Below are 144,179 nucleotides of genomic sequence, written 5' to 3'. Positions count from 1 at the left end.
TACAGGATTAACCCTTAAGCAATTTTAACGTGGGTGAACCTGGTTACACTTGCTTGCAATGGTCAATAAAATTAGCAAAATTACACTCTCAAAACATTTATTCACAACATAACTAAAAAACCAAAGTGTTGACTCACAAACAATACACACAGTGATAACAAAAAATACAACCCATCAAACACCATATGAAAAAAGTAAAGAAAAATCAAGAACTAGTTGACGAAGGAGCATGCCAACATGATTCCACAAATGTTGCGTTGCAATATTGGTTCCAGAATATATATCCAATGTGTCCCCATGAAGGTTTGTTTTTGGTAGCAGGAAGTAGTCATCGTTTGAGTCCCAAAGATTATGAAATCAAACAGAAGATGGGAAACAAAAAACAAATTAATTAGATGGTCTCCAAAAATCCTTACCACATTGTGTCAAAAAACTTCTTTGGTGCCAATAATTACCTAAAATATCTGGCCACCACATCATCGCGTATGGCCCCCCCACATACTGACCTCCGACCAACCTCGGGGGGCTATCCTCAGGCAAGGCATCCTCTGGCTGCATTGGGATACCACTCCTTATGGCGATGTTGTGAAATATCCCACACAGGACCACAATTTTCGAAACCATATCTGGCAAATACATGAGCTCGCCACCAGAGAGGTGGAGGCATCTGAATCGGCCTTTTAAAAGACTGATACAGCGCTCCACCACTTGCCTGGTGGCTGTAAGTGCGGAATTAAAATTACTTTGTGGCCCTGGTGTGGGAGCCAAATAAGGAGTGAGCAGCCAGGGCGTGCAAGGGTAGCCACTGTCTCCTGTGAAAAAGAAGTGACAACATCAGGATCACTGTGTATCAAGCTTAACATTGTTATGTACTAAAGGTCTCCACTTACCCAGAAGCCATGCATCACCAGCTTGTAGGTTGTTTAATTTGTGCCATATCCCTGATTGCCGGATGACGAATGAGTCATGTGCACTTCCGGGTAATTTTGCATTCAGGGACAGGATCTGGAGGGAGGCATCACATACCACCATTACATTTAGGGAGTGATAGTGTTTCCGGTTGTGAAATATGGCCTCCAGCCATGCTGGAGGCTGAAGTGGTATGTGAGTACCATCCACAACCTCTATGATGTGTGGGAAGCCAGCTATTTGGTAAAAATTTGCCTTGGCCACATTAAGGGCATCCATATCCAAAGGCATTTTAATAAAATGATGGAGGTTCTTGAAAAGGGCCTCCATCACTGCCCTCAGGATCCGGGAAAAGGAGGATTGGGAGATTCCCGCCACTATTCCCACCGTTGTTTGAAACGATCCTGAGGCACAGAAATGTAACACCGCCATAAATTGCGTAAGTGGTGGTATTGCTGTTGGACTGTCAATTTGCCGATCAAAAGATCACTCTCTATTAATGAGAGAGTGTCTATGATGATTTGGGGCGGAAGATGGTAGCGTCTTAACACCTCAGCATCGGGCATTCCAAAAAGGGTCACACGTGTTCGATATATCTGGGGCCTTGCACGCCTACGATGCCTACGCCTGGGACGAGATTGAGGTTGGTCGGCTTCCGGGAGCATGGCCAGAACAATCCGACCAAGATCAACCTGAAATGGCAAGAATTGAATGTAAGGTTTTTTTGGCCAAAAATAATTGAAAAATTACTTAGCTTGATGATACAATCCAATGATGCTTACATGCCGGGGTATTGTCATGATTTTCTCAAACTATAAATAATAACAAATAAACAATGCAACAATTTAGGGTGGGCATTTAGGATTCTAAATTGGGTGCAAGACAAAACAGAAAAGGGGAGAAACACACATTTGGGCAAAGAGCAAAACGACTGTGCGCAGACTACCTCAATTTTGGCCCAAATGTATTAAAAAAATGCTAAAGGGAAATCACAACCAATTTCACGGAACAAAATAAGCAGATAAAAATGCGCTAATTAATTCGCAAATACAAGTAAAAAAATAAGCAGATAAAAATGCGCTAATTAATTCGCAAATACAAGTAAAAAAATAAGCAGATAAAAATGCGCTAACTAATTCGCAAATACAAGTCAAAAAATAAGCAGATAAAAATGCGCTAATTCATTCGCAAATACAAGTAAAAAAATAAGCAGATAAAAATGCGCTAATTAGTTCACAAAAACAAGACAAAAAATACGCAGATAAAAATGCGCTAATTAATTCGCAAAAACAAGACAAAAATACGCAGATAAAAAAGCGCAAATTAGTTCATACATTTCGGAATCACAAAACCAAAGTTTAAAAGTGAAAGGTCAAACAAAGTTGCGTTAAAAAAAACATGACCATTTAATAAACAAGTGCAAAAATAAACTTACCAATAGAGGATATATAAGTCACCGGATAAAAAGGTCGTTGGGGCAGAGCCAAAAGAAACCTAACAAAGGAGATTATTGAAAAAATTAACGAGCCAAAAATCACAAAAAGAAGGAGACACAAAGTGAACAAAAGTAAGACGGGCAAAAACTTACCAAAAAAAAACACGACAAAGAAAACAACCACACCAAAAAAAGCGAACGGAAAAAAAACCTCCAAAAAGACAAACCAAAAACAACTCCAAACAACGCCAAATACAAATCCCGCCAACGATCCACTCCGACCAACGTAACCTCCAACAACCAACAACCGCCACCTCGACTCGAGACGCCCCAAGCCATAAATAGTGTTTATTTTCCCGCACAAATTAAGGAGGGATCATAGGAACGCACAATCAATGATGCAGATGAAAAATAAGGACGCATGTATAAATACGTCACGACCCAAAAAAAACGTTCTGGTGTATTTCTTGTTTGGAGATAAGAAATGGCTACAGACCAGGGAAACAATGGCCAAGAGTCTGCCGGTAAGTATTTCATGCATTTCCAAACAAGGATTATTTTGAAACATAATATAGTGCAAGTTTGCAAGCTTAAATTTCTCAACGTTTAAACAAATAGGTGAGGAGGATGACATGGAAGAGGCTGCTGGGCCCAGTATTCCGGCCAAAGCAGGGAAAAAGAAAAGGCAGCCACAATTCACAAGAAAGGAGATGGAGGTTTTGGTTCAGAAGTGTGTGGACATCCTGCCACAGGCAGACAGGAATATGGGTGCAAGCCAGAAGTGGAGAATGTGGGAGGAGGTAGCCAGTGCTGTCAATAGGGTGGGTGATTATGTCCGTCTAGCCCGGGATGTCAAACGGCGGTAAGTAAAAACTTGACCCCCCTAAAACCAACCCCCCCCCCAAAAAAAGAAATAATAGTTCCTTTTTCACCCACAGATGGCAAGACTTCAAATATCGCCTGAAACAAAAAATGGCGGACAGCGCTAGGCATGCAAGGAGGACAGGTGGGGGTCCCACCCCTGTGTCATTGGAGTTGAATGATTTAGAAGAGCTGGCACAGGGGTGTGTGCAGGCTGTGGAGGTGTTTGGCGTGTCCAACATGGATATGGACATGCCAGACTTTGCGGCTCCTCATGTTGTCCCAGGTAAATATTGTGATGTCACCAACTCTGAAATGTTATTGTGCCAATATGTAGATTCTAATGTGACTCTTTTCTCATTTTTCAAACAGAGACACAGGCGGATGAGTCTGCTCCAGAGGGGAGCCTTGGCCGCAGAATTTCTGCTGGCTCTGCAGGGCAGGAACCAGTACATCCGGCTGAGGACCTTGCAGAAGCCAGTCCAGGGCAATCCCCCTTGTAGGCAGTGTCCCTCCTCACAGAACTCAATTTTAAATCGGATTTCCATACGGAGATTCTGCAGAGGGTGGACGCCAGTCTGGTACGGGTGGCTGAGGGCCTGGAGCAAAATGCTGCGGCCAACGTGACCATTGGTCAGGCCCTGGCGGAAAATACCAGGGCCAACATCCGCATTGCCAATGCCCTGGAGCAGCTCGTTCGCCAGCACATGGTGGAGTCGACCTCCCTTCCTGCCGGAACATCAGGATCCTCCACCTCTGGCACAACATCAGCCAATCCTCGAAATGTGCCTAGCCCTGTGCCTAGTCCAGAGGCCACAATATCTGCCTCTGGACAGGCCAGCCCGATGACATCCCGGACCCGGTCTGGCGCCCTCCCTCCCCCAGCCAAACGGGGGAAAAAACGTTGACAGCACTGGCTACTTTTCCCACACTCCTTCTGTGCTTGCCCCATATTCCTTTCTGGCCAAAACTTCCCTCTCCTTTCTTGTGAATTGTTTTTAATTTTTTGATTTAGGTTTCCATACCTTTTATGTTTGCACAAATTATAATTTTTTTTGGAATAACACTGCCAAAAATGTTTGGGCCAAAAATGTGCTAGAAATTGTTTTTAGTTTCCAATAAATTGTGAAAAAATGTTCGACATTGTATTCTGACATTATTTTAGAAATGGTTTACATTTAATCCTGGCCCACAAGGCAAAAACGAGCTCCCAAAAAATTAAAACGAGAAAAAAAAGGGAACTTTAAGGAACACTTTAAAATTTACATAAGGATGCAAATTCTCCAGACAAAATCAAAATGGAAAAATACAAACAAACATGATGACATTATTGTTACAATAGCACAAAAATCAAATATCAACCAAAAAAAACAGACCAACAAATGTACGCTAATTGATTGTGTAATCCTGAAATTAGCAGCTATAATTTCCACCTGCGTACGGTTTTGTGCTAACCAAAAAAACTGTTTTCAAAACACATTACAAGCTTGTTTTCAATACAAAACTGATTGTTTTTCTGATAAGCCATGATTAATCGATGAAACATCGTGGAGGGCCGGGACGGAGGAGAAGGCCATCGCCAATGTGGTCGAGTAATCCAGACCCCAAGCTGTGCGAGCAGTTTGAACGGAAAGAAGATCATCCAGTGACGTATGACTTGGTACGAACACATTTGACGTTCGCATCAGATAATGTATGTACGCCAAAAAAAACGCCTCGCCACGCCTGCGTTTTTCCATCTCCACCCCCGTCACCGCCCAAAAACGCCCTGTTCTGTCAATCACATTTGACATGTCACTTCCTATACGCAATTTGACGAACGAGACAAAAAAAACTCACAATATGCCGTACGCACATGCGCAGTGTTACACCGACGCATGCGCGCTTTCTCAACATCAGAACGCAACGAGCGTACTGCTGTTAACGAGTGGCTCTGAATGAGGGCCTTAATATTTAAACATTTCAAATAATATTTTACCCCCCCCCAAAAAAGAGTTATCTTGTTATAAAATACTATTAAATTATAATATTTAATTGCAATAACACTAGTCTTTTGATATATTTTTTTGTAAATAAAAAAGGCAAGGAGTTCATAAAATAACTGTCACTACTTAGAGCATTATAGCACATGATCTATAAGGTGTATTTCAGCGAATCTTGCAGGATATATAAATAAAAGTATGCAGAATAGATTTATGGAAGAAAAAAAATAGTCACAAATTTCCATAATAAAATTAATTAACAAAATCCTATAAAACCTGAGATTAGGCATAGAGTGATACAAATTGCTATAAATTGCCCATGAGATTCTTAATAGCACTAAAAATTGTAACTAATTGTAATTATTTTTGGTAACTAGGATCTCACATCAGCATACTTGAAGTTAGGCTGTCTCTTCTTTGTGGGGGAATGGATTGATTTAGGGTACTCAGGACTTAATTCAGAGTCGGTCGTTGCGGCCGCACGGTCGTATGCTACCGATGTTCGCTAAACTGCGCATGCGTATAATTCGCAATGCGCGTGCGCAAACTAGCTATTATGATCAGAAATTGCTCTCTCCTTCAACTTGGCCAGGTCGTTAGTTTGAGTGACAGGATGAGGCGTTTGTGGGTGGTAACGGGGGAAGGTGCTTGTGAATGGGGGAGTGGAGATCCGAACGTACAGTAGGCGTGCCTGACTATGCAAACGGCATTTTATGGGAGTGCATAACTAACTAAGTAGTGTCATGGCACATGTGACATGGGAGGTTTTTACACTGACTTGATCGTAGTGCTTAAGAGAGGGTATGGTCAACCTTAAGGTCTACGACCAGCTCCGATGGTTCCCGATGGTCTCCATTAATCCTTATATGCCCGGAGATGACGTATAATGGGAACGAGAAGGGGGCGTATTTTTAGTCTTACGGCCGCATCCTCCCCTCGCTCGTCCAGCTAACGATCCCATCTTAACGACGCAACTTGCGAGCGCTTCATTTGCATATCCCGCCCCTTTTACCCTACGACCGTGCGGCCGCAACGACCGACTCTGAATGAGGTCCTCAATCTCTTGGGATGTTTTGATATGTTTTTGATTCTAAATAATGATTGGTTATGTCAGAGTGGCAAGGAAAGCAACATTTGCAAATTTTGGCATTTATAGCATAGTAGAAATGGCTAGACATATTTTGGTTTCTTTTGGTGCCTTCTTGCAGCAGGCAGATGCTGTGGTGCATAAGTTATAAATTACAACTGTTGACAGAGTAACATCTTTCAAACAGAATGGGTTTGAAGTCCCGGCGGCTGAATATCCACCGGTTCATATCCCGATGCCAGTAGCCCGAAGGGAGAAGATCCCAAAAGAGCAGGTGAGTGCCTAACCCTAACCTCCCCCTGGGGGTGACTAACCCTAACTTCCCCTCCCAAAACCTAACCCCGCTATGCTCCCTAAACCTAACCCTCCCCCCATGCGGCTAACGCTAAGGGTGGCCCGGCCTTACCTTGTTCGGTCTGGCATCCTTCGGTGTCGGGATTAAGGTAGGTGTCAATATTTCAACGCCTATCTAAAGTTCCTTGCCCGGATTCGGATGTTGGTATTGAGGCCGGTCTCATAACTACATCCCCTTTCAAACACAACAACCATCATATGTTCCGCAGCAGCTCATGCATGTCATGACGTTGAAAAGAACAGCTCTCATAAGGAAACTCAGACTTCCAATCACTGTTGGTTTTATCAAAAAGCTTTATTCATTTGCAATGATGAGGGCCGGCATCTTCAGCAGGGAGGAACTGGTTATTATTATTAGGAAAATGAACAGTCATGTCACAAATGACCTTAAGAAAAGGTCATATACTGTATAGCAGAGGATAGAGCAATATCAACAGGCTAGGGGCCAGAAGTACTAAGCTATGAAAAGTGATAAACTGGAGAGTGATAAACTACCAGCCAATCAGCTCCCAACTGTCATTTTTCAAACAAAGCCTGTAACATGACAGTTGGGAGCTGAGTGGCTGTTTTATATCACTCTCCAGTTTATCACTTTTTAGAGCTTAGTACATCTCCCCCTGTAAATGACAGGAGCTGATTGGTTAGTACTTTATCTCTCTGCAAGGTTTAGTACATAGGGCCTGATTCAGACTCACTCGCGAGCGCATAGCGCTCGCAAGTGGGTCGATGGTGGAATACTGTGCACGCGTGCCGCGCGCATGCGCAAGCCCTGGGGCAAGAGAGAATTTCTCTCGCTCCGGGCTCACTACAAAAGGGGCGGCTGTCAATGTTGATCGACAGCTCGCCCCCTTTTGTAGGCGGGGAGGGGGGGTGGCTACACAAACAGAGGCGTTCCTGAAGGAATGCCTGCCGTTTGTGGGAGGCACCACTGACATCACCAGTGATGTCAGTGGAGAGCTTCCTGCTCTGTTAGAGCAGGAAGCTCTCTGGGGCTTGCGACGGATGAGACCCTACCACAAGGGTCTCGTCGCAAGCCCTGATGGTCGCGACCATCACCTGGCCGATCGCAAAAGCTGTGGGTGGTCATAGCTTAGCGAGCAGCCAGGAGGCCGCAACAAAAAAAAAAACGCCTTGATTCAGAGTGAGCGCTCTTCAAGAGCATCCGGCTCTGCATCAGGCCCATAGACCCCGCACTGTCATTGTTTTTCCAAATGTAAATAAATTAGTCATCAGTGATTGTCAGTGTTCTAAGACAAATCTAGAGTGATTAATATGACAGCCCACAAAATTAAAAAATAAATTGTCATGAAATGATATCGTCGCCATGTAATATGTGTTTGTAAAATTATATTATGAACAAATAACTGTTTTCTAGAAAATTACAGTTCAGGAACAAAAACAAAGTAACTACACAAGAAGTCATGTTTTAACAAGATGGTTCTTATGCTTTGCCATAATTAAATTGATTAGTAATTAAAAATGTGTCACGTACACATACTGTATCTGCACAGATAGAGTAAATCAACTAGTCTTATACTGAATAAAATTAGCTTCTGTTAAAAATCATATCTAAAAACCTTGTGAACACTGGGCCTGATTCAGAGCTGTATACTATTAGCACAGCATCTGCGTCTTTGGAAACAACAGCGATTCTAAAATATGATAATGCAGGAGGTGTCATGTAAATATGCCTCCTGCTGGCCGCTGTGATCCGCTGCTGTGTCCAAGGACACAGCCTCGGATCACTCTGCGTGACCAACAGTCAACTGAGAAAACTTTAGGTTATTCGGGATGGCCAATGTTTTCATGCAGCTGAAGCCAGCACTGCCAAAAACAAGGCCGACATGCCCCCATTTTCTGTGACGCTACCTAATTCCGCTTGAGCTCCGCCCCCCCAAACTGTCAATCAGGCTGCGGCATCCATGCACTGCGAGCTCGCAATAGGAGATCTGCACACGCACAGTAAATATTTGTGTATGTGCAGAGCTTCAAACATCGGAGTTGTATGCAAACCATCGGGTTTGCGTACCACTCTAAATCACCCCAATGTTCAGACTGAGGGGCCTATTCATCATCGGAGGCCCCACAATGATGTAAAATACTTTTTCTTTATCCAACAATACAACCACTCTAAACCCCATGTAAAGTGTCCAAAAACCTAAAGTTGTATTACTACCGTGAAGTACTTAAGAAAATAGAGAAAATAGAGTGTAAGAATTGAGGAACAATTTGTAGACACTAAGGTTAAACATATTCCTATGATAGATTATTGGAGCTAATGCAGAGTTCACTGCAATTGTGCCCCAAATTGCAGACAAAGGGTCTGATTCAGCAGCGATCGCAAATGCAACTACATATGCAGATCGAGCGATTGTTAGCCATTACATATAAGCCGCACTGTGCGTGCACTGCAATCCTAGACATCTCCATTATTTAAATTGCTGTGTGTGTTTCAGAGAGAACATAGGCAACATTATTTCTGTTCTGTACAAGTATTCTGTTGTTTTTTTTTGTAGTTACTTTTCAGGGTGATTCTCCATATCAAATCTTGATGAAATTACAGATAGTTGGTGAATATAGCCTTTTGGAGTGCTGTACACTTTCTATATTTGATTAAATATGCACAACAATTCACAAATAAAATAAAATTTATGCACATATCTGGTGCCCTCTGCTGGTAATTAGGGAAGACAACAATGTAAAAAAAAAAAAAAGTACATATTATTTTTACTGAATTAAGTAAAACCTTTGTGTGTGTTTGCATTGGCGTTGATAGGGGAGGTGGGGGTACTGTTTGCCCAGGCTTGCTGAAGGACCCCAGCAGGAGCCAAGGTCCGCTGCTCCCTACTCCCTCCTCCTATCAGTGGCTGTAGTGCACTCACCGGCAACAGCAGTCTCCTCTGCCTGCACCAGATATGAGGGGGGAGAGCAATTGCACTGATGGCCCCCCTCCTGGATCTGCTCCTGGCTGAGGGACAAAACGGTGCTCCCCTGTGGAGCACAGATAATAGTTTTATTTTTTTATTTGGTTTGGCAGGGAATGTGACCATGCCTCCTTAAATTAGGCCAAACCCCTTGTCATTACCCGGGCCCAGACATGCTCTCTACAGCCCTGTGTGTGTATGTGTGCGTGTCTGTAAATTCAGTACGACTTTCTGCAGTTATCTGTAAAATGTTGGTGTTTTATAATAATAATATATTACTACTGATTATAAAATACTAGTAGCTGTGATATCTGTATGTCACAGCAAATGGAACTTAATCATGTGCTAGAAAATGGGTCAAGAGACATCACAATATCATGACGCCTTTTGCACTCAGTGCCGTAACAGGTCTTTATGACGCTCTGTGTCAGCCATGATCCATGAGCACATGACTTCATGCTCTAGGAATTACAGCACTGCCTGCAACATCCATGGAATGTTCCAAGGAGCTGTTCACGCTTCAGTATGCATGTCTGGGGTCCCCTGCCGTTCCAGGAACCGTTAGCCAGATGCAGGAGCCATGGGGCAGTGTGCCACCTTTTTTACATTACAGACACTCCTATTGTGTTACCCAATGATTTCTCCTATTGTGCCATCATCTGTAAATACTTACTTGCCGCTGGCCTTCCTCTATAATACCCTGGCGGTTCTTTCCTCGCTATTGCTCTCTGTTATAAGCTGCAAATGGAAAAGTTTGTGGCCAAGCAGCCCAGGGACCCCAGAGGCAGGCAAGTTGGTAAGGGGAAGGAAACACCAGCTCCTGTTGTGGTAAATTCTCCTCCATCTGAATCTGGGACAGATGCAGCCCATTTGGACATTCTCCAGACCTCCCCACCACTGAAATATATCTTACAAAACCCAATTACTGGTATATTGTCTCAATTACTGGATCAGCATCTGGCTCCTCTGTAGGATCCTTTGGACTCTGACTTATTAACACAGCTTAACCTGCATTCCCAAAGTATTTCCAAGGTGGAACAGCAGATTTCTGATTTAGAGGATGACCCCACAGCAGTATAAACCTTACTACATACCCAACAGGCCACCATCACTTCTATACAGGACAAACTAGAAGACCTTGAAAATAGAAAAACAGTGTAACAATGTTTGCCTCATTGGTCTTGCTGAAATCGTTAAATCCAAGGACTTATTGCAGCTGGTCTCCTGTTGGCTTACCCATGAGATAGGCTGCACTCTGCCCACTGGGTCCTTCCTTGTGGATCGGGTTCATCGTATTGGCCTGCATGGGCCTTCGTTTTGTCTTACTTCTGAGACACACTCTGATGCTATTTCCTGAACTCTCTTCTCACACAGTGTCCTCCCCTTGGATGGATGAAGCTTACTGAGTAAGCATGGCTGTGTTCACCACTCTCTACACATTATTCCTATATCATGGTTTATAGATTTTTTTACATGTTATCGTTTAAAGTACTGTTTTCCTATTTTCAGTTGATATATGCCAGTGCTTCTTGTATTCTCCCTTTTATTCTCCCTCTCCCCCTTTCCTTTTTGCCTGACGTGCCACCTTCAGCTATCCCCGTTCTCTCCTTTTTTACCTACTTCGCAACAGTCTAATTTAATTATAGCCATTTGGCAGTTATCTTTGCTGCCTGGGTTGGTTCTTAAAAATGTTTTGAAACTTCGAAAGATTCCACAAGATTTATTTTGTTGTTTTAATAATATGTTTATAGCAGAGATATGCGCAAACCCTCGTGTTTTGGTTTTGACAAAACCACCCTTAAATGTTTTGGTTTTGGCAAATCCACATGTTTTGGTTTGGTTACGTATTTCTTTAAAAATGTATAAAAACAGCTAAAATCCATGTAGCTTGGACCTGTTTTGTTCCTTTAGCATTATTGACATCAATAACAGTCATTTCCAATCAATTTTGACTACCTCACAGCACCTGAAATCACGAGGGAGGAACTAAAATGCAAGGGCAGGGCCGACCCAAGCTTAATTTTTTTTGGTAAGCGGAAAAAGATTGTACGCAGACCCCTATATTTTGTTTTTGGTTCTATTTCATCATCGTGTTTTAGTTTTGGTAATTCCACACTCATATGTTTTGGTTCAGTTTCAGATTTCTTTAAAATTTATAAAAACAGCTAAAATCCATGTTACTTTGATCTGTTTTGCTCCTTTAGTATTATTGACATCAATAACATTCATTTCCAGTCAATTTTGACCACCTCACAGCACCTGAAATCACGAGGGAGGAACTAAAATGCAATCTAAAATACATGGAATCCGGGTTCTAGATCCGATTTCCGAACTTTTTGAGAAGACCTGGTCACATTTGACTTTGGGAGATCCCCTACTGAGGGGGTGAAAGCTGAGGTCCTGGGTTGAGAGAGGAATCGGAGGCATGGGGCCTGTATATAAGATCTCCTCATCCATGAATATCGGATGTTGACTAGACCTGACCTGGAATCTAACCTGCTGGGAGGTGTTCTCCAGTGACCCCTCCAAGTGGGATATGGGTTTAAGCTGCACCCAGCAGGCAGGTTGCGGTCCCTTGGTCAGGTATCAGATACCCTGAGGAATAGAGAAAATACAACAATGGCCCAAGAGAAATGCTTCAAGAAGCAGTACAGCTGCACCAGGAGTTGATATTTGTAGTTGTACACAGATGATGATATTAGACACACTGCTGCACCAAAAGGTGGCGCTAGTAACTGCACAAAGGCACTGTGTCTTTGACGGACTGCTGCACCAAGAAGTGGCACTTGTAACTGCAATCTGGCACTATGTCTTTGACGCACTGCCACGCCAAGAGGTGGTACTTGTAACTGCACGCATGCAAGGTGTTTGGACGCACTGCTGCACGAGGAGGAAGGTACTTGTATGGCACACAGGCAAGGTGTTCAGATGCACTGTTGCACAAGGAGATGGTACTTGTATAGGACATAGGCAAGGTGTTCTGACGCACCGTTGAACAAGGAGATGGCACTTAAATGGCACACAGGCAAGGTGTTCTGACACACTGTTGCACAAGGAGATGGCACTTGTATGGCACACAGGCAAGATGTCCAGATGCACTGTTGCACAAGGAAATGGCACGTAGAGACACAAGGATATCACGATACGGGAACCTGGAACGAGGTGAAGGCAAGTATACACAAGGTAGCGACAACGTTGCACAGGCAACTTCCTGCTGTCCGGGGACTGGCTTTATACCCTGCAGTATCAGATCATTGGTGGACAGCGTCAGCTGTCCACCGCCATGCTACCATTGGGTAAAGGGTAGTCAAGTGATGCAGACTGTCATGGCTGCATCCATGATGGCGACCGCAGTAACCAAGGCATGGTACAGCTCATGAATGTCCACATGGCTCTAGTTATAATGCTCGGCATGTCACTTGCCGCACCTGACGTCTGACCACCTGAGGGATCAGAGGAAGCCGGTGCTGGGGTGAGTAACGGCCGATCCTAGTCCGCAACCTGACAGACCTGAGTTGGGACTCGGTATTACTCCGAGCCCTAAAGTCGGGACTCAGTTCGATTCGGAACACCAAAGTTTTGGTATATTCGGTTTTCAGCAAAACTGAACTGCTCATCTCTTATTTATAGTAGTGTTGTTCCAACCATCCTCTGAGCTTTTTGCACTAGCCCTGTCTATCCTTTACCCACTTGCTAGGATGGTTGAGGAGTTTCTATTTTTGTCTTGTGTTTTGGTTTTGTGGCCTAGGGTGGGCATACTGTAGGTTATTATTATTATTATTATTATTATTAATAATAATAAGAAACTTAATTTATAGGGTGCCATAAGTAGTCCACAGTGCTGTAAAGAGGTTATTCTGAGCACTGCCCTGGTTTTCCCACATAGACTCCAAAATCAGGATGAGATCGGGAAACCGGCTGTCTTAATCCCGACAGCCGGCTTCCCGACTGCATTATCCCGGCGGGGGTTAAATGACAGGCGTCTATTTGTAGACGCCTATCATTTTCCCGACGCCGGGACACTGGTGATCGGCATCCCGATCGAAGGGATGCCGGGCGCTGCGAGCGGACAGCCGCGGGTGGGGGAAGGGTTAGGTTTAGGGCACCCGGGGGGGATTTAGGGTTAAGCACCCCCTGGGGGGCTTAGGTTTAGGCAGCGGGGAAGGGGGGGATTAGGGTTAGGCACTTGGGGGGAGGTTAGGGTTACGCACCCCTAAGGAGAGTTAGGGTTAGGGGGTTAGGTTAGTTTATACTTACCTTAACGACGATCTGGATTTCCAGCGCTGTCGGGCTTCCGTTGCTGGGAACTCTGCTTTTGTCGGCCAGGCGCCGCTGGGAATCGAACTGCCGGCCAGGGGGCTGGCGGTATTTCATAACGATCTCCCAAAATCATATCATGTAGGTCACATGGAATGTAGAGTGCCTTAATACCCCTTTAAAATGATTTAAAAAAATCCTTCAACACTCAGGGCCGGCCCAAGCTTAATTTTTTTGGTAAGCGGAAAAAGATTTTGTTTTTGGTTCTATTTCATCATCGTGTTCTGGTTTGGGTAAAACCATCCTCAAGTGTTTTTTGTTTCGGATTTGATTCGGTTTTGGATTCCTTAAAATCGATTAATATTAATTTTAAAAAAAGGATAAAAACAGCTAAAATCATGTAATTTTAACCTCTTTGCATGCAATCCAAAACCCATGTTCTGATTTTAAATCTGAGTTCCGAACTGACAGCAGACTCGTGCCAAGACTCGGTTCTACTCGGAACCCCAAAGTGATTCCTAACTGGGATTTGAATTTGATTCGACTCAGAACCCCTAAATTGAGGTGTGTTCATATTTCAGGAAAACCGAACTGCACATCTCTAAAATATTTATGTTCATCTTGCATTTCATTTAAATTTGGGCCTAGAACTGATCTCTTGGCATGCATAACCAATATAAATAGTTGTAGTTGTGTAGTTTGTAATAATCTAGCTCTAGGTGGCATAATATAAATTTGGGTTCCACTTTCAAAAGTGTTCCAATATGAATCAGACCATACAGAATCTTAAGTAATAAAACACATTGGCCCCGATAGGAAAAAAACAAACACAATGGCCCTGACAGGACTTAAAAAATAAAACATATAGGCTTCACGTGAAAAAACAAACACACATATGCTAGGAAAAAAATATATAAATATATTGCCACCGATATGAGAAAAATAAAATACAAAGGTGACCAAAGAAAAAAATAAAACATATAAACCACATAAGCTTTGCATAAAAGAAATAAACAAATTGTCCCAGCCACCACGACCCAAGCCCCCCCCCTCCCCCTTTCCCATTTGGAATTGGATGCATCTTTATTCTAATAATCTGCTTCAGTAGCGCCGGCGGTGTGTGCAGCATCCCCTCCCCGGGTCCGTGGAGCTTCAGTTAATCCATGGAATGTGGCTCGGTCCCACCCACACTGTGCACGCAATCCCTCGCTGTGCTCCTCATCCCACACTGTGCTCCCCTTCCCTTATCCCACCCTGTGCTCCCCATCCCACACTGCTCATCTTTCCTTATCCCACCCACACTGTGCTCCCCATCCCACACTGTGCTCATCTGTCCTTATCCCACCCACACTGTGCTCCCCTTCCTTTATCCCACCCTGTGCTCCCCATCCCACACTGTGCTCATCTTTCCTTATCCCACCCACACTGTGCTCATCTTTCCTTATCCCACCCACACTGTGCTCATCTTTCCTTATCCCACCCACACTGTGCTCCCCATCCCACAATGTACTCCCCTTCCCTTTTCCCACCCAGACTGTGCTTCTCATCTCACACTTTGCTCCCGTTCCCTTATGCCACCCACACTGTGCTCCCCATCTCATCTTTTCTTATCCCACCCACACCGTGCTTCCTATCCCACACTGTGCTCATCTTTCCTTATCCCAAACACACTGTGCTGCCCTTCCCTAATCCCACCCACAGTGCTCCCCATTCCACACTGTGCTCCTCTTCCCTTATCCCACACACACTGTGCTCCTCTTCCTTTACCCACCCACACTGTGCTCCCTATGCCACACTGTGCTTATCTTTCCTTATGCCACCTACACTGTGCTCCTCATCTCACACTGTGCTCCCCTTCCCTTATCCCACCCACACTGTACTCCACTTCCCTTATCCCAACCAGACTGAGCTCAACATCCCACACTTTGCTCCCCTTCCCTTATGCCACCCACACTGTGCTCCTTATGCCACACTGTGCTCATCTTTACTTATCCCAAACACACTGTGCTCCACATTCCACACTGCTCCCCTTCCCTAATCCCACCCACAGTGCTCCCCATCCCACACTGTGCTCCTCTTCCCTTATCCCACACACACTGTTCTCCTCTTCCTTTACCCACCCACACTGTGCTCCCTATGCCACACTGTGCTCATCTGTCCTTATGCCACCTACACTGTGCTCCCCATCCCACACTGTGCTCATCTGTCCTTATCCCACCCACACTGTGCTCACCTTCCTTTATCCCACCCTGTGCTCCCCATCCCACACTGTGCTCATCTTTCCTTATCCCACCCACACTGTGCTCATCTTTCCTTATCCCACCCACACTGTGCTCCCCATCCCACAATGTACTCCCCTTCCCTTTTCCCACCCAGACTGTGCTTCTCATCCCACACTTTGCTCCCATTCCCTTATGCCACCCACACTGTGCTCCCCATCTCATCTTTCCTTATCCCACCCACACCGTGCTTCCTATCCCACACTGTGCTCATCTTTCCTTATCCCAAACACACTGTGCTCCACATTCCACACTGTGCTCCCTTTCCCTAATCCCACCCACAGTGCTCCCCATTCCACACTGTGCTCTTCTTCCCTTATCCCACACACACTGTGCTCCTCTTCCTTTACCCACCCACACTGTGCTCCCTGTGCCACACTGTGCTCATCTTTCCTTATGCCACCTACACTGTGCTCCTCATCCCACACTCTGCTCTCCTTCCCTTATCCCACCCACACTGTACTCCACTTCCTTTATCCCAACCAGACTGTGCTCAACATCCCACAATGTACTCCCCTTCCCTTATGCCATCCACACTGTGCTCCTTATCCCATACTGTGCTCATCTTTCCTTATGCCACCCACACTGTGCTCCTCATCCCACACTGTGCTCCCCTTCCCTTATCCCACCCACACTGTACTCCACTTCCCTTATCCCAACCAGACTGTGCTGAACATCCCACACTTTGCTCCCCTTCCCTTATGCCATCCACACTGTGCTCCTTATCCCATACTGTGCTCATCTTTCCTTATGCCACCCACACTGTGCTCCTAATCCCACACTGTGCTCCCCTTCCCTTATCCCACCTACACTGTACTCCACTTCCCTTATCCCAACCAGACTGTGCTCAACATCCCACACTTTGCTCCCCTTCACTTATGCCACCCACACTGTGCTCCCCATCTCACACTGTGATCCCCTTTCCTTATCCCACCCACACTGTGCTCCCCATTTAGTATTGTGCTCCTCCCCAATCCTACATAGTGCTTTCCCCTCCCTTATCCCGCATAGTGCTCAACATCCCACTTTGCTCTCCTTCCCTTATGCCACCCACACTGTGCTCCCCATCTCACACTGTGATCCCCTTTCCTTATCCCACCCACACTGTGCTCCCCATTTAACATAGTGCTCCTCCCCAATCCTACATAGTGCTTTCCCCTCCCCATCCCACATAGTGCTCAACATCCCACTTTGCTCTGCTTCCCTTATGCCACCCACACTGTGCTCCCCATCTCACACTGTGATCCCGTTTCCTTATCCCACCCACACTGTGCTCCCCATTTAACATAGTGCCCCTCCCACATCCCAAATAGTGCTTTCCCTCCTTCCCACATGCTTTTCCCTCCCCCATTCCACCTAGTGCTTTCCCCTGCCTCCAGTCCACATAGTGCTTTCCCCTGCCCCCACTCCACACATAGGGGCCGATTCATACCCAGACGCTAAGCTGCGCTCTCTCGCAGCCGCCAGGGGGCGGATATGCAAATGCTGCGATCGCACAGCCAGGCTAAAGGATGCCCTCTATGTCTTAGGACCTCATTCAGAGTCGGTCGAAGTGGCCGCTCGGTCGTACGGGAAAAGGGGCCATATATGCAAATGATTCCCTCGCAAGTTGCGTCCCTAAGTTCGGATTGGTAGCTGGCCGACCAAGAGGAGGAAGCGGTCGGAAGACAAAAAAATACGCCCCCTTCTCGTACGCATTACACGTCATCTCCAGGCATATAAGGATTAATCGAGACCATCGGGTACCATCGGAACTGGTCGTAGAGCTTAAGGTTGACCATACCCTCTCTTAAGCTCTACGATCATGTCAGTGTAAAAACCTCCCATTTCACATGTGCCATGACGCTACTTTGCTAATTATGCACTCCCATAAACCGTATGCACTCCAACAAAATGCCGTTCGCATAATTAGGCACGCCTGCGTTCGGATCTCCAATCCCCGTTTTCAAGCACCTTCCCCTGTTACCACCCACAAACGCCTCAATCTGTCACTCAAACTACCGACCTGGCTGTGTTCAAGGAGAGAGAAATTTCTGATCGTAGCGGCTAGTTTACGTACGCGCATTTCGAACTTTATGCATGCGCAGTATAGCGAACATCAGTGGCGTACAACCGTGCGGCCGCTTTGACCAACTCTGAATGAGGTCCTTAGAGTGAACGCTCACCGATTTAATGACGCCAACTTTTCTTTCATAGCACACGTCATCTCCAGGAAGTGTATGATTATTCAGTAACATCGAGAGCCATCGGAGATGCTCGAAGCCCTTAAGGTAGACCCTACCCCGCCACAAGCACTGCGATCACTGTAGGCTGAAATACAACCAGGGGACGTGTATAATGATGCTGACATGCTAATTAAGCATGCCCAAAGAACGCCGTTTTGACTCTTAGACACGCCTGTGTTCGCACATCCACTCCCCCCGTTTTCCCGGACCTTCCCCTGTTACCACCCACAAACGGCACTATCTGTCACTCAAAGAAGTGGCCATCTGCGGGCTTCGAGCGAGTATTTCCTCATCGCACAGACTTGCCCCCACTCCCACATAGAGCTCCCCCACTCCAGGGTCCTCCCAGGCATGCTACATTTACACTGGCAGCAAAGCGATAGTCTCCCCGGCCAGGGCCGTCTTCTGGCTCCTGTGAGTATGCATTGTCCAGTCATGTTTGATGATGTTGCTGGGGAGTGTACAGGCTGTGCCTTGGGGTGGGGATGGGACTGTCTAATGACTAAAGCAGAAAGTTCAACTTACAGTAGTTCAGACTACTTGGATCACTGGCTGAGAGATCTGAGGAGTCATAAGACAGCCCCACCCCAGTGCTCAGCCTGTCCAGTCCCGGCGGAAAACTGATGCTGATGTCGGTCAGTTCCCCAATGCTATGGCCCTGCACAGAGCCGTAACTAGACTTTTTGGTAGCCTGTGCTAGAGAGAGCATTGGCACGCCCCTCCCCCATTTTTTAAATAGGGACATAAGATAGTGTACCTGAAGAAGGGCCATGGCCTCATGGGGAAAGGCCAGGGAAGAGATAGGAGAGGCCAAGAGATGCTGGGGATAAAAGAAGAGGAAGCTACAAGTGAGAATGATAATAACGTTTATTGCCCAGGGGCTCCCACAGACCTTAATCCAGCCCTGCCTATAGATTTGTCTGTTATTACCCAGTTTTGTACTATAAATGTTTCCAATTGTAAAGCGCAACGGAATATGCTACGCTATATAAGAAACTGTTAATAAATAAATACAATAAATAAATTTAGACCATCAGCATAACTGATACTTTCACTTGGGCAACAAGTCTGGTAACCATTAGGAAATTTGGTTTGATGATGATCCTTTTCTGTCCCCTCTTGTATATTACAACTGAAGACTGACTTTTCCCAGCATATCACTGATACAGTTGCTATTTCCTGTGAGTTCCTTCACTATTATCAAACATTGTATATGAGGCCTTGCCAAATGCTACTGCATAGGTATGAAGTTCTTCCAGGCAGCAGCATCACTGACTCTCACAGATGATGATGGGGCCTCTTTGGTTGCAACGGTAATGGAAACAGAGATCCTCTCTTTAATCAAGTTCCCCCATAAAGGTAAATCACCAGGACTGGACCTGATGGTTTTGAGGACTGAATATGTTGGCTTTTCATCTCCTTCCACATTTAACCTCTCTTTTAGGGGAGTAACCAGAGGTATGAGGGCCTCATAGCAAAATTTCCTCGGTGTCCCCATAGGTCTACCTATACAGTGCTTCTGTAGTTGTACTTATTATGCAATACCCCCTGTAGTTGTGCCCTTTATGCAGGGCCCATTATACAATGCCCCCTGTAGTTGTGCCCATTATGCAGTACCCCCTGTAGTTGTGGCCATTATGCAATGCCCCGTGCAGTTGTGCCCAGTATGCAATGCCCCCTGTAGTTGTGCCCAATATGCAATGACCCCTGTATAAGAGCCCCTTATGCAGTGCCCCCTGTATTAAAGCCCCTTATGCAGTGCCCTCAGTAGTGCCCATTATGCAGTGCCCTCAGTAGTGCCCTTTATACAATGCCTTCAATAGTGCCCCTTATGCAGTGCCTCTTATGTTGTGCCCCCAGTAATGCCCCTATTGCAGTGCCCCAGTAATTAATGTCCCTAGTACTGCCCCTTATGCTGTGGCCCCCCCTCCCCGTGAAGTACTTACCTCTCTTCACGCTTCAGTCCATGCCGTCAGCTTCCCGCGTAGACGCTGCCGCTGACTGGATCTGACTAGATCCAGCAAGATGCGCAGGCTCCTCCCATTGCGGGTGATGAGGGTAACGTCATGACATCACCAGCACACCCGCGTACTGAATCACTGGAAACGCTGGCCGGTGAAGTGATCAGAGGTGTCTTCTGTCTCTGTCTCCCTCCCCATAGCCTAACCCTAACCCTCCCAGGGCGGTGCCTAACCCTAAGTCCCCCCTGGTTGCGCTAAACCTAACCCTCCCCCCGCGGCTGTCGGTGAAATGAACGGCGTCTACATCTAGACGCCGGACATTTCACCCTCGCCGGGATATGACAGTCGGGAAACCGGCTGTCGGTATAATGTCAGCCGACTTGCATCCCCTCCATAATGCTTCACATCCTTCCCAATTATAGTCAGTTAACTTTCCAAAATGAATTCAGCAGATGTTGACTGATTTTTGGAATGGGAAGCACCTCCCTCTCTCCCATTTAGGATGCTGCTATCTGTTTAGGACAGTGGTGTGAAACTCGGGCCCTAAAGCATGCAGTGCCACAGTTTTGCTATGAGGGCATGCTAAAAGTGTGGCAGGGCATGCTGGGATATGTAGTCCCACAAAAGCTGAAGGGCCCGAGTTTGACACCACTGGTTTAGGATGATTAGATTTCCCCATCTTCTTTACCCTATACAGATGCTTACATTTGTCCTCTCCAAATGACCCCATCACACTATAACTATAGTTCTCAATAAATCCATCTGCACTAACAAATGCCTGTGTATTTCACTCTTTAAATTGCAACAGCCCACAGAACTTGGAAGTGTTAATCTTCCTTGTCTCCAAAACTATGCACTACCGCTATGCATTCAATTGGATAAGTGGAAGTGACAATTTTGTTACTTGGCCCATTGAATAAGAGTTTAGTCCAGACATTAATTTAGTCTATATACTTCTTATGCATTCTTCTGGACTTCCCCCTGGTCTTATTGACAACCCCTTGGTGACTACACCATGTCATGCTTGGCTGGTTCCTGAAGTAAACCTACTGCACTGCAAGTTGCGGCGCCATAACTGGTTGTTACGGTGCCCTGTACTGGCCACGTCCACTGAGTGCATGATGACATGCTGGGGGGCTGTAAAGGCAGATTCTGGCTGCAGGGTGCCGATCCTGCTGGCCAGATGCAGGGACAGTGGGGCAGCACTGATGCCACCCATAGGGCTTTTCGCACACCCCTAGTTACGGCCCTGGCATGTGGTCCTGTGCTACAGTACAGGAATTCTGGTTGGCTGTTCAGACTTATATCACACAGGATCTGGGCATACCATTTACAATGGACTTGACCTGGGTGTTGTGGGATTACTGCTTATCTTCTTTTCCACTCCCTTATACAGGGTGCACGGCCATACTTTTAGATAGAATCGCAGTAATGTCCAAAAAGACAATCCTATCCCAGTGGATTAGTTGGAAGATTATTTCCATATAGTTGATGTTTCCGCAATTGGCAGTTCTCTATCAAATGCATTGGATAGAATGTTCATTGGATGTTAAAAATTGGGCTGAAAATGTATTTTCTATTTGGCTCACATATTTCAATACTTTATTCCTCCACGTGAAGACTTCACAAGACAAGCAGTTAAATTAACATCCTGGTATAATTTGGAAATCTTATCCAGAGGGTCTCAGCCACAGGCCTTAAGTGTATTTACTATTTAGTACTTTTGGGAGTCTTACCATTTACCAACTATTTATCTTTTTACCCTAATCTTTCTGCCCTTCTCTGTACTTTGCATATGTGTTTCTATGTATCTTTGATATTTCAACATCTGTTTCTGTGTGACTTTTTGTTTTCATTATGTATGTATTTGTCAACCTATATTGCTTTTGTTACTACTTGGAACTTAAGTTAATTTTGTTTTTAATTTGCTATTTGTATTTTTGTCTTTTTCTTTTTCACTTGTTAGACTGTTTCAATAAACACATTACAAAAACAACAAAATAATAATAATTCTGCTACACATGTATTATGTACTTTTTGACAATGGTACTTGTTGAACTCTAATGTGACCAGAAGAGGGCACCTTTAGACTGGAATGGAGTTGGAATGCTTATATACAGTAGGAAAAATAAAATTATATTTGCTAATCAGTATTTGCCATAAAATTTTATATATATACATATATATATATATACAAATAACATTAAAAATAACCAAACAAAGCCTTTAACATTTTGTAGACAATTCTTTTGCTGTGAAGTTCTTGTTTCACTTTGCCCTCTGCATGTCCTCCTTAATGGGGGGAATTCAATCCCACGCGCTATTGGATAGCGACGCGAGAGAGCTCCCGCAGCTATTCAATACACTGCGCTGTTTGGCCACGCTAAGGATTTCCTCTCGCACCCCCCCCCCCCCGGGGATGCGAAGAGTATTCCGACCAAAGTGCCGGGTGTGCGGCTGTTTTTCTGCATAGCGTGGCGCTAACAGCCGCGCGTCCGGCACTTTGGTCTGAGAATGCTGGTTACCGCGCCTTGACAAGAATGACCACGATAACCGGCATTCTGAACACTGAATTGAATAGCTCCGGGAACTCGCTCCCGGCGCTATTCAATTCGCGTTGAACTGAATCGCCCCCATGAAGCAGTGTAGAGCCAATTATCCGATGAAATGACTGGAGAATAGCCCTTTCACTGCTTCTTGCCATTTATTAACAATGGAGAAATCGCTAAATAATGCCATCTTGAGATTACATTTTCTATACCCGCTAATGAGGACCAGCAAAGCCAAGTTATATAACTATAGTCATCTGTGCATGTCCATTTCAAATTAATCAGAAAAAATGGGATAGAATGGTGCTAAGGGGTTAAAAATAAAAATTCAATAGTGAAAGTATGAAAAGTTAAAAAAAACAAGTACCAGCATTAATTCTAAAATAAATCACAAAAGAGAAAGTATGCAGTGAAATAAATAAATTCACCAGACTTTTGCTGAGAGAAACGTATAGTAACTATTGTCAATATAAGTCAATAATTCTGGTAGACATTATTACCGGTATCTAAAAAAGTCCTATTAGGGATATGCAATTACCCCATACTTACAAACTTTATAGAGATCCTTTCCAGGAGCAGACTCGAGAGCTGCCGCTAGAGGCCAGTTATGCGGGCAGGGCCGGACTGATGTCGCAAGTAGGCCCCACCCCTTCCCAGAAAAGTCAGCAATTTGCGAACCAGTGTGGAGGGGCGGGGTTAAATGGCGCAAATCGCGTCAGTTAGCTCTGCCCCATCCTCGCGGACCCGCAAATTCCCCATTAAATCTCCCCATCCTGCCCGCTTCACTAGGAAGTGGGCAGGATGTGGGAGATCAGCCTACACTTCCAGGGGTGAGGGGGGTTACCTGAAAAATCGTGCGACTTCCGGGAGTGTAGGCAAGTATGAATTACCTGCAGTACGATGGTATAATGGCAACACTTTCCAGTGTGATTGAGCTGATCCTGCAGTCCTGATGTATTTGCTGTTGGGTAATTGGATGTATGCTGCACAATAATGTGTAGTTATTGGTTGGCCTGGCGCTCACTAATATATTGATTGGTGTGTCTGATTCAGCTGCGGGACCTATTGGGAGTAACCGATCCCTACAAGGATTATAACAAGATATAGGACGCGCAATTGTAAGTATTTCTTCTAACACAATAAGTCAGAGTGCAATATATACTGTTTCAAAAGTGTGTGTTTTATTCACTAAAAAGGAAAAGTAGATGGAGTCACAGTGCTCCTATATGCTTATATAATTATTGCAGAGTCTTGGCTGTTTATTTAAGTGTTGCCTCATTGGCTGGGGATTTGTATAAATAGGTTTGTGGATGGCAAGGGGGGGGGGTTAATGCTGGGTTAAGGGTATCCAATGGTATACTGATGACTTTGTGTGGGTTGAGTAGACATGGGGAGTAGTCCCTGTCTTTACAGGGGACAAGTCTCTGAAGTCTCTATACAGTTTGGGAGTTAGCGCTGTGTCTGGTGGGGCGGCGTCCTGTATCCCCCAGGTGCACAACTTACCCTTGGTGACTTTCTTCACTCTCCTCCAGGTGAGTGGTCCACTCCGGTCTTCTTCTCCTCGTCTTCCTGTGTCCGCTGCACCTCTAGGTTGCAGCGCGTGTCGGGAGACACATGCTCTGGGATGCAGCTGTCCGCCGGCTTGCCACAGGACATCCAGGAAGCCCGCAATCCCACGAGGTCACGCGGTCCCTGGGTCTCAGTGGTAGCCTGGCTGCTCACTCGACTCCAGTCGAGGAGACTTGGTGGAATTGAGGCGCTAATGTGCTAAGCGCTGTATGTGGGATATGTTGGTGTTCAGGTTCAAACGCGTATTGGCCTCCGGGCCTTCCTCAGGGAATATAGTGGTATGCCATCTTAGGTATGGTGTCTTATTTATAGGGTGGTCTTATAGGGCGCCATCTTGGTTGTGGTTTGCTCACATTCATAGGTGATTATGGGTAATGGCTCAACGGGTGCCTGCGGCCATCTTGGTTAAGGGATCCGTTAAGATATTGTTATTGGTTGTTTATTGGGTAGGACTATTAGTTGTTTATTTTGAGGAATGAAATCTATCTTTCTTATCTGTCAGTTGCTGTTACGCTAGTTATGGTTATTGGTTAATCTTGTTTTATTGAAAACTGGTAATTCTGGTATTTTTGTTTTTTCAGATTACATTCTGTACCAGTGTGTCCCATACGCCGTTAATTCATGATCACTGCCTTGATCTCATTATCTAAATTCAGCCCATGGGGTTTGAGGGTTTTCATAGTGAAAATCCACTTTAGTTCTTCCTTGTTAAGTACTCTTAATATCCCCTCCTCTCCAGTTTTTTTCTATGATAGATATCCCTGTAAACTTCAAACCTGATGGGTTCTGGTTGTGCTTCTCTTTGTAATGCTATCACAAATTATGTGTTTCCAACCCCTTCTTTATATTCCGGATGTGTTCTGAGATCCGTGTATAGTTTAGTTGTTCTGCCTATGTATTGTAGGCCATAGGCACTCAATCAGGTAGATCACCCCTATACTGTGACAACTAATATGTTGTTTAATCTTGTATATGGTTTTAGTACAATTCAACATGAATTCCCTTATTCTTTTGGTGGTCGTTTGTCCATTTCTGCAGTTTTGGCAAGTGCCACATTGGTAGAAGCCCCCCCCTGATCATGGTCTGGTGTAAGGTAGTCTGTATAGATTTATTTGGTTTAGTGTGGTTGCAAACCAATTTTTGCTTTAAGTCTTGGTCTTTCCTGTAAATGATCTTAGGTTTATTGGGTAACATGTCTGATAGGGTCTCATCTTCTAACAGTACATGCCAGTGTTTGTCTAAAATTTGTTTAAGTTTCCTAGTATCTCGGTTGTATTGGGTGATGAATGCAGTTTTAAATGGGTTGTTCTCTTCATCCTCTTTCCTCTCCTTGTAAGTGAGTAGTGTGTCCCTGCCCATCTCTGCCACCCTCTCACATGCTTGATCTACCATTTGCTTGTTATATTTTTTTTCTAGGAGTTGTTCCTTAAGTCCTTGACTCTGAGTGTGATAATTCTCTATCTTGGTGCGATTCCTCCTAATTCTTGTGAATTGAGTAATTGGTACACTTTGAAGCCAATTCTTATGGTGGCCGCTGTTCGATAAGATGTAACTGTTGACATCTACAGGTTTCATGTATGTCTTGGTGTGCAGTTCATCATCCTCAATGTATAATGTAAAGTCTGGAAAATTTACAGTTGTCCTACTATGCTCTGTTGTGAATTTCAAGTTTTGTTGGTTATTGTTGATATGGTTCAGAAAGTCGTGAAGTGTTGGTTCATTACCCCTCCAGATGAAGAACACATCATCAATAAATCTCCACCAGAGGACTAGATTTGCACCGTAGCCATGCCCAGACCAGATGTTCTCGTTCTCCCAGTTGCTCATAAAGAGATTTGCATAGCTCGGCACAAGGATGTGACATCACTTGTACACAGCCACAGGTCTTCCTCCCATTTGATGTTTGAGATTGTTTTTAGTATATCTGTTGTGTCTCTTATATAGGACCTCTATTTTTTCACATGCGGCTGTAGAAAGGTGTCAATATATCTGGATAGATTAGATGAAACTGAGTCAATACCCGATATGATCGGGCATCCCGGTGGCTGTGTGATATTCTTATGCACTTTAGGCAAGTGGTAGAACACCGGAATTACCGGATGTTGGATTTTTAAATAATCGTGTTCTTTCTGTGTCAGAATTCCTTGTACCAGTCCTTCTTTTAGTAAGTTCTCTAAGGTTCTGTGGTACAGTATTTTTCTGTGGGGTCCATGGTTAGTAGTTCATAGGTTGTGATGTCTTTCAGGATTCTGTCTGCCTCTAAGTTGTAATTTGTAGTGTTCTGCACAACAATACTCCCTCCCTTGTCAGCTGATTTGATTGTTATATTTTTGTTCTGAATTCAGTTCCCTTAGTGCTTGTCTTTCTGCTCTAGTGATATTCATAGTACCACCTTCATTGTCATCTTTGATCCTGTCTACATCCCTTGTAACTAGTTTCTCAAAGGTGTCCACTAAGTGTCCCCTGAAGTGTTGGGGATAGAATTTTGACTTGGATTTCAGGTTTGTGTTTGTATTCAGGGTCTTCTAATCATTTAAGACTTGGTTGATTGTGAGTATTTTGCTAGTATCAATTTGCAAATAAATTTGTGTATGTCAAGGTAAGTTTGAAATTTGTCTATTTTAGCTGTAGGGGCAAACTTCAGTCCTTTATTCAGCAGTTGTTCTTGTGCTTTGGTTAATGTCATGTAACTTATATTAATTATGCCATTATTGATGTTGTTGTGTTTTGTTTTTTCTTTGGTTTTTCTAATGAATTTCCTTCCTCCTCTTGTTCCCTTTCTCGTGTGTCCAGCTTTCTTTTTTGTGTGCTGTTTGTTGTGCAGGGCTGGTGACCTGCCTCCTGCTCTAAAAAAATGTTCCCCCACTCTAGATTTTTATTTGTGGGTAATGTCAAATCTACATTCGTGGTCTGAGAGCCTTTTCCTAAGGATTGTCTTCCTAATGTTTCATATATGTCGTCTTCTTCATCTATACTATAGGTGGAAAAGGAGGTGTTGGTGGAAATATCTCCATCCGTCTCTGGTGGGAATCTCTCTGAGTTTACATGTGCTGTTGATTCTATAGGTGTTCTTGTTGGTGTTTTTACTACTTGTGTGTGTAGCGTCTTCATATATTCCTGGTAGGTCAGTTTTAACCTTTTGTACACAGGTGTTCATTTATTTTTTGATTGGTGTATGTCAGTTGTTCTTCCAGAGGTTGTTGTGTTAAGTTCCTTCTTTTTCCTCTGTGTTGTCTCCCCTCTAGGAGAATGGTGTTTTTTGTTGCTTTTTTTTGTGCTCTTTGGGGAGTCTGTCTCTAATTATTTTCGATTTTTTTCACAGCTAGAATGTTATCTTGGTTCTTTTTTAGTCTGCTTTGTGCTAGATTCTCTAGTATTTTAAACTCCTCATCCTGTTTGTATTGGTCTAGACTGGTATTCAATGTGGTTATTTCCTTATCAATATTCGCTAGTTCTGCGTCATGTGTTTTAATGATAAGTTGAATCAACTTCATAGAACAATCTAGAAGTATAGTATCCCATTGTGTTATAAATTGTGTATTGTCTGTGTTGTCGGTGGGTGATTTCTTAATTCTGAGTCCCTTTGGTACAATTGTATTGTTCCTGTACCAAGTCAGTGTTTGTTTGTCCCACCACAGTTTAGTCTCCTTATTTATCAGCCTCTCTAGATGAAGAAAGTTGTCACAGAATTTTTGCCCATTATTATTATGTAGTCGTGATGTGTTATCGAGCTCTGTGAATAATGTCTCTGCCACGGCAGATCTGCACTGTCTTATATCTAATAGCCCCATATATATTGGGAGCAGCTAGTACCGATGGTTACAAATACATATAGTGTGTAGTTATTGGTCGGCCTGGCGCTCACTAATATATTAGTGTGTCTGATTCAGCTGCTGGACCTATAGGGAGTAAACGATCCCTATATATAATACATATATTGTTAATTTTGTATAACTCCACCCACAGTACCTTAACCTATTTTTTCAAGAAAACAGATATATATATATATATATATATATATATATATATATATATATGACAGGCTCAATCCACGGCACTCAACCATCTGGGGTGCCCTTGGTATGTGACCACACCATCTACATAAAATATATATATATATATATATATATATGTATATATATATTATACACACATACACACAGTGCTATTTTTTAGCCAGAAACCGAGCTCCTGAACCTCTCATTAACTATGACATAATGTCCTGGGCCAAAATGTATTTTCCATAAGTTTTATTTTAAAATCTCTTTTGAATGCTTTCATTTCTATATACTATATATGTATATATATTACATATATCGTTATTTTAGTATAGCTTCACCCACAGTGCCTGAACCTATTTTTTCAAGAAAAACAGATTATATATATATATTAGGGATGTGCAGGCTCGGATAGGTTCGAGTTTGCACGTTGAGTTCGGATTTTACCCTCCAAAAAAACAGAACTCAGAAAGAGGCAAAACGTCATCTTGCATGGACGAACATCATCATTCCTGGACTTTTGTCCAGGAATGATGATGTTCGACCATGCAAGATGACATTTTGCCTCTTTCTGAGTTCCGTTTTTTTGGAGGGAAAAATCCGAACTCAACGTGCAAACTCGAACCTATCCGAGCCTGCACATCCCTAATATATATATATATATATATATATATATATATATATATATATATATATATATACACACACTGTCTGTATGTATGTATGTATGTATATATATATATATATATATATATATATAACAAACAGGTGTGCTTGGTGACCGTCTCACATTTAGAAGCATAGTTGCTGTGAGCTTTAAGCCAGGTGGCATACCTTGAGTTTAACACTAATGTGATAGCTATTTCCATGTTATAATTGATAAATTCATTAACCAAAACCCCACTGTTTACTATTGATGTTAGTTTTTATGGTGAGTGCAGGGGCTATGGGCCTGATTCAGACCCACTCGCGAGCGGCTGTCCGCTCGCAAGTGGGTCGATGGTGTGCACTGCGCATGCGCATGACTGAGGGAGCCCTGTCGTGCGCATGCGCGAGACGCGACGAGCGAAGGACTTTCCTTCGCTCGTTGTGTCTGATCAAAGGGGGCGTGCTGTCGATGTTGATTGACAGCATGCCCCCTTTGGTGGGCGTGCTGGGGGCGTGCCTCCCAGACGGGGGCGTTCCCAAGGGAACGCCTACCGTCAGAAGCCAGCCCCACTGACATCACTAGTGATGTCAGTGGGAGTGATTTTGGCTCTGATAGAGCCAAAATCACTCCGGGCCTTGCGGTTGAGAAACTCAACCGCAGGCTTCGGCTCGCAGTGGCGATGGTCACGATGGTCAAGGGTGGTGATCCACAGCTATACGAGCGTCCAGGAGGACGCTCCATAATTATGGAGGTGGGCCCTGATTCAGAGCGAGCGCTCTGGTCAGAGCGTCCGGCTCTGAATCAGGGCCTATGTGTTTTATATATGACCCTTTCCCATACTTGCCAACTCTCCCTTATTGTCAGCAGGGGTGTATCTACCCCTTGGCTAGGATGGCACTCGCCAGGGGTGCCCGCCAAGGGGGTGTGCCATCCGCGGTGCCCCCCATGGCTAGGGGTAGAATCAGGACTGGAGGCCTGGGAACGCCCCTGGCTCCTATGCAGGGTAATGTTCAGAGCCGGCTGTGGACACAGAAGTACGATGGCTGGAGAGACAGAAGACGATGGCTGGGGACACAGAAGGACGATGGCTGGAGAGACAGAAGGACGATGGCTGGGGAGGCAGAAGGACGATGGCTGGGGACAGAAGGACGACAGCTGGGGAGACAGAAGGACGACGGCTGGGGAGACAGAAGGACGACGGCTGGGGAGACAGAAGGACAACGGCTGGGGAGACAGAAGGATGACGGCTGGAGACACAAGAAGGGGGGAGGCTGGACACACAAGAAGGGGGGAGGCTGGAGACACAAGAGGCATGCCATGGGTGGACAGAGGATTCAAGCTGTGCTATTCAAGGCTACATTGCACTGGGCGACTGTACTGTCAGCCCACCCTCAAGCCGCCAGAGTCCAGTGCAGAAATCCTTCAACCCACTGTGCACATATTTAAGGTATTTTGGCTAGAATTATTTCTGTTTTTTGCAGAAACTATGTATAGGCATGTTCTTCTACTGTTGGAGAGACCAAGAGGGAAGAACTTTAAGCAAGGGTAGGTGAAATGGTCAGATGAAAGATACTTGAAAGACAGAGGAGAAGTTGTAAAAATATATAAATATATACCAGAAAAGTGATTTGGTTGAGGGAAAGGCCTTGGTGGTTATGCTGGCAACAGGGAGCTATTAAAGTTTGCTGGTGGAGAGAACTCAGTTTGTGCAGGCACATCCAGGGTGCCTATCTGTGTGTTGTTTTTTTCTGTGGGGGCCAATGTGTATGTGTGTGTGTGTGTGTTTTTCCTGTGGGGGCCTATGTGTGTGTGTTTTTCCTGTGGGGGCCTATGTGTGTGTGTTTTTGCTGTGGGGGCCTATGTGTGTGTTTGTTTTTCCTATGGGGGCCTATGTGTGTGTGTGTTTTTCCTATGGGGGCCTATGTGTGTGTGTGTTTTTCCTATGGGGCCTATGTGTGTGTGTGTGTGTTTTTCCTGTGGGGCACTATGTGTGTGTGTGTGTTTATCCTATGGGGGCCTATGTGTGTGTTTTTCCTGTGGGGGCCTATGTGTTTGTGTGTTTTTCCTGTGAGGGCCTATGTGTGTGTGTGTATTTTTCCTGTGGGGGCCTGTGTGTGTGTTTTTCCTGTGGGGGCCTATGTATGTGTGTGTGTTTTTCATATGGGGGCCTATGTGTGTGTGTGTTTTCACTGTGGGGACCTATGTGTGTGTGTGTGTTTCCTGTGGGGGCTGTCGAAGCCGGATAATTGGCTGAGACAGGATCGGTTTAAAATTAAATCTGCGCGACGCCATTTTGCGAATGGCAATGAGACGCCATTTTGCGACTGCCCGCCCAGCACCATTTTAGTGAATCTCGCCCATTAGAAATACATACGGCGATGCTATTATATAGCGTTGTGTGATTCCCATGCAATATAAAGAAGTTAAAAGTCCCCACCACATAAATACAGACAGCCACTAATATATATAAATTGATTATCCCTGCAAAACACGTACCATGGTGTACTCCACAAAACACAGTCGCACAGCGCTAACTAGCGTTTTTTCCCAATTCCCCAATACTTACACACTGCACACTTACATAAAAGGTTCCTTAACATTAAAGTGTAATATTCAAGGTTTATTCAGTAATTATTAATGTTGTGAAATAAAGGTTATTTGATATCTAAAGTTTAGTACATGGTAAGCAGACAGTGTTTGGTGTTGTACTGATCCACTGTGTCTCAACAGATTTCCGGTATCATTGGTGAGAAGATCGCAACATGCATCTGCGAACTATGGACTATAGAGAGTTAAAACATTAAAATGTACTCTGTAATGTTATCAGCTTAGATTAGCATGCAGCAGGAAAAAGGACACAAAGGGTTGTTGGAGGCTGTTTGTGTCCATTCGAATTGACCTATGAACTATCCTGTAACAGAAGCACCTTTAAGAAGAACCAATGGAATTATGCCAAACTTGTCTATTGTATTGCCTATCCCTGTAAAGAGTATATATGTGCGCTCCCTGAACCCAGTCTTGAGTCTTCTTGCTGTGCTATTGACGGAGGTTTCTATTGCTGATGCCGGTATCTGGGTCCAGAGCGAGTGTGTATGTAACAACTGTATGTTGGGTCTGTATGATTTATTTGCGCTAATTGTCTTTAGATCACAGCGTGTAACCATCTGTTTTTATATTGAATAATAACTTTTTGTGCTTTGGAACCACATTCAAAGTCTAAAAGCATTTATTTACTGTGCGACTCATTACGCTAAATTGCGAAAATTTTAGAAGGTATAGGCAGGATTTTAGAAGGTATAGACATGATTGCATACAGGTTTTAATTAGGTATCCATAGTTGGGGGCTCGCAGTGTTAATCACGCTACCGGTCACTTGGTAACACTCGGTAGCGATCTCCCAGCAAAAGGGTGGAGGCGCCAGAGCAGGAGAAAGCATTGTGCCTTCGAAATCTGCTACCACTTTGTTGCTGAGAGTCCGCTACCTGTTATTGTGGCTTTAGGAGCGCTGATTGAGAATCCAGGGATGAGTGAGGAAAAAGTTTGTTTTCCTTCATCGATAGTTTTTTTGTGTTAAAAAGGGGAAGTAGCATTATTGTGTATGCAGCCAGTCGCACTATAGCATAAAAATCATAATACGTGTTGTGTAGTAGTCGCATTATTGTGTATGCGACTAGTCGCACAATAGCGTATACGTACTTCTGGTATTGCTGCCACGTGTTTTGAACAAAGCCGTTGAGAGTGCATTGATAGACAGCATTGTTGTAAGTATCTTGATCAGTGTTGCCATAGTCTGGGAAAACATGTATTTTTCTGCGTAGGAAAAGGGTGTGTAACATTGAGTATTTGTTGGTAGGGGTAACTTGTTCCAATTTAAGGGTATCGTAGGACCCTTAAGGACTAGGCGCAAGGGTCGACCTAGTAGCTCGGTAGTAGATACCGTTCTAACACATAAGCAGGTGTAGTTGTTGTCTTTTTTTGTAGGTTCGGCTCCCAGTGTGATTACAGTATTAAGTGATCAGTGAGGGTTATTTGAGCATTGTAATTGAACCACACAGTTTTGGCTAAATTGTGATTGTGAACTCGGTAGAGGGTAGACGAAATCACTGAAAAGGGTAGGTGTTATTGGAATACCTACATGCTAGCAGTTGAAAGGTAGTCAAAAAGGGATTAGGTGCGTGGAAGCAGCCTGGTTATTCTTCCGTAGGTGTGTGGGCGCATCCTGTTAATATCGTCCGCAGGTAAGTGAAAGTATCTTGACTGCCTTTCACCAGTTTAAATCTCTATTGAAAAGCTTAGGGCAGTGGCGTAACTATAAATTTTGCTCCCCCATGCCAAAAAAGTTTCAGGCGCCCCCCCCCCCCACCCAAAGATCAAACACACCCAAAGACTACGTTTAAGGTGTGTGGTTACATGATACAGCAACGTGCCTTACACATTATGACACACTAAGTAATGCCACTACTTATAACACAATGTGCCACACCGGAATACCCCTTACAACACATTATGCCACACCGGAGTGCCCCTTACAGCACATTATGCCACACAGCAATGCCCCTTAAACATCCCACACAATAATGCCACATATAACACAAAATGACATACAGTAAAGCGCTTATAACAAATTTATGCCATGCTGTAATGCCCCTATTTCACATTATGCCACACTGTAATGCCACATACAACAGATTATGCCACATACAACACATTATGCCACACAGTAATGCCCCTTACACATTATGCCACACAGTAATGCCCCTAATAGCACATTGTGCACACAGTAATGCCAAATACACATTATGCCAAACAGTAATGCCCATTACATCCCACCCTGACAGATCTACTTCACCAACCCTCCTTTCTGCTCCTGCCAGTCCGTCACCTCAGCTCAAGACAGGTTGCACAGTTTTTATGTCCGTGTAGAACCAGATTATTGGGAACATAGTTTATAACCTGTAAACTGTGTATCAAATTAGTGCCCCTTATACAGTGCTCCCTGTAGTTGTGCCCCAAAATGCAATGCCCCCTATACTAGTGCCCCTTATGCAATGCCCCCTGTAGTAGTGCCCCTTATGCAATGTCCCCTGTAGTAGTGCCCATTATGCAATGCCCCCTGTAGTAGTGCCCCTTATGCAATGCCCCCTCTAGTAGTGCCCATTATGCAGGGCCCCCTGTAGTAGTGCCCATTATGCAGGGCCCCCTGTAGTAGTGCCCAATAAAGTAGTGCCCATTATGCAGGGCCCCCTGTAGTGCCCCTTCTAGTAGTTAGCCCCCTGTAGTGCCCCTTCTAGTAGTTATCCTCCTGTAGTTAGCCCCCTGTAGTTGCTCCCCCCCTCCGCACGCACACAAACAAACACACACACAAAAGAAAAAAACACAAACACTTACCTTTATCCCCGCTCCAGTGCTGCTTCCGTCCATACCCCGGCGTCCGCTCCTCGGCACTATGGGAGTGACGTCATTATGTCACTCCCATAGTGCTCTGCGGGACCTGGAAGACGGAGGTTCACTCCTGAGCTCCGTCCCCGGCGTCCGCTCCTCGGCACTATGGGAGTGACGTCATTACATCACTCCCATAGTGCCCTGCGGGACCCAGAAGACGGAGGGAGCTACGTCCTCCGGCTGCCGCCGGGGGTTTGAATAGGAGCCGGGTGCCCGCTGGTAACACACTCAGCGGGTGCCCGGCAGATGGAGGGTGCAGGGGGTGTGATAGCACCCCCTGCACCCTCCGTAGTTACTACTACTGCCCCCGTCGCCCCCAAGCTACCCAGCACCTCCAAGCCACCGCGGGGGCTGTGGGGGCAGTAGTTACGCCACTGGCTTAGGGTTCTCCCAGATGGGGGCCAAGCAAACGATAGAGATGTTAGATGATGTGCTGCTGTTGGAAGCGCCGCTTGGGTCGGCACGGCAAATTATGCATACTAAGGGCCTGATTCAGACCCGCTCGCGAGCGGTGAGCGCTCGCAAGGTCGATGGTGCTCTAGTGCACATGCGCACGACGGAGGCTCCGGGTCTCGCACCAAAGGGGGCGTGCTGTCGATGTTGATTGACAGCACGCCCCCTTTGGTGGGCGTGCCAGGGGCGTGGCTGCCAGACGGAGGCATTCCCATGGGAATGCCTACCGTCTGGGTCCGGCCACACTGACATCACTAGTGATGTCAGTGGGAGTGATTCTGGCTCTGATAGAGCCAAAATCACTCCAGGGCTTGCGGTTACCGAGACCCTACCGCAGGGTCTCATCGCAAGCCCGATGGTCTTCCCTTAGTGCTTGTCTTTCTGCTCTAGTGATATTCATAGTACCACCTTCATTGTCATCTTTGATCCTGTCTACATCCCTTGTAACTAGTTTCTCAAAGGTGTCCACTAAGTGTCCCCTGAAGTGTTGGGGATAGAATTTTGACTTGGATTTCAGGTTTGTGTTTGTATTCAGGGTCTTCTAATCGTTTAAGACTTGGTTGATTGTGAGTATTTTGCTAGTATCAATTTGCAAATAAATTTGTGTATGTCAAGGTAAGTTTGAAATTTGTCTATTTTAGCTGTAGGGGCAAACTTCAGTCCTTTATTCAGCAGTTGTTCTTGTGCTTTGGTTAATGTCATGTAACTTATATTAATTATGCCATTATTGATGTTGTTGTGTTTTGTTTTTTCTTTGGTTTTTCTAATGAATTTCCTTCCTCCTCTTGTTCCCTTTCTCGTGTGTCCAGCTTTCTTTTTTGTGTGCTGTTTGTTGTGCAGGGCTGGTGACCTGCCTCCTGCTCTAAAAAAATGTTCCCCCACTCTAGATTTTTATTTGTGGGTAATGTCAAATCTACATTCGTGGTCTGAGAGCCTTTTCCTAAGGATTGTCTTCCTAATGTTTCATATATGTCGTCTTCTTCATCTATACTATAGGTGGAAAAGGAGGTGTTGGTGGAAATATCTCCATCCGTCTCTGGTGGGAATCTCTCTGAGTTTACATGTGCTGTTGATTCTATAGGTGTTCTTGTTGGTGTTTTTACTACTTGTGTGTGTAGCGTCTTCATATATTCCTGGTAGGTCAGTTTTAACCTTTTGTACACAGGTGTTCATTTATTTTTTGATTGGTGTATGTCAGTTGTTCTTCCAGAGGTTGTTGTGTTAAGTTCCTTCTTTTTCCTCTGTGTTGTCTCCCCTCTAGGAGAATGGTGTTTTTTGTTGCTTTTTTTGTGCTCTTTGGGGAGTCTGTCTCTAATTATTTTCGATTTTTTTCACAGCTAGAATGTTATCTTGGTTCTTTTTTAGTCTGCTTTGTGCTAGATTCTCTAGTATTTTAAACTCCTCATCCTGTCTGTATTGGTCTAGACTGGTATTCAATGTGGTTATTTCCTTATCAATATTCGCTAGTTCTGCGTCATGTGTTTTAATGATAAGTTGAATCAACTTCATAGAACAATCTAGAAGTATAGTATCCCATTGTGTTATAAATTGTGTATTGTCTGTGTTGTCGGTGGGTGATTTCTTAATTCTGAGTCCCTTTGGTACAATTGTATTGTTCCTGTACCAAGTCAGTGTTTGTTTGTCCCACCACAGTTTAGTCTCCTTATTTATCAGCCTCTCTAGATGAAGAAAGTTGTCACAGAATTTTTGCCCATTATTATTATGTAGTCGTGATGTGTTATCGAGCTCTGTGAATAATGTCTCTGCCACGGCAGATCTGCACTGTCTTATATCTAATAGCCCCATATATATTGGGAGCAGCTAGTACCGATGGTTACAAATACATATAGTGTGTAGTTATTGGTCGGCCTGGCGCTCACTAATATATTGGTGTGTCTGATTCAGCTGCTGGACCTATAGGGAGTAAACGATCCCTATATATAATACATATATTGTTAATTTTGTATAACTCCACCCACAGTACCTTAACCTATTTTTTCAAGAAAACAGATATATATATATATATATATATATATATATATATGACAGGCTCAATCCACGGCACTCAACCATCTGGGGTGCCCTTGGTATGTGACCACACCATCTACATAAAATATATATATATATATATATATATATATATGTATATATATATTATACACACATACACACAGTGCTATTTTTTAGCCAGAAACCGAGCTCCTGAACCTCTCATTAACTATGACATAATGTCCTGGGCCAAAATGTATTTTCCATAAGTTTTATTTTAAAATCTCTTTTGAATGCCTTCATTTCTATATACTATATATGTATATATATTACATATATCGTTATTTTAGTATAGCTTCACCCACAGTGCCTGAACCTATTTTTTCAAGAAAAACAGATTATATATATATATATGGGATGTGCAGGCTCGGATAGGTTCGAGTTTGCACGTTGAGTTCGGATTTTACCCTCCAAAAAAACAGAACTCAGAAAGAGGCAAAACGTCATCTTGCATGGACGAACATCATCATTCCTGGACTTTTGTCCAGGAATGATGATGTTCGACCATGCAAGATGACGTTTTGCCTCCTTCTGAGTTCCGTTTTTTTGGAGGGAAAAATCCGAACTCAACGTGCAAACTCGAACCTATCCGAGCCTGCACATCCCTAATATATATATATATATATATATATATATATATATATATATACACACACTGTCTGTATGTATGTATGTATGTATATATATATATATATATATATATATAACAAACAGGTGTGCTTGGTGACCGTCTCACATTTAGAAGCATAGTTGCTGTGAGCTTTAAGCCAGGTGGCATACCTTGAGTTTAACACTAATGTGATAGCTATTTCCATGTTATAATTGATAAATTCATTAACCAAAACCCCACTGTTTACTATTGATGTTAGTTTTTATGGTGAGTGCAGGGGCTATGGGCCTGATTCAGACCCACTCGCGAGCGGCTGTCCGCTCGCAAGTGGGTCGATGGTGTGCACTGCGCATGCGCATGACTGAGGGAGCCCTGTCGTGCGCATGCGCGAGACGCGACGAGCGAAGGACTTTCCTTCGCTCGTTGTGTCTGATCAAAGGGGGCGTGCTGTCGATGTTGATTGACAGCATGCCCCCTTTGGTGGGCGTGCTGGGGGCGTGCCTCCCAGACGGGGGCGTTCCCAAGGGAACGCCTACCGTCAGAAGCCAGCCCCACTGACATCACTAGTGATGTCAGTGGGAGTGATTTTGGCTCTGATAGAGCCAAAATCACTCCGGGCCTTGCGGTTGAGAAACTCAACCGCAGGCTTCGGCTCGCAGTGGCGATGGTCACGATGGTCAAGGGTGGTGATCCACAGCTATACGAGCGTCCAGGAGGACGCTCCATAATTATGGAGGTGGGCCCTGATTCAGAGCGAGCGCTCTGGTCAGAGCGTCCGGCTCTGAATCAGGGCCTATGTGTTTTATATATGACCCTTTCCCATACTTGCCAACTCTCCCTTATTGTCAGCAGGGGTGTATCTACCCCTTGGCTAGGATGGCACTCGCCAGGGGTGCCCGCCAAGGGGGTGTGCCATCCGCGGTGCCCCCCATGGCTAGGGGTAGAATCAGGACTGGAGGCCTGGGAACGCCCCTGGCTCCTATGCAGGGTAATGTTCAGAGCCGGCTGTGGACACAGAAGTACGATGGCTGGAGAGACAGAAGACGATGGCTGGGGACACAGAAGGACGATGGCTGGAGAGACAGAAGGACGATGGCTGGGGAGGCAGAAGGACGATGGCTGGGGACAGAAGGACGACAGCTGGGGAGACAGAAGGACGACGGCTGGGGAGACAGAAGGACGACGGCTGGGGAGACAGAAGGACAACGGCTGGGGAGACAGAAGGATGACGGCTGGAGACACAAGAAGGGGGGAGGCTGGACACACAAGAAGGGGGGAGGCTGGAGACACAAGAGGCATGCCATGGGTGGACAGAGGATTCAAGCTGTGCTATTCAAGGCTACATTGCACTGGGCGACTGTACTGTCAGCCCACCCTCAAGCCGCCAGAGTCCAGTGCAGAAATCCTTCAACCCACTGTGCACATATTTAAGGTATTTTGGCTAGAATTATTTCTGTTTTTTGCAGAAACTATGTATAGGCATGTTCTTCTACTGTTGGAGAGACCAAGAGGGAAGAACTTTAAGCAAGGGTAGGTGAAATGGTCAGATGAAAGATACTTGAAAGACAGAGGAGAAGTTGTAAAAATATATAAATATATACCAGAAAAGTGATTTGGTTGAGGGAAAGGCCTTGGTGGTTATGCTGGCAACAGGGAGCTATTAAAGTTTGCTGGTGGAGAGAACTCAGTTTGTGCAGGCACGTCCAGGGTGCCTATCTGTGTGTTGTTTTTTTCTGTGGGGGCCAATGTGTATGTGTGTGTGTGTGTGTTTTTCCTGTGGGGGCCTATGTGTGTGTGTTTTTCCTGTGGGGGCCTATGTGTGTGTGTTTTTGCTGTGGGGGCCTATGTGTGTGTTTGTTTTTCCTATGGGGGCCTATGTGTGTGTGTGTTTTTCCTATGGGGGCCTATGTGTGTGTGTGTTTTTCCTATGGGGCCTATGTGTGTGTGTGTTTTTCCTGTGGGGCACTATGTGTGTGTGTGTGTTTATCCTATGGGGGCCTATGTGTGTGTTTTTCCTGTGGGGGCCTATGTGTTTGTGTGTTTTTCCTGTGAGGGCCTATGTGTGTGTGTGTATTTTTCCTGTGGGGGCCTGTGTGTGTGTTTTTCCTGTGGGGGCCTATGTATGTGTGTGTGTTTTTCATATGGGGGCCTATGTGTGTGTGTGTTTTCACTGTGGGGACCTATGTGTGTGTGTGTGTTTCCTGTGGGGGCTGTCGAAGCCGGATAATTGGCTGAGACAGGATCGGTTTAAAATTAAATCTGCGCGACGCCATTTTGCGAATGGCAATGAGACGCCATTTTGCGACTGCCCGCCCAGCACCATTTTAGTGAATCTCGCCCATTAGAAATACATACGGCGATGCTATTATATAGCGTTGTGTGATTCCCATGCAATATAAAGAAGTTAAAAGTCCCCACCACATAAATACAGACAGCCACTAATATATATAAATTGATTATCCCTGCAAAACACGTACCATGGTGTACTCCACAAAACACAGTCGCACAGCGCTAACTAGCGTTTTTTCCCAATTCCCCAATACTTACACACTGCACACTTACATAAAAGGTTCCTTAACATTAAAGTGTAATATTCAAGGTTTATTCAGTAATTATTAATGTTGTGAAATAAAGGTTATTTGATATCTAAAGTTTAGTACATGGTAAGCAGACAGTGTTTGGTGTTGTACTGATCCACTGTGTCTCAACAGATTTCCGGTATCATTGGTGAGAAGATCGCAACATGCATCTGCGAACTATGGACTATAGAGAGTTAAAACATTAAAATGTACTCTGTAATGTTATCAGCTTAGATTAGCATGCAGCAGGAAAAAGGACACAAAGGGTTGTTGGAGGCTGTTTGTGTCCATTCGAATTGACCTATGAACTATCCTGTAACAGAAGCACCTTTAAGAAGAACCAATGGAATTATGCCAAACTTGTCTATTGTATTGCCTATCCCTGTAAAGAGTATATATGTGCGCTCCCTGAACCCAGTCTTGAGTCTTCTTGCTGTGCTATTGACGGAGGTTTCTATTGCTGATGCCGGTATCTGGGTCCAGAGCGAGTGTGTATGTAACAACTGTATGTTGGGTCTGTATGATTTATTTGCGCTAATTGTCTTTAGATCACAGCGTGTAACCATCTGTTTTTATATTGAATAATAACTTTTTGTGCTTTGGAACCACATTCAAAGTCTAAAAGCATTTATTTACTGTGCGACTCATTACGCTAAATTGCGAAAATTTTAGAAGGTATAGGCAGGATTTTAGAAGGTATAGACATGATTGCATACAGGTTTTAATTAGGTATCCATAGTTGGGGGCTCGCAGTGTTAATCACGCTACCGGTCACTTGGTAACACTCGGTAGCGATCTCCCAGCAAAAGGGTGGAGGCGCCAGAGCAGGAGAAAGCATTGTGCCTTCGAAATCTGCTACCACTTTGTTGCTGAGAGTCCGCTACCTGTTATTGTGGCTTTAGGAGCGCTGATTGAGAATCCAGGGATGAGTGAGGAAAAAGTTTGTTTTCCTTCATCGATAGTTTTTTTGTGTTAAAAAGGGGAAGTAGCATTATTGTGTATGCAGCCAGTCGCACTATAGCATAAAAATCATAATACGTGTTGTGTAGTAGTCGCATTATTGTGTATGCGACTAGTCGCACAATAGCGTATACGTACTTCTGGTATTGCTGCCACGTGTTTTGAACAAAGCCGTTGAGAGTGCATTGATAGACAGCATTGTTGTAAGTATCTTGATCAGTGTTGCCATAGTCTGGGAAAACATGTATTTTTCTGCGTAGGAAAAGGGTGTGTAACATTGAGTATTTGTTGGTAGGGGTAACTTGTTCCAATTTAAGGGTATCGTAGGACCCTTAAGGACTAGGCGCAAGGGTCGACCTAGTAGCTCGGTAGTAGATACCGTTCTAACACATAAGCAGGTGTAGTTGTTGTCTTTTTTTGTAGGTTCGGCTCCCAGTGTGATTACAGTATTAAGTGATCAGTGAGGGTTATTTGAGCATTGTAATTGAACCACACAGTTTTGGCTAAATTGTGATTGTGAACTCGGTAGAGGGTAGACGAAATCACTGAAAAGGGTAGGTGTTATTGGAATACCTACATGCTAGCAGTTGAAAGGTAGTCAAAAAGGGATTAGGTGCGTGGAAGCAGCCTGGTTATTCTTCCGTAGGTGTGTGGGCGCATCCTGTTAATATCGTCCGCAGGTAAGTGAAAGTATCTTGACTGCCTTTCACCAGTTTAAATCTCTATTGAAAAGCTTAGGGCAGTGGCGTAACTATAAATTTTGCTCCCCCATGCCAAAAAAGTTTCAGGCGCCCCCCCCCCCACCCAAAGATCAAACACACCCAAAGACTACGTTTAAGGTGTGTGGTTACATGATACAGCAACGTGCCTTACACATTATGACACACTAAGTAATGCCACTACTTATAACACAATGTGCCACACCGGAATACCCCTTACAACACATTATGCCACACCGGAGTGCCCCTTACAGCACATTATGCCACACAGCAATGCCCCTTAAACATCCCACACAATAATGCCACATATAACACAAAATGACATACAGTAAAGCGCTTATAACAAATTTATGCCATGCTGTAATGCCCCTATTTCACATTATGCCACACTGTAATGCCACATACAACAGATTATGCCACATACAACACATTATGCCACACAGTAATGCCCCTTACACATTATGCCACACAGTAATGCCCCTAATAGCACATTGTGCACACAGTAATGCCAAATACACATTATGCCAAACAGTAATGCCCATTACATCCCACCCTGACAGATCTACTTCACCAACCCTCCTTTCTGCTCCTGCCAGTCCGTCACCTCAGCTCAAGACAGGTTGCACAGTTTTTATGTCCGTGTAGAACCAGATTATTGGGAACATAGTTTATAACCTGTAAACTGTGTATCAAATTAGTGCCCCTTATACAGTGCTCCCTGTAGTTGTGCCCCAAAATGCAATGCCCCCTATACTAGTGCCCCTTATGCAATGCCCCCTGTAGTAGTGCCCCTTATGCAATGTCCCCTGTAGTAGTGCCCATTATGCAATGCCCCCTGTAGTAGTGCCCCTTATGCAATGCCCCCTCTAGTAGTGCCCATTATGCAGGGCCCCCTGTAGTAGTGCCCATTATGCAGGGCCCCCTGTAGTAGTGCCCAATAAAGTAGTGCCCATTATGCAGGGCCCCCTGTAGTGCCCCTTCTAGTAGTTAGCCCCCTGTAGTGCCCCTTCTAGTAGTTATCCTCCTGTAGTTAGCCCCCTGTAGTTGCTCCCCCCCTCCGCACGCACACAAACAAACACACACACAAAAGAAAAAAACACAAACACTTACCTTTATCCCCGCTCCAGTGCTGCTTCCGTCCATACCCCGGCGTCCGCTCCTCGGCACTATGGGAGTGACGTCATTATGTCACTCCCATAGTGCTCTGCGGGACCTGGAAGACGGAGGTTCACTCCTGAGCTCCGTCCCCGGCGTCCGCTCCTCGGCACTATGGGAGTGACGTCATTACATCACTCCCATAGTGCCCTGCGGGACCCAGAAGACGGAGGGAGCTACGTCCTCCGGCTGCCGCCGGGGGTTTGAATAGGAGCCGGGTGCCTGCTGGTAACACACTCAGCGGGTGCCCGGCAGATGGAGGGTGCAGGGGGTGTGACAGCACCCCCTGCACCCTCCGTAGTTACTACTACTGCCCCCGTCGCCCCCAAGCTACCCAGCACCTCCAAGCCACCGCGGGGGCTGTGGGGGCAGTAGTTACGCCACTGGCTTAGGGTTCTCCCAGATGGGGGCCAAGCAAACGATAGAGATGTTAGATGATGTGCTGCTGTTGGAAGCGCCGCTTGGGTCGGCACGGCAAATTATGCATACTAAGGGCCTGATTCAGACCCGCTCGCGAGCGGTGAGCGCTCGCAAGGTCGATGGTGCTCTAGTGCACATGCGCACGACGGAGGCTCCGGGTCTCGCACCAAAGGGGGCGTGCTGTCGATGTTGATTGACAGCACGCCCCCTTTGGTGGGCGTGCCAGGGGCGTGGCTGCCAGACGGAGGCATTCCCATGGGAATGCCTACCGTCTGGGTCCGGCCACACTGACATCACTAGTGATGTCAGTGGGAGTGATTCTGGCTCTGATAGAGCCAAAATCACTCCAGGGCTTGCGGTTACCGAGACCCTACCGCAGGGTCTCATCGCAAGCCCGATGGTCTTGACCATCGCAACCATCTTTTTGGCCGCTCGCATATGCTGTGGGTGCTTACCCACAGCTATGCGAGCAGCCAGGAGGCCGCTCCAAGTTTATGTAGGAGGGCCCTGATTCAGAGCGAGCGCTCTGGTCAGAGCGTCCGCCTCTGAATCAGGCCCTAAGTACGTTGCTTATGCAATTAGGTACTGTGATGCATGGTTTAAAATGACGCTGAAGAGTGTTAGACCATTTCCCAGAATTGGCAGCTTTGTTAAGGAGGTATTGAACAATGTCAGAGATAGCATCTGTATGGTGCGCTCTCGAATGAAAAAGGTAAAATATAACGAGTGTTTAAAATTATGGCAGCATGAGGGGGATGCGTGGCTTAAAGGAGTGCACGCGACACAAACTAGCATCGCGAGCACATTACCAGAGAGTACACACGCAGCGCTAAACTGCCGCGTGTGCGTGCCGCGAGATAGCGCGCTCGTGCAGCAAGGTAGCGTTGCGGAAGGTATTGACAGTGGATCACATGTACCACCACCAACCTATGCGGATGGGGGAGCAGGTACAGTTGTTGAAAAAACCCATAAAAATTTAACAAATAACTTGTACCCTCTTTTAATTAATCATAAAGCAAATGTTTAGCCTATTGTTATGTCTGCCATTTCCCATGCTGTACACATTTTAGATGCTCACTTACATAAAAGGTTCCTTAACATTAAAGTGTAATATTCAAGGTTTATTCAGTAACATTATTAATGTTGTGAAATAAAGGTTATTTGATATCTAAGGTTTAGTACATGGTAAGAAGACCGTGTTTGGTGTTATACTGATCCACTGTGTCTCAACAGATTTCTGGTATCATCGGTGAGAAGATCGCAACATGCGTCTGCAAACTATGGACTATAGAGAGTTAAAACATTAAAATGTACTCTATAATGTTATCAGCTTAGATTAGCATGCAGCAGGAAAAAGGACACAAAGGGTTGTTGGAGGCTGTTTGTGTCCTTTCGAATTGACCTATGAACTATCCTGTAACAGAAGCACCTTTAAGAAGAACCAATGGAATTATGCCAAACTTGTCTATTGTATTGCCTATCCCTGTAAAGAATATATATGTGCCCTCCCTGAACCCAGTCTTGAGTCTTCTTGCTGTGCTGTTGACGGAGGTTTCTATTGCTGATGCCGGTATCTGGGTCCAGAGCGCGTGCGTATGTAACAACTGTATCTTGGGTCTGTATGATTTATTTGCGCTAATTGTCTTTAGATCACAGCGTGTAACCATCTGTTTTTATATTGAATAATAACTTTTTGTGCTTTGGAACCACATTCAAAGTCTGAAAGCATTTATTTACTGTGCGACTCATTACGCAGGTATAGGCAGGATTTTAGAAGGTATAGACAGGATTGCATAGAGGTTTTAATTAGGTATCCATAGGGCCTATGTGTGTGTGTGTGTGTGTGTGTTTCCTGTGGGGGCCTATGTGTGTGTGTGTGTGTTTTTTTTATACCCCACTTAAAATTGTCCACTTCGACCTTTGCCCCTAGATATACCCCTGATTGTCAGGGAGACTCCCTGAAGAGTCCACTAATCTCCCTGACTGCATCTTACCCCCATTATGTAGCGGTTATGTCCCTAAGAGAGAGGGGGGCCTGGGGGTACTCTCACCCTGTGCCCAAACCTTAATCCGGCACTGGTGAGGGTGGTGGGGGGTTGCCCAGACCTCTCTGGATATTCAGGTTGTTCTGATACTTAACAACATATTATAACATTTCCAGTGGTGCAACTAGGGTATTTGGAGCCCAGGGTAAATTGAAAAATGGAGCCCCCCTACCCCCCCCCTCCATGTGCACACGCGGCAAAAAAATGGGCGTGGCCACTTAAAATGGGCGTGTCAACATGACCCTTTATCATCACTCTGAATATTCCTTTCCATATGCGCCTTAACCCCAGTAGTGTCCCTTGTACAGTATCCCCAGTATGCAATGTCCCCAGTTGTGGTCCCTCTTATGCAGGCCCATAGTAGTGCCCCTTATACAGTACCCCCAGTAGTGGTCCCCCTTATGCAGCCCCCAATTAGCTCCCCTTATACAGTACCCCCAGCATGCAATGCCCCCAGTAGTGGTCCCCCTTATGCAGCCCCTCATTAGTTCCCCTTATTCAGTACCCCAGTAGTGGTCCCCCTTATGCAGTGCTCCTTTATATAGTGCCCCCAGCAGTAGTCCCCCCCCCTTATGCAGTGCCCCCAGTAGTGGTCCCCCTTATGCAGGCCCCCAGCAGTGATTCCCCCTATCCAGTGCCCCTTATACAGTGCCCCCTGTAATTTTCCATCCTATTTAGTGCTCCTAGTGGTCCCCCCAATGCAGTGCCCTTAGTAGTAAGCCCCTTATATAGTGCCCCCCCAGCAGTAGTCTCCCCCCCCTTATGCAGTGCCCACTGTAGTGGTCGCCCCTTATGCAGGCCCCCAGCAGTGATCCCCCCTATCCAGTGCCCCTTATACAGTGTCCTCTGTAGTTTTCCTCCCTATTTAGTGCCCCCAGTATTAGTCCCCTAGTAGTAAGCCCCTTATATAGTGCCCCCAGTAGTAGTTCCCCTCCCCCTCCCGATGCAGTACCCCCAATAGTAGTCCCCAGTAGTGCCCCACCCTCAGTAGTGGTCCCCCCCAGTAATGGTGCCCCCCTGTAATGGTGCCCTCAGTAGTGGTCCCCCCTGTAATGGTGCCCCCAGTAGTGGTCCCCCCTGTAATGGTGTCCCCCCGATGTGCAGACACACAACATAAGTAAAAAATATTTTTTTTAAAAATACACTTACCTGAATCCACGCTCCGGCTCCAGCCACTGCTCCCGGCGCCGCACGTCAGTCCTCCCGGGCTGGCGCGCTCTGCATTATGGGACAGACGTCATGACATCACGACGTCTCTCCCATTACCCACTGCAGGAGCCAGAAGGGAGCCGGCTCTTGCAGTGGGAGCTCAGCAGTCAATGAGAGTCTGTCTGACTCTCATTGGCTGCTGGTTAACACACACATCGCTGACGTGCGGCGGTGGTGTGTGTGCAACAGCAGCAGCCAATGAGAGTCTGTCTGACTCTCATATTGGCTGCAGGTTAACACACACATCGCTGCCGCACTGGCGGCGATGTGTGTGTTACTGCACAGCCTGAGACCGCCCGCCTACCACCCTCCTCCTGGCGCTATTGGGTAAGCACTCAGAGGGAGGGAAGGTCTCGGCTGTGCAGCAAAGGACCGGTGCTGGGGCGCAGGGAAGCCTAGCGCCGGTCCTTTGTAAATGTGTAGCGCTGACCGCGCACACTGCGGTCGGCGCTACACTGCCTAAATAGGGCGAGTCGGAACCGAGGCCGACGGAGCCCCCCGCACCGCCGGTCCTACGGCGCCCAGGGCACACGCCCTGCTCGACCCCCCTTAGTTACGCCACTGAACATTTCATACATTATCACTGGGTACTTTGTACATTTCAATTGAATTCATCATGGTTCCATGTTGTAATACAGCAAGATGTCAAAGAGCCATAGGTGGGTGAATACCTTTTATTGCAACTGTAGATGTTCTTCTGCATACTTCTGTTTCTGTGACCTTCCTGTCAGCTTGAACCAGTCTGGCCATTCTCCACTGCCCTATCTCTCTACAAAGGTATTTTTTTTCCCCACTAAACTGCCACCTACTGTATGCTTTATTTTTGTGTACCCTTCTCTGTAATCTATAAAGACTGTAATGTGTAAAAATAACCTGGGATCATAGGCCCTGATTCAGAGACGGACGCTCTGAAAGAGCGCTCGCTCTGAATCAGGACGTTTTTTTTTTGGAGCGGGCTCACAGCTATTGCGAGCGGCCAGGATGATGGTCGCGATGGTCAAGACCATCGCGACCATAGGGCTTGCGACGAGACCCTTTTGGTAGGGTCTCGTGGCCGCAAGCCCCAGAGAGCTTCTGGCTCTAATAGAGCCGGAAGTTCTCCCACTGACATCACTGGTGATGTCAGTGGGACCGCCCACAAACGGCAGGCGTTCGCATGGGAACGCCTCCGTTGGTGAAGCCACCCCCACGCCACGCCTCCAAAACGGTGCGAGCTGCCAATCAAAATCGACAGTCGCCCCCTTTTGGTGCAAGACCCGGAGCTCCGGCGTGCGCATGCGCAGTGGCCTAACATCAACCCGCTCGCGAGCTCATAGCGTTCGCAAGCGGGTCTGAATCAGGCCCATAGTCTCTGAGATACTCAAACCACCCAATGGCACCAACAATTATTTCATGGTCCAGGTAACCTAGATTCATTTCTTCCCCATTCTGGTGTTTGGATTGAACAATAACTAAACCACTCAACCATGTTTGCATGCTTTTATGCATTGAGTTGCTGCCACATCATTGTCTGATTACATACTGGTACAGGTGTATCAAATATAGTGGCTACGAATGGAATTTTTCAATATAATTCTATGCTGGCTTTAAAGCCCAATGAGAAATCCACTATCCACCCGCATTTCCACAAAAATGTGTCTGGCTTTTGTGTCAATAGTGGAATCAAGTTATGTACTGTATTATTTTACACTCAAATATTAATGACTGAGAACTGATTGGATTCCCTGTTTAAGTGGAAGTTCCCCTTCAGACATTTCCTATGCAGACAGGGTCTGCCTGGCATCTTTAAGCTTAAGGGGCAGATACAAGCAAGTGGCCCGTTTCTACTAGTGCATGCAACAGGAAAATGAGTGTGGCAAAAATAAAATATAAATTATGTGGGCGTGGTTTGCCTAATGTAAATGTGGTTTAAACAGCTATTGAAATATTAGAAAAATTTTAAGTGATAAATATACCCCATAGTCATGTTATTTACTGAGGCAGGGAGGATCAGATCTACGGTCTAATTTTTTATGAGGGAGATGGTGCTGGTGGGTGGTCAGTTCTGGTGCCTCATTTAATGCATGAAAGTATATCTAGTAGATTATTTGTTTTTAAGGTGAAAATAAAAGATTTTATGTGATAAATATGCCCTATAGTCATTAAAATCTTTTATTTTCACCTTAAAAACAAATAATCTACTAGATATACTTTCATGCATTAAATTAAGCACCAAAACTGACCACCCACCAGCACCACCTCCCTCATAAAAAATTAGACCGTAGATCTGATCCTCCCTGCCTCAGTAAATAACATGACTATGGGGTATATTTACGTGATGTCAGTGGGGCTGCCCCCAAATGGCAGGCGTTCACATGGGAACACCCCCGTTTGGGCAGCCACCCCTCCCCCCCGGCCCACCCACCAAAGGGGGCGAGCTGTCACCCCCTTTGGTGCGAGACACCGAGCAACGGATTGCCCGTCGCTAGCCGGGTCTCGCGCATGCGCACGATGGAGCCGGCTCCATTGTGCGCATGCGCTGTGGGCCACCATCGACCCGGTTGCGAACGCTCAGCGCTTGCGACCGGGTCTGAATCAGGCCCAAAGTTTGGTGTGTCGAGACAGCCTCCTCTCTAGTCTCTCTTGTCACTCGCAGTCTCACCCAGGAATGTGCACAGCCACACTGTGATTGGGTGGCAGCACTCAGAGTGACACCCCTCTGGGAGGGAGCAGTGAATCACGATGTTAAGGGCTGCTGCTGCAGACTGAAACTCGAGAGCCAACCCATTCCTAGAGGTCTGAGTCAGTCCCTCCCCGAGTCCTAGTACTGCCAGCAGTTCTGCATTCAAAAGAGCCGTGTCCCAAGACACTGTCTCGAGACGCAGGGCCGGCCCGACCTATACGCTGGGTACATGGCTGCGTAGAGCGCCAGACTTAAGGGGGCACCGCGGCAGTCACAACAGTGAGTTACTTGGTCCCGATGGGCACCCTCACTGAACACTGAGCAGAGATGATAGGAGGTGAGGTGCGCCTGCTGCCATTGATTTTAGAGCAAGGGCAGTCGATGTGGGTGTGGTAGGGGGTGTTTGCGGCGTTTGCCGGGGGCCAGCATGCTTTGGGGCATTGGCGGCCGGCAGGCGGGAGAGGGGATGTTGCAGCCGGTCAATAACATCTTCAGCGTCTCCGGTCCCCAACCAATCACTGAGGCTGACAGCATTTCCTTATCCAATGGCTGTCTGAGACCACTGCCTCCTTGTCACGTGGCTCGCTTGTCTCCTCACGGATCTCTGTGTATGGTTGGCCCCCACAGCCATGAAGGAGACGGGACTGCCATTTATCCCCGAGCCTGCAGACTGCCCCTGCCTCTCTATCCCAAGCTTCCACCGCTCCTCTGGGCTCCGTAGGGAAGGGCAGCACTGTCTGCTGCTACTATGAGGGGGTCACGTCTGCTGTCACCGGGATGGCAGCTCTCGGTAAGTACTGTACAAGACGTGGGTGTGAGCGTGACAGAGAGAAGGGGGGGGGAGGTGTTTGAGTGTGTTTGTGTGGGGGGTGGGGGCACTGTGCAGCCCCTGGGTGTAAGGAAACTGCAGCTCATGGGTTTCAGAGCATTGTGAAGGTCAGTTACAGGGGCCCTGTCAGGCGGTGGAGGGTGGAAAGTGCCCTAGTAGGCCTCAGGTCCACTGCACACATCATACTGTACACATACCCCCTGCAGATATACATACTGCACACATACTGCACACATACATACTGCACACATACCCCCTGCAGATATACATACTGCCATCTACACTTGCCCTCTCTCTACACCCAGCACTGTCGCAACTGCTGTCTGAACTTACCCACTCCCTACTCCCAGCTCTGCCTGCCCTTACTCCTCTAACCCAAGCTCTACTCCAACTTATTCCTTCCTTTAACCCCAGCTTTACCCCAACTGCAGCTTGACCTTAACCCCTTTACCCCAGCTGCTACCTACCCCTAGCACTGTCCCAACTGATGCCAGCCCCTCCCCCCCTAATATGTCGTGGGACCCACAATTTTTTTTACGCAGCACGATCACTGGGGGTGACTTAGTGCCCTGTGGGAGAGTGCATTTTTGGCAGGGTACAGTATACTCACCCATGCTGGCTTCTACCAGCTTGGAGAGCTGTAAGATATACAGGAAGCAGGCACAGCAGTAGAGTGCAGGCTGACAGTTCATATCAAAAGCAGAGTTGTGCTCTCAAACTGTAGTGCTCGATCACAATTAAATGTGGTTCCGTGTGAACCCTGGGCCTGATTCAGACCCGGTCGCAAGCGCTGAGCGAGTCAGAGAGTCAGGCGACTCATTGACTGCTGCTGCTACTGCACACACATCACTGCTCAGTGGCAGTGATGTGTGTGTGAATTAGCAGCCAGTGAGAGTCAGACAGACTCTCATTGGCTGCTGCTGCACACACATCACCGCCAGCGCTGGCGGGATGTGTGTGTTAAACAGCAGCCAATGAGAGTCAGATAGACTCTCATTAACTGCTGCAGCCGCAGCGCCCACTGCAAGAGCCGGCTCCCTTCCGGCTCCTGCAGTGGGTAATGGGAGAGACGTCATGACGTCTCTCCCATAATGCAGAGTGCACCAGCCCGGGAGGACTGACGTGCGGACTGCGGCGGCGGGAGCATGGATTCAGGTAAGAATTTTTATTTTATTTGTTTCATTTCCGTGTATATTTATCGGGAGGAGGGGGGGGACTATTACTAAGGAAGGGACTACTACTGGGGACTACTACTAGGGGGGATACTACTGGGGGCACTGCATTGGGGGGACCACTACTGGGGACTACTACTGGGGGGGATACTGCTGGGGGCACTGCATTGGGGGGGACCACTACTGGGGATACTACTACTGGGGGGACTGCATTGGGGGGACCACTACTGGGGACTACTACAGGGGGCACTGCATCAAGGGGGACTCCTACTGGGGCCGGCCATTATATAAAGGGCACTGTATAGAGGGAGACCACTACTGGGGGGATACTACTGGGGGCACTGCATCAAGGGGGACTCCTACTGGGGCACTATATAAGGGGCTTACTACTGGGGGCACTGCACAGGGGGGACCACTACAGGGGGCACTGAAAAGGGAGAACCACTACAGGGGGCACTGCATAGGGGGGATAACTACTGGGGGCCGGCCTAAGGGTCACTACTGGGGGCCTGCATAAGGGGGGATCACTCCTGGGGGCACTGTACAAAGGGCACTGCATATGGGGGATCACTACTGGGGGGCTGCATATGGGGGATCACTACTGGGGGTACTGTATAAGGAGAACTAATGGCGGGCTGCATAAGGGGGACTACTACAGGGGGAACTGTGTAAGGGGCACTGCATATGGGGGATCACTAATCGGGGCCCGTATAAGGGGAACTAATCAGGGGCTGCATAAGGGGGATCACTACTGGGGGCCTGCATAAGAAGCACTACTTGGGGCCTCCATAAGAGGGACCACCACTGGGGGCATTGTATACTGGGGGTACTATATAAGGGGTACTACTGGGGGCCTGCATAAGGGGGACCACTACTAGTGCCACTGCATAGGGGGGACTGTATAAGGGGCACTGCATTAAGGTGCAAATGGAAAGAAATGTTCCCAGTGACAAGAAAGGGGTGTGTCATGTTGCCACGCCCCATTTTTTAGTGACCACGCCCCTTTTTTTTCGCCACGTGCACATAGTAGGGGGGGGCGTCCATTTTAAAATTTGCGCTGGGCTCCAAATACCCTAATTACGCCACTGCTTGCCCCCCTCGTTCCCGGTGGCCATAGGAAACCTATAACAGACTGTTAGATTAGTGTCTGTGTGTGTATATACATATTAGATATTATACATGTATATAACTATGCAACTACATATCTACACAAATGTATAAATATGTGAAAATGCTTTAGGTGTGTGCCTTAGGCATGCGCAACAGGACCCCTAGGGGCGCCCAAAAAAATATTCGATTACCAAAAAAATGGGTCTCGGGACAGCCGTGTCGAGACGCTCCACTGAGCTGAGTCATACAGCTCCAATCAGTTTAATGTATCGTTTTGCCCATGACTAATAGAGAAGGGAGGGAGGAGGATGGGAGCAAGGAGAGGAGGGGCCAATCTGTAAAGGAGCTCAGTTCATTGGTGGCTGGTCCCAGGGGGTGGGGTCAGCCACTGTTAAACACACAGTACTGGCTAATAGTGGCTGGCTCCAATAATCCCGGTTTCCACAGCTGTGGTCCTCTCCACCATCACCGTCGGCTCTGCACTACAATCTGGACACAGTCTGCCCACAGCGTCTTTGCATCTATAACCACAGACATGCTGAGACACAGCACCTTTGAGTGCAAGGCTCCCGGGAGCACGATCTGGATAATACAAAGGTGGCATACTGTGAGGTCTAAACAGTGGGGTGAGTGAGACACCTTGTTGCATGCAGCAATTACTAACAATCAGTTTACTGCCGGTATCTCTCAGCAGCATCTTTATTTCTCATACTGTGGTACATTGGTTTACTGATTGCAGCACTTTACAGTATATGTTTTGCTAGTTTATGTTTCATTGACGTAGATCCCTAAAAAGCATACCTCCCAAACGCTCTGATTTTGTTGGGACAGGTCCTATGCCCCTTGCCGCAATAACCATGCACCCTTCTTTCATGTGCGCGCCATAGATGCGCACAAAATGTCCCTACTTGGAAGATTGCAAAAGATTTTGGCCTTTAGAGTAGATCACCAAGTCCAAGAAGTGAGAGGCACGTTCGACCAGTGCGGACGAGCAGGGACACCACCCCATAGGGGGCGCACCCCTCCCAACCAGTGTCACAAGCGTGGAATTTAGGAGCTGTGTTCCCGGACTGGGCCTTGGATCTGTATTACTTGGCGCAGACGCTCGCTGGAGGAGACTTGGCTTAATGAAGTTTCTCCGCATGAGAGGGTGCAGCGAACTGACAGGAGTTTGAGGAATGCGGCAGTAACGAGGTAGCTAGGAAGCTACGTGGAGCGGCTGGATAGCCGTGGGTAGACGTTGGCAACTGAGTGGCTACGTGGAGCGGCTGGATAGCCGAGGGTAGACGTTGGTAGCTGAGTGGCTACGTGGAGCGGCTGGATAGCCGTGGGTAGACGTTGGTAGCTGAGTGGCTACGTGGAGCGGCTGGATAGCCGTGGGTAGACGCTGGTAGCTGAGTGGCTACGTGGAGCGGCTGGTTAGCCGTGGGTAGACGTTGGTAGCTGAGTGGCTACGTGGAGCGGCTGGATAGCCGTGGGTAGACGTTGGTAGCTGAGTGGCTACGTGGAGCGGCTAGATAGCCGTGGGTAGACGTTGGTAGCTGAGCGGCTACGTGGAGCGGCTGGATAGCCGTGGGTAGACGTTGGTAGCTGAGTGGCTACGTGGAGCGGCTGGATAGCCGTGGGTAGACGTTGGTAGCTGAGTGGCTACGTGGAGCGGCTGGATAGCCGAGGGTAGACGTTGGTAGCTGAGTGGCTACGTGGAGCGGCTGGTTAGCCGTGGGTAGACGTTGGTAGCTGAGCGGCTACGTGGAGCGACTGGTTAGCCGTGGGTAGACGTTGGTAGCTGAGTGGCTACGTGGAGCGGCTGGTTAGCCGTGGTTAGACGTTGGTAGCTGAGCGGCTACGTGGAGCGGCTGGAGCGCAGTGGGAAGGCTTGCTTAGCTAAACTAAGAAACTAGTTGCACTGGCAACTTGTGTGAGCATTGGGGATCCTTTTATAGTGGACACTGGGAGCTGACAGGCTGAGAGAGAAGGAGAAGGCTCCTCATTGGTGGTAGTGGGGTCACATGGGCAATCCAAGATGGCCGCGCCCATGGACCGGAGGACAGCGCTTCCTGGAGGTAGTCAGCGGGGACCAGCGGTCAGCAGGAGCCGGCGTGGGAGCAGCACAGCAGCGGGACCCTCCAGAGGACAACAGCAGAGACTGCCTTGGGAGAAGAGGAAGGAGCGTACAGCGCGGGAGCCGGAAGACAGCGCGGGTCAGCGCCCGCACAGGTAAGCGACGGGGTCTGATTCTGGGGTCTCCAGGCCGGCGTGTGACAGTACCCCCTTCTTCAAGAGTGGCCACCGGACACTTCCTTGGTTTATGAGGAAATTTCACATGGAACGCTTTGACCAGACAGGGTGCATGGACATCGGAGGCATTTATCCAGATTCGTTCCTCCGGACCATAATTCTTCCAGTCGATGAGGTATTGAAGACGGTTGTATCGACAACGGGAATCTAAGATTCTGTCAACTTCGAACTCCTCTCCCTGCTGTGTTTGAACACTAGAAGCTTTAGGCAGGACCTTCTGAAATTGGTTTAAGACTAGTGGTTTTAAAAGAGAAATATGGAAAGAACTTGGAATGCGAAGAAATGGAGGAAGCTTTAACTTGTAAGCCACAGGATTCAAGACTTTGATGATTGGGAATGGACCAATGAATCGCGGAGCAAATTTCATCGAGGGTACTCGGAGTCTTAGGTTTCGGGTAGAGAGCCAGATCATATCCCCAGGTCGGAAATTTGGAACCGTTCGTCTTTGGCGGTCAGCAAATCTCTTGTACCGGGCTGACGTTTTAGTCAGAGAGGAACGAACCTTTTCCCAGATGTTGGAGAACCGTTGAAGGGACATTTTGGCCGCAGGCACATCTAATGTGGGAAGAAGAGGGAAATCTGGCACTCGAGGATGTTGACCAAAAACTGTAAAAAAAGGAGTTGAGCTGGTGGACGTGTGATAATGATTATTGTGGGCAAATTCGGCCCAAGGAAGAAGTTCAATCCAGTCATCTTGGGAGGAGGAGACAAAAGTGCGCAGGAACTGTTCCAGGTCTTGATTGACCCTTTCGGTCTGACCGTTGGTCTGGGGATGATAAGCGGTAGAAAATTTGAGTTTTACCTGAAGGGCTGAGCAGAGTGACCTCCAGAACTTCGCTATGAACTGTACTCCCCTGTCGGAGATGATCTCTTGAGGAAGGCCGTGGAGCTTGAAGATCTCTTTTATAAAGCTCTGGGCGAGTAGAGGTGCAGAAGGAAGCCCAGTAAGTGGTACGAAATGAGCCATTTTAGAAAAACGATCCACGATAACCCAAATTGTGTTGTGGCCCAGAGATGGAGGAAGATCAGAGATGAAATCCATAGATAGGTGAGTCCATGGCTTAGATGGAATTGCAAGAGGTTGGAGTTGACCGTGTGGAACCCGCCGAGGTGTCTTGTGTTGGGCACATTTGATGCATGAAGACACATAAGACCTGACGTCCTTTTTCATCGAAGACCACCAATAGGACCGCTGGATAAATTCTAGGGTTTTATCCATACCCAGGTGACCAGAGAACCGGGAAGCATGAGCCCAATGCAGTAACCTCTTGCGGAGTTCTGGAGCGACGAAAGTCTTCCCAACCGGGGGTATAGAAGATAATTGGGTAGAGGCGAAGAAAGCTGAATTCAAGATTGGTTGGGGCTGTTCCATGGGTAGATCAGGGTTGCTCGTCATGAAACGGGAGAGTGCGTCGGCTTTGAGGTTTTGTGAACCGGGGCGATAGGAGACTTTGAAGTTAAATCTGGAGAAAAACATTGCCCACCGGGCTTGACGAGGGTTCAAGCAATTTGCAGATTTAAGATAAAGGAGGTTCTTATGGTCAGTAAAAATGGTAATGGGGTAATGAGCTCCTTCTAGAAGATATCGCCATTCTTCGAGGGCTAGTTTCATGGCGAGTAACTCTTGATCTCCAATGGTGTAGTTCTTCTCTGCAGGCAAAAACTTCCGGGAAAAGAAACCACAGGGATGAAGTTTTTCATCTTTAAATCACTGGGAGAGCACTGCACCGACACCTTCAGAGGATGCGTCCACCTCCAGGATAAAGGGCCGGGTGGAGTCTGGTTGCTTTAAGATGGGAGCGGAGATGAAGGCTTGCTTAAGAAGTTGAAATGCAGAGGTAGCTTCGACGGGCCATATAGTTGGATCTGCTCCCTTGCGGGTGAGGGCTGTAATCGGAGCTACCAGAGTCGAGAAACCTTTTACAAACTTGCGATAGTAGTTGGTAAATCCTAGGAATCTTTATATGGATTTTAAGGAAGAAGGAAGAGACCAATCAAGAATGGCTTGTAGTTTTGACGAATCCATTTGAAGGCCTGTTCCGGAGATAATGTATCCCAGGAATGGTACACTTGAGACCTCAAACAGACACTTCTCTAATTTGCAAAACAGTTGATTGGACCGCAACCTCAGAAGGACTTGTTTGACCTGGTCTCGATGAGTTTGGAGGTCTTGAGAAAAAATCAAAATGTCGTCTAAGTAAACGACCACACACTTGTACAAGAGGTCCCGGAAGATTTCATTGACGAAAAACTGGAAGACGGCCGGAGCATTACAGAGGCCAAAGGGCATAACGAGATACTCGTAGTGCCCATCCCTGGTGTTGAAGGCCGTTTTCCATTCATCGCCTGGACGGATACGAATTAAATTATAGGCTCCTCTTAGGTCGAGTTTGGAAAAAACTGTGGCTCCCTTGACTCTATCAAATAACTCTGTAATGAGAGGAAGAGGGTAGCGATTCTTAATAGTTATTTCATTAAGACCCCGGTAGTCAATACACGGGCGCAAGCCACCATCTTTCTTTTTTACGAAGAAAAATCCAGCCCCTGCTGGAGACGTGGAAGGTCGAATTAAGCCTTTATTTAAGTTTTCCGTAATGTACTCCGACATGGCCTGAGTCTCAGGGAGAGATAGAGGGTAGGTTCGGCCTCTAGGAGGATTCTTCCCGGGAATCAGATCTATGGGACAGTCCCAATCACGATGGGGAGGTAACAGGTCTGAGCTCTGTTTGCTAAAGACGTCCTGAAACCCATCGTAGGCTTTTGGCAGGTCTGTAGAATCCCGTACAACGGAAGATCTGATAGGTATTACCCGCTGAAGGCAGCCTTTGAAGCAATTGGAACCCCAGGAGATTATTTGCATGGTGGTCCAATCGATTTGAGGTGAATGTCTCTGTAGCCAGGGTAATCCGAGGACTAAAGAATGAGAGGCTTTGGGAATCACTAGGAAGGATAGTTGTTCGGAATGGAGCACCCCAATGGTAAGTTTAAGTGGTGTTGTACGATGGGTGATGGTTCCACTAGAAATGCGACTACCATCGATGGCGGTTAAAGTGATGACTCGAGGCAACGCTTCCATGGGGATTTGATGCTTCTGGACAAATTCAGTAGTGACAAAGTTCTCTGCCGCTCCGGAATCCAGGAGAGCTAATACAGCTTTGGAACCTCGAGGACACTTTAAATGAGCCTGGATGGTGGAATCAGACTTCCTTTGTGATTCAATGGCAACTCCTAACTTAACCTCTCTTTCATAAGTTAGGAGGAGGCATTTCCCGGATGAATGGGACAAGTTTTAACTAAATGTTGAGGAGATCCGCAGTACATACAGAGGTTCTGCCTCTGCCTTTTCTGCCGCTCCTCAGCCGATAAATGAGAGCGGTTGACCTGCATGGGTTCTTCGCCCAGAGGAGGAGAGGGTAAGCGGGAAACTGGACGTGGCCTTCCACGATCAAATCTGCCTCTTTCCAAGGCACGCTCCCTGTGACGGAGATCCACCTTGTTGCAGAGAGAGATTAACCCATCCAAACTGGTTGGAAGGTCACGGGAAGCTAGGTCGTCTTTGAGCCTTTCAGAAAGGCCACTCCAGAAGGCAGCGATGAGGGCATCCTCGTTCCAATTGAGTTCTGAAGCCAGAGTCTGGAACTGGACTACGTATTGGCCGACGGTCCTGCTGCCCTGATGGAGGCGTAGAATATCAGCTGATGCGGAAGTGGTTCTTCCGGGTTCATCAAAGATTTTGCGAAATGTAGCAACAAATTCGGGGTAGTTGGAGAGCAGGGGATCCGACTTCTCCCAAAGGGGCGAGACCCAATCGAGTGCTTGGCCAGAGAGTAGAGAGATGATATATGCCACCCTGGTTCTGGCCGTCGGAAAGTTGGCGGATTGTAGCTCGAATTGGATTTCGCTTTGGTTTAAAAAACCCCTGCATAGTTTGGGGTTGCCATCGAACTTGCTCGGAGGGGAGAGCTGAAGACGAGCAGGAGGTAGAACTGGAGGAGCAGGTGACACCACAGGAGGAGAGGCGGCTTGGGAGCCAGCGAGAGCGCGATGAGCCAGTAAGGACTGAATGTTGTCCAGGCGTGACGACATATCTTGGATAAATTGGATCAGCTGAGCCTGAGAGGTCTCCTGTCTTTCCAGACGGGATAGTACATCCTGCGAGGCTTCTATCCCAGATCCTTGACCACTTGCCGAGTCCATCTGGCCAGTGCAAACTGTCACAAGCGTGGAATTTAGGAGCTGTGTTCCCGGACTGGGCCTTGGATCTGTATTACTTGGCGCAGACGCTCGCTGGAGGAGACTTGGCTTAATGAAGTTTCTCCGCATGAGAGGGTGCAGCGAACTGACAGGAGTTTGAGGAATGCGGCAGTAACGAGGTAGCTAGGAAGCTACGTGGAGCGGCTGGATAGCCGTGGGTAGACGTTGGCAGCTGAGTGGCTACGTGGAGCGGCTGGATAGCCGAGGGTAGACGTTGGTAGCTGAGTGGCTACGTGGAGCGGCTGGATAGCCGTGGGTAGACGTTGGTAGCTGAGTGGCTACGTGGAGCGGCTGGATAGCCGTGGGTAGACGTTGGTAGCTGAGTGGCTACGTGGAGCAGCTGGATAGCCGTGGGTAGACGTTGGTAGCTGAGCAGCTACGTGGAGCGGCTGGATAGCCGTGGGTAGACGTTGGTAGCTGAGTGGCTACGTGGAGCGGCTGGATAGCCGTGGGTAGACGTTGGTAGCTGAGTGGCTACGTGGAGTGGCTGGATAGCCGTGGGTAGACGTTGGTAGCTGAGTGGCTACGTGGAGCGGCTGGATAGCCGTGGGTAGACGTTGGTAGCTGAGCGGCTATGTGGAGCGGCTGGTTAGCCGTGGGTAGACGTTGGTAGCTGAGTGGCTACGTGGAGTGGCTGGTTAGCCGTGGTTAGACGTTGGTAGCTGAGCGGCTACATGGAGCGGCTGGATAGCCGTGGGTAGACGTTGGTAGCTGAGTGGCTACGTGGAGTGGCTGGATAGCCGTGGGTAGACGTTAGTAGCTGAGCGGCTACGTGGAGCGGCTGGATAGCCGTGGGTAGACGTTGGTAGCTGAGTGCCTACGTGGAGCGGCTGGATAGCCGTGGGTAGACGTTGGTAGCTGAGCGGCTACGTGGAGCGGCTGGTTAGCCGTGGGTAGACGTTGGTAGCTGAGTGGCTACGTGGAGTGGCTGGTTAGCCGTGGTTAGACATTGGTGGCTGAGCGGCTACGTGGAGCGGCTGGAGCGCAGTGGGAAGGCTTGCTTAGCTAAACTAAGAAACTAGTTTCACTGGCAACTTGTGTGAGCATTGGGGATCCTTTTATAGTGGACACTGGGAGCTGACAGGCTGAGAGAGAAGGAGAAGGCTCCTCATTAGTGGTAGTGGGGTCACATGGGAAATCCAAGATGGCCGTGCCCATGGACCGGAGGACAGCGCTTCCTGGAGGTAGTCAGCGGGGACCAGCGGTCAGCAGGAGCCGGCGTGGGAGCAGCACAGCAGCGGGACCCTCCAGAGGACAACAGCGGAGACTGCCTTGGGAGAAGAGGAAGGAGCGTACAGCGCGGGAGCCGGAAGACAGCGCGGGTCAGCGCCCGCACAGGTAAGCGACGGGGTCCCATTCTGGGGTCTCCAGGCCGGCGTGTGACAACCAGTGGCTGATCCAGGGGGGGCGATAAGGGCGATCGCCCCTCGTACACACAGCCGCAATCCCGAAAGGGGCAGTAGTGTCAGCCAGTCAGCTCAGCTGGTGCTGCCTGTCATCAGTGCAGCCACACGGCGTAGCACCAGTGCGATTTGAGTGACAGACTGTTGCCAGCCCCCATGTCCTCCTTCCGGGCACCCGCTGAGGATTTGTTACAAGCGGGCGCCCGGTCCTCACCCCGCCGCGGCAGCCGAAGACGGAGGCTGGATGAGCTCCGGCTTCCAGCTACAGCAGAGTGCACAATGGGAGAGACATCATGACGTCTCTCCCATAGTGCAGAGGAGCAGCCGAGCGGACTGGATGGCAGCAGACGCGGGAGCGGGGCTTAAGGTAAGTATTAGGTTTGTTTTTTTTGTGCAAGCATCTGGGGACATTATTCGGGGGGGCACTACTACTGGGGGCATTAGTTAGGGGGGCACTTCTACTGGGGGCATTGCTTAGGAGGCACTGCTACTGGGGATATTGCTCAGGGGGCACTACTTAGGGGGCACTACTACTGGGGGCATTGCTTAGGAGGCAGTACTCATGGGGCACTAATTAGGAGGCACTACTACTGGGAGCATTACTCTGGGGGCACTACTACTGGGGGCATTTTTCAGTGGGCACTACTACTTGGGGCATTACTACTGAGGCACTACTACAGGGAGCATTACTATTGGAGGCACTACCACAGGGGACACTACCACAGGGGGCATTACTACTGGGGGCACTACTAATGGGGACATGGCATAAGGGGAACTGCATAAGGGGCACCACTGCTGGGGGCACTACTACTAGGTGCTCTGCATAATGGGGACAACTACTGTGGGCTATGCATAGGGGACACCACAACTGGGGGCACTACCACTATTGGGGGCACCACTGCTGGGGGCATTGCATAAGGGGCACTACTGTGGGCATTATGTGTATTAGGGGCACTATTACTGTGGGTATTGTTTATAAGGAGCACTAAAAGTGGGCATTGTGTAAAAGGGGCATTACTGTGTGTCATAACATGAATAAGGGACACTACTATGTGGTGAATCAGGAGCACTAGGTGCGGTGTAATGTGGATAAGATTGAGCATCTGGTGAATAATATTTCATGTGGGTGCCTATATGTGTGTTTTTTTTCCTGTGTATTTTTTCAGTATTTGTTGAAAATAGGAGGGGCAGAACTCTAAGTGGGAGGAGTAAATGAATAGAAAGTGGGAGGAGTCAGTACTAATTCTTAAACCGCCCCCCCTAAAGTAAAGTCTAGATCCGTCACTGCTCCCAACATCCTGTTTTCAGCGGGACAGCACTGTCCTGCTGTTCCACCCGTGGATTGAAGTGGTCAAATTGGGAGGTTTTGCACCGTCACAGCTGTGCGGCGGTGCTGGACCCCGGAGTAGCTGAATAGATGCTGTGCGCGGCATCCATTCAGTGCCGCGAGAGGGCTGAAGCCCAGCTAGTGACCCCAGCCAGACGTAACACGGGAGGAATGCCATGCGGGCACATCCCCAAATGACGTCACTTAGGGAGCGTGGCCTATAGTAATTAGGGCATGCCTCCATTTATAGAAGCGCTTTATACCGAGCCGGCACAGGGTGCGGCTACCCCTGGAGCTGGCCCTGATTTGAAAGAATAATTCCACCACAAAAAGACAGATTTGTGAGGCAGGCCAGAGTGGAGTATAGTATAGAGTATAGGACCACATCCTCTTTCATCATTCCATTGCTTCAGGTGCTGCAGTTGTTCCCACACTCTGACTTTGAAAGCTCATTATGTCAGCAATTATTTGACTCTTAGGCACGTATTCAATTGCCAGAGTTTTTGCCGTCATTGCCAGTTTTGCCTCCAGGAAAAGTATCGCGCTTGTCACCGCGATTCGCCCTATTCAATTGCAAAGGACGCGAGAACGCATCCCGGCGAAACTGAGATCGGCGAAAAGTACTGTCAGATTTGGGGAAATCAGCCCGACACCCTCCAAAAGATGCACTGACATGGGGGATCACTATGGATAGCACTATGGTGCTATTTAGTGTTTTTGCACAAGTGGTGAAGAATAGCATTTAGCTGTTTGTTTGTTTTTTAAAGAAGTAGTCCCAGCAAATTTGGGGTACCTGAAAATGGGCACAAAGTACAAACAGTTAAAAATCGCTAAAGTGCGTCTTTAAAAAAAACGTAAAAAAACGCACCTTCAGCAAGTACCGGCAAACAAAAAAAACAGCTTGGGCATACTTGGGGGACCCCCTGGTGTCTATTTCGCTAGTTTAAGTTCGTCCCCCGACTTTTTTTTTTCACCCCCAAAAAAGTGATCTAAAGTATTCTTTAACTTTTTTTTGATGCAGTTTACCTTTGGGGGGCTGTCCCAAGGCTGCAGGGGTGTTCCCGCAACTTTGCACCCCAAAACTGCATGGGGAAAAGTTCTCGCCTGGCGAAATTACGTCACCGGCGAGAACTTTTCGCCAGCAATTGAATACGGCCCTTAATCTTCAAATTTGTAAAGTACTAGCTGAGTAAATTATTAAATTATTAACTTGTCCCTATAGTAACTTCCATTTTAGACAATATCCTACACTTGCTTTAAATGACAGAAAATCTTTTAGTAAACAAGTGTGACACCCCGAATGCTGTAAGAGCTGTAGAGTACTTACAGGTTTAGGTCCGGATGTCTTAGTGATACTCTGTGCTTCTTTAGGATCCCTTCCTGCTTTCAAGGAACCGCTACAGGGAACCCAAGCTTCCCACTAACAGGACACTATGAATGCAGGGGCGTATTTATAATAGGTGCAGGGTGTGAACCCATTATAAATATGCACACCCTGCAACCATATTTGTTTCTACTTACCTTTCTGCCATCTTCAGAGTGCTGCTCTGAAAATATCTGGCATTCAATCGTTTCTACATCAACTGGTACTTTGAATACTGTTGTGTAAAATGTGAGCAACATTCCAAAAATGTTCCTTTTAAATGGGTGTTTAGTTTTACAAAAACGTTGTCTTTCCCCTGCTGTTGCCCCCCCCCCCCAAAGTTAGTGTTCGTATTATCTGCAGAAAATATTATTTAATCTGTCAGCATGTATTTGTTCAGAACATCTATAATCAAACCCGTAATCAGGTCAGATCACCCTGGAGATTAAGTGAATTAATTTTACCATGATACCTTGCACATAGTAACGAACAAGGGCAGGAACTAACTTTATTACCTTATGATTTCAATGGTCTATCATAATGGATACAAATCGTGTATCATTAATATAACCCTTGACGTTTTAAGATGGGCGCTCCCGCTACCCCGGAAAGTAAAGAAAACCTCCCTGTTTCCTGACTGTGCAGTTGAAAATCCGGATTGCGCATGCGCGAGTCTGGATGGGGCAGAGACGGGGCTTGAGTGAGGAGGATGTAGCAACCTGACTTTGCTACTGCAGTGCTAGAGGCTAGCCACCGTGAGGTTGTGAGTAGCACTTAATCAGACACAGACTCCCTGCAGTGCCTTCCCACCCGGAGTCGAAAGGCAGTGACAGGAGGCAGCAGCATCCTTCCTCTGATGGCTCTAAATCAGGGGTCTTCAAACTTGGCCCTCCAGATGCTGTGGAACTACAGATGTTGTTATATCAAAAAGGTGGCAGTGCATGCTGGGATGTGTAGTTCCACAGCAGCTGGAGGGCCAAGTTTGAAGACCCCTGCTCTAAATTAACCGATCCCCTAGAAAAACACCTGGGTTGGATTACCTGGGTTGGATTGGCAGGTCACTCTGGTGTAAAAGGGGTATAAGTGAGTGTGAGAAGCTTGAAGTGGGTACTGAGGGGAAGGGGAGCCACAGCAGTAGGGCTTGTAGGAGAGGGGGGGGCAGCTGCAGTATGTTTGGGGAGGGAGATGAGCCGGGCAGCAGCATTAAGGACAGATTGGCCACATACTAGACCAACTTACATCCAACCAACCAACTTGTTGATTGGTTGGAATGAAAATCTGGTAACGTATGGGAGTAAATGATGATCAGCAATTTGCTCCTAAATGCCCCCTAGGGGTCTATTTACTAAGCAGTTTTAGGAGACAGAGTGAAAAGTGATAAGGTACCAGCCAATCAGCTCCTAACTGTCATTTTTCAAACACAGCTTGTGAGATGACAGTTAGGAGCTGATTGGCTGGCAACTTATCAATTTTCACTCTGTCTCCTAACACTGCTTAGTAAATAGACCCCTAAAAGAGCTGATGAGCTCACCTATAAAGGACTTATAGAGGAATGGGGCGGGGACAGAAAAGATCCTTGGTGAACATCTACCATTAGTGTAAGTGCAGTCATGAGGTAGGAGGATAGCCAGTAGAGGGCAGTATTACGCAGACCAAGGAAGCAAAGCATTTGCAAATGAAGATGGTGGTCCACAGTGTCTAAAGCAGCAGAGAGCTCAAGAAGAATGAGCAGAATAATGACCCTTAGATTTGGCAGCAAGGAGGTCTTTGCTGACTTTTGTTGTTGTTTTTCAGAGCAGCCTCCTGGCCACTCGCATAGCTGTGGGAGACCACCCACAGCTATAGCGAGCGGCCAGGAAGATGGTCGCGATGGTCAAGACCATCGCGACCATCGGGCTTGCGACGAGACCCTTGTGGTAGGGTCTCGTTGCCGCAAGCCCCAGAGTGCTTTCGGCTCTAACAAAGCTGAAAGCACTCCCACTGACATCACTTGTGATGTCAGTGGGGCCGGCCCCAGACGGTAGGCGTTCCCCCGTCTGCCCACCAAAGGGGGCGTGCTGTCACTCAACATCAACAGCACGCCCCCTTTGGTACGAGAACCGGAGAGACGGATTGCATGCGCACTGGGCCACCATCGACCCGCTTGCGAGCGCATAGTGCTCTCGAGCGGGTCTGAATCAGGCCCAGAGTTTGAGAACCTGTGCTTTAGACCATAGGGCCTGATTCAGAGCCGGTCGCTCGGTCTGAATCATCGCCAGTCTTTTTTTTGTTTTTAAGAACAGCCTCCTGGCCGCTCGCATAGCACCCACAGCTATAGCGAGCGGCCATGATGATGGTCGTGATGGTCAAGACCATCGCGACCATCGGGCTTGCAACGAGATCCTTGTGGTAGGGTCTCGTTGCCGCAAGCCCCAGAGAGATTTCGGCTCTAACAGAGCCAGAATCTCTCCACTGACATCACTTGGGTCAGTGGGGCCGGCCCCAAACAGTAGGCGTTCTCATGGGAAAGCCTCCGTCTGAGCAGCCACCCCCTCGCCCGCCCACCAAAGGGGGCGTGCTATCACTCAACATCGACGGCACGCCCCCTTTGGTGCGAGACCCAGAGCGACGGATTGCCTGTCGCTATCCGGGTCTCGTGGATGCGCACGAAAGAGCCGGCTCCGTCGTGCGCATGCGCTCTGGGCCACCATCGACCCGGTTGCGAGCGTTCATCGCTTGCGACCGGGTCTGAATCAGGCCCATAGTCTGTACTCATTTCTCACCCTCATTGCTTTAATTACAGATTCATCTATTTTTATATAGCTGTTATTAGTTGACCAGCTAACAAAACAGACTTTGCTTGGGGCCTGAGTCTATTTATTGTCCTATTCTGAGCGTGTAGCTGTATGGAAGGGACTTTTAATGAACACTTTCTACTTAAACAAAGCATAATGGGTGATGTGTTGGCAGCAACCACAGTATAGAACTCTTGATAAGTATTTGGGGGGTCTATATACTAAGCCTTGGAGAGAGATAAAGTGGACAGAGATAAAAAACCACGTGAGTATGATACGCTCACTGTTTAAAGAACCATTAGACTTCTGATTACCATCATTTTGGTTTATAGAAATGGAATAGAGCCTTCATTTATGATTAACAAAAGAAACCTTTATATGTGTACCCTCCCACTTATTCATGTGAGTTGGGTACGTTGCACATTTTATTTATTTGTGTGTAATCTGGTACGAAGCCTTCAAGGACCGACCTATTGTCCTCTTTTTTTTCTGTTTGCACGTAACTTCATACCATCGAGGAATATCATCAGAGACATCAACAGGAAAACATCGATGTCACAGTATTAGTCCGATTTAATTCACGAACAGTTTTGCATTAATTTAGCGCCTATATCTGAGGATTTTAAAATTCTTTTTGGAAGAGATAAAATAAAAACCAATCAGCTCCTGTCATTTTTCAAACAAAGCCTGTAAAATGAGTTAGGCACTGATTGGTTGGTACTTTACCTCCATCCACTTTCTCAAGGCTTAGTACATAGACCGCTTAATCTTCGTGTCACAACCCTGTTCTGTTTCCCCTGCCGCCAGGTCACTTACCGATTCTGCCAGCGTTCTCCATCACATCCGAGAGGCACAGGCTTCAGTGTTTCTTGGTCTGCTAGGCCTCAAGCAAGATATAAGCCTGCTACAGAGTACTGCAGTGACAAGTGCCGATCACCTGTTTGCAACAGCCAATCATGTGATAGCCTAAGCCTCACCGCACAACCCGTCTCTGCTCAGCCTATCCCAAGTAACCCAGAGGTATATATCCTTGACTCTACCTAATTGCCAGTGCAATGTCTAACCTCAATTCCTACTGAGTGAGCTATACTGAGCTCCTGTTGCAGGATCTGGAGTTGAACGCGTGTTCAATTTTGCTCACGGTGCAGTGTGAACGAGTAACCTGGGTTGATGCAACCCGGGTTCGGTTCACTGTATAGGAAAAGGCGGCTCACCATGTGATATCGGGCCATGTGATATCTATACTATATCTTTACTCTCTGTGGTCTGCACTATATCTTAGCTAAGTGACACCACAACTGAATTATTTCAATGAACAGGTTTTTAAAAGACCACTTAAGCGGGTGTAGGGCGTGAGGGGGCACTGCGGCAGTAGGTGTGCGACTCAGAGCTGATGGTGGTCACCCAGCATAACTTTACTATAGTTGCAGTGGCAGGACTGGCGCTAAGCTTTGCTGCGCCCAGCGCCGTTCTGTGTTGCTGCCCCTTCCCTCCTCCGCTCCCTCCCCCTGAACTTCCATATTGTCTATAGCGCTGGCAGGGAGGGTGGGTGTCAGGGGCTGGCTGGCAACTTTCAGCCTGGGGGGGCAAACACAAGCAAGTGGCCCCAGCACTGTATGTGTAATATATATATATATATATATATATCTAGCACTATAATTATATATAAATATATGAGACTCAAGTGAATACCTTTGTCCTAGGATCAGCAACTGTTTATTATATATATGCCTATATATAATGTACACACACATATATATATATATATATATATATATATATATATATATACGTCTAATGGTACGGCACTCCTATGTAAAAATGGACAGCTGCCTGGGTACTCCTGTTGACTTAATGCAGATCAAAATCGGGTGGCACTAAATGAATAGTCCAGAACCACACAGGGCACTCCAGGGCTTGCAAAAAATTTCCTTTATATGTAATCAACGTTTCGGGACTGCGCACTGTGGGGAGAGCTGCAGCTTACCTTACCAAGGCCCTGGTCACACATACACGAGGAGGCCATCATTAGTCTCAACGCACCCAGGTAGCTTCCAGTGCTGCTTCCGCTCTCGCATCCCAGTCCAAGAGAGAGACTCTCGAGATGATGATGATGTCATCATCTCGCGAGACCACAGTAGCTCCACCGCAGCGGCGCCGGTGTCTGCGAGGAGGATAAGGAAGGATCATAATACAGTCCAGTCAGGGCCGGTGCTAGGGTGTTAGACGCCCCCCTGCAAACTATACATTTGCGCCATCCCTCCCATTCTTTATTAAGGGACAGCGCACGCTTCAAAAAAATCTTCTACATATTACACTGCACATAGTGCCCGATTCACATTACACCATACAGTAGTTTAATTTCTTCATGTTACAGCATACAGTAGTGCCCTTTATACACAATGCCCACATTAGTGGTGCCCCTTACACGGTGGCACAGGCACAGGGCCGGCTTACCATATCGTGCCGGACATGATACTTACACACACACTCACGTACACATGTTGCTCTTTATCAGACATGTCATTCTGATGTACATAACAGTTTGTATCCAGGGTTTTAGAATTTAATAAGTTGAAATTGTCAGTCATGGGACCACTATACTGCACACATGTCCTGTCCTGTGTACACATCAATAAAATGCTTATATGCCAGCTGCAATACTGTATGCAGTTAGACGTGTGTAGGACATGAGACATTTTCTGCAGCAGAATTACTGCTATAAAGCCACAATTGTTTTGGGTCAAAACGTTTTTGCAATAAACTTTCCCAGCAGAGTCTGCATTAGATGTGGACATTACTGTATAGTCATCCCTTATACACAGGCATGGGAATCGGTATGAATCACCGCCAGACCTAACCCCAGCGGAAGAATTACAGACGGGAACTCTCCCCTCCCTCAGGGGTGCCTAACCCTAACCTCCCTCCTTCCTTCCCCTGCGGCTAAGTGCTCCCGACGCCCGGCTTACAAACGTACGGTATGCCGGGCGTCGGGATTTTGGCATGGGGCTGATGATGGACGTCGGTATTTAGACGCCTATCATTAGTCCCATGCCGGATTTCACTGTCGGGAAGCCGGTGGTCGGCATTTTGACCGCTGGCTTCCTCACTACATCCCCAGGCATGTGCAGGGCAGAGGTTGGGTATATGGAGCTTGTTACATGAAATGTCCTATTTATTGCACACATATGTATACCTCATGCTCTTATGTTTCTGTACATACTCATTAATTATATGCAACCCCTGAATCTCCTGCTGTGGAACTAGAAGTCCCAGCATGCCATGCAAGTCTCCTGCTGGGGATTGTAGTTCCGCAACATATAGCTTATGTGGGTGACCACCTGCATTGTGCCTGGGGAGTGTGGGAAAGTTGGTCTTCACCCTGCAGGTGCCCCCCTCCACCCCCCCTCTCCCAGGGACCTCAGTCCTGTCCCTTTTACCTCTGAGCTGCCAGGTCCAAACTCCCCTGCAGGCCCCAAACATCTACAGCTGGCATTGAGGTAGTGAGAGGAGGCCTCCTGCCACCTGCACCCACAGCAGACCCTGGATCCTCTGTGCACAGTGCACACATTCACGAAGGCAGAAACAGCCCAACGCATAAATGATCATCAGTCTCCCCCAGGGATCACCTGCCCTATATCCCTCATCTCATTGGTCAGCTGCCTACCATAAGCCCCGCCCAGGATCTGATAGCTTAATCCTTGCTGCTCTGAAACAGCATCACCCTGTCATCTCCCTGCAGCCCGGGCTGGGAGTGAGAGAGCTATTTCACACATGCCAGTTCTTGTCGGCCAGGCAAGAACCGGGCGGTAGCCGGACGGCTTTTTTCTGGCACTACGTGCCTTTCATAAGCAGCGGCTTTGAGCCGCTTTTTATGTCAGGTTTTTTTTTTTCTTATTGGGCATGCGCAACAGCAGCTGCTGCTGCTGCACATGCCCGGCCATTACTACGATGAGTCCAGTCATCGGTACTCGTCCAATGGCTGGACTGGAAAAGCCCTTCTCCCCCAGTCCTGCGTGGCAGCCCAACAGCAGTGGCCCTTGTGCTGCACAATTGTAGCGGCCCGGGGGGCAGATGGCACCCTGCCCCCCGGCCCAGTTCGCCACTGGTGGGTGTTTCATGTGCCCGCCAGATACAATGGCGCTCTGGGCGATGGACCGGCTCGCCCATGTCTGGAGCTGCTACTGTGCGGCTGGCGGGTGTAGGGACAGGGCACTTTGGGGCACTCGAGGGCAGCGGGCAGTCAGCATGGGAGATGACCCGGCATATGCATATGCCGGGTCACTTCATTAACCTTACACAGGACAGAGAGGCGACATCGGAAGTGGGTGCAGCAGGCAGTAAGTACTTCATTAGTACATTCACAGAGCTGGGGTGGTGGTTGAGTGAGCGGGCGGTGGACTGGACAGATACATGCTCCAGGAACCATTCATTAGAGCAGGGGTCTTCAAACTTGGCCCCCCAGATGCTGTGGAACTACACATCCCAGCATGCACTGCCACCTTTTTGATATAACAGCATGCTAAAACTATGTGCAGTGCATGCTGGGATGTGTAGTTCCACAGCATCTGGAGGGCCAAGTTTGAAGACCCCTGCATTAGAGTGTCCCGGTCACTGACAGACACAGCACAGGGAGCAGGGGCACTGCTGTTCGGCCAGAGACAGAGAAGGGGGCGGAGTCATCACTCGGGATTACTTAGTGCTTTTTCTGCTCCTTCGCATCTTAGGGAAATGATTACGCCGTTTTGAAACGGCCAATCATTACCGCATCTGTGACCTTTTACATTTACTTTTCTCCCGGGGTGCCGAGCCCGGGGCGAGAAGGGGGCATGGTCTAATTGCAGGAGGCGTGGCCACGCCCCCTTAGAAATATTTTTTTTTTGCAGTAACGTGAAGCGGTGCTGTGTGCTGGGGAGGGGGACGCTGTGAGCCGCTCAGCCCGGCGCAAAGCCAGTGGGGGAAGTGATCATTGTGATCGCTCTCCCCACAGGCATTGGAGACTGCTGTGGCTGTGCAGTCTCCCAGTGCAGCCCAGCATACAGCAGCGTGTGCTGGGCTGCTTTGATGTAAGAGGGAGGGGGGTGGCGCCGGATCCTCGGCCGGCTACTCCAGCAAGCCCGGGCCATTACTACCCGCTCCTCACCTCCCCTCTCGACGCCCCTGCTTTTCTCCTGCCACATGAATCGTGGTCACCATATTACAGTATGGTGATGCGATATATGAATTAAGTAAGGACAGCGCTGGAGAAACAACATGTTTCTCCATCGGTTGCTCTCTCTATGAATAGCCGAAAGCTATTGATAGAGAGAGCTTAATGAATAGACCTGAAAGGGCGTTAAGAGAAAGCTGTGGACAAACCACTACCAACTCACTAAATTATAAAGCAGATCCTTTATGTTTCTGGAAGCATACACCATCACCTAACCAAGGAACGGGATAGCCAGCTGGTGCTGGAGAAGTATTGGGGTACCCAGATTTGTTCAGTGATGACTGCACAGACGTCTCTGCACTCCCAATAGCGTATTCAAATACCTGGGGAGGGATCTGCCAGGGGCGTATCTATAATGGGTGCACGGTGCGCACGGGCCAGGGTGGCCCACACTGCACACCCTGCACCCATACTTTCTAATACTTACTTCTCCGTCCCACATCGAACGGAGAGGCACTACACAGAATGCCTGGAAAATAGTAGCCGTGGCTAATTTCCCGTTTGTCACGCTGGGAGGCGGGTTTTTGAAAGCCAAGGTCTGAGGCTGTGGGAGAAGGCGAAGGCGAGGGGCCTGGACGTATGATCTCCGCATCCATAAGTCTTGGTCGTTGGCTAGACCTAGTCAATGGTGCGGAGTCTAACTCACAAGGAGGTGTTCGCCAGTGACCCCTCCAAGCGGGATATGGGCTTGTGCGGCTCCATGTAAGCAGGTCGCGGTCCTTTGACTTGGTGACCAAGGCCTGCAGGGAAAAGAGAATCAAAACACCCGTGGCCCAAGGGTAATGCCTGGAATAGGCACGTGGGGAGTGGGATAGAACTCCTGGCTGGAGAAAGGCACTTGAGGTGCTGGCTAGAGAGGTGTGGAGATTTATTGGTAGGCTGAGGTAACAGCTGGATATCCCACGAAGTATATACCAGATTGCCGGCCAGAGATCATGTACTAGGGTGCAATGAGACGAAGGGTTAACCTGCACACAGGCTGTGATGGTGAAAGCACTGCGATGAGATGAAGGGTTAACTTGCAAAACAGGCTGTGATGGTAAAAGCTCTGCGATGAGATGAAGGGTTAACTTGCACACAGGCTGTGATGGTAAAAGCACTGAGGTGAGATGAAGGGTTAACTTGCAAACAGGCTGTGATGGTAAAAGCACTGCGGTGAGATGAAGGGTTAACTTGCACACAGGCTGTGATGGTAAAGCACTGTGGTGAGATGGAGGGTTAACTTGCACACAGGCTGTTGATTAGTAAAGGCACTGTGGAGAGATGGAGGGTTAACTTGCACACAGGCTGTTGATTAGTAAAGGCACTGTGGAGAGATGGAGGTTAGCTGCCATACAGGCTGTTGATAGTAAAGGCACTGTGGAGAGATGGAGATTAAACTTGCACACAGGCTGTTGATAGTAAAGGCACTGTGGTGAGATAGCTCAGAAACTCTGGAAGAAACACACTGGAAGCACGGGAACCTGGAACGAGACTCCTCTAGTTACACTAGCGGCGACAATGATTGTTCAGGCAACTACCTGGAGCACAGGAGCCGGATATATACCCCTGGAAGCCTACTGATAGGCCCACAGCATCAGCTGACCAGCCGGGCCACTCAGGGAAGGAAGTACTGACATAGGGAAAGTGTCATGGCGGCACCCATGACGGAAACTGCGATCCCCACTCACCGGGCCGCCTGATACCACAGATACAGGGTGAATGCTCAACTCCTCCCACGTCCCCACGCCAGCCGCCTGACTGCCCGGGAAGTCAGAGGAAGCCGGCGGGATGGTAAGGGACGGCCGATCCCCGGCTGAACTCTGACACCGGTGTTCTGCGCATGCCCATTAGGGAAACCGCTGGGAAAATGGCTGCTGCTCCATTTTTCCAGTGTCATGCGCATGCGCAGTGGAGTCCAGACACAGACTAGTGCCCGAAGGTCTACTGAACCTGTCAGTACCCCAGGGCCGCCAGAGAGAGAGAGAAGGGGGCCCCGGACGGTCCGTGAACACGGACCCCTTCCTCTCTAAATATGCCCCTGGGATCTGCACAGGCTCAAACCATCGCTTTATGACTGTTTGAACCAACACAATTGCTATATGTTCTATTGCAGATATAACACCTGGTTGGTGGTGCTCCCATAATTTGATATAAGTACAGCAATGCAGTGGAGTAGAAAGCTACTTGCTGGAGCTCCCTGACCAATTATCCTGACCTGCCATCCTAAGCCCAGATACCTGGCTATCCGTTTCTGTGCAGCACTTCTACCCTGGGATGACACTGTTGGTGTGTCCTGGAGCTGTTTAGAGTGAGTGCTGAGGCTGTGGAGAACCCCTCTCCTCTCCCCTGCTTGAGTCCTCACAGCCATACTTGAGGAGCTGCCTGTCTCCTCCTGCCTGTTTACTGCTGGCAGTGCAGAACTACCAGCTCCCTCTCCTTATTGTCAAAAAATTGTCACTAACAGTTTTTACTGTTTTTTACAAAGTTGCTTGTCTTCTATCCCCTTGCTTCCTCTCACCCCCTACAGTGCACTAGTATATGCTACAGTTGTGACTTGAGATCAGTGTGTTCACATACTGGCTATTGCCACCACTTCTTGACCTCCTGTGCTGTATCTTTGTTTATTTCTTCATATTATGGGGAAGTCATGTTGCTAAGCTGGAAAAATATGCATGCTCCTCTGCCACACAGCCGCCCCCTGGAGGTGCTGCCCAAGGCCCCTCTTCACCCCCTGCTTCTACATATTATTGCTCTGAGCAGATTTCTACGCCTGAAGCAGGTTCTAGAAGCTGTCACCTCCTCTGAAAAGTGTCTGTCTGATAAAATGGAGAAGGTACAACTGGATCTTTCATTATTATGCCAAGATCTTCAAAGAGTTCGGGAACAAGTTGGGGAGGCTGAGACATGCATCGCCACACTGGAGGACTCTCACTCTTCTTTTAAAGAACAGGTCACCACCATAGCGACTCAGATGACTGCCATGCAAAGTAACATTTTGGATATGGTCTTCCTGAAAAAGAAGAAGGCTCTGCCCCAGAGGATTTTCTGGTGAAATGGCTGTTTTATATATTTGGCTGTGAATCTTTTACTCCTCAAAGAGCACATTGCCGCATACCTACAAGGCCTCTCTCGCCGGGTGCTCCTCTACGTACTTTCATCGCAAAGTTTCTACATTACCAAGATCGGGACACAGTGCTACGACTGGCCTGCACTAAGGGTCCACTGGAGTTTCTCTGTCTTCCCTGATTTTACGACGGAGGTCCAGAAGGACAGGGCCCCGTTTCTTCCTATAAAAAGACAATCTTCGTGAACTGAACTTGCCATATGCTATGTTGTTCCCATCCAAACTTTGTGTTGTAGTTAATGGTGAAACCAAGTTTTTGCAACCCCAAGAGAAGCATTGGCATGGTTAGATCAATATGCTCCGGGAAGAAGGCAACCTCGCTGAGTACTGATCCTCTGACTCTCCTTTGGAATACCTTTGTATCTTTGGAAGGTGGAACAGGATTACGGGTTTTGCCGTCTTCTTGAATGCAAGCTCAAGCTTTTCTATATTGCCTTTGATTGGTATGCATACTACTTATTGCTGTATACACTAGCTCTATCACCAATGTTTTTTCATTTGATGTTATAGATTTTTCTACTTCAGGGGGCTCTCACTGCAGTTGTGGTTATTATAATTCATTATGCCTCTTAATTATTTTTCTATTTTTGTCTCTCCTTTTTGTTTGTTTTTCTGTCTCTATTTAGGTGGGTCTAGGTTTAGTCCTATAGGGATTTATGTTATGTCTAGGTTGAGGGAGGTATACATGGTGGGGAAGTATTGGGGTTTTTCTCACTTCTTTTGTTTTACATATCCTTTTTATTATGTTTTTTATTATATGGGCATTATCAAATAGATTTACAGTTTATGCATTGGAGGTTGCCATTCACTGCAGACTGTCATGGTTAAATTGTTAACCTGGAATGTTCAAGGGATAAATGACAAGATCAACGTTCCCTGGTCCTCAAACACTTGAGGCGCTATGACCCTGATATAGTTTGCCTTAGTCAGGCACATTTAATTGGGAGTAAGATGCTTTCTCTCAGAAGGCCATGGGTGGGTTGGGCATATCACGCCTCTCATACATCAGCTTCCAGCGTCTCTATATTGATCAAACAAAAAGTCACATATATTTCTAGGAGATTATGGAATGGCTCACTGGTTTAAGTCCCAAAAAAATTATGCTTTAGTGCAAAGAGGTTTTTTTTTAAAATCCAAGTGGTGCTAACAGTGTGACACGTTGATTCTTCTGGTGAAGGTGGCAGCAGTCTTCCCGTGTTTCCAAGTGGCAATCGGAAAAATGTGATCTAGAAATGGGGGTTGGAAAGAACATGCGCCTGATAGTGTAGTAATTTTATGATAAATGCACGTGCTCAAGTAATATATGTGCGTACCAAATAAAAGAACTTTAAGGCTTATCTGTAATTCTTTACAGGGATTCCACATGATGTGATGGACCCGGAAACCTTAATAGGCCACAGTTGACATACTTAAAGGCTACAACATAATACTGGAGTAAATCCAGTCCCCTATTCATGTTCCAATATCACACAAAGTGGAGGGCTTGGTTTCCTCCCCGGTCTGGGTAGATAATCAAGCTCGAATCAGTTACAATACTCTCACTAGAGCCAAACCTGATGGCGGTCTGGCATTGCTGCATTTTCAATTTTCCTACTATGCAGCTCAACTATCACAGCTGAGGCTTTGGCTGCAGACAACTAGTAGCTCAGGCAACGCTGAGAGATATTCCTTATCGGCCTATAGGGCCTGCAATGGTATATAGACTAGAGACCCAGCTACTTCTATAAGCTGTTAAAATATGGGTGTTGGTTAATAAACACCTATTGACCCTTACACACCCTTATGAAATGCTAAAACATTACCAGAACCATCATCCTTAGATGCATATACAGTATAGGGTAGCAGTGGAATAACTGTAGACAGGTCTATGACAATGTTCTAAAACTTACCCAATTAAATAGTGAATTTAATCTTCCCATACACTATTCTTCAGACATTCACAGCTTAGACACCTTACATGCACAATTTACAAGTGCACCTCTAACGTTACAGGATTCCATGCTGAAGTTGTTTGTATTGTCCCTAAGAGCTCATAGAGCCCTCATGTCTTTACTCCTTTAGATTAATGGTGAGCATTTATAATAAACTTAAGTGAGAAGTGGCGGTTGGCCCAGTGTGTGATAAATATTGGTCAGTGGCCCAAGAGAACCCATTGCAGCCATTTGATTCCAGCAAATTCAATTATTTCTACTACACAGTACTTATCAACTTTCCTCTCTCTCTCCCCCCCCCCCCCCAATTGGAGACATACAGAGCTGTGATGTTTGTCCTAAAGGTGGGTGTTCCCAAGGGAACTTTTGGCATTTCTAGGGCCAGGTAATTGAATCAAATGTACCCCAATCTGCTTGGTCTCTAGCGGTTTTACGCTTAGTACTTTGGCCAAGGACTTTGATAGGTAGAAAATACATTCTTACTTTTTGACCAAGGTACAGAAATTATTTATAGAGTGTGGATGGCTACTACAGGTCCAGAGTTTCAAAAGTGGGTTGCTTTATAAATACTGATCATGATTTCTGGTATTAACTATACTTTAAGCCAAACACAAGTTTCACCAAAGATGGCAAAGATTGTTACAACCATAATAGCCTTCATTTTTCTTATAGGTTATAAAAAGGAGTGCCATTCTTCCCCTTATAAAAGAGAATGTAAATAATGGAGATTTTTGAGGTGTGTTGGTGAAACTGGGCACTCCTGTTGAGGGTAAGCGGGACATGAATGGTAATGGGTTTTCCCTAATGAAAACCAAAGTTTGCATTGTGTGTCTAAAAGTAGGTATTACCATGTATTTAGGTGCCTAAATACATGGTAATACCTACTTTTTAGACAATGTAAATAAGCATTCGGTGAAATGTTTGCTTGCCCTTTAATTTGATCCTCTTAACTTCTATTAAGAGAGATTAAGAAAAAAAAAAAAAAAAAACCTCTTCCGAAATCAGATCGACCTACAATTCTCAAGACTGCATAGCACAGGTATTGCCAACATAAGTATACATTTGCAGTTACATCAAAATGTTGTTCTGATGCACTTTGTAACTGCAAATGTATATTATGGGTCATTCCACCCAGGCCATGACACCCACTGACATATCAAATGTACAACGTTTCATGAAAATCCAACCATATAGCTACAAACCCCATGTCAAATTCTGCTCTAGCCCTCAGTTTGAGATATAGGGGGACAAAGTTTCAAACAATTGCTTGGAAAGGCCACTCCCGATGCTCAGTTTTTATGTGAGGGGTATGTGCAAAAAACCATTCCTCTCTCAGTGCCTAATCCACATATCACTTTGAAAATTTGGCCCTGTCTCAATCAGATTATGGAGATTCCAGAAAAAAATAAAATGTTTTATCAACCTTGCCTGACTGAGGGTCATTATACATTCCATTTTTTTTTTTTTTGGGCACCAAAAAAAGTTTAGTCTTGCAGGTGGGTATAGTCAGTCTTTTTGCACTTTTTTTTTTTTAAAGTCTCCTAAAAGAACCTATATATTTATACCCATTTTTTATGTATCCTGAATTTAATAAAAGCAATTTTCAGCAAAGTGCTCTCATCTTTTTTTTTTTTTTTAATGTATATAACAGCCATTTGACTCAATTTTAAAACCAATTTAATATGAGTTCTATTAAAACTTCTATACTGTTATCCTATTTTAGTTTGGAATTTTTTGGGGTACAGACAGATTTCCCCCATTTTCACAGCAAGAATTGTCAATGTACAGTACATCAACTTCCTTTTCAGGGAAGTAACACATCCTTCCAGTACCCTTCATGATAGGCAGGCTGAGAGGAAATTATATTGCACATTGGAACATAACAGATGTAGGGGAGTATTCAATTAGGCTGCAAAAAGTCAATCGGTGAAAAATTATCGCAGATGACGTAATTTTCAAAAGTTTCAATTATCCCATATTCAATTTCAAAGACATTTCACCGGGTCAAAAAGTCTAAGAAAAAAAAAAGATGGGGATAGTTTACCATGTTTCACATGGCCAAATTAAAAAAAAAAAAAGCCTGCTCCCTGGGAATGTCAAGAAAATTGGGACCTCCAAAAGATTTTCTGGGGTAAAAAAAACTTTTAAAAATAGACAAATTAAATCCACAGGGGTTCCCTTGTATGTGGCAGGGGTTTTCTTCATTGCGCAGAGTAACAGGTGCATTTTTGCAGAATTTTAACAAATAACTTTAGGGACTTAAAAATATGCTTACCCCATTCTCTTGTATCCCAAACCTGATAAAATATGCCTAACAAAAAACTAAGTGCTATTCTTCACCCCCTTCTTCATAGCCGCAAATATGCACCTGCCGCAGCTATTACAAACCCAGACTTCTATCAGCAGGCAAAAATGGGGGTACCCATTGTGATCCCCATGTCTGGACATCTTTAGGGGGGGTCCCAGGCAAATTTCCCATTTTTTTGTAGATAGAAAACAGGGATAAATTGCACTATTTGCTTATTACACAATTTAGCAGGTGAAAAAAAATTGCAGAATTGGGGTGCAGGCTTTTAAAAAACTAGCCTGCACCCTTGGGAATGGCCCCTTAAAGCAAAACGTGCAAAAAAAATCATGACAGCCCACACAAATTTTAATTTTGGGGTGAAGAAAATGGGGAACACTTTAAAAATAGCGCAATAGGTTCAGGGGTATTCTGTAAGTATGCGGATAGGTGTTTTCTAGAATAGGCTATTAGGGGCAGGTGCATTTTTGCAGAAAGAAAAAAAAAAAAAGTTTAGGGACTATGCTAGTACCCATTTCATTGACCCCAAATTTGATGGAAACACTTAAACAAAACGAAAAATAAAACCCAAGTGCTCTTCTGCACCACTTCTTCAATGTCGGGAAAAACAAAAAATCTACCGCAGCCATTTTAAAACCAGACTTCTGTAGGCAAAAATGGGGGTACCCATAGTGATCCCCAGGTCTGGACATCTTTATGGGGTCCTACAATTATTTCCCAAAAATTCTTATTTTTTGGCAGATCCTAATTCACTGAGTCCCATTTTTGCTCATTTTAAATTGAATATGGTGATAAAGCAGTTACACGCCCAATACTTTATCCCCAGAAAAGCTCAGATTTGGAGCAAAAAGTCCAGCACTGACTTTTTGCTCAGTAATTTAATATGGCTCGTAGTCTTCTGTAGAGGCCAGGGAAATGATTGCGCAAGACCATAGGTGTTCATGAACTGAACTTCAACATTGCATTCTTCCATCTTTTTAATGTGTCCCAGGGGTTCTGAACCAAATCCTGACATTTTTACACTAAAATAGGGATTTACCCCAACTTTGCACTGGTTCATTGTAGGTGAAGTGAACTTGAGGTAAAATTACCTCAGATATACTATTGTGGCTAATTGAATAGGTGTTTTTCACTGTAGTATCAAATGTACAAAGTTTCATGAAAATCTGAGATGGTGGGTGTCTTACATTTATTTTCTGCATGATTTGACATGGAATGACCCTTAATGTGGGCAATACCAGCGCCTTGCAGTTTTGAGAAGTGTAGTTGTATCTGTTTATTTCAGGAGAGGGACAATTTATCCCTCTTAATTTATGCTATGAGAGAGGAGTACCAAATTTACTCTTAAAGGGCAAGTAAACATTTGCCGAAGACTTCATTTACATTTTTCTTTGTAAGAGGGATTACACTCCCTTATAACCTACAAGACAGACACCATATGGTTTAATGGGAAGCCGACTGCCTAAATACCGGCAGCCGGCTTTCCCGACTCATTTCCCGGCAAGGGTGAAATGCCAGGTGTCTAGATGTAGACGCCCGCATTTCCGACGCTGGGAGACTGGCGCCTGGCATCCCGATTGTAGTGATGCCAGGCGCTGTGTGCGAACAGCCGCAGGGGGGGGGGGATTTTGGGTTAGGCACCCCCTTGGGAGGGTTAGGCACTTGGGGAAGTTAGGGTTAGGCACCTTTAAGGAGGGTTAGGTTAGTATATACTCACCTATCCACGATTGGGTTTCCAGCGCTGTCGGGCTTCCGCTGCTTTTAACTCTGCTTTTGTCGGGCTGCTGCTGACGGGAATCAAACTGCCGGCCATGCGGCGGTATTTCATACCCATTCCGGTTTAATACTATGTCGAATATATATGACAATGGTGTTTGCAGACACATTAAGTTTTAAATATACAAATAAAGATTACCCCACAAAGATTGTCTATGCAATTTGAGTAATGAATTATGCCCAATAGCATTTAAGCAAAATGGCACACTGATTACCCATTTTTATTGCCAATTAGAGATATTTTGGGGTAACTAGTGCAGATTCTGAATATGAAGCAAGTTTTGCTAGATGGCTCTAAATTGAGATACAGATGAGAAACCAGAAACTCAATAGACAACTGTCTGCTGGTTGTAGGACTATCGAATAATCCCCCTCTGTATTTGATCAATCATTGAGTGAACAGCTAGAATGTTCATTTGAATCACCTTGTTCCTAAGAGAACCCCATATGCACGCATGATCTCAAAGAACGAGTCACATAAAAAAAAAAAGCCTACTTTTAATTCAGCACCCACAAAAACCTTAAGTTTGTTCACATTTTTTTAATTTTGTATTTTACCTTTGCATGTTTTTGAATTAAAGGATTTGTTAAAAATCTAAGCTCTAGTTGGGCAAGTTTCTGTAATCATGCTTTAGAACTTCTATCTGGTTTAAAGGATAATATATAGATCAGTATCTGTATATTGGTCACATTTATTTGAGAAGTTAACATTCTAAGAAAGGCCCCAAATAATCTTGCCATTCCTACAGAAGTGTTCCATGAAATAAAAGACTTAGTTTTTCAATTACTTTAATTGGTCAGAAACATTCAAACATTTCTTAAATAGTCTATATTTTATCCAGTATCACATTCTCATAGGATTATTAGAGAAACTTCTCCACACAAGGCAGAGTAATTTCATAATACTGAAAAACCCATCATCAATACCATGCAGCAGACTGCAGGAAAACAAAATTGCACAATTGTTCATAGAGTACAGTAGACAAGCCATACAGCATCTATGAGCTCTTTAACTGAACATTAACTTATGACAGATTAATATATTCTTTTAATACCACACAAAACAAAAACATGATGCATAAATATTTCCTTATTAAACAAGTTACAAAAATACAGGTACTATTACTCTGTTTCCCCAAGGTTGCATTATTTGGCAAGAACAGACTCCAATGAATATGTACTAACAGAATATTTAACATTTCAGTTAGTAGACTTGCAAACGGCGTATGAGGTGGTGGAATGAGCAGCACATTAGAAGCAGGGGAAAAAAAAAAATTTGAAGAAAAAAGCAACCAAGGTCTCAAGACAGACCTGCTGAAACTGGTACACAATAGATTTAACAAGCACACACTGCAACAGGTACTTCATGCCAGAAAAATAAACATGCAATAAAAAGGAAGATTCTTTGTACTACAGAATTATCAGAACACGGCAGAGCCATGTTTTGTTTTAACAGTTTCAGAAGTCATGATTAGGTTGCTTCATTTAGACCTAGTTACTGAAGTTACCCAGATAGGACTGTTGTAAGAGTCACTTGTAGTTGCTGAAGGAATTGGCATGATGACTCCATGTTGTAAAGGCAGGACCAAACACAGGAGGTATGATGTGCTATGAACACTACTTGCTCATATGTCTGGCACACCACTTCATGGAGAAACCAAAATCAAAGAAAAAAAAAACAAACAAACCCTGAAACCAAAAAGAAATAGTTGTAAAGAGAAGGGTTTACAAGTAGCTTCACATATGCGGTCAGTTATACCAGCAAGGGCTAAACTGAACACTCACTATACTGTAGCAGAGAACAGAATTATACTTTTAATGAAGGCTTCACTTAAGTAAGCAATGCTTTGGTCTATAAAGAAAAAAAAAAAACAAACAAAAAAAAAAACTGCAGATGCAGGTCATTCTAGGGTAGTCATGGCCTAATACAGTGTTTAGTCAATTGTAGCCTCAAGTACCTCCAATAGGTCAAGTTTTGAGGATCTTTGTCTATGGAAGCAGGAGAGAATTACAAACTCAAAATAGATTAACTCATGTGAGCCACATAAAAGAATCCACAAAAGATGGCCTGTTGTGGGTACTTGGGGACTGACGTTGAGAACTCCTGGCCTAATAGAATACTGTAAGCTTTAAATTGTAATACACACTTGGACATAAGCCTTCCAAATCTAAAGCCTGTGTGAAAAGCCTATGGCCATTGTTCACCCCTTACCTAATGAGCCTTTAGCAGAATTGGCGAGACTTCCATCCTTGCTGGGTGGCTTCAGATGGTGGATACCAACGCATCTGCAGGGAGACCATCAGGTTAGTAAATACAGAATTGGATAGCAGATATTCAGCATAAGTCATATGTATACAGGTTTGATAGTTTGGCTTGGAGGCATACATTCAGAATGGTTAACTGAAATTATGGTCTTTCCATGTTTACAGACCATGTTAAATGCAAAACGGCATCTGATTTTCACATAATAAAAACGGTCACTGAAATTCGCCCAAATTAATTCCTATGTAGCAATCACAGGTACATATGGGTGTCATTTAGGAACCAAAATCTTTTTTTTACAGGCAATTTGCTTGAGAAATAAATACATTTCTGTTCTCCACTTTTAACAGACTGAATACTGGAGAAAGTCTCATTTTAGTGCTGTCCCGTAGTATTGGAAGGCTTGCGATGTCCGATCACCTCTATTAGTTATGTGCATGCTTGGCCATACCAGCTCTTGCATGCACATATCAAAAATGTTCAATATAGTTTTGTATGCATGTGCAGCCTCCTCATGCAGGGGATAAGAAAACCCACACAAAACAGCTTTGCATCTGCTAGGGGACTGCTGAAAAGGCAGGCTCTCGTGGGGTGAAGTGTGCCAATGATTTACAGGCCAAAAATACATTAAGTGGATCCCTAGTCTCCTACACTAGCAGCCACGTCCCATACATTCTCAATATATGGGTCATCCGTGCCAAATCACCACAGCTGCCAACCCAACAGTCTACAATTTGTGAAATTTGGTAGGATAGACCGCATAAAGTAACTTTCATACGTAAAATATTAGTCCACAGTGATACTGTTCATGTTACAGGGTTGTAAACATGACAAAATGTAAAAATTATGCTTGCAGGTCAACTAAAACAAATAACAGTAAAGCATCCCAAGACCATTCATGCATGGGGTTGCCTCTCAGCCAAGGGAGCGGGCTCACTCACAATTTGCTTAACAGTCATGAATAAAGAATGGTACCAAAACATCCTCCAAGAGCAACTTCTCCCATCCATCCAAGAACAGTTTGACTAACAATGCCTTTTCCAGCATGATGGTTATCACTTTTGCCTTATGGCAAGGTGCTCCAAGTGGCTCGGGGAACCAATAATCAAAATTTTGGGTCTATGGCCAGGAAACGCCCCAGACCTTAATCCCATTGAGAACTTGTGGTCAATACTCAAGAGGCGGGTAGACAAACAATAACCCACAAACTCCAAGCATTGATTAGGCAAGAATGGGCGGTCAGTCAGTATGTGGCCCAGAATTTGATTGACAGCAGGCCAGGGTGAATTACAGAGGTCTTGAAAAAGAAGGGTCAACACTGCAAAAAAACGTAATGTAATTGTCAGTTAAAGCCTTTGACACTTATGAAATGCTTGTAGTTTTACTTCAGTATACCATAGTAACATCTGACAAAAAGGTCTAAAAACACAAGCAGCAAACTTTGTGAAAACCAATACTTGTCGTTCTCAAGACTTGGCCATGGCTGTACACTAGGACTCAATGCTGCAACCCATTTGATATTAAAGGACATTCTACAGCAGTAGAAAACAGTCTGCAGCCAGACTGATCATAGGGGTGGCCTTCGACCATTAATAGTTTATCATCAATGGCAAGACAATCGGTAGTAAACCATTTTGTAGAGAGCCAATTCTTTTCTGCCATCGACAACAAAGTGGAACCAGATAGGGTTTTTTCTGTTCATGACAGAACTTAGCCCCATCCCCTGGCTGTGCGCCAAGCCCCACTCTGTTTTTTGATCAGCCTGCAGCTCACCCAACACCCAGCAGTGGTGGCCATTGAGTGGTGCAAACCATGGATGGTTCACCATTGATTGTACAATTGATGGTCATCACTGATGTGTCATCGATGGAAAATAACTGATTGACATCCCTAGAACAGAGATACTACAAGACAAGTCTGAATTTGCCAGCTGCATGGTTAGTGCAAGGGTTCAACTGCCATACTTTATGTACAAAAATTAAATACAATCGCTTTGGTATAATATTGGGAACAGCTGTAAAACAAACATTAAGTATGTTATACACTTTAAACACACACTTAAGATATTCAAGGTTAACAGTCACATCATGTGACCTTGAAATGTAAAAGTCAATATTTAAATATAAAACAATTTTTTATGAAAACTATGGTCCAAAAGACCAACATGAAAGTTCAACCACAATTAGAAGGAAAGTAATTATTTGTTTTAGTTGACCTTGCAAGCATACATTTCTTGTCATGTTTGCAATCCTGTAGCATGAACACAGTGTATCACTAAGGGCTAAAATGTTATATATGACAGTTACTTCATGCAGTCTACCATCCTACCAAATTTCATGAAAATCTGAGATCAGGTTGAAAAGTTACTCGTTTTGAGATATTTGGTACTGCATATGGGTCATTCAATATTTCCACTATAGATAGCCCATGTGGAAATATTTGTGTAGCATCTTAAGGGGGTATCCACTTAATAGTTTACAAATCTATTGCAAAAATCACTATCGTTCATAAAAATCACTAATGACCAGCAATGCACATGCCCACTGGTCGTTTAGACATCTATGATCTCTCCAACATGCTGGTCAACCTGACTATATCGTCATGTTCAGCATGTTTCCAGATGATTGATGACCCTGCACTGAACGTCTGCTTGTTCAGTGCAGGCTCACACCACAACTGACAAAAGACTGCACGATTACAATGTTGTAATTGTGCAGTCGTTTTGAGATCTGATAGTGGATACCTCCCCCCTTTAGTGAGAACAGGAAACTCATTTGTAACAATGCAATACTTCCATCCCAGCTACTTGACCTCTATGGTAGTTTGCTAAAAAAGTCAAACATACAACAGTAGTTATGTGCAGGTGACCTGAGCTGAAAACAAAGCAGCAAACCATATATTTAAAAAAATAAAATACAAATTCTGATTATCTGATCCAGCAGCTAAATGGTTAGGATTGGTTACCCTCTTCTCATTTGGTATAGAGCCATTTTTTTAATTTATTGTATTTAGAGCTATGGAGTTAAAATTAAATAACTTGTCAATTGCCAATGTACATATTTGTATAGTAACTTGCAGGGTGATATTTATACTATGCACAACTCCCTGGAAATATCTTCACCCTGGGGATTTGTGTTAAATAAGCAGTTTAGGATATTACACAACTATCCAATAGCCATTTTCAGACAGATGTTTTTTGTTCGTCCGTTTGTGGCAAGAGCAGGGGGAGGGAACGGGAGATAACATTCCATTGCTAAGCAACGTTTTAGGAGCAGTTGTATGTCAGAAATGAAGTTACAAATTTAGAAAAAAGTTCTGTGAGAAAAGCCAACCAAAGATAGCCTTCTAGAAGCAGGAGCACAGAGTATTTGCAAGCTATTATGTACATGAGCACAAGAGAACCATCTACCCTTCTATATTATACATACACACTGCTATAAAGCCATCTATAGTTGCAGACTACATATCGGGGCATTTCTAGAGAGGAGGGGGGTCCGTGTGCAATCTCCGACACAGGCTCCCTCCTCTCCACCCGGCTGCGCACTGAGCTGTGCACGGCCAGCGCTGGAGTTACAGTCTGACCACTAGAACGTGCCCAGAGTCTATAGTGTATGCACAGGGAAAATAGCTGCAGCGGCCATTTTCCCAGTCGTTTTACAGCGCCGGACGCCCACGCCGATGTGGAACTCCAGAAAGGCAATTATGGGTGCAGGGTGTGTGGTGCGGGGCCCCCCTGGACCCAGGGGCCAGTGTTCCCCACACACCCTGCATCCATTTATAGATAAGCCCCTGCTACATATAGTATCCATTAAGGCAGTTGAACACATGCCATGGACTATTTGAATAGTGTTACGCACTGTATTACATACAAAAGGAAAAAAAAAAAAAAAAAAAAAACACGACAGCTATTAAAAGATAGATTGATGGGGACTTAAGTCCCAAAAAAATAAATAAAAAGGAGCAGAAGATGCACCATTTGGACCTACAGGTGTTCACTGGTTAACAGAATATCGATAAGCTGTTCCCCACTTCTAAATGCAGAAATGATTGTGAAATTCAGAAGCATGGAGCTGCAGTACATAAAGCAGGAGTCATTAACTCAAGAGTTCAGCAGAATGTTATGACAAGTGAACATTTAAAATGTCTGTTGTAATGGCATACTTGCCTACTTTTGAAAAAGCATTGCAGGGAGAATGTGATAGCAACACATAGGAGAATGGCCGTGTATTGCTACTTCTGAGAGGAGTGTCATAAGCAAGAGACATCGAAATGATCCAAAGCAGTTAGTGTTTTTTCAAAAAAAAGTAGATCTTACCAACACCAGAAAGTGCATGTCTTATAGCCAATGCATGGAAATTATCCTTTTGCATAAATAAAATATATTTATAATTTTTATTTATACAACAGCTACATAATGGGGGTAAGTTGGATTCAGGGAGAGTTGGCAAGTATTGTGCAATGGTCGCCATATTACACCAAAACCTGGATATATTACATATCATGCTAGATTCTGACAACCATAAATTTCCCCTATATGCTGACGATATCCTTTCACCCAAAGCCATAACGTCACACTTAAAACTAAAATTTACATTTCCCTGAAAAATATTTAAGTAGTCCCTCAAAACTCAGGTCAATTTTAGCCTTCAGTGGCACTGCAATAAAATATTTCGGCATACATTTCATTACAAAAAAAATAAATAAAAAAAAAAGCTTCCTTGCATCAGGCAAGCTACTCCTCCCCCTTGCTCTCCAGTGGTAAATCTGACTTTATTGGCTGGGCAAATTGGGAGGCTGCATGAAAAATTGGTTGAGTGACTGGTCTGAGATTCTCCTCCCTCCATTTTAACAAAAAAGGTAAACCATAAACAGCAAAAAAGAAAAAACAAAAAAATAAATTAGGTAATTAAAAATGGAGAAGATTCTCTTCAATATATCAGGGAATAAGTTAGGGGTGAGTAACTTACATCTGTTCTGCAGCAATCAAGGAGGCTTGCCTGAACTATACGGTACCACCATGCAACGCTTTCTGTTTTGCATTTACATTTCAAGATTACACACCAGGAAGCAAAAGTTTTTTTGTTTTTTTTAAATTTAAAGATTACCAAGTTTAAGTAGCCACTTTGTAAATAAACTACACTGGACAATTTAATTCCCATTTCCATAAATTAGATGAGGGCTAAATTTGATTGTTGATCTTCTGATGCTAATGCCCAGTGTCAGCTCCAGGCCACACTAAAATTTGTCTGATAATTTCTCATATGAAAGTTTCACTCTTAGGCCCATATTCAATTTGAGGCGAAAAGTCCAAACTTTGCCTGTTTTCCAGGCAGAAAAGTATCACGCGTGTGCCCGCGATCCCCCATATTCAATTTCAAAGTAGGCGAAATTGGGAACCGCTGAAACTTTGATCTGCAAATAAAAATGGGAATTAATCCTAAGACCCCCGAAAAAAGTGTCCAGACATGGGGGATCACTATGGGTACCCCCCCCATCTTTTCCTGCAGAAGAAAGCTGTTTTTAAATATTCACAGCAGGTGCATAAATGTGGCTTGGAAGGTGGTGATGCAGAAGAGCATTTAGAAGTTTTTTTGGGAAAAATAACTATGCTCATAAAATGTGCTGTACTTAACATGCTTGCACCCATTTTCAAGTCCCTTAAATGATCTTTAAAAATTCGTCAAAACTGCACGTGCCACTACTCCTCTAATGAGGGGAAAAAAAAAAACCAAACACCTGCCATATGTAAGGGAACCCCTCTGGACTCCATTCCGCTAATTTAGAAGTGTGATCCCGATTTTCTTTTAAACCCCCAAATATACATTTTTTGGGGTGTCCCTATTTTTTTGGGACCATCCCCAGGGGTGCAGGCTATTTTTTTTAAGCCTGCACCCCTAAACCTCAATTCTGCATTTTGCCTGCTAAAAGCAAGCAAAAAATTATCCCTTTTTTTACATTGACTTTTTGCACCGGCAAAAAGGCAATGAAATTGACTACGGGGATATTGGAAATAGGCGAAAATAACGGACTTTTCGCCCCATCGTGAATATGGCCCTTATTCTGGATTGCATCTCAAAAGTGCTATAGTGTATTAGATTTCTAGAGGAGATTCAGATTAATGAATAATGAAGCAAGCCTTACTTAGGTTTCCAGTTAAACGTCTCAAAGCAGTCTTGGGTCACTAGGCGAATGTAATGTTTAACTACACAGAACAGATTAGTAAACCATTCACTTGCATGACAAGAATGAACATTAATAAATTTGCATGTTGCAAAGGTTCACAATTCCTTATGCAAGGGGTATTATCGTGCCACATGGGCATATTCTAATTACTAACTACAAAACAAAAAACCCACTAACTTATCAAATTATTCAGGTCCAAACTAAATATCAAAACAGGTTTTGAAGTTAGCAAGACATCCTACGATACGCATGTTAGAAATATTGGGAAACTAGATCTGTTATGGTCACCCACTTTTTATGAGACTCTTCCCATAACCAAGTTATATTTCCATTGCCAATTTGAAATATAGTTTGGAATTTGGAAAGGAGAGAGAAAAAAAAAATCCTGCCTATTGGGGAGTCTGCCAAAATTACACCTGTACTCTTAAACACAGGACTCATTCAGTTAGAAAATCAACTCTTTGTCTACTGCACAATAGCATTTGGAATTGTTTAGGAAAATTTATTTATAGTCTTCAGTTTCAGCAAATTCTAGAGTTAAATCACAGCACTGATTGAGATACCACAGATTGCTTGCTATGTCTTGTCCTCCAGGGCACCTTTACCCCTGCCAGCTTGCTTAGTTATCAGTAACAAGATTCTGAGGTGCTCATATTTAGGCACATTCTGCATATGTTAGAGAACACAAAAACCTCATAATGGGTTACTGGCAGTTTCAGTTAGAGTATAGCTCATACATGAATGAACTGCGGGGGAAAAAAAAAAAAGCAGCATTGCTTTAAGTTGGTGGTGTAAGATGCGATGTGCATTGACCCAATAATAGGGGAATTATATGCCAGTCTATAGCCATTTAAAAAAAAAAAAAAAAAAAAAAAAATTTACACAGGGGCCATTGTAGCACACAATTATAACTCAGTGCCTTGACTTCTGCCCTGGAGACGTGAGAACATGTAGAAAGCTTACCTGTGCATGGAGTGCTGCTGCTGCCGCCGCAGCAGCTGGGTATGCAAATGCAGCGTGAGGGATTGCTGGGGCCAGCTCTGTAGTGTACAGTGGATAGGGAGACCAGGCTTCTGGTGAGGCTGGGATTAGTGCAGCACCCGTTAGGTCATCTGTAGACAGAAAAAGGAAAATCCACAGACTTTAACTTGCATCTACAGAAAGCTACCTATCCAGCTGCATCATAGCAACTAATTGATAATGTGCAATTGGCAGATGCATGCATTTCAAGGATTCATAATGAACTAGTCTGCCTGCATTTGTGACCCTCCATGCATCTGCCATTTCAGATGCTTGGGGTGGTGATACCAGTTTTAATGAATGCTGTGGATAGGGACTGGTTCAACAGAACATTGAGCACAGTGTAGGTTAATATAGCTAGGGAGTATCCTCCCATTCAGACAGCACACCATTCTTGCCGAGTACTAGAAGCAGCAGTGCATGGTCTAGCTCTAGATCAACTGAATAATTTACTCTACATTAAAGAGTGGGAGCCATCAATGGCAGACCATCAAAATAGATTCAGGGCCTCCAAATGTATTCTGTTGCTTTAGTAGCCATTAAGCAAGCAGTGTGGACAATTATTCAAACCTTGTGCACACTGCTCCATGTCAGCCAAATGCCCACCATACACCCCTCTAGTCTAGCATAGCAGTCACTTTATTTTTACATTAAAAAGCAATTACCCAATTGTCAGACTAGCTGCTGCATCTGTATATTGAAACTAGATAATTGCATTTATCATTCTCAAAGTGGGACAACCTTTGCTGCCTTTGATAAAATGCTGCAAGAATATGCATTAACCAAGTTCCCCTTTGAGTTTTTGTTCAACACATGCATGATTGCCTTCAAGCCATGTGCTCCATGATGTTGTAATGTTTGGGAACTACATTTAGCTCATTCAGTAACACTGTGCCCAGACTACAGATGTGGCCACACTCGTGCTAAAGAGCCCACCAAAAACTAATATCAAACAACTAGTATGCTAAGCAAACCAAGACAAAATTGGTGAGAGTACACAATCTAGGGCATAAAAAAATAAAATAAAAAAAAACAGACAGGTCCAATGCGATTGGCCTGTTCCATGAATCCAATAGACCGCGACCTCTGCCTATTTGCCACCTACCGGAGTTGCATAGACAGGACGATTGGGACCTGTGGATATACCAAGATATACTTTATAAATGGGGTGGCCAAACCGTGGCTCTTGAGCAGAATGCGGCTCTTTAGATTTTGTGTTGTGGCTCCCCCCACTGGAATGGTGAATGCTGGCCTCTAAAGTGGTCAGAGGCTAAAGAAGCCTCTGATCACTTCAGAGACCAGTATTGCATTACACAGGTGATGTCACCCACGATGTGACGAGCCTGACCTGTGCACCTGACAGCTCTAGTTAGATCAAGTCAGAGGCAGCGGGAGCCAGCGTGGTCAGGCAAGTACTGGGCTGGGGCACTGCATAGGAGGCAAAAACTGCAGGGGCACAAATACAGTATTTTCAAAGTGTTGGGCTCACCCCTAGTGAGTAAAAATGGGGGTGTGACAAGATCATGCTCCTGCAAATGTCATACCAAAGGTGTGTGCACAAAAATGGGCATGACCTTGTGACAGCTAGGTCACCCCATTTTTGCGCACACATGCCTTTGGCTTTTTAGCTAGACCAGATATTTTTTTGCTCTTTGCCCACCCATCTATTTCTGGTAGGCGAGCTAGCAGCAACACTAAAGGATATTAGTGTTTGCTTTTCAAGTTTTAAATGTAGTAATTGAACATTTGTAAATTCTGTATTAATGAGTTCCAGCTTTATGTAAATGACAAAATTCAGAATATATATATATCTCTCTATCTCCCACTTATTCTGGTTTGGAGTTCAGCTAAATTCCATTGAAAGTTCTATGATGTGTCAAGAGATTATGGTTTAAGAATTTAAAGACATCTTGATACGTCAGAACAAGTCCACCAGTAAGGGCGCATCCAAAGAAAATTTTTATCTAAATATCTTTATTCTTTTCCTGGAAGGTGCTTTGGGATCTGAATTGTAACAAATTTCAGTTTCTAAAACAGTGGATTTAATGTTAAGTGTACTGCAAAGTTTCTCTTTTTTTTCACGACTAATCCTGTGAAAAATCGATTACAATATTATTGAGCCTGCTGTATACAGGTTGATAACATGTAATCAGGTGAGCACCTACATGTGAGTACTTAACTTTCCTACAAGTCTGCTCCATGCATTGCTATAAATTATACTATATGCAAAGATGCTATATTGAGGGAAAAAAAAAAAAAAAAACTGCACAGCACAGGAGTCACACCAGGCTTCAAAAAGTATAAGTATTTCCAGTCAGGTCCATACACTGCATCCAACTAAACAGTTAGCAAACAGACTTAATCATGTGTTGGGCTGGCAAATACAGTCTGATAATAGCCACATCTGACTGAATCATGTACAACAACTTGTTGGATGACCACTGCACAATCTTTCCAATTTGTGCTATATGTATGAATTAACAGTGTATGGGGAGCCAAGTAGTTAGTTAATAAGTCAAGCAAAGTCACTTTCACCCACTGTATCGGGCACCTTAACTAATGGGCACCTGACAGCAATTCAATTGTTGCTCTGGGGCACCTGTACTGTGTACTTTGGTGCCAACATCTTGCACATTTCTGCTCACCACCTCAGGAGGTGGAGTGTAGAAGAGTACCAGTGGTACAGGCACCTGAACAGGGCAACATTTGAATTGCTCCATCGGGGACCCAGCAAAAGAATTGTATCACTTCCATAGAGTCAGGCCTTAGGAACAATGGTCAGATCGGAACTAGTGATTTCACTGGTCCCACTTTTACTAGTTCAGATAGCCCATTCAACTGTTTAGGCATTAGGTCCTGATGTACCTTTAACCCTTCATTCTGCAGTCCATAAGTGTCCAGCTACCTGGCAGATACTACTAAAATTGGGACTAAAGGGAAGGAGAGGTTGCTATATTCTTAAAGTGCAGGGGATGTTTATATTCCTGGAAGGAATGGTTGGGACTGAAAAGGACCAGAACTTACATGGATCACGTGCAATGAAGTGTGCTCCAAGTGCAGGGTGGAGGTTTGTGGGGTTAGGTGTAGCCATTAATTTGTTCTTGGCCATCTTTGTGTTGGCCTTGGCAAACTCTAGCCTTAACGTCTGTGGGTTCTCTGGGTCAAAACGGATACCCTAAAGAAAGAACACCAACAGAAAATCTTATACGACCCATCTACACAGCAGATTTATTAACAATACATTGTTTCAAACAAAGCCCTTCAGAGTTTTCTACTAATAGATCTTACCCATTATCACTATTCTATCAAGATGAACTCCGCACAGTCTTGAGAGGTAAATTAACTCAGACCTAGGCCCATCTATATATAAGGAAGCTGTATGAAATACCGCCTGCCACATGGCCAGGAGTTTGAATCCCGGCAGTGGCAGGCCGACAGCGCTGGAAATCCCGATCGTCCGTAGGTGAATACTTACTAACCTAACCCCCTAACCTTCCCCCTGTGCCTAACCCTAATCCCCCCCTTCCCCGCTGCCTAAACCCAAGTCCCCGGGGTGGTGCCTAACCCTCCCTCCCCCTAGAGTAACCCTCCCATAGGGGTGCCTAACCCTCCCTCCCCCTAGAGTAACCCTCCCATGGGGGTGCCTAACCCCAAGTCCCCCCTGGGAGCCCTAAACCTAAATCCCCCCCCCCCACCCCTCGGCTGTCCGCTCGCGGCACCCGGCATCCCATCGGTTGGGACACCGGAAAAATGACAGGCGTCTAGATTTAGACGCCTATCATTTAACCCTCGCTGGGATAAAGCAGTCGGGAAGCAGGCGGTCATCAGCCGGCTTCCCGATTGCATCCCATATATAATGTTAGATTCACAGCAACACCGAAGAATATTGCATCAATATGGTTGAGAGAGAATCTGGAGCACAACAAAGACACGCACACCAGCTAAGGATTCAAAGCTCCCCCCCCCCTATAGATTGTAAGCTTGCGAGCAGGGCCTTCCTACCTATATATCTGTCTGTTATTACCCAGTTTTGGTCTATTAATGTTCCAATTATAAAGTGCAACAGAATATGCTGCGCTATATAAGAAACTGCTAAAGTGTAAATGCCCAGTTTGGATTTCAAAATGGCCTTTAAACTAAATTTGTAAACTGTCAAGGTATAAACAGATATTGCACTAATAGTAAAGTTGTTTTATGGTTTCCTTATCCGCCTCTTGTTTACATGGATTAACAGCAGTGGCTACTTACATTTAAGGCATTCTTTGCAGCCTCAGCACCAGACCTGTTATCAAAGGTAACAAAACCTACAGGCTGAAGAAAAAAAGTGTTAAAGGAAGATAAAAATAAATTATACAGGTTTCTAACAAATTGCTACAGTTTTACAGTCTGACAAAAGGTTACCTGTTTTGAAGTTAGCTTGATCAGTGATCCTTCATAACCCTAAAAGCAGAAGATATGTTAAACAATGGACTGAAGGCAAGCGAAGCCTGTGGTGTTACTGCGGCATTGGGAAGTGGATGTGCTGGACACTAGGAAAGGGTAGCTCTGCACGGCTAATTAGGGACAGCAGTGACAAGCTGCAGAGGCTGTGTAATTACACACTCTGCCATGGGGTGGTGCTGTGGTCCCAAGTAGCAGAACTGAAGTGGTACCCATAATTCCCAGCAGTGCTTAAGGCTGTGCTCTGTCAGTGTGGAATTTTGTGCTTAGGCTGTGCAATATATTGAAGGAGGAAATTAAAATACATTGACATGGGCATACAGACTTTAAAATGTCAGCTTACACTCCCTTGGAGTTAAAAATATACTGTAGGAGTGCCAATAGAGCAACAGTACATTAAGCAGCAACTATGAGATACATTTTAAAGTGTAAAATCCAAGTCAATTTTGCCCATCATTTGATCTATGTACAGTGGCAGAGTGGTGGAATCTGAAATGGTACCTTTCACTGTAGTAAGACCCCACAAGTTCAGGCAAAGAAGGGAAAAGAAAAATAAACCAGTTACCTCTTAGAACTAAGGGATTTTTAGCCACACCCAGCATCTAACTACCTCCCACCTGAAAAGCCTTGTTATAGGCTAGGTCTCAAACAGAGACTACAGTGTTACTGTATTTTGAAGATTAAGGGGCCTTTTCATCAACACTAAAATAATGGGAAAAGGAAAATTTCTTAACCAGGAGATAGTCTTCATGAATACAAAAAAAAAAAAAAAAAAACTAAATAAATCCACCTGTGTTAATTATCCACACTCCCCATGCATTAGTATGGGGGAATGTAAAAATTAGTCTATTCATCAAATTCCAAAAATTATGCATTTTTGGAATTTGATGGTGTTACTATATGCTACTCAGGTGGCGTAGAGCAGGTTACACTTACCTGCAGTCAGCATGAGCAGGTCGTCCGTCGTCCTCTGCTCCCTCCCGCACGCCTTGGTCCCTCCTCCTGCTATGGCTGCTGTTGACACGGCTCTGGCAGAACACAGTAAAATGTAGAAAAGACAACTGTCTCTAAATTTTACTGTGTTCTGCCAGGAGAACAGTGTCAGAGCAGCAAGCGGCTGCAGCGCCCAGGTAGATAAGCGGAGGTCGGGGGGCGGGGGGGGTGGAGGGGGACAAAATTACTGCAGCTGCAATCAGTGCTGCGCATGCGCCGATTTTGTGAATGTAACAGCACATGTGCAGCACTGATTACAGCTGCGGTAAGTTAGTGTATAGATACTTTTCCCTATTTCCCAAAAAGCTGTCACCAAAAAAACAAACAAAAAAAAAAAGCTTTTCTGAATATGTACACAAGAGGAGGAATGATGAATTCATCTGGTAATTAGGTAGAACTCCATGCGAGTTCTAAACCTAATTACCTTCATCTAATTTTTAGTAATGGATGAATAGGCCCCTTAGTCAAGTTTACCTGGTTTTGCATCTAGTCTGGACACCCGTCTCCTATTTTGACCTTGAGAGTCTCAAATAGCCAGGTCCAGGACACAGCAGACGTCAAAAAAAGAAAGACCTTCCATGACCAGTCCCCATATACTACCCTACCCTCTTAAATGGCAGAGAGCAGAAAGAAGGCCAAATGCAGCTACCCAAAAAAAAAATAAAAAAAATTATATAATTTTTACACACCCCAATCTAGAAAAATGTAACTATTGTTACCACAGCCTTTAAAAAGGCACATTAACCCGACACTTCAGAGGTCTACATGAGAAAGTGCTAGAGAGGCTGCTCCTATATCAAGCTGAAATTAGCAACATTGAACTGCCTTTGGTAATTCAAGGGTCTTTCAAGATAAGGCAAAGGGGGTGATTCAATGGTTTCTCTCCCATCTAAAGTGACCAGGTACTATTCAACTGTCTGCACAACCAACCCAGATGCTGCACTTATCACGATTTCTGCACTCTCCTGTGGTGTGAACATAAATGCATGTAAAAGTAGGTAGTCCGGGTTGGTCGCAGCTAATTCTATGCATTAGTGCTGGTCGCACAAACAATTGAATAGCTCCCAGTCACTTCAGACGGGAGCGAGAAGCAATTGAATCTCCCCCAAAGGATGCAGCTACAATAGCAATGTTACTTATAGCAGTTCAAATAAGATAAGGATTATAAAGTCTTGGTAACAATAACAGTCATCCTACCTTAAATGGTCGAAAAAGCAAGTAGAGTTCTCTGGGCTTGATGTCTATTGGAAGACCACTGACAAAGAGGGTGCGGACCTGTAGATTAGGAAGGGGGAGGTTAATTTCATAAAAACCAACACATAAGCAAGGAATTTTATTGTAGTCATAGAAAGCTTTATGCAAATACTAGTAGTGTTAAGGTGTCCTCACACTGGACAATTCACAAAAGATTCAATGTAGTCAACGATTTCCATTGAACTCCCGGGCAACTCACCAACACTCCTGAACAGACAATATCTTGCTAAACTGTGCAATGTGACTACAGACCTATAGTATGTCCTTATGATTTCCAGTGCATCGTTGCCAGATCTAACCTGCAGTAGGCAAGATCTAAAGATACAACAAACGACCCACCGGACAGTTGTCCTTCCTGGAAGCTGCACAATTTGCAGGTTTTTAAATGTATCATTACGATGCATAGTTTTTGTGCAAATGGCGCCTAAAATTGTCCAGTGTGTAGGCACCTTTACAGGGTCATGCTAGCAACACATTTAGTTAATATAAATTACTATTTTACACAAGTGTGTATTTTATGTCTGCAATTACCATGATTAGAAATTTAAGGACAAAAAAATAAAAGCTCAGACAACATAGTTAAACACAACACCTCCACACAAATTTAAACTGCATTCTGTTTAGTTATATGAACAAGGAGGTATCATTGTAGAGTCAATTACATATTTCAAGGCCATTGGTGTGGATATAGAGTAAAAAACTCAACCCCACAATATATAGACTTTACCTACTGACAGCCAAGACATGTAGTCATATACATAAAGCTTGTTAGAAACATGAGCTCACTTCAAATTCTATTTATTAAATTAGTGTGGTGTATCAATCCACTTTTGTAGAGTCACATCCCAAAGGTACATGGTTCCCCATCAGCCATGTTGAATTTCTTAGCTAAAGCCTGGCATTTCTCAAAAGATTACAATCGGTCCTTGAAATGTGGGCATGTGCTTAATTTCACCCACCAATTAAAAACTATGTTACAGGTGGAATAAGAGTGAACACCCTTATTGATGAAGGTTTTATGTACATTTTTGAAAAAAAAAAGTCAGGTCAGAACTTTTGCTTATAAATGACCTTGCAGTCAAAGTATAAGTGAAAGACCATTTTTTTTTTATTTTTTTTTTTAGATACTAATGTGACTTCAAAACTATGCTGGTCAAAGATTCATCATTGGAAAAGGTCAGATGCACATAGAACAATGTATGAAAAGCCCTATTACCAGTGATTGAGAGGTTAGCAAATATAGGATGGTCTTATTTGCAAGGTATACTCTTCCTACTAACGAAAAGTTCTGTTGGACTAGGCACCCCCCCCCCCCCAGGAGGTTAGGCTAGGGGGAGGGAGAGTTAGGCACCCCAAAGGGAGGGTATTCGGTTAGTTAGTACTTCGCTCTAGACGATCGGGTTTTCACTGCTGCCGGCCTGCTGGTGTCGGGGTTCCAACCGCCCGAAATGCATCATATGGTAAATCATACCGCTTCCTCTCTATTATGTTTCCCCATTTCCATTAAAGTGCTACATACCCCATAATATTTACGGGTGCATTGCCTCAACTTTACCTGAATTAGTTAAACTACTTTTGCCACCACTATTCTTAAATATCCCGAATTACATGTAATTTAGACAATTATAGACACCAAATGTGTAGGGATGAAATTATAGAGTTCTCTCCAGAAGATGTAACTAGATGTTACACAATGTTTATAAGTTGTCCAGCTGTAGAGGGCCCACATTCAATTTAGAATCACATGCCAAGCCATGTAACTAGCAGGACAAATACAGAACTGCAAACTATTCCCTAAAAGATAAAACAAAGCAAGAAATATAGCAGGATTATATAGTATTCCATTTCATGAGCATTACTTGTGGATCCTTGGACTCAAAAAAAAAAAAAACACCATACCCCCACAAATTGGCTTCCAGAACCTGTAGATCAGTAGTTCAAGTAATTCCATTGCTTCCATAAAAATCACACCAAGCACCATTGACCCAATAAAGAAACACAAAACCATAACACATTAAAAATACCTAAGGAAGCATATTGTATCCCCCAATGCAGTAATACCACTGGATTATTTGATGGATCAAGCCTTCACTGCCATTCAATTTTGTTTATACATGCTACATACTCAATAGCCAATGAATCAGCACTGTTAGTGACTACATACAGCGCACAGGCTGCCCATTAACATTCTATAGTTAACATATGCAATGAGCCCATTCATTCAGGTTGGGTACAGGATCCCAATTGTCAAAATCCCAACAGATTTTGGCAAGTGTTCTAACCCCAATCCTAACCCACCCTGCTGCAGCCTAGCCCTAATTCTAACAACCTGTTGGGTTTTTGACAGTTGGGATGTAGTTGTCTGTATTGTGACAGTCGGCATTCTGACCATCAGGATTCTGACTACATCCAATTCATTAGCAGTGATCCATTACACAAACAAGTTTCAATGCTCAGTACATTACAACTCTCAAGCATATTCAATTTGGTAGTACACAGCTTCAGTGACCTTGATCCAGTATAAAAGGTCTGTCTATAAAACACCATTTTCTGTAAAGATCCTTAAACTACAGAAAAAAAAAAAAAGTTTTCATGGCAGTTAGGTTTCGTTTTAACAACTTTGAACTATGATGCATCTATATATTTTGCCTTTTCCAAACATGGCTACCAGCTGCACTCTTCTTCCCACCTGTCATAGGTTTTTATTTCCAGACATGTCAACTACTCACTTATTAAAACCACCAGGGATGTTTTGTCTGAAAAAAAAAAAAAAATCTAAGCTATAAAATATTTATCTTTGCAAAGAAAGCATGGTAGGGGGGGTAGGGACAACTACATCTGGGCTCAGAGGTTAATCTAGTTGTTTGTTATGCATGGTTGCTTTGGTACAACATCTGCCCTGGAATTATTAGGCAGTAGGATCTCGACTGCAAGTGCAGAAAAGATTTGTTGCCTAACCAACTTTGATGTAATGCAAGTAAGCCCAGCCTCAACACTAGGGGAATTTTTATTGCCAATTATCAAATAGTTGTCCTGCTAACATTACTATTAAGCCCTACAAATTAATTTTCCATGCGAGTATTAAATGGTTTGCTATAGAAAGGCAGAATATTTTAGAACAGGGATGGGGAACCTTCTGCTGGGGGCCTTATAAGCCCCTCAATCATTTGGTCTGGTCCTCTGAACTTTTTTCTGCCAGCCTCATTTGGCTAGCAGGGTACCTAGAATGGCACCCTGCAGCCAAAATCTATGCAGCAGTGTCACCTGGACTGTCCTTTGGATACTTCAGAGGACGGTCACAGTGCTGCCCTTACAGCCTCAGGATGCTCCAGGCATTGCTGTAATCACTGGTGATTGTGGCCCCACCCATGTGTGATGTCACAGAGGAGGAATGGCCAGAACCAAGCCTGCAAATGATAGATAGATAAATCTATCATCTATCAAAATGGCCCTCGGCAGGAAAAAAAAAAAAAAAAAGTTCCCCACCCGTTTTAGAAGGATGAAAGTTTAACATTTCCAGTCTGAAAGGCATTTATGAACACCAATTCACATTAGAAATGTTATTGCCCAGAACCACGAGATACTTTCATTTCCTACCAAAGAGAAAAAAAAAAACCCTGGTAGTTAACAGCAATTTCACTTCATGTGCATTAGTTTTCATAAATACCCAGGCCTGGTGACAGTGGGGTACAAAGGGTGCTCCTGTCCTGGGCCCCAAGGTTTATTGGGGTCCCTCCCAGTGTGGATGGTAAATGCCTCGGGACGCAACGCCTCTCCAACACCTTACTATGCTTCGAGCTGCCTGCTGGTGAAACTATCAGGATGAGGCACAGCATTGGGATGGAGAGGCAGCAGCTGAGAATTCTGCTGCTGGGTTCTTCCTACCTTCATGGCTGAGGGGGCCCCTCAAAAACAGTAGTACTGGGCCCCAAGACTTCTGTTGCCAGCCTTGTAAATACCTCCTCACTGTCAGATTAATATCTACACCAGTTTCCAGGATAAGTCACATACAACCATCACAAGGAGAACATGGCTTAAATGCCTACGCTTAGCTTTACCAAGGGCATGTTTACACATGGTTGAAGTCAAACACTTGACTACACACTGTAGGACTGCAACTTTATTTTGTTTAACTAGAGTATCAAGCACCTTAAGTTAAAATGATGAAATGTGAATAGCATTAGCAAAACTTACCAGGTCTATCAGCTAGTTGTTTTTCAACATTAGCAGATGCCATGTGGTAACATTGTTCACTGTAGGTCAGTGTGGACTTGGTGCACCAACAATTGCACATTTTTGTATGCTTAATATAAATTGTAGCTACAACTCATTTAAACCAAAAAGGTGCTCAGTAAGGAATCACAGGATAATTTACTAGACAAAAAAAAAAAAAAAAAAAAAGAAGTTGCAACTCTCAGTCAAGGCAGTTCAGAACCAGACCCAGGTGCTTTGCCTCATGGTACCCTAGATGGAATCATTAGATGCCCCTTCCCAGCACTGACTGGAGAGCAGTGGCAGGGAGCCACGTTATATGTACATCAAGCTATAGTTGAGGCTGACTGAAGCTAGATGGAATGTTAGGATGCATATAAAAACCAAGAACAGAGCTTATAAGGTTCTAACACTGGTGTTAGACAGTATAGAATGGCACCGGAGACAAGGAACTGATAAACCATACTATCATACTGCAGTGAGGTAGGGACATTTTTTTTTCCATGCTAGCTATTCTGGATGTTTTATTTTCAACCATAGGAAACAATTATTCCAACTAATGTTAACAAGGCACAAGGGGGGTGGGGTTGACTTACAGCAGATAAGTAGCCTAAATCTATCCTTAAAATATTGAGCTTGCTTCAAAGTTAGTTCAAAATTCTGTTTGGGAAGTAAGTTTGGTGGTGCACACTAGAAGTTACATAAAGGATGGATTGTTCCTAGGCTAAAATTTATATAGCAAAGTTTTATGGCAATGCATTCTTCATGTGGATCACATTTGTAAACATTCAAGATTTAGGAAATTAAGATATCCCAAAAGGCATCAAGTTTAAAGGACTACTTAAGACCTGCACAGAGGTCTATTAAGCAGTGATAAAAACCCTTTCCATCATTTTTACCAGAAAAAGGAATTGCCACTACTGCATACATGCAGTCTACGGACCACACATGCACAGGTGGCCATTGCCAGAGAATGATCCAACAAATCTCCCCCAGCAAGTTGTACATTATGGTCTGTATTCAATTAGAAGCGAAAAGTCAGTTTTGGCGATTTCATTTATCCCTGTATTCAATTAGCCTGACTTTTTGCTGGTGCGAAAAGTCAATGCATCAGACCTGGCGAGAAAGTATTGCCTATGGATAGGTGGCGAGAGTGCAGAATTGGGGTTTTGGGATGCACACCAAAACCACCCTGCACCCCTTGGACAGTTCCCTAAAAGGTAATCTGTCAAAAATTGAAAAAAAAAAAAAAAATTCCATAGGACACCACAAAAAAGTACTTTCGTTTTGGGGGCAAAAAAAATAAATAAAAAAAAAATACAAAGTTGGGGACAAACTAAAAACTAGAGACATTGACTCCAGGGGGGATCCCAAGTATGCCCCAGGTGTTTATTTCACATTTTTGAAAACTTCAAAATATGCTAGTACCCATTTTCATGTACCCCAAATTTGATAGGACTAGTTATTTTCCCCCAAAAAAACCCTCCAAAATACTATTCACTTCTTTAGAAACTCTATATAGCTCTGATTGAGACCATTTAAAAACCCCAAATACCTTCAGCTGGGCTATTCAGGGGTATCCAGAGTGACCCCCCATGTCAGATCATCTTTTGGGGTGTGTCAGGCTGATATTCCCCCAAACTGACAGAATTTTGCTGATTTTAGTTTCGCCAAGTCCCGTTTTCGCCAATTTTAAATTGCATACGGGAATAAGCTGGGACGAGTGCAATACTTTTTCGCACCCAAAACCAGTGATGACGGCGAAAAGTTCGGCAACTGACTTTGCTCCAAATTGAATATGGGTTTATGTAGCCCATAGGTTACAATAGTTACCACCTGAAGGCGTTAGCTACCATGTTTGAGGGATATCCCACAAATATTTATTGATATAGGCCCACAAATGCAGAGTTTCCGATAGAAGACAAAGTCACAAGTATTTGGAGGGGTTGACTTTCCACCACACATCACAAAAGGCTCCTGGATTGATAAATCACAGCAGTAGCACATTCTGCTTGCTGCAGTGGGAGTCACTGTCAAACACATGTTAAGTGAGACAAAAGCAGCATGCTAGTCAACAGGAAGTTGTTTAAAGTAGTAAACCCCTGGGTCAGAGGGGCAGTTGCAAGTAGAACAGATATTAGCAGCTGACAAACATAGAAGAAATCAACATGTTCTCAGTGCATCAAAACCAATTACCAGAGAGATGTTTTGAAGTCTAAAGCCGCGTATTCACTACATATTATGAATGATAACAGTTAGTTAATTATATTGTGCAGTGGACATTGAGCCCACACTGAACGATTTATCGTTCAGTGCTGGCACCCTCCCTCATTACCGAACCTGCACAACATAATGATATCGTCAGGTTGGACAGCAGGTTTGGGCGATGAGAGACACGTCATCAACGACCAGCGGGAGCGCGCATTGCTGGTATTTGACTGCATATCCACTGCACGATATTGTGGAAAATTGAATGATAATGATGTTATCGTTCATTATATCGTGTACTGAATACACAGCTTTACTTCACAGGTGATGTGTTAACCCCTAGTACAGGCATGACCAACCTGTGGTTCTCCATCTGTTTCGATAGTCCTAGCATGCTTTACCAGCTGATCAGAGGGAGGCTATGCTGGCACTTTTAGTTCTTACCAAAAATATCTGCTGGATTTGGGGTGTCCAGGGGCTACTTCTACCCCATTCAACAATTTATTCCATCACCTAAACATCTGCACCACCATTCTCTCTGGAAAGACTCACGGTATGTTTCCACATTTTAATGTACTGTAAAAAGATTAGACATTTGAATAACTACTTAATACTCATGTGCAAAGGCTACTAGATCATGCTGGTGCACTGTTTCATATGGAATCTTAGACTAAAACTGGATAACCTATACATTTTTACCACCAATGATCAATCCACGTTTGCTGGCATCTAACAAACATTTTACTTACCACAATGTGTATACATCTGAAAGCACTTACCACAAGGCAATCCTACCCCCAGATCACATGCAAGTTGTTAAATCTGTATTTTGGATGGTCAAGTACCCAGCACTTTAAAAAAAGGGAGAATAAACTAAGGTGAAAAGTTTAACTTCAGCTAATCATGTGCTTATATATTGTAGGCAAGCTGAATATTTTGGGGACAGTCTAGACCAGTTTCCCAAATTGCTATTACAGCAGGTGACTTAGTACCTCAGTCAATTTGATTTAACCATTTGGAATCAAGCAAGGATATCCTTAAAAATCTGGACTGTATTGGTGGAGTTTGTGAAACTCTGGTCTAGACAGTTTGCTCTGGTGGTAGGGGATTTTAGTAGAAAGTTGGTCTAATTGGGTCAGATATCAATAAAATCACTTGATTTGGGGGGGGGGGGGGTTAAAATGGTTGATTAACCATTCTAGTGGAGAGATTAATTTGTTAGCACTGGCGTCTGTCAGTGCAGGGTGCCTGACTGAGCAATTCAATTATTACTCCGTTCAAGCGTGAACAGTCACTGGCATTTCTGCTCGCCCCCTCCAGAGGAGAGAGATCAGAAATGTGTGAAAAGTCAGTGGTTTGGGTTCCCTAACCAGGACTTTAGACTTGTTTAGCAGCTATATGTGGCTAAACCCTGTTTAAGTGGGAGTGACAAACGCAATAATGGGCGCCCAAAAGCAATTGGTTTGCTACAACGGGCACCCATTAATTATCGCACCACCAAAAACAAATTGTCCCTAGTAGTCTTACCAGGGGTTGTATTGAACAGATTTGCCACAAGCACCATCTATTAGTTTTGCTGCAAGATTTACAGGGGCATTTTTACTACACCAATTTCTGCCTTTACATTACTTTCTGTAAAATTGCCCCTTTAAGCCTTACAGCAAAAAATATATTTGTGACAAGACCGTTAAATTTTCAGCATGTTGGTCTATCAGAGTTTTTCTGCCATCATGCACATCCCTAGTGCAGGAATGGGGAACCTCAGGCCCGGAGGCCATACAAGGCCCCCAGAATCATTTTGTCTGGCCCTCTGAGCTTTTTTTCTGCTAGCCTCATCTGGATAGCAGGGTGCCTATAATGGCACCCTCAGCCAGAATCTATGCAGCAGTGCTGCAGGGAGCATCCTTAGGACGCTTCAGACTGTCACACCGCTGCCCTTACAGCTCCCCTAAGCATCCTCTGGACGCTCCAGGCATTGCTGTAATCCCTGGCGATTGTGGCCCTGTCCCCATGTGACAATACATGAAAGGGGTGTGGCCTGCACCAGGCCCAAGAATGATAGAGATACCGTATATACTCGAGTATAAGTCGGCCAGAATATGAGCCGAGGTACCTACTTTTACCACAAAAAACTGGGAAAACTTATTGACTCGAGTATAAGCCTAGGGTGGGAAATGGCAGCAGCAGGTAGTGCCCCCAGTAATAATCCCCCCCCCTGTAGTAATCGCCCCCTGTAGAGAGACGTAATAAAAAAAATTAAAAATCACTTACCTGAAACTCCCGCTCCTGGTCCAGCCGCTAACAGCTCCTCCGGCCACTTTGCATGGGAGAGACGTCATTACTCATGACGTCTCTCCCATTACCCACTGCGAGAGCCTCCCGCAGTGGGAGCAGCAGCAGCCGATGAGAGTCTGACAGCAAACACACAGCTGCCTTCTCCGGCAGCTGTGTGTTTGTGCTGTGTAGCACTGGCCGAACTCCATCCAGTCAGCGCTACACTTCGAGTATAAGCCAAGGGGGTACATTTTCAACACAAAAAGCCCTGCCCTATTGTTTGAAGCAACCTAAGCTCCTGTAAACGCGCCCACTAAACTTTGGGGCTGTCCCTTTTATTTGTATTACAGTACATATTTATGCATTTCATTTGTTGGCCTTGTACATATAATGTACTATGCTCAATTTCTCTAAACTCGAAGGCTTAAAATTTAACCAGCAAGATTATTTTTTTTTAATGTGATAGATATACATTATATAACTGCAATGAACAAAGATGGCATGCCAAGTCTCCTCTGAAATGGTGAAAAAATAAGGTGCTTTAAACAAATGTTTCAGGGTCTAGTCCCCTTCCTCAGGTCTAGTCCCTTTCTTTCATCAGTGTCCGGAGGGAGGGGACTGGACCCCAAAATGTTGATTAAAGCTGTTATTTTTTTCACCATTTGAGAGGAGACTGAGTGCCATCTTTGTTCATTGCATTAGGGGTGAGTTAGCCCCAGGGATGCACCCAAGCAAGCCATTTTCTGGTTCCAGCTGCCTACAGAGTGCCAGCATGCTGGGTTTCTAATATAATAGGAGAGAGAGAGAATTGGTATGTAATGATGGTGGCTGTTTAGCCTCCAGATCAAATACAGACAGCGGCAGCCCAACTGATCAAAATCCCAACTGCAGCAGGTAAGTACCCTAACCCTCCCATTAGTGGTGCCTAAACCTAACACCCCCCTGCTCACACCCTAACAGTCCCAGAGGGTGCCTAAACTTAACCCTCCCCCCGTGGCTAAATGCTAAGACACCCAGCTTACCTTAATTCGGTATGCCGGGTGTTGGGATTTTGTAGTGGGGCTAATGATAGGAGTTGGGATTTCAATGCCTATCTTTAGTCCCATGTCAGGAGGGATATATCCCGCCAGAGGGGGAAGAGAAAAAAAAATAAGATAAAAAATAAATAGATATCTATCTATATCACAGAATAAGCCACTTCTGGCAACAAGTCATTCACATCTAGCCATCAGTTAAACAGGTGTGGAGAAAAGAGATAATACCAAGTAGTGGTTAAGAGGTCAATAGTGCAATTTTCTGGATCCTTTGGTCTTTCGAGGCACAGGTTATGTACTCTAGGCTAAATCAGTAAATGATCCAGCCATACTTGTGAATGCAATTGACTGAGGTATTAAGCAACCGGTGCTCAAGCATGGATAGCTTTAGAACCTGGACTGTTAAGAGTGCCTTGAGGACAGAGTTTGGTACCCTGATCTAGAGCTGTTCTTAAAAAGGTTTACCTTGTATCTGTCAAACGATAGATGCAGAACCACAATCACTGGGGGTCTATTCATCATTTCAAAAACTATACGGAGATAATTATGTTTGGAACACGCATGGGGTCATTCCTGTTCTCCATGAGTCTCTCTTCCAGAAAGCCATCATATTAGTGATGACAGCTTTTCGGAAGACTAGATACTTTTCCCTGCCTGCTCCTATCTTAGCATGCCATTAAGCATGCACCACTTCCATTCACATAAGAGGCGCATGCGCAGTACTGATTACAGCTGCAGTGAGTAAAGAAAAAAATGGCAATGTTCTCACCCTGTCCATTTCCTGGTGGCACTTGTGGTGTTTTAAACCGTTAATTAAGAACTTACAACGGAAAAGCACTTAGAAGTCCCACTGGGGACCGGACAGAGGGGAGAAAAATGCTTCACTCTGCATGCTTCAGCGGTGGGGGAGGGAGCCGTGAAGGACAGCACAGAAGAGGGAGGAGGGGGGGGGGGGGGGTCCCACGTCAGCTTGTGAAGCCTTACATCTGAGGATGGCATACAGTATCAAATTAGAAAAATTGTTTTTGGAATTTGATGAATGGCATAATTTCTACATCCTCACAAAAAAAAAAAAAAAAAAGTGGAAATTAATGCAGCAAGACTAACCAGGACATCTCTCCTGCATTACTAGTTTAATTAATGGCTCCCTTACTTAAATACAATATTTAGGTAAAGGTTTGCAGAAATACTTGTTGTTATGATGAATAGGCCCCATTATCTTTGATATACTAATTGGAGGCAAAAAGAGCTGGCCAATACAAGTGCTATAAGAATGGTATTAATGCACTCCAATCAGATTGGACCAAGATGCATATCACCACAATGAGGTGTAGAGTGATATTGAGGTATACATTGTCATAAAGATATCCAAACACCTAGCAGTAGACCATTTACAAGCTACTGTTGCATCTACTCAATTCTGGCAAATTAGGAATACCCAAAAGAATGAAAAATTTCTAAAGAAAATCTTTATTTTTAATTCAAAATAAATGTGGCCGCAAGCTCTAAATAGGGCACAGTCCAACCAGATGTATTGCCTTTGGTCCTCAATTTAAGATATGGACTAGAAGAAGTCTCTCTCCAGTAAAAGATCATGCAAGGGTACCTGACAAACGCTGGCAGGGCCCAGGTTAGACTACACGGTAACTAGCAGGTGAAACACAAATCATTTGATCATTGTAGCATACAGACGTCTTAGAATGTGTTACCAATGTAATATTTGTCTGACGTTATGGTATTAGGTTATGAATACACCTGACTAATAACATCTTACCCATACTTGCTACTTTTGAAAATGCATTTCAGGTAGATTGTGAAAGCAACACCTATGAGCGCGGTGGTAAAGTGGGCATGTACTGCTACATCTGAGAGGTGTCATAAAATTTACTTACACCCAAATGTAAACAAGCCCCAAAACAGTTACACAAGATCTACTTGTTGAAGGAAACACTGATAATTTTCAGAAAATTCATGTAGTCATAGGGATCTTTGTCCTACAGCCAATGCAGAGAAGTGTGATGAATGATCCAATATGAGAAAAAACAAACAAATATATGCATTTTTTGACACAACATCTTCATAAGGCAGGTAAAATACAATCAGGGAGATTACCATTTCAGGGAGAGTTGGCAAGTATGATGTTATCCAATAGTCATTAGACCTTTGCACAATTCAATTAGGATATTTTGAGTCAACAGTACTTATGCTGCATACATGGTCAGATTTTCTTAAAGATCTGAATGATAGATTGTAAAAATAGTTCATATCTGACATGCATCAACCAACTGTTGCCGCATGTCAAATAACGATATCGGACAGACTTTGTAGGAAGATTGACAATTATTCATTTTAATGTCAGGAATCATTCATCGTTCAAATCATTGTTGAAATTGTTCAGCAAAATCGATGATCTGACAAATCTGACCGAGTGTATGCACCATTAGATCATATTAAAAAGTGCAAATGTGATATGGTGAGTGATGGTTCGGGTACAAAAATCTGAAGTTACTAGTGTAGAATACACATTGTCTGCAGGAGATAAAGCAGAAGCATCTGCATAATCAGCACAGGTTCGCAGTACCCCATTCGGTTAAGTTTCTAACATCGAACATATTGTCTTGCCACATCTCCAGAAACCAAAATCACTAACCTATGAATACTATTAATCTGTAAACTACCTATAGGTTTCCTATAGCTAGTTGGAACAGCAATGGTTTAGTTTGTGTGCTTCAGGGGACAAGCCAGCTAGAGTAGATTAGCAGAGGTCAACAAATCTTGGCATTTAAGGGCCAGTAACTCCCATTAAGTTTAAAGTTCTCGACAATACAAAATAAAAAAATTATAGCAGCTGGTACATTTCAAACACTACAAAGTTAGACCCTAGCTTGGATCTTAAGACCTTCACTTGGAGCAGGACATTATGCAAGGCCATACAAACATTTATGTCTGCTGCCCGTCGGCAAGTGTGCATACGATGTCTGAACTGCGTCGTACAGACGCATCGCACTGGCTGTGCTGCACAGCCAATGAACAGATATGTCTGTAGACATACTTGTCCATCGGCAAGTGTGTACGGGCAGTCTGCAGACCACCCATACACACACAGCGGCAGCTACGAAGGGGGGGGGGGGGGGGGGGGGAGGGACCCAGGAGCACAAGCAGATGATGGCCGTTCAGCATGTATGAATGACCATCATCTGCAAATAGCTATATCTGTCAGGTGGGTACCCACTAATAGGCTAGGAGCTAGTAGTGCTTCTATGTCAAGGAAGACAATTGCATGCAACCTCAAATATAACAGTTCAAACTTTCACTGTTCCCACATTAACCAGAGTGCCAGATACCCCATGTTCTAATATTTAAGTACACAGGGGGAGATGTACTAAGCTCTGGAAAGTGAAATTTGAGAGCGATACACTACCAACCAATTGGTAACTCATTTTTCAAACCATATGTAAAGCTGGCCATACATGCTACAATTATCAGGCTGATCCTCCAGATATCCACAGATCGCCCCGATTAGTGTGTGTGGGCGATTGTTAAATATTGCTCAGTCGGGAATGCAGGATTGTCCAGCATGCCCGGCAGATGTGATTTAGGGGTAAACTGTCGGTCGCATAGGGCAGTGTACGCCCAGCCGCGGCAGACATTACTTGTGTTCCTTCATATGGAAGGAACAGGTAAATTTCTCCTCCCCCGGGGGCGGAGCACAGAGGTCAGGCTGATACACGAGATTTCTCAGTGTATGCCGCAGACATCTGTGGCTGGCATGCTGCCAGATAAAATGTGTGTCGGTCTGACAGGCATTTTATCTGTACATGTATGCCCAGCTTTACATGACAGTTATGGCGCATATCCACTGCACGATGTAAATGATCGATTGAACGATATTAAATTGTTCAGTAATCGTGCAGCGAATATGCCGGCAACGACCAGCCATGCACGCTGGTCGTTGCCGGCATATGTCATCACCTGTACATACTGCCCAACATGACTATCGTCAGGTTGTGAGTGTTCGGGGATGAGGGAGGGTGCCGGCACTGAATGACAGTTCAGTGTGGGCACAATAGCCACTCACAGAATAATGAATGATAATGTCGTTATCGTTCATAAAGTAGTGTAGTGGATATGCACCTTTAGGAGCCGACTGGCTGGTAGTTTATGACTTACCAGAGCTTAGTACAATCCACAATTATTGGGCTAATCGGACAATTCCAGCTGGTCGGTCCAATTATTGCACAGCATGTACAGTTCATAAACCTGAGATCGACTCGAGACATTAGTTAGTCCCTGCAAGCAGATGTCATGCAGCAAATAGTTTTAAAAAAAAAAAAAACACGTGATATTTGGGGAAATTTTAAATAAATATTATATATATAAAAATCAGATGTTCTCTGGATTGTGTCAGCTGTCAAAAAAAAAAATCTATACAAGTCATGGATCATTCCTCTGATCTGTCAGGTATGTACCTCAACACTAGAGTTAACATTGATAAACTTAACGCCATATTCTTCCAGTCAAAGCAGCAATGTGTGTTTAGGTACTACTTTACCTACCTTAAGTATATTAACAGTTACTTAAATCATGCTCGAGTATACATCTTCATGTCTCATATGCACAAGGTTGTTTAAATGTAGGACTATACATTATATAAAATAAGCCTTAAAACCATCACAACCAGACATGAGCTTCTATTCAAATGGAGCAGGGCTGGGGAACCTCCTGCCCGGGGGCAGTAGAAGGTCCTCTGAATCATTTGGTCTGGCCCTCAGCTTTTTTCTGCTATCCTCATCTGGCTAGCAGGCTGCCTAGACTGTCACCCTGCAGCCAGAATCTAAGCAACAGTGCCACCTGGATCATCCTTAGGATTCTTCAGACTGTCACAGCTCTGCCCTTAAAGCTGCCCGGAGCATCCTCAGGATGCTCTGGGCACTGCTGTAATCATCCTGCCCCCATGTGATGTTACACGGAGGGCTCATGGCTTGCACCGGGCCCGTGAATAATAGATAGATCTATCTATCAAAATTAAATAGAGTGTCACACCCATGAGCTGTGGGCTCCCCCCAAACAAACAAAGATGTTGAGTCAAGGACACTTGGGCAAGCAATTCTAATCTCTCGGCCATAAGCAGCAACAATGAGCCAGACATTTCATAAGCCCTCTTGAACATGTTTGCTGATAGTCTCCAAGCACTGAGGCTAATGCCAGTGACAAAATGGAGGTTAGCAAGGTCACTACCATATTTATGAAATGTCTAAATTGTATGCAGTAAAGGCATTTATGTAATTTTTTTTGTATCAAGTCAAAGAGGAAACACTTAAGCTAGGTATACACGGTACGATGTGTATGAATTGTGGTGTGAATGTAGTCACTAGGCGCTACCTTTGAAACTGATGGACAAGTCTTGAAAATAAATCACTTAAAATTACATATATACCACTCCTATGTGGTTATAATTAACATGTCAATGAACCGACCAGTGTCAGATGCCTTGAAAAAGGGACAAGGGAGTCCCGAAACGCGTTGGAAACAAGGAGGAAAAAGGGGACTGTGGACTAGGACAGCTAAAGCAGTGGCAGAGAGGACTAAGGTGATCTGGACCACCTGTCTTCAAAATACTATGCCCATTTAAACCGATTATCTGGTAAAGCAGCCACCCTGGCAAAGTTTTATTCATTTATTTTACCATTGTCTTTATTATAATAAAATGTGCATGTTTTGATATCTATGACACTGGTCGGTTCATTGACATGCTAATTATCACTACATAGGAGTGGTATATATGTAATTTTAAGTGATTTATTTTCAAGACTTGTCCATTAGTGTCAAAGGTAGCGCCTAGTGACTACATTCACACCACAATTCATATGCTTTACCACTAAGGTCTGAGGTAGACCTAGAACGTTCTCATAGGCTGCTATCCTTATGTTAGTGCAGCGCAGCTGTGCATCCCGAAACATATCCAACTATTTGTCACGGCACGATGTGTACCTACCAATGAGAGACGATCCGAGGATGACATATCGGGCTACATGCTGCTGCTCCCCCCACCCCCCAAAGGCTGCATGGGATAGTCAGTCAATTCACCTGATCTTTTGAACATTCAGAAAGATCAGGCAAAGCGACTGATGAACCCACGGATATCGTGCATACACAGAACGATATCGCTAAACTATGGTTACAATCGGATTGTGTGCAATATCGTTCCATGTTTAGGGGCCTTTACAGGTAGACAGCAGGGACGCGGATGTTTTACCCTTAGAAGTGGCCCATTTGGACACTCATGGTAGCAAGTCAGTATGAGAGCCACCAATGGAATATTAAAGGAAGAATGCAGTGTGAACACATTTTAGATGGGACAATACTTAACTACCTCACACCTGCAAGATAAACATTTGTGTGTGCTGAAAATCTAAAGAAAAAAAAAAAATATGCACCAGTGCCTAGTTTTGATGGGTGCAACAAAGCTTCTTGCACAAATCTAAAACGCACTAAGCCACGACAATGGAAGAGATCAATACTAGTAATTTGCACATTCATAGCAATCCTTCACAACTATAGTTAATACACAGATGTTTTGTTTAACTAGTTCAGCTGTCAAACTTTTAGAAGTAGACATTACATAATTACTTTGTTTAGGGTCACAATTAAACCTACCATCTAATAATCTTTGCATTAATGCTTGACAATTCAAAGACTACTGACCTACATTTATATTACAGATTCTTCTGTATGAGAAGGCCTCCTCAGTGTATATTACACTCAAAACAGAAGGGGAGATTTCCACAATATATTATGGATACTTCAGTATAAACAGTTGTACATTGTGATTTGTTTCCTTGGACCAAATGACTTATTTATTGGGGGGAAAAAAGCCACAAAACAAAACCTACACTCGAACGCATATTTTACTTCAGATTGCAGATGAACTGGTGATTTTGAAGACAAGAAGATAGAGGGAAAAAAAATAAATAAATTTTTTTCTTCATACATATAACACTGATAGTAAGGTTATACTGAAATAAATTTAATGAAAGACACAGCTTTGAGTGAATTAAACACACTAATATATATATATTTTCTCTCTCTCCCGAACATATGAAATGAATGATGCAATGCTAAAAAAAATATTACAATAAACTACTCGAATCTCAGAGCCCTCATATAAATAGGACGGTGAAACTACTACAGCGATTAGCAAGATGCAGGAGTGCCAAAGCAGTGCAACAAGACTCAGCATTCAAAAGAGTCAACTACACTTCAAAGTGAGAATAAATAGCAATAAAATATTTTACAATGAGAGATGCAGACAATATGGAGAAAGGAGGGTGTAACAGGGAAGCGGACATAATGATCCCACTTACCTCTTCCTCTATATTATTATTGTGCTCGCTATCTGCCTTTAGAGTACTCATGGTGTACAAACCAACAGCTGATTCCTCGGCAGAGTCCACGGTTGCAGATTTCTGGGTCCCCTGTTGCTAGAGAATGTGCCCCTTGTACCCCTGTGCTGCAAGCACTGTGTTAAATGGAGGTTAAGTTGGGGATGGTTTGAACCCAACTATAGGAAAGTTGAATTTTCATGTGCTGTATCGGTGCCCAGTGACGGTGCTAGAGGTATGTATGTGGTGGTAAGAGGTGTATGTGTGAGTGCTTAGGTGGGAGAGTGCAGAAGAACAAGGGCGGGATGTTGGCTCTTTATACCACCTCTTCCTGAAGTGAAAACTTAATTAAGGAGGGGTAGAATAAAGAAGGGGGAGTGAGGTTATGCAGAAGCCCTGAGACTCATCTAGCTTGTTCATCAATTAAAGTTATAGAGAGGAGGACAGGCTGGGAGGCGTGGAGGGCTGTGCCTTATTATGCTGCTGGTGGGATCAGCTGAGTGTCCTCCTCCCTGTGTGTATCCTGCTGCTGGGAGCAATCCCCCAATCATCATTCCCGCTGGCCCGACTCATTTTTACTAAGGAAAACAGAAAGTTAATTCTACTTTGATGAAGTTACGTTATTGAAGTTTTTCAGAGTTCCATAGGACAATGGATGGGACGTACCCAGAGAAAGCCACTGGGCAGCAAAGTAACATCAGCAAATGAATGGAAAGTTTAATTTTTTTTACTTTCTTCATAAGAACTTAGGTTCGTTCATTTTTCAGAATCCTATTGTGACACATACTTAGGCATCATTGAGGTAGGCTGTGCCGCTGTGCGATATATGTGCTCACTATAACAGAGGACTGACCTTCCTGCTAGTTTCCTGAAGGACTTTACTGGGAATGTTTGTGTTTTCCATTGCAATATGGCAAAGGTTGTATTCATAGAAGTACAGTGTAATGTTTTTCGATGTGGTGCTATATCTGAAAAAAAAAATTCTGAATAAACTGGACTGCTAAAGACACATGCACATTATAAAAACTTATGAACTAAAATATTAAAGCCTGCAAGCATAAAAATGATAATACAAATCTCCTGCAGAAGGCTAATTAGCGCTGCAGACCGCAATTCCCAATATTACCATGGGGACTAGGGCCTGACCCATATGAATCAAACTCCGAAAGCAAAACTTTTCTGAGTTTAGCCTCGTAGATTTACACTATCAGATGGCGTACAGTAAATCCAGGGGAATATTTATAATGGGTGCAGGGTGTATGGTGCACTCTGTGTCCAGGAGGGGCCACACCGCACACCCTGCACCCATTCTTTTTTTTTTGTTTCATACTTACATCTCCGATGTCCCACGGTAGCGCTGCTGAAAAGGCCTGGAAAATGGCCGCCGCGGCCATTTTCTCGATGCCGCTGACGGCAGCCAGGGACAGAGAAGGGGACGCCGGACGGGGAGTGAACACGGGCTCCCTCCTATGCGTAAATCACTTTAATCCTATGGAGACAATCTTGTAGGAGAGGAATCTCTTGCTACTGACAGTGGCCCTGATTCAGAGCCGGTCGCTCTGACAGAGCGCTCGCTCTGAATCAGGGACGGGCTATTTTTTCTTTTAGAACGGCCTGTGAGCTATAGCGAGCGGCCAGGAGATGGTCGTGATAATCAAGACCATCGCGACCATCGGACTTGCGACGAGACCCTTGTGGTAGGGTCTTGTTGCTGCAAGCCCCAGAGAGATTTCGGCTCTAACAGAGCCGAAATCTCTCCCACTGACATCACTCGTGATGTCAGTGGGGCCGCCCCCAAACGGAGGCATTCACATGGGAACGCCTCCGTTTGGGCAGCCACTCCCCCGGCCCGCCCACCAAAGGGGGCGTGCTGTCGCTCAACATCGACAGCACGCCCCCTTTGGTACGAGACCCGGAGCGACGGATTGCCTGTTGTTATCCGGGTCTCGCGCATGCGCACGACGGAGCCGGCTCCGTCATGCGCATGCGCTCTGGGCCACCATCGACCCGGTTGCGAGCGCTCAGCGCTTGCGACCGGGTCTGAATCAGGCCCACTGCGTGCATGCACAGTGCCAGATTCCCCCGAAGGAGTCTCCTCAAATATGCTGGGAAATTAACTTGCAGGGACAGCGGTTAGTGCTACCGCTGTACCGGCAAGTTACAGTTAGTGCATACACTGTGGCAAGGATATCTTCATTCAAAATTAAAATATCCACCGTGATACGGTCTGATAATAATCGCGGCAATGCCGCAATTATTAATACATAGGCCCCTTAATATCTTGCAGTCCCTCACTCTCGTCAAAATACAAGATGGATCCATTTAACTTGGACTCTTTCTTTATCCACCCACAAAGTATCGACTCCTCTATACTCTTGCTTTTAGTTTAGATTTTCTTTGATTTCCTATGCTTTCATTTACCTTTACAAGAAAAGTGTTAGCGTTACGCACAGTGGGCCTGATTCAGAGCCGCTCGTAAGCGGCCGCTCGTTCGTTCCTAGCGATGTTCGCACATCTGCGCATGCGTATGGGTTTTAGTACGCATGCGCGAACCAGTCTGTGCGGTCGAAAATCGTGTGCTTGCAATATAACGAATGCCTGCTAATTTGATTGAATAGCGGAGATGACGTATGATGCGAGCGGCCAGGGGGCGTTTTTTACAAAAAAACGTCCGCATGTTTTGTTCGCTCTTTCAGACATAGAGGCGTCAACAGACCGCAAAGAGCGAACGGTCAATTTAAATAGCGAGCCCCTTTTTCTGGACGAGCGAGCGCAAATAGCGTCCGGCTCTGAATCAGGCCCAGTGCTTTAGTGAATTGTACAATGAGGCAAATGTGCACATAAATGTTGTCCACAGGCTGTCGACGTTGTTTGCATGTCCATGGTCTATCAAGGTGCGTTGCATCGAGTAATCAGTTTAGTAAGAAAAAAAGTATAGAAGACATTCAGATAAATGTATTTTTCTTCACAACATACTGTAAATGACCATAGAATGATTAAAGAAAATTTAAACAGATGACGAAAATTAAGTTCTTACAGTGATATTAGCTGGATATTGTACTGAAAGAGTCAGAAAAACCATCAAAACAGTGAAGTGAATCTTTACACTAACTTTATCAGACATTGCCTCCATGTAGCATTTGTTTTAGCATGTAGCATTTGTGGTTGAAAGACTATGGGGCCTATGTACTAATAATCACGGAACTGCCACAATTTATTATCTGTCCATAGGCTTACAACAGTTTTCACCATCTTAAAATGGTGTAAACTAGGGAGGCCAATCCAGAGATTCGGGATTGAAAAAACACCAATCCCGGGATACCTGGGATTGGCTTCGTTCTAAAAAAAAAGTCAGCCGCCCCGCCCAACGATGATTTACCAGGCAGCTAGCGGCGTGGATGGTGCCGTGTAGAAGGACGGTGGATGGGAGGACAGGCGTTGCAGCCGGCACAGGGCTGCGCAATGTGACATGAAGGCACAGGTCATGCGTCCCCCAGTCCACCCTCCCAGTGCACAGCCAGGGGAGCCAGGAGCGGGGAACTGAGTGCCATGCAGTGGTGACTAGGGAGGCAGCTGGGCTCCCTCCCTAATTACCGACGGCTAGGGAGGCCAATCCCGAATCCCGGGATTGGAAGCTTTCAATCCCAACCATTTTGAGGCCAAAATCCCAGGATTCCGCCGATCTCGATCCCGGGATTGGCCTACCTAGTGTAGCTTAGCTTTTTGGAGTTTGGTACATAGGAGTCAGATAGTAGTCCCCATTGATAATAATGGGGACTGTGATCTGCAGTGTTAATTAGCACTTTGCCTGAGATTTCTTTGAAATCTGCTGCATTGTGCCATTAGTACATAGTATACATGCCTACTCTCCCGATTTGGCCGGGAGCCTCCCGAAAATCAGGTGCCGCTCCCGGCCCCCTGGAAAAGTAGGCAAGCCTCCCAGCTCCCAGTCCCCTCCGCAATTCAGCCACAAACACCCGCAGCGTGGGGGCTGATGATGTGATTCGCACTGAATCGTGTCATCATAACCCTGCCCCCTGCTTCACAATGCCGGAAAACTCGACATTGTGTAGCGGAGGTGGGGCCAAAATGCAGCGCGTGGCCACGCTCACAGCTCTGCCCCTAAATGTGCCCGGCCACGTCCCTCTATGCCGGCCCCACCCCCCTGCTAAGCCGACCTGGCTGCTCCCTCCCGGAAGGGGCAGCCAGAGTGTCGGCAAGTATGGTACATAGCAACAATACTTAAAGTTATGCAGAAACTGCATTTTTTGCATAATTTTATGTAACAAACAGCTTGATACATAGGCCCCTATGAGTTAAACATAGGTTAAGATTAAGGTATCTATGTATTAATAATCGTGCTACTGCCACGATTATTAACGTTCCAACTTGCCAGGGATATTTTAATTTTTAATAAAAATATCCTGGCTATGTACTACCGGGAACTCGCAGGGACAGCGATTGCGGTAACCGCTGTCCCCGCGAGTTATATCCCCGGCATTTCTGAGAAGTCTTTCACTGAAGTGAAAGACTTCCCCGGGGGCAACTGTACCTGCGCATGTGCACAGCATTAGCTTCCTGGACTGGCCGGGGGCTGGAGCCCCCATAGACGAGTAGTTTACACCATCTGAAGATGGTGTAAACTACCAGGACTCAACTCCGAAAAGCATCGCTCTTTGGAGTTTAGTACATAGGGGTCAGAACGTAGTCCCTATTGATATATTAATGGGGACTGAGATCTGAACTGCTAATTAGCACTTTGCCCCCGGTGTCTGTCCAGGCTCCCTGCGGCCGCTGATGTCATTGCAGCGCCTCCCCCCCTGCGGCCGCCAGGTGTCAGTCCCTGCTCCCTGCGGCCGCTGATGTCATTGCACCCGATCCCAAATTGTGGATTTATCAAGGCACAATTGTAACTAAGAGATATCTGTGATATCTCCTGCGTTACATGATTGATGAATGGGGCTGACACTTAAATTTTACAAAATTAGGGGAAAATTTTATTTTTCACCTGCTTTTGTATAAATTAAGTGATGATGAGTAGGCCCCTAAAAATGTAAATATCTCCTACGATATGGATAGATAATAATCGCAGCAGTTCCACGATTATTAGTACATAGACCCCTAAAGTGTCTATTTGTATTGCAAATTAGTGTTTTGGGAGAGATTGCCTTTACTATTGTTTGAAGCAAGCAGAAATCATTTTGAATTTATAGTTATAGTTCATGAATCTTTCCTCAACACTTGGGGAGCTTCCAAAAGTTCTGGACAGCGGATCAAGGTACAACATTGGACTTTGTAAAATTCTGAACTGTAGCAGATAAGCACACAGGCTTAACCACATAACTGACAATATTTTTTTAACAAATGTTACTCAAAAAGTGTTGATTTTTCATTTTAATTAAGCTAAAAACATATTTCAATAAAATAATTTATCCATGTTATTGAAAAAAATTATGTCTAGGGGGTGTCTCCCCCGTCCCCTTGTGTTCATAGGCCCCCATTGTAAAATTACTCCCACCCCCCATTGGCAATAGGGTAGTGTCTAGATGCCCTTCATAGAGAGGACCCTGATGTCATGAGTTACTGTCCAACGTCATTCCCTACCATCCACGTAGACATAGAGGGGGAATATAATCTTGTGGCAAGGGGAAATCGAGCCCGAAACTTGGCAAGCGGACAAATTTCTTCTTTAGATGGATTTAATGGGCATGGAATCGCACATCCGCCTTCACTGGACGTCACTTCCAGGTTCTTACCATGAAGGGGAAATAAGCTCTACCTTGGCAATAGACCGCCCCCCCTACCCACTGGTCATAGATCCCATTAACACAAACTTGTCTACTCTCCCGAAAGTTGCGGGAGGGAGTAGCCACCTGTACCCCTGGAAGAGTAGGCGAATCTCCTGCATCCCGCCCACTTGCTAGTGAAGTGGGCAGGATGGAGGGAATTTGCGGGTTCGTAAGGAGGGGATTGTGTCATTTAGCCCCGCCCCCTAATCACGGATCCGCAAATCGTGCCTTTTCCTGCGAAGGGCAGCAGCATCTCCGCTCCGGAGTTTTGGAAAGTCTGTAAGTATGACAAACCCCCAACCCCTTAGTGCTAAAAGATGCCCTGCCCCTCATATAATATGTCCCAGTTTTTTTGCACCCCCAAGCCCCAGAGTCAAATTACTTTATTGTGACATTACCCCCAACCCTCACCCCAGTGCAAGTAAAGCCTCCATCACCACCCCATAGGGCATTACCCCTCCCCCACATGCAGAACCTGTCAGGGGGGGACTGATGATCAGTACCCCCTGTTATGGCTGATTTCTGCACTTGCAGAGATCAGCTAAATAGTGCTCTGGGGAACTAATTTCCCCTCCTCACACTTTTGACCTTCGTGCATGCGCTCTAGAATTACATTCGCACAGCATTCTGGGATGCGATTCCGGCAGTGATGTGGGTGGTCACGGACTGCTACATTACTGTCCGGGGGGGTGGGAAGCCAGAAAAAAATTCCTTATTAAAACCTGGGAGACGCAGTGGGGAGGCCTGATCACATGGGATGCGACCTATCAGCTAAAGTCCTGTGCACCAGTGGTTAAACAGATATATAAAAAAATGCACCAATCTTCCACTTTCAGAGGGGCAGCCTGTAATCCCTCCTGTAATGAGGATGTGAAATCTAAAAAAAAAAAAAAAATGAAACACCAGTCTGATTCTATGAGCAAAAATTTGGTGGCCCCACCATTACCATAAAGTAATTTCAATAAGCTTATATGGACCACAGTAACCTTCATTATGAAAGGCCTGCACTCTTCAAATTCTTTACAGTACAGCAACTCAAAGAGAAGGCAAAGCAGGCATCATAGCACAGCATGGGTATGCGCAGCAGCTTCTCCTCAGCTATCTGTACGTAGTGAACAAAAAACTCAGCTCTGGTCACGGCCATGGTGAGTGTAGAGACAGAGATATAGTTGTCTCCATCTCATTAAAAACTAAAATTGGTTCATCAGAGGGGAATTGTGGGTACTCAGAAACCACCTGGATGCGCCACTGGTGTGAAATCTTTCAACTTTCTACTGGTCATGCATCACACACCCATTTTCAGTGGTTATTAGACAATGGCAATCAAGGAGCACTACCATGGCTAACCTTTATAGGGCAATTCAATTATCTGTGATATGTGACGCTTGTGTACATCACAGATAATTATGGCAACTCAACACTGCTCCCTTTACTGCGCACCCCTAAGAGGGTGCGAGGTAAAAGGAGCGATGTGCTTGCGATATGCTGCTGCCATTACCAGTGTTTCCATGCCTTTTCCGATGCCACCAAATTTGGGAGTGCATGCTTCTCATGCCGCAGTCCCTCCAGTACAAGTTACAAATAGATGAATAAATGATATACAGTTTGTCTGGTACTAAATGCCAGCAAATTGTAAATTTTCATGATGGCTGTAGTAATGGAGGACTCTGCAATTCTCTGCCAAATGAAAGAACATTCCTCCCTGTCCACTGAGACCCCCAGGTCTCGTTCCCAAGAGAGTTCAATTCGTTCAGAATCTAATTTCATTTTTTAATACAATCTTTATTTATTGGAAAATATTTGCATACACTGGTGTTTGAAACATACAAACAAAAAACAACATTAGATATAATTGATACTTATCCTACAGAAACCTGTTTAGAATAATTAGTTTAAACCACTCTACAAAACATGTTAGGAATGCAATATATACAGGGTTACCATAATGAAACTTCCCCTATTCAGAGCTGTCTTTAGCTTGATCTAACAACCAAAATGTCACCAAATTTCGTAGGGAGACTAATTAGGACACGGGAAGCAGGATTCCACGAAAAAAAGTTTAGTGTAAAAACTGGCCGGTATGGGTAATATGGCACTGTACAATGTAAAAATGGACAGACAAATGTTTTCTTGCAGTATTAACACAATAAGGGTAATCATTCATTACAGTTTATTCTTTTTATTCTTGTCCTATCGATTCCTGCCTGTCTATACCTTCTAACAATCGATTCCTGCCTATACCTTCTAAACAATACTGTAGCTATTCAGCGTTATGAGTCGCACAAGAAATAAATGCTTTCAGACTTTGAGTGTGGTTCCAAAGCACAAAAAGATATTATTCAATATAAAAACAGATGGTTACACGCTGTGCTCTAAATACAATTAGCGTAAGTAAATCATACAGACCCAAGGTACAGTTGTTACATACGCACGCACTCTGGACCCAGATACCGGCATCAGCAATAGAAACCTCCGTCAACAGCACAGCAAGAAGACTGAGGTCTGAGTTCAGAGAGCCCACATATATACTCTTTACAGGGATAGGCAATACAATAGATAAGTTTGGCATGATTCCATTGGTTCTTATTAAAGGTGTCTCTATTACAGGATAGTTCATATGTCAATTCAAATGGACACAAGTCAGTCTCCAACAGCCCTTTGTGTCCTTTTTCCCGCTGCATGCTAATCTAAGCTGGTAACATTACAGAGTACATTTTAATGTTTTAACTCTCTATAGTCCATAGTTTGCAGATGCATGTTGCGATCTTCTCACCGATGATACCGGAAATCTGTTGAGACATAGTGGATCAGTACAACACCAAACACTGTCTGCTTACCATGTACTAAACCTTAGATATCAAATAACATTTATTTCACAACATTAATAATTACTGAATAAACCTTGAATATTACACTTTAATGCTAGGGAACCTTTTATGTAAGTGTGCAGTGTGTAAGTATTGGGGAATTAAAAAAAGACGCTAGTTAGCGCTGTCCGACTACGTGTTTGTGGAGTGCACCATGGTACGTGTTTTGCAGGGTTAATCATTTTATATGTTTTAGTGACTGTCTTTATTTATATGATGAGGACTTTTAACTTTCTATCGCGTGGAAATCGCAAAACGCTAAATAATAGCATCGCCGTATGTACTTATAATGGCGTGATTCACTAAAATGGCGCTGGGCGGCCAGTCGCAAAATGGTGTCTCATTGCCATTTGCAAAATGGCATCGCCCGATCTAATTTTAAACCGATCCTGTCTCAGCCAATTATCCGGCTACGACAGTCCACCCTTTGATAGCAAACAACATGCTATCATACTCTGATTTTAAAATTAATTTAGGCTTACATTATGACATATTATTCAATGTTAATTTATGGGATGGCACAAGGGGGTTTTTAATCCCACAATAATGTGTCTCTAGGAGGGGACATAAAACTACCCCTATACGCACACCGCGGATCTTGGGAGATCATGGGAAAGATGTGGGGATGCACCAATCCTATAAAGGAAGTCTTGGGGGGGAATAGGACTTACATTATTCAAAATAAGATTTTTAATAACACATTTTATGCAGGTTTAAATATAATACATTATATGATGGTATTTCCTAGTTCAGGGTTGTAATGCAGTCCTGCATTTACCTCAGTATTCATATTGTTACTACTAACCACCATCATAATTTCATTCCTTCGGTTTACCTTATTTTTACATTTTCCACATTTCAACACAGTAGGAACACACCTGACACATATGCCAATTACTATGATGACAACCAGTATGAGGATCAGGAGTTTACCTATACTTGCAATCATTTCCTGGACCCACTCTCCTAGACCTGAGAACCATTTTACTGAGTTCAACCATGAAACCCATTCCTCTACCCTCTCCTCTACTTCAGCCACTGAAGCATTATGGTTCTTTCAAAATTCCCATTTCAGCTGCAGAATTTCATCCATCTTCCGGTCTATCACCTCTTTGGGATCGCTGGTATCGTTTGTAATGTAAGTGCAACAATTTACACAAAATTGGGTGGCCAAAGTTACGCAATACCATCCATTGACAGCTGTTAATAATTTAACACTAGTCTATGTTGCACGAGTTCTTTCTTGTAAGCTTGCAACTCCCTACCTGTATACCTGAATGTGTCATCATACATCTCAGTGATATTATCTATTAATTTAGCAAGATCTTGGATATATCTAAAATTTTGTGTACCCCGAGCGATCCTGGTGGGATCCAATGCTACCAAAACTTGAAAGCCAGTCGTCTCACTAATTAACTGTGTGGCTTTATGCACGTCAGCAGGTATCATATTTTTTTTGTCTCTGTGTTCATACTGTGTGTGAAGATATGGTGATGGTGTGTCTTTATGAATACCAAGCATTTCACAATGTGTGAGGATCATAACTTCTGGAACTACTCTTCCCAAGTAACACAAACTTTCGGAACTCGGAGAGAGCCACATACGCTTTCCTTCCACATATAAAATATACATCATCAGGGAGAACAGGAATAGTAAATATCATTATCGTCGTTCACATTTCCCTGGCAAGTGATCCTACTTAGGTTGACACCGTTGGATGCAATTCTCATCAATTACGGACCCACAGAACTCACACATACAATAATCCTCAGACGATAGACCTTCACACTGTCTCTGAGTATCCAAAATAGCAGATCTCTTAACAATTACTGTACTAAGATTGGTCAAACACTCCCCTGATTGGCATAGCACTCCTCCTCTCGACTCCACTCCATCAATACTGCCATTAGCTCCCATCTCCTCTATCGGTCCCCCGTCACAGAAACCAGAAATCCCCAAACAAACCAGGATGATGGAAACTCTGGAAGAGAATACAAAAATGAACACAGCAGACCAGTCCATTGCTGTAGCAAGGACCTGCAAATTTCTTTAGTTCAGATATCTCACTGCAATCTTTTAACTCTCCCGGAACAAGCTCGCGATCGACAGGTCCACGTTATCTGCCTTGTCTCCGCCTTGTATCTCCACTGGTTTCGTTGACCTTCTTGTAGTGAGTGGAATGGACCCAGGTATCTCTCTCGGCCACCTTCAAAGATGTTGTACTCGTCAGCAACACCCGATACGGACCCTCCCACCAATCAGTCAAACAACCTGAATGCAAGAAATTTCTGAGCATAACAAATTCTCCAGGTTCAACATCATGACAGTTTGTTTCAGGCATATCATGGGACAACAATTTCAGTTTCTGCTGTTGCTGTTTTAACTGTTTATTCATTGCTATAAGATACAGTTACCTCGTTGTTACCTTTCAAATCTTCCTGTGGACATATAATCAAATGAGGTTGTCTACCAAACAGTATTTCAAAGGGGAACAGATTTAGAGGGGGTCTAGGAGTGGTCCTTATGCTATGTAGGACCAACGGTAATGTTCTGGCCTTCCTAGTTCAGTTTCTGCTATGATCTTGCTTAATTTTTTTTTAATAGTACCGTTCATCCTCTCCACCTTGGCACTGGATTGCGGTCGGTAGGGGGTATGAAGTTGACTATTAATACCCATCAGCTTACACATATTTTGGAAAACATCACCTGTGAAATGAGTACCCCTATCACTCTCAATAATTTTAGGGATACCGTATCTGCATACAAATTCCTGAACTATTTTCTTGGCAGTAAACGCAGCAGTATTAGTGGCAGCTGGATATACCTCAACCCAATTGGAAAACACATCAGTGCACACTAATACATACTTGAGATTCCTGCAGGGTGGTAATTGGATGAAATCAATTTGTATTACCTGGAAAGGTCCATCAGTTGGAGGAATGTGGGATGGTTCGGTAGGGATTGTTTTCCCAATGTTTTTCCTCAAGCGGGTCAGACAGGACATTGCTCTCTTCTCTGCTTGAGAAGAAAAACCCGGTGCGCACCAGTATGCTCTCACCAATTTGCACATACCTTGCTTTCCCAAATGAGTCAGACCATGCGCTGCCTCAGCCAGGCTTGGGTAGTATGCCTTGGGAGCCACTGGCTTACCTTGTCTGTCTCTCCAGAGTCCAGAGGACTCTTCCCCACATCCCTTGGACGTCCAGACTGCCTTTTCCTGGATAGAACACAAATTTTGCATCTCAATTAATTTCAGCATGTCAATTGTTTGAAAAGTCATCATTTGTTCAGTTGGTACATTCATTTTTATCCCTGCTGCCCATCCTCACATGTACGGGCTTTACACTTAATTACCATCAATGCCTTTGTCAATTGGATTGCTGTCAGTAGTCCTTTTATATGTCCGGAATATGCGATTGGTGTGCCTGCTGCTGTCATAAACTTTCTCAGATGCCATAGGGCACTGAAATCGTGTACTACCCCGAAGGTGTACCTAGAGTCAGTGTAGATATTAGCAGATTTCCTTCCGCTAATTCACACGCTCTCTTTAGTGCCACCAGTTCCGCCACTTGGGCTGAGTGTGGTGGGCCTAAAGGTTCGGCTTCTATAACGTCCTCGTCACTTACCACAGCATAACCTGTACATAACTCTCCAGTGTCAGTTTGTCTATGATAACTCCCATCCTTGTAAAATTTCACATCTACATTTTCTAAAAGGTGTATCCCATATGTCAGTTCTTGCAAGTAAAGGTTTGATTCAGATATTCCATACAATCATGTGCATCAATATACCTGCAGAACTTACCTGTCGCCAGCGGCTCACCTCTCTCCACCCTTTGTGCATCATGTTGCACATATGGTAAATACGTAGTTGGATTTAACATACTGCACCTTTTGATGGTGATGTTTGCAGGTGCTATTAAGGCCAGTTCCCATGTTGTGAACCTAGCTGAGGAGACATGTCTGGTTTGGGCAGAGTTTAGCAAAGCAGATACAACATGGGGAGTATAGACAATCATATCATGGCCTAGTACCACATCCTCACTCTTACTGACCAATAGAGCAGTTGCTGCTACACTTCTTAAACACATTGGGACTGATCTTGCCACAGTGTCCAATTGTGCACTGTAATATGCTATGGGCCTACTGGCATCACCATGTTTTTGTGTGAGGACACCTGCTGCACAACCATCGGCTTCCGTACAATACAAATCAAAAGGTTTTTCATATTCAGGTATTCCCAATGCAGGTGCTCTTGTCAGACTATCCTTAAGATTAAGGAAAGCCTGCTCTGATTCCTCTGTGTGTATGACACGATCGGGCTTTGAGGAAGAAACTAAGTCCTGTAATGGCAAGGCCAAAATAGAAAAACCTGGGATCTACATTCTGCAGTATCCACACATGCCCAAGAAGGTACGAATTTGCTGTTGATTCTGCGGCAGTGTCATGTTTTGTATGGCCTGGATTCTGTCATTTGTGAGATGTCGTAACCCCTGGGTTAGGCAGTGTCCCAAATATTTAACCCTGGACTGTCATGGCTGTAGTTTGTCCTTAGCAACCTTGTGTCCTGTTTGTGAGAGATGAAGTAATAACAGTTTAGTATCATTTAAACATGACATAAACGAATCAGAATATAACAATAAATCGTCCACATATTGTATTAGAACAGATCCATTGGCAGGTTGAAAAGATTGTAAACAGTCGTGTAAGGCCTGGGAGAAGATACTGGGGCTGTCAATGAAACCTTGGGGCAACCGTGTCCATGTATATTGTACACCTCTGTATGTGAATGTGAATAAATACTGACAATCAGGGTGGAGAGGCACAGAGAAGAAAGCAGAACAGAGGTCAATGACAGTGAAATGGGTTGCATTTGGTGGGATCTGCATAAGAATGGCAGCTGGATTTGGCACTACGGGAAATTGGCTCTCTACCACCTTATTAACCCCTTTAAGGTCTTGTACCAGCCTATAACCTCTCCCACCACTCTTCTTTACAGGAAAGATGGGACTGTTGGCTACACTTGCTGTACAGACTAAAATTCCCTGCTGTAATAATCGCTCAATTATTGGATAAACCCTTAATGCTACCTCCTGTTTTAATGGGTACTGGGGAATTTTAGGAGCTTGCCTACCACATTTTAGATTTACCATTACAGGACTTACGTTTGCCATTAATCCAGTGTCCTGTCCATCCTTAGTCCAAAGTGAATCTGGAATTTGGGATAACATTTGATCTACCTGAGATGGATTTTTACCTGTACCAGTAGAGTGATACATTATCCTTTGGGGAGCGTCCAACATATCCCTCACCTCATGCGCAACTCTCTCTGGGATATCTAGGAATATACCATCAGGGGTACAATATATGACACATCCCATCTTACATAATAAATCCCTTCCAGTAGGTTAGTAGGAGCCGCTGCTGCCAGGAGGAAAGAATGCCTGGTATGCAATGGCCCGATAGTGACCTCTGTGGATTTTGTTAAAGGATAATGTTGCACTTTACCCATTACACCCATTGCTGGTACTGTCTCGCTGGTCACCTGTAAGTTATTGGGAGATTTTATCACTGACCTGGTCACCCCTGTGTCTACAAGAAAAGGATATTTAGTACCAGCTACATCAACCATCATCACCGGTTCTTCCCTAGTACTTCCCGTTAACCTGACTATCTGCAAACTACAGTTACGACCTGACCCCTAGCGTTGACTCTCACCCTCCAATACAGCATTTACGGCTACAATTGGAGCTGGTGACTGCTGAAAATTCCCTGTACTCTGTGTATATCCCTTATGAGGATATCTAGGTACTCCCTGGTTAGGGGGTCCTGCCCTCTTCACCTTACAGCTCCTACTTATGTGTCCCACATGGTTGCAGTTGAAGCACCTTCGTGAGTGGGGTGAGTGAAAGGGTTGTTGTGTGGGTTGAGCGGTAGGGAAAGATTGTGGGTGTGGATAAGGAGTTTGTGGGTAATATGGTGGTTGTGGGTAGTATGGGTTTTGTGACTGTGTGTGATAAGTGGGGCATAGCTGTGTTTGTGGTGGAACAGGATTGGTGAGAATGTGTAGTTGTACAGGTGCAAGTGTTTCTATTGGCTGTGAAGTCACAGTCATTCCTTCTAGAGCTTGAATACTAATAGCCATTAGCTTCTCGCTCTGGGTCTCTCTCTTTTTAAGGATGTTCTTGTCATGTACAATAGCGGATTCTATGAGGTTGTCTACTGTGACTCCCCTCCAGCCAGGTAGTGAGGTCTGAACTCGGGTTTTTAGGTTCTCTTTTAGACCATCCATAAGTACAGTGATGATCATTCCCCTATGATGAGTGCTATCTTTAATATCTTCTAACCCAGTGTACTGGGTGATAGCCTGCAGAGCTTGGTTACAATAATCCTCTGCAGATTCACTCTCTTTTTGTTTTATGGTGAAAATTTTGCTCCAGTTAACTACTACTGGAAAATATACACCCAATTGAGCTATTATGCGGGTAATGTTACCCTGGTTAATTTCGTCTGTTAAGGGAACATCTCCATCCAATACGCAATGCATGATAAACTTTTTCACGTCGGTATTGCGTGGAAGACAAGCCCTTAACACCACTCGCCAATCTTTATTGGTTGGCTTGTGAGCACTACCCAAATTCTTTAAAAATCTTTGGCATTTGGCTAATTTCTTTTTAGGGTCAGGGAAATCATTCATTATGGAATTTAGCTCCGCTCTTGTCCAAGGACAATGCATTGCTACTTCCCTTGTGGGCACTACACCGTTCGCATCCGCATTCCCATTCAGAACAGTTATTGTCCTAATGGGATGCAGACCGGCCGTACTGCTACTTTTGACCTTGTTACCTGGCTGGGGATTCAGGGCCTGATTCAGAGCCGCTCGTAAGCGGCCGCTCGTTCGCTCCGAGCGATGTTCGCACATCTGCGCATGCGTATGGGTCGTAATGCGCATGCGCCAACCAGTCATTGCGGTCGGAAATCGTGCGCTCGCAAAACAGCGAGGGCCTGCTAATTTGAGTGACAGAATGAGAAGTTTGTGGGTGGTAACAGAGGAAGGTGCTTGAAAACGGAGAGTGGAGATCCGAACGCAGGCGTGCCAAACGGTCAAAACGGGCGTTTAATGGGAGCGCATAATTAGTAAGGGAGTGTCATCGATCACGCCACTTGGTTGTCTTTTAGCCTGAACTGCTCGAAGTGATTGCGGGAAGTAAAACCTAGCACAAGCACTGCGAGCAGTTCAGATGCCTTTCGATGTACTCGATTAATCTAATAAATAGCAGAGATAACGTATGATGCGAAAGGCCAGGGGGCGTCTTTACAAAATAGCGAGCGCATGTTTCGTTCGCTCGCTCAGACATAGAGGCGTCAACAGACCGCAAAGAGCGAGCGCTCAATTTAAATAGCCGGCCCCTTTTTCTGAACGACCGTTCGCAAATAGCGTCCAGCTCTGAATCGTGTTGTCAGTCTATTACTGCTACGTATATGTTTAACAACAACTTGTACGGGTGCAGGGAATGTTAACACTTCCTGTACTGTCACTGATGAAGATGGGGCCACCATTTGTGTTTGTTGTGATGGAGCATCTAACATGTGTACAGCATGGGAAATGGCAGACATAACAATAGGCTCATCCGCATCATAAACATTTTCTTTATGATTACTTAAGAGAGGGTACAAGTTACTTGTTACATTTTTATGGGTTTTTACTACAACTATACCTGCTCCCCCATCCGCATAGGGTGGAGGTGGTGCGCGTGAACCACTGGCAATACCTTCCGCAATGCTACCTTGCTGCAGGTGCGCGCCATTTCGCGGCACGTACGTACCGCAGTTTAGCGCAGCGGGTGCTCTCTCCTGTAACGTGCTCGTGATGCTAGTTTGCGTCGCTTGCACACCTTTAAGCCACGCATCCCCCTCATGCTGCCATAACTTTAAACACTCGTTATATTTTACCTTTTTCATTAGAGAACGCACCATACAGATACTATCTCGGACATTGTTCAATACCTCCTTATCAAAGCTACCAATTCTGGGGAAAGGTCTAACACTCCTCATCGTCATTTTTAACCATACATCACAGTACCTAGTTGCATAAGCACCGTATTTAGTATGCATAATATGTCGTGTCGATCCAAGCGGTGCTTCCAACAGCAGCACATCATCTAACATCTCTACTGTTTGCTTGGCCCCAATTCTGGGAGAACCCTAAGCTTTTCAATAGAGACTTAAACTGGTGAAAGACAGTCAAGATACTTTCACTTACCTGCGGACGAAATAAACAGGATGCGCCCACACACCTATGGAAGAATAACCAGGCTGCTTCCACGCACCTAATCCCTTTTTGACTACCTTTCAACTGCTAGGATGTAGGCATTCCAATAACACCTACCCTTTTCAGTGATTTCGTCCACCCTCTGCTCAGTTCACAATCACAATTTAGCCAAAACTGTGCGGTTCAATTACAATGCTCAAATAACCCTAACTGACCACTGAATACTGTAAGAGCCGAAACTACAACAAAGACAACAACTACACCTGTTTATGTGTATAGAACGGTATCTACTAACAAGCCACTAGGCCGACATCAGGCGCCTAGCACTTAAGGGTCCTACGATACCCTTAACTAGGGTACAAGTTATCCCTACCAACAAATACTCAATTTCCTGTGCAGAAAAATACATGTTTTCCCAGACTATGGCAACTCTGATCAAAATGCTTACAACAATGCTATCTATCAATACGCTCTCAGCGGCTTTGTTCAAAACACGTGGCAGCACTACCGGAAGTATGTATACGCTATTGTGCGACTAGTTGCATACACAATAATGCGACCACTACACAAAACGTATTATGACTTTTACGCTATAGTGCGACTGGTCGCATACACAATAATACGACTTCCCCTTTTTAACACACAAAAAACTATCGATGAAGGAAAACAAACTTTTTCCTCCCTCGTCCCTGGATTCTTAATCAGCGCTCCTAAAGCCACAATAGCAGGTAGCGGACTCTCAGCAACAAAGTGCGTTCTCCTGCTATGGCACCTCCACCCTTTTGCTGAGAGATCGCTACCCGAGTGTTACCTAGTGACCGGTAACATGATTTCACACTGCGAGTCCCTAACTATCAATTCCTGCCTGTCTATACCTTCTAACAATCGATTCCTGCCTATACCTTCTAAACAATATTGTCGCTATTCAGCGTTATGAGTCGCACAAAAAATAAATGCTTTCAGACTTTGAGTGTGGTTTCACCAAATTTCGTAGGGAGACTAATTAGGACACGGGAAGCAGGATTCCACGAAAAAAAGTTTAGTGCAAAAACTGGCCGGTATGGGTAATATGGCACTGTACAATGTAAAAATGGACAGACAAATGTTTTCTTGCAGTATTATCAATAGTGTAACACAATAACACAACAGTTTATTCTTTTTATTAATTTGTCCTATCGATTCCTGCCTGTCTATACCTTCTAACAATCGATTCCTGCCTATACCTTCTAAACAATATTGTAGCTATTCAGTGTTATGAGTCGCACAAGAAATAAATGCTTTCAGACTTTGAGTGTGGTTCCAAAGCACAAAAATATATTATTCAATATAAAAACAGATGGTTACACGCTGTGATCTAAATACAATTAGCGCAAGTAAATTATACAGACCCAAGGTACAGTTGTTAAATACGCACGTGCTCTGGATCCAGATACCGGCATCAGCAATAGAAACCTCCGTCAACAGCACAGCAAGAAGACTGAGGTCTGAGTTCAGAGAGCCCACATATATACTCTTTACAGGGATAGGCAGTACAATAGACAAGTTTGGCATGATTCCATTGGTTCTTCTTAAAGGTGCCTCTGTTACAGGATAGTTCATAGGTCAATTCAAATGGCCACAAGTCAGCCTCCAACAGCCCTTTGTGTCCTTTTTCCCGCTGCATGCTAATCTAAGCTGGTAACATTACAGAGCACATTTTAATGTTTTAACTCTCTATAGTCCGTAGTTTGCAGACGCATGTTGCGATCTTCTCACCGATGATACCGGAAATCTGTTGAGACACAGTAGATTAGTACAACACCAAACACGATCTGCTTACTATGTACTAAACCTTAGACATCAAATAACCTTTATTTCACAACATTAATAATTACTGAATAAACCTTGAATATTACACTTTAATGCTAGGGAACCTTTTATGTAAGTGTGCAGTGTGTAAGTATTGGGGAATTAAGAAAAGACGCTAGTTAGCACTGTGCGACTACGTGTTTGTGGAGTGCACCATGGTACGTGTTTTGCAGGGTTAATAATTTTATATGTTTTAGTGACTGTCTGTATTTATATGATGAGGACTTTTAACTTCTTTCTATTGCGTGGGAATCGCACAACGCTAAATAATAGCATCGCCCTATGTCCTTATAATGGCGTGATTCACTAAAATGGCGCTGGGCAGCCAGTCGCAAAACGGTGTCTTGTTGCCATTTGCAAAATGGCGTCGCCCCGATCTAATTTTAAACCGATCCTGTCTCAGCCAATTATCCGGCTTCGACAGTCCATATTAATGATTTTTTTTTTTATATTGTAAAGCACCATATTCCTCCTATCAGCGACTTTTTGCACTAATTTTTTGTTCCCGCAGAATCTTGTTTCCTAATTAGTCTCCCTACCAAATTTGGAGACATTCTGGTTGTTAGATCAAGCTACAGATGACTCTGAATAAGGGAAGTTGAATTCTAGCCACTCTGTATTTACTCAAGGATATGGCTACATAAGTGACATCTATATAATAAGTGAGAAAGTGTGTGTGTCTGTCTGTTTTTTTTGGCATGGTGTAGTAGTTTGACTAGGATTAGGTTATTGGCTATGTTTAAAGTTTGTCAGGACTATGGAGGTGGTGCCCACCAAGTAGGCTGTGGAGTCTCTGATTGGAAATTTTAGTTTAAGCAAGTTCGCTTAGGATGTTTTTCAGTGCCTAAAACTGCACTGATCTATAGGCTCAGGCTGATATGTACCATTGGGGGGCAGGCAGAGCTCCAAAGTTAGAGCAGTGAGTTGGAGGATCAACTGACTCATTGCACCTGCACTGACATTTACTAATTTCCTATGAGCATATTTTCTTATGCCATGCTCTCTAATGTTGGTCTGCAATGTAAAAAATTAAGGCTGCAGATGTACTTCACGGTCCATTCTTCAACCCATCAACGCCGGGTATCCCAACTAGTTAAGAATATGAAGCGTGGAACCATCTTATTGCATCAATTGACTCTAATCTTCCCACAATTGTAAGCAAAAAGACCAGAATTGAAAGGTTTAGGGACTCTTGTGTACCTGGATGATATTGAAGAAGTGGGATCAGGGGTTGAACTACTATGCAGGAAACTAGGCGGGCGGATGTAGGTTTTACTCATGAGGTGAACTGATGATGAGGCAGTGAACAGCCTTGTGTGGAAATCTGGATTAGAGATCAGGATAGAGCTGTGGAACCCTTGATGGCAAGAATAGAAGTCCTGAGTACCAGATTAGATCTGGCAACACAATGTAGATGCTGGGCTGGGACCGGCTAAGGCTCACAGGAATACGGATGCTGGGCTGGTACCGGATAAGTCTCACAGGTATTCGGATGCCGGGCTGGGACTGGCTAAGACTCACAGGTATACAGATGCCAGGCTGGGACCGGCTAAGGCTCACAGGTATTCGGATGCCAGGCTGGAACTGGCTAAGGCTCACAGGTATACGGATGCCGGGCTGGGACTGACTAAGACTCACAGGTATACAGATGCCAGGCTGGGACCGGCTAAGGCTCACAGGTATACGGATGCCGGGCTGGACTGGCTAAGGCTCACAGTTATATGGATACGGGGCTGTAACGGCTAAAGCTGGCCACACACTAGACCAACTTACATCCAACCATCCAACAAGTTGATTGGTTGGAATGAAAATCTGGTAAGGTATGAAAGCAATGACAATCAGCAATTTGCTCCCAAACGCTGGAAAATGGATCAAAACTGTTGTTTGAACAAATTGTTTAGATCAAACATTTAACAAACTTTTCTGAACAACCGTTTTCATCTGTTTTCTGGCATTTAGGAGCAAATTGCTGATCATCATTTACTCCGATACATTACCAGATTTTCCTAACGGTAGGGATGTCGGCGGTCAGAATCCCGGCGCCAGAATTCTGACAGCAGTCAGAATCCTGATCGCTGACACCCAGACAGTGAGTATTATGGTTAGGATTAGGTTTAGCTTTAGGGTTAGGCACTAGTGAGTGTTAGGCTGTGGGAGAGGAGTGTTAGGGTTTAGCTGTGGGTAAGGGGGAGGGTAAGTTTTATAATAATTACAAAATTCTTTTGGGATTGTGACTGTCGGGATGCCGCTGTCAGTATGCTGACCGTCTGCATCCTGACTGCTGGGTTTTTCGTACACAACCCTTTTATATCAGGTAATATTCAATCTAGTAGTTGTGTGCTGTAGTGAATCAATTTGACTTTTGAGAAAGGGTCATGTTTATTAAACACACAGCTAGGGACACGTGCATCCGGGAAGTGCAAAAGATGCCTCTTGCCTTTACCAAAACTGATCTAAAACACAAATTAAAGTATGCTGTACTGAAATATTTGTTTTAGAGCGTGGATAAAGCAATAGATATGAGCAATCTGTATACTCAAACCCTTTTAGTTTTATATACTGTACAAAATGGTTCATCTTTGCAAGTGGGAACCACTAATGAATAAGCTTCTCTGGCCTTGGCAACATGATTTTGCCTGCCATCCTGAGTAACCTGAGGGTTACTCAGATATCTGATGTTCAGACATCTTTGGATGCAGCAGAGGATCAGAGAAGGCGGCAGTGAGTGTCTTTTTACTTAAGACTCCTCCTCACAGCGGCTGAATAATTTCTGAATCAGGCCCGTAAAAATAGCACATTTGCATCAAAATAAGGATCATTTTATTTATGATGATCTGGAAAACATATCCTTGTTTATCTGCCAAGAGTTGTATCAGGGGTATGTTCTGCAGATCTGTATAGTAGGTAATAAGTAATCTGAAAATTAAAAGTGAAAAGGAGAAAGTTAAAAAAAAAATATATAAAAACAAACCTTTTATTGAGAATTGCTTTATTGTAATGATTGGAAAGGAATAGATATTTACATATGCATGCCCACAATTATTTGATGACCTGTTAGCAAGTCGGTCGTCAGACCGTACAAACTGTAATATGTGCACAATACTGTGACAACATTTATCTAATCTTTTAAGCATGCTTGAAGATGAGACCGATGTGATGAGACCCAAAACAACAATTAACGAGACTGAGCTATAAGGAGCCATATGTTGTTGATCTCAGTACATTTTTATTAGAACATGGAGGTACAGGAATTCCTAAGGAGAAGTATAGACACCGGAGGAGGCATGGATAGAGTCAGTGAGAGAAGGGGATATAGGGAGCGTGAGAGAAGAAGAAGAGATGTGTGTGGGAGTGGAGTCAGGGGGTCTGGGAAAGGAAAGACAGCATTTGGGAAGAGGCACATGGAGGGAAATGTGAAGATGATACAGGAAACCATACAGAAATGTTGTAATGTACACGTCATTATCACCTAATCTATACCATGGCCTGCAGTGTATGCTAAATACAGTATGTGACTTATGTCTCATTTACTTTTATTTATCTGTGGATACATTGATGCAGTTTGTTAAATGTTTTAAAAGTAATCTTTAAATAGGATGACATTGACTTAATATATGTATCCTTATGGTTGGAATCCTATCTGGTATTCTGTCACAAATCACAGTGAATTAAAGCTGGAGAATGGTATTGTCATCTAAATGACATACATATAATGTGAACAATGGTACGAAAGTTAATTAAATCAATTAATAGGGTGCACTGCTAAAGGAAAAATGTGTTTATTATATATAGCATGCTTTATATATTTCATATTACAGGTACACATTATAGAATTCATTGATGAAATGTTTTAAGACATAAAGTAAATAAAATAAATTTGTATGGTTCTTTTGTCATGATAGTGGGTACCACGTAGCCACAAAGCTCAGCAGAGAATGATAATGTCCGAAGGGATTAATTCAGTTAGGAGCAAAGGGGGCCCTCTACGGCCAAATCTTACCCCGGACACGTATTTTTGTACGCAGCCCTGTGGGACTGCGGACAAAGATATGCTAGTCCGCCAGTACCGTAAGTGCAGCATATAGCCACACTTACTAGCTTTCATGACTTATTTGCATCTAATTGAATTGACCCCCAATAGTCCAAGTTGGGTTGGATACGGGATGCCGACGCTCGGGATCCCGGCGGTCAGAGTCCTAACCCTAACCCTCCCCCTAGTATCTAAGACTAACCTTCTCACTAGCCCCGCTACTTACCTTTGGTATGCTGGCAGTCGGGATACCGGCACCGATATTCTGACAGGTGTCGGGATTCCAGTACCAGTGTCCTAAGTGCCGGCATCTCATGTGCCGGGATATTGACTGTATCCTGTCCAGGTCAGTTGTACTGAGGATGTGCACCAAGATTACGCTCACATACACCGTATATATACTGTATATTTTTTGTGTATTGTTGTCTTGTGTCTTCTAACGTGGAGTTTTACACTAGAGATGGATGGGGCAGACAAGCATAAACAGATCACAGCAACGGCTTGTTGATATGAATGTATACATAGATACACCTGTCCTATATGAACTTGTCTGAAAATTTTAAATAAGATAAGCGTTTGGCACTTTATCCTATTTTTGCATATATTGCACTTGGAAATACCTACTATATTTATTACTAGGATAATTTCTAAAAACACTTGTTTTATTGATTCAGTATTTTTATGTCTCCTATATTTTATATTTTAACTATGTTCTTAGTTTACATAAAATCTTGTATATTTTTGTGTATATAAAATATTCGCCTTTTCTATTTTTAAGTTTTCAAACATGGAGGTCTATTAGCACTCAACCATATTACTGCACTGACACTTTATGTATTGAAGGCCAAACATATTTCTAAAAATACATTTTTTTGTGTATATTTATTATTTGCCTTTTTATTTAAAATAAGGTATACGAGCCATTTATATATGGAGGTCTACTAACATTTAATTTGCACTATTGCACAGACACTTTATAAGATCTATTGTTTATGTATATTAATTTATTCACTATTTAGCACTATTGTCGCTTTTCACCAAGTCTATTTTTGGGATACATAGATACACCTGTCAGGTGGCCTATTCTTGTGGATGCTGGAGGGCTGGAACAAATATACACAATAATGATGAAGACTAGTAGTATCTAACCACTTCTAATTGTGATTTGACCACTCCAGCTAATAGTACTGAAGACATTAACATCTTGGCTATATTATATCAAGTTGCAGTCGTCTATTCACATCAATTGACATTTTTATTTGGCCTAGAGCAAAATAGTAGGATTTTTAATGGGAAAAAAGATGTTTTGTTTAACTTACTTTAATAATTTGTATTTAGTTACATTTTTATATGTAGAAATTAAACATTAATACCTGTCAAAATCAGTTTCCCGAATCCAGTCCTTACTGAACCCTAATGCAGGCAGGCCCAGTAACAGGGGGGGACTAAGGGGACACCCGTACCGGGCCCCTAAGTCCAGGTTGGCCCCGAGGACCAGACGGGCACAAAACGGAGCTGCGGCCACCAGGACCCCCCATAGCTACCATCCAGACCCAGCTACGCCTCCCTTGTAGCCTGGCCCGGGCAGCGCTGCGCTCTTCCAGGTATCCCAACTGCGGCTGTGCATAACCTTTAGTGAGCAACACCGCGGTTTGACGTCATAGGTCACGTCGCCGCAAGTCTCTGCGCTGGGGACTTGGATCTAGCAACAAGGTGCTTATTTCCCCTTCGCGCTAGGGACCTTACGTGACTACCCTAGCAACAACCTTGAGGAGTTTAGGGGATCATAGAGGATTAGGGGCTGGGGGCAAAGGAAGATAATAGGTGCTGGGGACAGAAAAAGGTGAAGGGGGAAGCTGATAGGGGCTGGGGATGGAGGAAGGTGAAAGGGGCAGAGGAAGTTGATAGGAGCTAGAAGAAGGTGATAGGGGTTGGAGGAAGGTGAAGAGGACAGAGGAAGATGAAGGGGGCTGGGGTCAGAGAAAGGTGATTGGGGCTGGAGGCAGAGGAAGGGGTGGAGGAAGGTCTTGGGGACTTCTGGGCTGAGGATGGTGATTAGAGGCTGAATTTGAGGAAGGTGATGAGGGGCTGACGACTGAGGATGGCTGGCTGCAAACACCATCCCTCCTACCCCTGACAGCAGTGTCATCAAAAAGACCTTGCAAGAGACGGCAGACAAGAACTATAGCCTGCATCATCAGTGACAGAGAGACAGTGTGGTAAGTCATAGTGTATTTTTACTTTATTTAAAGGCTGGCATATCTTTCAGTTAACATTATCATGCTTCACATATCACACATGCAGGAGAGGGATGTACGGGATCAGGGGTGGTGGTGAGATGGTGGGGCCCCCAGAGACATCACTGTATCAGGCTCCGAGATTTCTGTTGCCGGCCCTGAATGCAGGCCATACATCTAGTGAACCATCACCAGATTCCCCATGGCAAATCCACTGATTGGCGGACTATAATGATTGGCAAAATACTACATGTTAAAAATCCCAGACTCGCCGATTTGGCCAGCATAACAGTGCATGGCAAGTTCAGCTCCATAAACATCTGGAAGATCATTAGGCCTTCCTCTCCAAGCTGGCCATTAGTAAAAGCTACACTGTCTGGTCATCAAAAATAAGATATGGTATGATTGTGCCATTATCATTTTCATAGAAGTAAACTCAGTCTAATGTTATATATTTGACTGCTCCTGTTTTCTTCCATAGTTTGACCTTTAATAACTGATGCCGTTTTTTGATGGTTGCCTCCAACACACATTTCTGTCAAACTTTGTTCATGGTTATTGGTGCTGAAGAAACTTATTTATTTATTACCAGCTATTTATGTAGTGCACACATATTCCGCAGTGCTTTACAGAGAATCCCTGCCCCAGTGGAGCTTACAATCTATGGAGCTGATTCAGACCCGCTCGCTAAGATGCGAACGCTCATAGCTGGCCGATATTTGCAATCTGCGTAAGCATCGAAATGCGTGTGCGCAAACCACTGCGAAAGATCAAGAAGCGTTCACTCGCCCAGCATAGACAGCCCATCTGAATGAGTGACAGGAGAGGCCGTTTGTGGGTGGTAACAGGGGCTGGCTGTTAGAAACGGCAGAGTGGACATGCTAACGCAGGCGTGCCTGAGTGTCTCAATGCCGTTTCAGAGGCGTGCATAATTAAGAGGCAGCGTCATTGAACATGTCACCTGGTTGTATTTCAAACTGAAGTGATCGCAGTGCTTGCGGAAGGGTATAGTCAACCTCAAGCGCTGCGATCGCTTCCAATGGTGCTCGATGTACCAATGTTTTCATACACTTCCTGGAGATGACGTGCGCATGTGGGCGTCTTAAAACTGACTGGTGGGCGTCTGCATACACAAAGTGATCGCACGCCAATACCTATTGGGCGTGCAAATGCCTTGCCGTGCGATCGCCTGCCTTGCTGGGCGTGCGGTGGATTTGCATAAGCTAGGTGCGAGCGAACGCATCTAGCGAGCGGGTCTGAATCAGCTCCTATATTGCCTACCACATGCTCACACACATACATATTGGGGTTATTTTTTGTTAGGAGCCAATTAACCTACCAGCATATTTTTGGAGTGTGGGAGGAAACCCACGCAAGCACAGGAAGAATATGCAAACTCCACACAGTTAGGTCCACAGTGGGAATCAAACCCACGACCTCAGTGCTGTGAAACAGTAAAGCTAACCGTCTGTGCTGCTAGTTTATGGCTTTAAACATTTTAATCAGTCTGCTTTTTACATTATGGAAACTGGGGCTGATTATGAGTTGGGAGCAAAGCAAGAAAAAAAAAAAAAGTAACTTTCCACTTTGGCAAAACCATGGTGCATTCCAGGTGGGGCAGTTTTAAAATATGCAGAGAGATTCAGATTTGAGAGGGGTGTATCGTAGGAGAAATCTAAATTGCAGTGTAAAGGTGCCCATCCACTAGGCGATTAAACCTAGCGATTGAGCGATAACGACCGTTTTTATCGCTCAATCGCTTGGTAATCGCCGCAAATCGGGCAGTAAAATGTTAAAAACTACCAGCGATGCGCACACCGCTGGTCGTTTTTAACATCTATCATGACCCGAACATGGCGGTCACCCTGACGACTGCCATCAGGTTGCCATGTTCGGGGATGATTGATCTGCATACACTGAACGTTCTGTGTATGCACTTCAACCCTAGGGGGACGACGGCACAATTACCATGTCATAATCGTGCCGTCATCCCCGCATCTAGTAGTGGATGGGCAGCTTACAAACAAGCAAAAGCAGCCACTATTTACTAGGGATGTGCGCCGGACCATTTTTGCCGGATTTGGATTTGGTTCTAATTCGTCGTCCGAATTTGGATTTGGATTTGCCAAACTGCGGTGACTGACTTTGGATTTGGATTTTTTTTACAAAAATTGACAAAAAAAGCTAAAATCACGTAAATTGTTCCTTTTTTTCTTCTTAGAGAATCATTAACCTCAATAACATTAATTTCCAGTCATTTATAGTCAATTTAGGCACAGCTTATAATATTGTTTTCAACATTATTGGACAAAGGTTGCAGTGAGCTGACTAGTTACTAAGCGACAAAGCAGTGGCGCAGCGGCACAGATACCACAATATAAAGCACATCTATGAAACATAGCCACACAGCAGTGGCAGAAATGAAAAGTAGTGCACCCACCCAGTGGGGTACGGCCAGCAGAATCGCAGTACTTGTTACATAGTGGGCTACGGCCCAAAGAGTCACAGTGCACACCATAAAGTAGTGTCTCTTATTTATGTAACGACACACAGTAGTGCCCCTTTTACACAATGCCCACAGTAGTGCCCCTTTTACACAATGACCACAGTAATGACCCTTATACACAAAGCCCACAGTAGTAATGCCCCTTATACAATGCCCACAGTAGTAGTGCCACTTATACAATGCCCCCAGCAGTGGTGTCCCTTACACAGTCCCCTTAGTAGTAGGGCCCCCTATGCAGTGCCCCCAGTAGTAGTATGCCCCCCCATTAGCATGCCACCAGTAGTATGCCCCCCAGTAGTATGCCCATCCCCAGTAGTAGTGCCCCCTTTAACATGCCCCCAGTAGTGGTATGCCCCCCATTAGCAGGCCCCCAGTAGTAGTATGCCCCCCTTAGCAGGCCCCCAGTAGTAGTATGCCCCCCCTTAGCAGGCCTTCAGTAGTAGTAGTATGCCCCCCATTAGCAGGCCCCCAGTAGTAGTATGCCCCCCCTTAGCAGGCCTCCAGTAGTAGTAGTATGCCCCCCCTTAGCAGGCCCCCAGTAGTAGTAGTGCTCCCATTAGCAGGCCCCCAGTAGTAGTAGTGCCCCCATTAGCAGGCCCCCAGTAGTAATATGCCCCCCCATTAGCATGCCCCCAGTAGTATGCCCCCCAGTAGTATGCCCATCCCCAGTAGTAGTGCCCCCTTTAACATGCCCCCAGTAGTGGTATGCCCACCATTAGCAGGCCCCCAGTAGTAGTATGCCCCCCATAGCAGGCCCCCAGTAGTAGTATGCCCCCCCTTAGCAGGCCTTCAGTAGTAGTAGTATTCCCCCCATTAGCAGGCCCCCAGTAGTAGTATGCCCCCCCTTAGCAGGCCTCCAGTAGTAGTAGTATGCCCCCCCTTAGCAGGCCCCCAGTAGTAGTAGTGCCCCCATTAGCAGGCCCCCAGTAGTAGTAGTGCCCCCATTAGCAGGCCCCCAGTAGTAATATGCCCCTCCTTAGCAGGCCCCCAGTAGTAATATGCCCCCCACTAGCAGGTCCCCAGTAGTAGTAGTGCCCCCACTTAGCAGGCCCCCAGTAGTAGTATACCCCCCATTTGCAGGCCCCCACTTAGCAGGCACCCAGTAGTAATATGCCCCCCACTAGCAGGCCCCTAGTAGTAGTATACCCTCCATTAATGCCCCCTTACACACATAAAAAAAGAAAACTTACCTGAATCCCCGCTCCTGCCGCCGTCCGCTCTGCTCTGCTGTCACGCGCTGAGCAGGGAGCCGGAAGACGGAGCCCTTGAGTGAGCTCCAACCGGCTCCCTCCGCGCAGCAGCCAATGAGAGTCTGTGTGACTCTCATTGGCTGCTATTACAAGCACACAGCTGCCGTTGGTGGCTGTGTGTTTGATCTGTGTAGGGCAAACCGCTATCACAGCGGTCTGCCCTACACTAGAGGAGCCCTGACGTCGGATTCTCTCGCGAGAATCCGACATCAGGGAGGTGCGGCTCAGCCTCGTACGGGGAGCCGAGTCAGACGGGGAATACCCGAACAGCGTTCGGGTGGACTCGGATGCCCAATGTTCGGAGCGGTTCGGATTCCACCGAATCCGAACCGCTCATCTCTAGTATTTACACTGCATGCAAAAATAATAAATAAATGTATTTGCACCTCTTGCATTGCAATATGGTTTGTCCAGGCCCAGTTACTCAGTTTTTTGTTTTGCTCCCATCTTAGAATCAAATTCTTGAGCCTCATTTGAGAGCAAAGCTTTTCCGAGTTTAGCCCTGGTAGTTTACATCATCTTAAGATGGTGTAAACTACTGTTTGCCTATGGGGGCTTCCGGTGCAGGAGAGAAATCTTTCAATTTCTCCCCCTGCAGCCCTCGGCCAGCTCCGGGAAAGTCTTTCACTTCAAATGCCGGGGATATAACTCTTGGGGACAGCGGTTACCGCAACCACTGTCACTGAGAGTTTCTGTGGTACATAGCTGGGATACTTTTATTAAAAATGAAAATATCCCTGGCGAGTTAGGTACATAATAATCGTGGTAGTTCCGCGATTATTAGTACATAGACCCCTTAGTGCAGTGGCATAACTAGGGTATTTGGAGCCCAGGGCAACATGAAAAATAGAGCCCCCCCAAAGGGCATGCATGGAAAAAGTGGACGTGGCCACTGAAAAATGGGGGCATGTCAACTTGATACACCACCGTTTCTCGTCACTCTGGGAGCATTCCTTCCCATTCTATTCCTTCCCATTCTTAATGCCCCCAGTAGCAGTGCCCCTTATAAAGTGCCCATTATGCATTGCCCCTTTTGTAGTGCACCTTATGCAGTGCCCAATATATAGTGCCCCCAGTATTGCCCCTTATGCAGTGCCCCAGTAGTGCTCCTTTTACAGGGCCCTCTGTAGTGCCCCTTATGCAGTGCCCAATATAGAGTGCCCCTTATATAGTGTCCCCAGTAGTGCCCCTTATGCAGTGCCCAATATATAGTGCCCCCAGCAGGGCACATATATAATGCCCCTAATACAGTGCCCCCTATGCAGTGCCCCCTGTAGTGTACCTATGCAGTGCCCAATATACAGTACCCCCAGCAGTAGTGCCTTTTACACATAAAACACGCAGACACACAGACAAAATTACACTTACCTGAATGCCCGCTCCTGTGCCCACCACTTTCTCCCTTCACCCAGTGCGGGAGCCAGAAGGCGGGGCTCATTAGTGAGCTCCAGGCCAGCTCCAGCCCTGAGTGCAGCAGCCAATAAGAGTCTGACTCTCATTGGCTGCTAAATCATACACATCGCCGGTAGCACGAGTGTACGGTGTGTTTGTTTTACTGTGTAGTGCAGACCGCACTCAGGCCCCCATTTATCAATGATATTAAACACCAGTGCAATTTTTCGTTTAGCATCACTGTGATACAACGACAAATTTACTGGTATTTAACAATACTTACCCCTGCCGGCGAGGGCTCGTGAAGTCCTCAGCGAGGTCCTCTGCTAGGCTGTCATCAGCCTAACTCTGCGACAGGGCGCCAGTGTTATGCGCATGCGCAATGGTCCGTCTGCGCAGGTGCATGACATGGGGACCCGGCAGTGCCAGAAAAGCTGCTCTGAAGCTGGAAAGGCACCGCTGAGTCTCCATTGCCAACAATGGGGCCCGCATCGCTAAAATTAGCTGTGGTACCAAGGCCCTGGACT

At 44.9% G+C, this 144,179-nt stretch overlaps 1 protein-coding gene across 1 annotated transcript; it reads right to left on the bottom strand.

Annotated features, from left to right (window-relative positions):
• Positions 1-80,971: 80,971 nt before the first annotated feature.
• RBPMS2 (RNA binding protein, mRNA processing factor 2) lies at positions 80,972-113,860 on the bottom strand. The gene is made up of 8 exons (XM_088445907.1): positions 113,445-113,860; positions 96,296-96,373; positions 94,067-94,105; positions 93,914-93,976; positions 92,690-92,840; positions 89,609-89,757; positions 82,412-82,485; positions 80,972-81,888 (listed from the first exon to the last, which is right to left on the bottom strand). The coding sequence occupies exons 1-7, from the start codon at positions 113,493-113,495 to the stop codon at positions 82,423-82,425; spliced, it is 594 nt and encodes a 197-aa protein (XP_088302033.1). The 5' UTR covers positions 113,496-113,860; the 3' UTR covers positions 80,972-81,888; positions 82,412-82,422.
• Positions 113,861-144,179: the final 30,319 nt, after the last annotated feature.

This window comes from Taudactylus pleione, unplaced genomic scaffold, assembly GCF_031769625.1.
Source record: "Taudactylus pleione unplaced genomic scaffold, aTauple2 ptg000019l, whole genome shotgun sequence".
Classification (NCBI taxonomy): Eukaryota; Metazoa; Chordata; class Amphibia; order Anura; family Myobatrachidae; genus Taudactylus; species Taudactylus pleione.
Note: the sequence above shows the minus strand (reverse complement) of the source record. Positions and strands in the feature narration are given on the sequence as shown.

Coding starts and splice junctions, on each gene's coding strand:
- RBPMS2 (XM_088445907.1), bottom strand. CDS start 113,495: ATGAGTACTCTAAAGGCAGATAGCGAGCACAATAATAATATAGAGGAA. Junction 94,106..96,295: donor TGCTTTTTCGACCATTTAAG/GTAGGATGACTG, acceptor TTCTGCTTTTAG/GGTTATGAAGGATCACTGAT. Junction 93,977..94,066: donor TCAAGCTAACTTCAAAACAG/GTAACCTTTTGT, acceptor TTTTTTCTTCAG/CCTGTAGGTTTTGTTACCTT.